At 39.4% G+C, this 144,179-nt stretch overlaps 1 protein-coding gene across 1 annotated transcript; it reads right to left on the reverse strand.

The window, feature by feature from the left end:
- Positions 1 to 4,832: 4,832 nt before the first annotated feature.
- pax2b (paired box 2b) lies at positions 4,833 to 118,082 on the reverse strand. Its single transcript, XM_055150567.1, has 12 exons — positions 118,040 to 118,082; positions 115,968 to 116,136; positions 113,818 to 114,015; positions 95,530 to 95,609; positions 87,883 to 88,045; positions 59,808 to 59,829; positions 52,275 to 52,400; positions 39,795 to 39,906; positions 25,856 to 25,861; positions 9,377 to 9,478; positions 6,340 to 6,426; positions 4,833 to 4,906 (listed from the first exon to the last, which is right to left on the reverse strand). Exons 1-12 carry the CDS (start codon positions 118,080 to 118,082, stop codon positions 4,833 to 4,835), a joined length of 1,182 nt encoding a protein of 393 aa, XP_055006542.1.
- Between the last annotated feature and the right edge of the window lie 26,097 nt (positions 118,083 to 144,179).

Here is a 144,179-nt window from a genome sequence, read left to right on the forward strand (position 1 = left end):
CTGGTTTAGTCCTGGTTAGTCCTGGTTTAGACCTGGTTTAGTCCTAGTTTAGTCCTGGTTTAGACTGGTTTAGTCCTGGTTTAGACCTGGTTTAGTCCTAGTTTAGTCCTGGTTTAGATCTGGTTTAGTCCTGGTTTAGACCTGGTTTAGTCCTGGTTTAGTCCTGGTTTAGTCCTGGTTTAGACCTGGTTTAGATCTGGTTTAGTCCTGGTTTAGTCCTAGTTTAGTCCTGGTTAGTCCTGGTTTAGACTTGGTTTAGACCTGGTTTACCTGGTTTAGACCTGGTTTAGTCCTGGTTTAGACCTGGTTTAGATCTGGTTTAGTTCTGGTTTAGACCTGTTTTAGTCCTGGTTTAGTCCTGGTTTAGTCCTGGTTTAGACCTGGTTTAGATCTGGTTTAGTTCTGGTTTAGACCTGGTTTAGTCCTGGTTTAGACCTGGTTTAGATCTGGTTTAGTTCTGGTTTAGACCTGGTTTAGTCCTGGTTTAGACCTGGTTTAGTCCTGGTTTAGACCTGGTTTAGTCCTGGTTTAGCCCTGGTTTAGATGTAGTGTGAGACTGTGTTAAAAGCTGTAAATGTAAGTTGTGGATCTGTTTAATGTCACGCTGAGGAACATTCCAGGCAGAGCAATGACGTATCCATAGAAACAAGCAGGTGACGGACCCCCAAACAAAAAAGTTACACAGTGCAGCTTTAAACTCTCCATAGACTTGTAGTTAAAGGAAGTATTTTAAGAGACTGCAATTTTCTGTAAGAGAGACTTCTTTTAGGTTTATTTTCAACTGATTTTAGTTGTAGTATCTGGCAACCCAAATGAGAGACATGTGAGGTTCATTCTGCTTTCTTTTTGGATACAATAGTTGTATAAAAGGTTTTATTCTCACAGTTTTAAAGATATGTATAGTTTTTATTTCTTTAATGTTAAATTTGTCCAGTTGGTTTTTTTTTTTTTTGTAACATACTGCTATGAATATTGTATAATATATTTGTTTTAAAGGTTCTGTATTACAGACTCTTGTGAGCTTCAAGTCATGTTGTTAAATCATTAAAAACAGACCTGGAGTTGTGTTTTGTTTCATTCACATGTTTGAGTAACTGCTCCGTGATCAGGGGTGTGCAAAAATATCAAAATATCGTATCGTTTAATGTGATGATACAGTATCGATATTGTGGGCTGCTGTATTGATATAGCGCCAAAAATTTATTTATTTTTTTGTATATTTCACTAAATTATTTTGTTACAGATACAGTTTTGTTACTTGTTTAGATCAGGAGTGTCAAACTCAAATTCACAGAGGCCAAACTAAAAACATCTGCATGTTTTCTCTTCTTTCATGTAATGTTAAACCTTTTCTTATTAAAATAAATGTTTAATAATAGTTTTGAATAAAATTTGAATCCAGAACAAGCATAATATAAAATAAAAACACATAAATAAATAATGTCTCTATAGTCGATCTGTAGCCGGCGAGCAGCTCTAATACATATTTGATATGATCTGATGGGCCAAATATAATTATATCGCAGACCAAATTTGGCCCCCAGGCCTGAGTTTGACATGTTTGGTTTAGAGGAAGAAAACTCATTTATGTGACACATTTGACATTTTCACAGTTTTGATGATTAAAATGTTTGTGTTTCATATGAACTTTACACAAGAAGTGGTTTAACAAAAACTTTTAGTATCACAGCCACGACTTCGACTTTATATTTTATTGAACCTGTATCGAATCAGTTTGAAATATATCGTATCAAACTGAAAGTGCACTGTATCGAGACATGTATGTATCGGCAACTTCTTAATGATACCCAGCCCAAATCATGAGGCAGTAGTTTTCCATTTAACAGCTCCTTTTACCTTAGTCTGATTCACCTCGCAGCATTAGGATTTGTTCGCTTGAAGGTAGGCGGGTACTTTTTTTATTTAACCAATCGCTGCTGTTTGCTGCTATGTGAAAACATGTGAATGAAACAAAACACAACTCCAGGTCTGTTTTTGACAAAGAAACTACAGTAATTTGGACCTTTTTAATCATAGTTTTCCCATGAGTAACAAGTCTATGGATCCTTTTACCAAACCAAATCCATAAAATTCATCAAAACGAACCAAAACACTGAGTGTGACGCCAAAGACTTAACCAAAAGAGACAGTAGTGCACATAAAACTCAGACAAACGCTTTAAACATCATTAAATTATTCTTAACAAACACCGAAATCATCATAATGCGTCGAGATTTCTGCATAAAACTCGCTCCAGTGTGGCCAAACCTCCAAAATAGTGCAAAAAATCAACAGAAATTATAACATTTTGAACAGTTTCTCATATTAAAACGCTATAGCCAAGCAGTCTGCAGTCCAGGAGTTATAAAAAACAAATAAAAAAGTACTTTAAGAATATATTCACTAGCGTGTTTTTGCAGCGCCCTCTACTGGATGTGTCTTCGTTTTGACTGTACATTTTGATTGTTTGTCACAGAAGATGGAAAAAAAAATGAAATAAAAGTTGTAATTTTCTGGCGTAGTAGAGATCCATGCTTCGAGTTTGTCCGTAAAAAGTTGAAATAAAATGATAATCAGCCGGCCAGAGTCTTCAAAATGGCGCCTGCAGATGTCCGAGAAGTAAACGAATGAATAAATGTGTCGATTTTATGCAAAAATTTCATAAAAAGTGTGGTTCGTTTTGTCTTTTATTAGTTCGATTTCAAATAAGTTACTGCACAGTTTTCATCGAAGAAGAAGAAGCGGATTTCAAATGGCAAATTCCTGTTTTTGATTTTTCGAGTCTTTTGGCTTTAAAAATCATCTTGAATCCTCCAGAGCGGGTCCAAAGTAGTCCTGGTTTAGACCTGGGTGAGTTCTGGGATCTCGTCCGGGTTTGTTCCTGGTCCTGGATCTGGACCCCGTCTCAGCTTGTGGCGGTAGTCCCGGTTTTAGTCCTGGTTTAGGCTTGGTTCTCGGCCTCAGATATGGATCCCCAGCCTGTGGTGTTGATGGACGTGGTTTAGTCCTGGTTTAGTCCTGGTTTAGTCCTGGTTTAGTCCTGGTTTAGTCCTGATTTAGTCTTGTCTTAGTCCAGGTTTCAGATATGGTGGTTGCAGTAGGAATAAGTGGCAGTTGTAGTCTTGGTTTAGACCTGGTTGAGTTCTGGGATCTCGTCTGGGTCCTGGATCTTGACCCTGTCTCAGCTTGTGGTGATAATCCTGGTTTAGTCCTGGTTTAGACTGCGTTTAGCCTCGTCTTAGTCCTGGTTTAGGCTGCATTTAGTCCAGTCTTAGTCCAGGTTTCAGATATGGTGGTTGCAGTAGGAATCCGTGGCAGTCGTAGTCCTGGTTTAGACCTGGTTGAGTTCTGGGATCTCGTCCGGGTTTGTTCCTCGTCCTGGATCTTGACCCCCGTCTCAGCATGTGGTGGTAGTCCTGGTTTAGTCTGGGTTTAGTCCTGGTTCTCGTCCTCATATATGGATCCCCAGTCTGTGGTGATGATGGACATGGTTTAGTCCTGATTTAGTCCTAATGTAGTCCTGTCTTTGTACTTGTATAGTCTGGTTTTAGTCCTGGTCTCAGATATGGATCTCCAGTCAGCGGTGGTAAGTGCAGTAGGGGTCAGTGGAGGTCGTAGTCCTGGTGTAGTCCTGGTGTAGTCCTGGTTTAGTCCTGGTTCTCGTCCTGGGTCTCAGATATGGATCTCGTCCGGGTTTCTGATCCTGGATATTGACCCCGTCTCAGTTTTTGGTGGTAATCCTGGTTTAGTCCTGATGTAGTCCTGTCTTTGCACTGATTTAGTCCGGGTTTAGTCCTGGTCTCAGATATGGATCTCCAGTCAGTGGTGGTAATTGAAGGAGGGGTCAATTAAGGTCGTAGTCCTGGTGTAGTCCGGGTTTAGTCCTGGTTTAGTCCTAGGTCTCAGACATGGATCGCAGGTCTATGGTGGTCATGGTTGCAGTTGTAGTCATAGTCCTGGTTTTGTCTTGGCTTAGTCCTGTTAGGCTGCCTTTAGTCCTGTCCTAATCCTGGTATAGTCCTGGTTCTTGTCCTCATATATGGATCCCAAACCTGTGGTGAAGATGGACGTGGTTTAGTCCGGGTTTAGACCTGATTTAGTCCTGGTTTTGTCCTGATGTAGTCCTGACTTTGCACTGGATCGGTCCAGGTTTAATCTGGGTTTAATCCAGGTTTAGTCAGGGTTTAGTCCTGGTTTAGTCCGGGTTCTCAGATATGGATCTCGTCCGGGTTTCTGATCCTGGATATTGACCCCGTCTCAGTTTTTCGTGGTAGTCCTGGTTTAGTCTTGGTTTAGTCCTGGTTCTCGTCCTCACATATGGATCCCCAGCCTGATGGTGATGATGGACGTGGTGCAGTTCTGGTTTTGTCCTGGCTTAGTCCTGAAGTAGTCCTCCTGGTTTTGCCCTAGCTTTAGTCCTGATTTAGTCCTGGTTTAGTCCTGGTTTCAGATATGGATCTCCAGTCTATGGTGGTGGTTGCAATAGGAATCAGTGGCAGTCGTAGTCCTGGTTTTGTCCTGGTTTAGTCCTGGTTCAGTGCTTTAGTCCTGCTTTAGTCCTGCTTTAGTCCTGCTTTAGTCCTGCTTTAGTCCTGGTCTAGTCCTGGTCCAGTCCTGGTTTAATCCTGGTTTCAGATATGGATCTCCAGTCTATGGTGGTGGTTGCAGTAGGAATCAGTGGCAGTCGTAGTTCTGGTTCAGTCCTGGTTCAGTCCTGGTTCAGTCCTGGTTCAGTCCTGGTTTAGTCCTGGTTCAGTCCTGGTCTAGTCCTGGTGTAGTCTCAGATGTGGATGCCCAGTCTGTGGTGGTGGTGGTGGTGGTGGTGGTAGGGGTCAGCGGTCGTAGGCAGAGGCAGCAGTGGCAGGGCCCGGGCCTCTCGTCGTGGCACTATAATAATAAGGGGAACCTGAAAGTTAACAGAAGAACGCACCTTTGAAACAGCACACACACAGAGACTAAAACTCACTCAGACTAACCTCTCACCTCTGACCTTTACACCTTTTTACACCTGTACTCTCTGTTTTCACACACACAGACTGAGACTAAACCTGCACTGGATGTTATTACCGTATTTCTTGGACTATAAAGCGCACTGGATTATAAAGTGCAATATCAATAATGTTGAAGAGCGTGATGTATGTGATGTAAACGTGTACACGACCTGAGCAGATCTGACCAGAGTTTTGCGTCTTGGGCAGTGTAGACGGAAACGCTACGGCGGAGAGTGTTCAACTTTTCCACTCTGGAAGGTGGTTTCAGATTTTTGTGTTTTTAAGCCCAAAAAACACTGTCACTGTCTAAGCCAAAGGCACTTCTGACTAGGGATGGGCATTCGATGAAATTTTCTTAATCGATCGTCGGAAGAATTAACGATCGATTAATCATTGACGTTTTTATATTAAAATGATCATCATTATTATTACTATCTGCACTACTAATCTGCATAAATAAATTCAACTTTACGACATATAAACCGTAACGACTCTAGAGCCACATCAGCCCGTTTGACATTATAATGTGTTTAATGCGGCTATGTGCAACTCTCACAGAAACAAAACTTAAAACCACATGGATAATTTGTATAAATTAAGCAAAGAAAAAAAAACAGCTCTTGTGTCACTGATGTGGTTAAATTTCTGTTCGATTAAAAGACATGATTCAGGTGAATACAGGTTAGTGTGACCATATTTGTGTTTGTCCAAACCAGGACACCGTACGGGGGGAGGGAGGTGGGGACTCGTCATCGACATTGCGCGACTCTCACCTGGTAAAACTTTTTCCCTCTGGACACCGAAACATATGTGCTGCTTTATACACTGTGCACATGGACTCACACTTGTCCTGAACGCAACGGAAAGCGTGGAATTTCTTGTACAAGTCATCGTTAAATACACATTCGGCACGTTGTAGGCTGATCAACTGTTTGTGTCTCGCTCCTTCTGAGTGCAGAGAGACACATGTACGGACCTGTTTGGTCTCCCTACACTACGCACAGCAACTTACATTCAGTTTGTCTATTAAAATGAACGTAATCGATGAAATTCTTAATGATCAATTAGCGATTAATCGACTAATCATGCCCATCCCTATTTCTGACAAAATATTACTATACTAGATTAGGTGTTATAATATATTTATAATGTGTGTCTGTGTGTTTATAAAGTTGTGTCTCTTCTGGACTCTTCACGGCCGTGTTGTTTCTGTTTATATTTGACCTAAGGAACACAGTTTTAAATAAAATTTTTTGCACTTGCCAAAAACATTTGTATTTGTCTCTTTTTTATTTTTTCTGGTTCATCTAAACACAATAAACTGTATAAATGAGGTGTGTGTACTCACTTAGTAAAGCTGGGTTGCTGAATCTCCAGGCCTCGTTGTAGGTGGTGTACTGTGGGTGAGTGTACGGACTCCCCGAAAACTCACTGCCTGAAAACACAAACAAACAAACAAATAAACAAACAAATAAACAAACAACAAATAAATAAACCACTTGAACCCGAAATTAGTGCTGCAAGATGCATTGTAGTGGAATAAATAAATAAAATTACACTTATTTGAGTAGTGTGTTCTGTGTTGATTTTGACAATAGGTTTTAATAAAATTATAGTCTTTTAACTACAATTCTTTTTAGTTTTTGTCAGCAAAATCGTATATGCTCATTTTAGTCGACTAAATAAATAATTATTTTAGTTAAATAGAAAATATTTTTATTCTAGCGATGTATGGGATTGAAAAGAGGAGCATGGATCTAGTCTTGTTTAATGAGCATATTATTCGTTCATTTGTTTTTCAAAATAAAACCAAAAATAAGAAAATGAAATAAACAACAATTTTCTTCATTATTTGTTTCCAAAACCAAAATTAAGAATGACTGAACCAGGACTAAAACAGGACTGAACTAGGACTAAACCAGGACTAAAACAGGATTAAACTAGGACTAAAACAAGACTAAAACAGGACTAACCAGGACTAAACCAGGACTAAAACAGGACTGAACTAGGACTGAACCGGGATTAAACCAGGACTAAAACTTTTCTTTTTTTTTTTTCTTTTTTGAAAAAAAAAAAAAAAAAAAAAACAAAATCAAAAACTGAAAAAAAGAAAAATCAAACAAAAAAACAAAAACAAATCGTTATCCGTTTTTTAATTTTGGTTTTGGAGACAAATAATGAAGACATTTTTTTTGTTTTCTTATTTTTGGTTTTATTATGAAAAATGAATGAATTAATGCTACACAAATTTAGTTTGCTTTATTTAGTTTTATTATTTGACAAAAATATTTGTCAATTTTTATTTAAAAATGTGTATATTTACGTTTATTAAACCAACTAATTGAGTTTAAAATGGTCTTTGTGAACTAAACCTTCATTTTTAAACTGAAATAATCTCGCTAGTTACTATAAAAATCCAATTAACACGTTTCCAGACTCGTCCAGCTCTTTTACAAATAAACCACCGACCAAATTATCAACTAGAACCATTAAACTCCACTCGTTCAACGTGAAAAAAACGCTCGCCATCTCCGAAACCGGCGAAGCGACTAATTTATTTCTATTTTAGGTCATGCTAGGTTGCGCGCCGTAGCATGCTAAGGGAAGCTAGCTGTCCCTCGGCCCATTTACGAATATCTGCTCGCGCTAATAAACCGCTAGCTCTACGCCGCCGCTCTATGCATACAATTTGATACACGGCTATAAATTTAACGGCAAAATCCGCGTCTTAGCTGGCGGGGCTCGATGTGACCAGGATGTAGGCTTGGTTCAACACATTTCTGGTCTTTTATGGGACAATAAAGGCGGTGGTTTATACGGCGCGGGTGAGGGATAGGTTAGCTTTAGCGCCGCGTCGCCGCTCTCACTAAATCTTGAGGTTGTGGTGGAGTTAAAGGGCCGTTATCGCCGTGCCAGAGGAGGAAGGAAACGGGGGAAAAAAACAAACAAAAAGGGATGACTCCACACACGAGATTTAAAAGGGGAAGTGGACGTAAAGGTGCGGTGTGTGGAGGGTTCGTCACCAGGACTAAACCAGGACTAAACCAGGACTAAACCGGGGCTAAACCAGGGCTGAACCAGGGCTGAACCAAGACTAAATCGGGTCTGAACCAGGACTGTATCAGGACTAAACCGGGGCTAAGCCGGGTCTAAACCAGGGCGAAAACAGGACTGAACCAAGTCTAAACCAGGTCTAAACCAAGTCTAAACCAAGCCTCTATAAACATTTTTCACAACGGCCGGAAGTGTCATGGGTAAACGTCACTCAATATATCAGTGGGAATGTCGGTGTATTTATTATAGGACTTATTTATAGGACTAAACCAGGTCTAAACCAGGACTAAAACGGGACTGAATCAAGTCTAAATCAGGTCTAAACCAAGTCTAAATGGGGACCCAACCAGGTCTAAATCAGGACCAAACCGGGACCCAGCTAGGACTAAACAGGGACCCACCCGGGGCGAAAACGGGACTGAACCAAGTCTAAACCGGGACCCAACCAAGTCTAACGAACCGGGACCAAGGCAGGGCTAAACCGAGACCTAACCAGGACTAAACCGGGAACCAACCAGGACTAAACCTGGATCCAACCAGGACAAAACCGGGACCCAACCAGGTCTAATGAACCGGGACCAAACCAGGACAAAACCAGGAATGAACCAGGTCTAACCTTGGATCCAACTGGGTCTAACCTCGGATCCAACCAGGACTAAATCGGGACCCAACCAGGACAAAACCGAGACCCAACCAGGTCTAAACTGGGACCCAACCAGGAGTAAACCGGGACTGAACCAGGTCTAAACCAGGACCAAACCAGAACTAAGACTAACTAAGATTCTACAATTAAAATTAAAAATGTATTTCATGATGTAGATATTTGCATAGACAGAGAGATTTGTGCCGTTTAAATGCTCGATATTTGATCTGTGAACATCTGCAGCATTTAAACGGCACAAATCTCTCTGTCTATGCAAATATCTACATCATGAAACCTATTTTTAATTCAAATTTTAATTCTAATAAAATAATATACATAATTAGGATGCTCTGAATGCATAAGGTAAGTCAGGAAGAACTTTGGACAACTGCAAACTTTGTAAAATGAACTAGTTCTGTTAAGACGGCAACAATCAGGTACAGCACCTTTAAGGACTAAAACTGGTGGTGGTTTTTATTTTGTATAGTTTTGAACTTGATTTAACAGAAAAAACAAATGGGACAATAGTTAAAGATTAGGCTAGGATTCTGTTCAAACTGTTCAATAATCCCACGTACAGTATGTCTGAACATGTATACAGTACAGAGTTTTCCACTTTTAGAAGAAGATTTGATATTTTGTCACTTAAAAGAAATTTACTGGTAAAAAAGTTGTGTGTGAGACGTACCAGGAACCATGCCGGCGAGTGTGGAGGTGGGGTAGCTGCCCTGGCCAGTAGGGGGCACATGAGGGGGGTACCCGGGGAGGGTCGTGTTGGACATGTCCCGACCTGAGCAGACAAACACAGAGAGACAAAGAGATAAATATAATTAGTCAAGTAATGCACCAGCCACTGTACTTGTCAAAGTTGGACCAGGTTTAAAATGGGAAAATCAGAAGATACTGGAAAAGATAAAGTCAATTCAGTAGTTAAAGATGCACTCTAGATGCACAGTAGCTCAGCGGTCCCCAACCCCCGGGCCAGGGACCAGTACCGGTCTGTGGGTCGTTTGGTACCGGGCTGCACAGAAAGAATAAATAACTTACATTATTTCCATTTTATTTTAAATTATCTGAGTCTGAACAATGTTTTATTTTGAAAAATGATTGAATTTACTCCGTTACATCTGTCTAAGACTGATTTGTGACGCGTGTCAAGATGCTTGTCTTGGTCACGTGATAAATTAAAGGTTGTATGGAGGATTTTTTTGTTTTGTTTCAAATTGTCAGTGAAAGTTTAAATACCATTACAGAGACGCAGCAGCCTTGTAATTATGATGTCAAAAAAAAAAAAGAATGAAAATCTATCAATTGTGGACATAGTGAGGCCAGATAAACATCAGCCAATAGAAAACAAGGCTACCTCATTTTCTATTGGCTGTTAGGTTGTCAAATCAAACTTCCTACATTTCTAGTGTAAGTGACTCGCCGGTGCGCAGGGATTATGTGGTTTATGCAGCGGTTCTTAGAGGCTTTTTCAAACTGTCGCTTCCTCACAGTTCACACAAAGTTTGTTGCGACGGCGGACGAGAATCCACGACCAGTTCGCCGCAAAAGAAAGTCTGTTTTTGAGGTCGCTGAAAGAAGAAGAAGGAGAAAAGGAGCAAAGCCAAACTGAGGTGATTCTTGGAGATCTCTTCCAGCGATTGCGCGAATGAAGCAAACGAAGGGTCTAAAAACTGACGCGTCGGTCGCTAAATTATTTCCAGACAGGTCACTTCAACAGTAATTCTGAACTGGATGTAAACAAGTGCGATTTCTAGACTAAAGAGGCGGGAGGAGATGTTTCTACAGAGGGAGCTGTGGAAGAGGAAGGTGGTGTCACGAGTGCACAAGGACTGTTGCTGTATGTCTTTTCCCTTAAAAAATCCTCTATACAACCTTTAACCCTAATATTAAACCCACAAGCTGCAAAATGAGTAAATGATTCGATACGATTAAAAAAACAATAAAGGCTGAATCATGGCTAGGGGTGTGCAAAAATATCAAAATATATATTGTATCAAACCAAAAGTGCACTGTATCGTAGCCTATGTATCGAGGTATGTATCATATCGGCAACTTCTTAATGATACCCAGCCCTAATCATGGCTGTGACATTGAAAGTCTTTGTTAAACCACTTTTTGTGCAAAGTTATGAAAAACACAAACATTTTAATCATCAAAACTGTGAAAATGTCAAATGTGTCACGTAAACAAGTTTCCTTCCTCTGAACAAGCAAAAAACTGCAGCACTGTAACAAAATAATTTAATAAAATGTACCAATAAATTCTGTAAATTTTAGTAAAATGTACCAAAAAATGATCTTGGCGATATATATCGATAGAGCAGCCCACGATATTGATACTGTATTGATACGATATATTGATCTTTCAATATTTTTGCACGCCCCTACATACTACACCTTTAAACTCTTGAAGAAAAAGAAAACAGTTTCAGTTCTTCATTATAAACCGTGTTCATCAGGAATCCGTTTGCTTTGTTTATTATATTTATACTAAAATTGATAATATTTTAAGTCCAGAGACGCTCATTTTCCCCATAAAACACGTTTCCCTCCTCCTCAGCGTGCGTCTGTAACTAAGCCTGTACTTAACTCCCTCCTGTATTGATTCTGTTCGCTCTCTTCGTTTTATGGTTCTATTGAAAACCGTGTGGGAGCCTAAACCGCCTTCTTACACCCACCACGCGGCTAAAAATAAAAACAGGATGATGCGGAGTAATAAAGCAGGTGTTTGTGCAGCTGATTGAAGGATTCCACTTTGTCCAAAAACAACAGAATAGACTTTGAGATAAGACCTGTGTTTTACCTGACATTTTTCGGCGGTTTAAGTCTTCTCATCCTCACATGTGCTTCTGGTTATCGGCCGAGTGCGCTAAGAAGGCTGATTTCGCGTTTTGTTGACACTGGGTTACATGTAGGAAATTTGAGGTAATAAAACGGCCACACACTTTGTTTTAACGGTTTTAAAGGTAAGAGTCGCGCGCTCATAGCCAAAATAGGAAGACATCTGGACCGTCCAAATGGTAAGAAGTGCTGAGATTGTAAGCTGTTCGGCAAAGGATAATGTTTTGGCGAGAAAAACAGGCATACGAGGTGTTCTACGTGCATGTGTATGGTAGAATGTTCATCAGTTATGGTGTGACGGTAACACAGTGGCCACGTTTACATGACGTTTTTTGATTCTGAATTAATTGTTCTGAATCAAATAGTTGGTAATTAAAATATTCTCCTTTGAGTTTACATGGAAATAATAATTCTGAATTGTGGTTTACATGGAAAACTCGTTAAATCGTCTTTATTTAAAGGTTGTATGGAGGATTTTTTTGTTTGTTTCAAATTGTCAATGAAAGTTTAAAATACCATTACAGAGACGCAGCAGCTTTGTAATTATCATGACCAAAAAAAAAAAGAAAGAAAATCTATCAACTGTGGACGTGTTGAGGCCAGATAAACATCAGCCAATAGAAAACGAGGCTGCCTCATTTTCTATTGGCTGTCAGGTTGTCAGTCAATCTCCCTACGTTTCTAAGGTAACTATGCAGCAGTTCTTAGAGGCTTTTTCTAATTGTGGCTCTCTCGCAGTTCGCATAAAGTTTGTTGCGATGTCGGATGAGAATCGACGACCAGTTTGCCGCAAAAGAAAGTCGGTTTTTGAGGTCGCTGAAGACGAAGAGAAGGAGAAAAGGAGCGAAGACAAACTGAGGTGATTCTTGGAGATTCCTTTCAGTGACTGCGCGACTGAAACAGACAAAGGGTCTAAAAACTGAGGTGTTGGTCTCTAAATTATTTCTAGAGGGAGCTGTGGAGGAGGAAGGTGGTGTCAAGGACTGTCGCTGGATTTCTCTTTCCTTAAAAAAATCCTCTATACAACCTTTAATTCTGCTCAGTGTCTGGGGGTGGAGAAGGGTTCTGAATGGACAGGGACAGCTTGTCTGTTGTAGTTCCAGCTAAATCCTTTTTTATGGTCAGAGTGAGTTAAAATAAAGTTCAGATTAAACAAACATTAACAAAGCTTCACACAGAGCAGTGCTTACAGTTAGCAGCACACCTCCAGGATGACATCAGCTGCAAGAAATTTGGTTCAGCCAATATATCATTTTAGTGTATACTAGTAAATTGGTGTTATAAGACAATTTACTGGACACTGTTGGCCAAAAACACTTCTCTTGCAGGTAAAGAACTAAATATTTTATTGGAAGTGCCTTTCATTTAGACGGTGACGGTGTTTTTGGGGCTTAAAAACTCACAAATCTGAAACCACCCTCCAAGTTGAATCCGCTCCGTTAGTATTTTCGTCTACACTGCCCAAGACGCAAAACCCTGGTCAGATCTGCTCACGTCGCCTACAAGTTTACGTCACATACATACAGTACACAGAAACAAACATGTGGGATCATTTCCATGCGGCGGATCTTCAAGCTGCTCTGGAAGCTCTAATAAACTTACAGGAGGCTCCCAACAATTGTACAGAATCTGCAGAGACACTATTAGTGAACAGAGAAGGATCTGCAATCACCTCTGTCAAATTCTGAATGCACCAGGTCGTCGCAGGCGAGTCAGACGGATCTGGACGAGACCTGGAGAACCAGTCGATGGTGGAACAACTTTGTGGAAGGAATAGCTGATGAAAATTTCTGTATGTCCAAAGACGCTCTTGTTGCTATAAGTACAAACATACCCAATCGAATTCCACACACTTTTGCGTCACCGTTTGCGAGCAGATTTCCTCCCGAAAACGCTCGTCTAAACGTGGAATAAAAAGTGAAAACGCAACGCCACTTTTTTGTTTTCTGTTCAGCCCGTCATCATAGAAACGTTGATAAATAACAAAACCCACTTTTTACCGTAAGGTTTTTGCTGCACTGTGTGACTTTTTTTTTTGTTGAGGGTCCATTACCTGCTTGTTTCTATGGAGATATCATTGCTCTGTCCTGAATGTTCCACATTAAACTACTTTTATTCAATTACAGGTGATTTTACAGCTCAAAAATACCTAGAAAAACAAACATTCTGACGTGAGTGGGCTCGTCTCTCCACAGATCTGACCTGTAACTTGGTCTCGTTTTGGTCCATGAAGACAGAAAGGTTTAATGCCACACTGTGAAACATCCCAGACAAAGCAATAACGCGATAATCGAACCCTGCGACCAGAAAAGTGACACAATGCACCTTTAATTCGTGCACCTGCCTCTGTGTTCTGGCTCCATCTGCGTTGGATGAACTCGTTTCTTCATTACACAGTTCTCCCAGCGCTGCGCCCTCTCCTCTCTTTGTCAGCGCTGTAATTGGACCTGGCGTTTTGCACTGTCCCGGGCCCCGCGTGACCCCCTTCAGTCCAGAGGAGGCCCCCGCTCTGGCCCCTGGTTTAATACGGGCTTCACTGTGAGTCTATTCTAATGAGGTCCCACTCAAAGAAACATCCACGAAACAAAGCAACCGCTGACTGTTGGCTTATGAGTGCGGGCGCTGGACTTTGTTAACCCAAAACTTAAATCCGTCAACGTTACATCTTTAAAATAGGTCAGAAACATCTAGGTCTAGTCTCCCTGTGCAACGGGAATGTCAAAAGAATCGACAATCAGACACTAATAAAACATAAAATACAGTTCAATATGGAAGTATGAAAATGGTCGTGCATAAAAGTGGAGGTATCTGTTCGCAATTAGGGCCGGGTATTATTAAAAAGTTGCCGATACTATACATAGGCCACGATACGATACATATCTCGATACAGTGCACTTTCGATTCGATATTTCAAATCGATTCGATACGGTGCACTAAAAAATATAGACTAAATCATGGCTGTGACACTAAAAGTCTTTGTTAAACCACTTCTTGTGCAAAACTCACATGAAACACAAATATTTTAATCATCAAAACTCATCAAAAATCAAAATTCCTCCAAACAAGCAACAAAACTGTAGTAAAATATACCAAAAAATACTCTTGGCGACATCGATACAGCAGCCCATGATTTCGATATTGTATTGTCACATTAAACAATACGATATATCAATTACTCCAATATTTTTGCACACCCCTATTCGCAATGGATTCATATTTGTGATTGAAATGAAATGTATTGATTTCAAATGTTTTAAAGTAACTATCAGAGAAACTATCAGAGTTAACTTCTTTCTGCTCCTTTTCATTAATTTCTTGTATGTTTAGAGTTATGACACAGTTAATGTATTTTTATATACTTTGAATGCTATAAATTAACAAATAAATTAAGAATTAGTAACCGATACTAAAACTAATATCGAAACTAGATACTCATTTGAACAAAGTATCGATACTGAAATAGTCACATTCACAGGACAGAAATGAACCTTTCCTGAATAGCTTTTGAATGACCATTAATAAATACACTGCAAATCAAAGAGCCTCTACAATCCTTTTTTCTACTCAAGAATTCAAGCTCTCTGGTCTGATGAGAACCTGAATGCGTTTTGATCCAGTGCAGCACCCCAATATCGTTCTAGAAGGGTTTAGAATGATCAAGAAGTATAAGAGCACATGGACCATGATGGAACCTGCCTGGACCACTGAAGGATTACACAAATATAAGGCCACATGGGATTAGAAAAGAAAGGACTATGATTTAAATGTGCATTGTGTAACTTTTCTGGTGTAGGGTCCGTCAAAAGCTTTTCTCCATGGAGGTGTTATTACTTTGTCTGGAATGTTCCACAGTATGACCATACCTCCTGTCAAAGCCTGATCCCGTCAGATCTCAGACGCTCAGCAGGGCCGGGTCTGGTCAGTACTTGGATGGAGACCAGTGGGAAAATCAGGTGCCGCAGGGGGTCGTTGTGTCCTTAGGCAAGACACTTCCCCCACATTGTCTAGTATGAAAGTGGTGTGTGCGTGAGTGATAGTGATGATCAGAGGGGTCGATGGTGCAGATTGGCAGCCTCGCTTTTGACAGTCTGTCTCAGGGCAGCTGTGGCTACAATAGTAGTTTACCACCACTGAGTATGGATGTAAAGGGTCTTTGAGTGTCCAGAAAAGCGCTATAGAAAACTGATGCATTATTATTATCCTGTTTTTAAATCACTCCTAAAAACGCACCTTTTTTCAATGGCTTTTAATAAGTGACATGTATATTTCTTGTTGAGTATATTACAGTTTTTCTATGTTTTTAACAAGCTGTATTGTATGTGTACCATATATTTCCTTCTACTGCGATTGTCTTTCTGTCCTGTGTTTGTGTACAGCACTTTGGCGGAACTGTAAAGTTTTTAAAGTTCTTTATAAATAAAGTTGGAATGGTATGGTATGGTATCCATCAAACCATTTTCTTCGGCTTTATCTGGGGTCAGGTCACGGGGGCAGCAGTCTAAGCAGGGACGCCCAGACTTCCCTTCACCCCGGACACTTCCTCCAGCTCCTTGTATTTACTTCCTCCCACTCCTTTTTCGGACACAAGGAAAATTCTGCGTAACATTTATTTTGCCTGTTATTATAGAATAGAAATAGTTACTTTTTGTGTTATATCTATGTATTTACATTTTTGTCTTTTTTTATTATTTAGTTTTTTGGTTTTTTTATTTATTTATGTTCTATGTATTACTGTCCAGAAATAAATAAACATAAAAAAACATAATAAAAAGCTCGTCTGGGGGGATCTCGAAGCGTTCCCAGGCCAGCCCAGAGACATAGTCCCTCCGGTGTGTCCTGGGTCTTCCCCGGGGCCTCCTCCCGGTGAGACATGCCCGGAACACCTCCCGAGGACAGCGCCCAGGAGGCATTTGGAATCAACTGCTTCTCTCAACATTGAGGAGCAGCGGACCTTTCTACCTTTGTCAGAAAATAATACACAAACAGTGTAGAATTAAACAGTATCAATCTCCAGTAACCTCCAGCTGACTGTGGATTAGATCACCTTGGTCAGAAAAATCAGTGCTCGAGACTTTGTCAAAGTTTTACGTGCGCACGGGGTCGACGTGCGAGCCTTCACACTCCAACCGCTTACTGTGGGTGGATTGAGCAGTCTCCCCCTCGTATGACCTCGGCACAACCCTTTTATTAAAAACACATACATAGTTACACAACTTTGCGACAGTTTCCACTTCCCCCCACCACCGTCTCCCGCCTCATATCTCACTTTCTTAGAACACAGGTTCAAGGACTTTCAGTTCCCCATACATCTGCACCTAGACTGTTACAGTGACCTTTCGCACTTCTCTATTTGCACAGACGGTGGATACAATGCAGACAGAGCACAACATAATTTCATGGTTTCAAAACACTTTAACACATATAGGTGATGCAGAAGTTTCCATTGCTAGCTTATGTACATTTTAATAACTTCATTGCAACTTAAGCATTTCTCTAACAACCTTCATAAAGACCAAACCGGACCAAGTTACAGGTCAGATCTGTGGAGAGGCGACCCCACTCACAGTCAGAATGTCTGTTTTTCTAGGTATTTTTGAGCTGTAAAACCATCTGTAATTGAATAAATGTAAAGTAGAGCTGTTTAATGTCACACTGTGGAACATTCCAAACAGAGCAACGACATAGACATAGAAAAAAGTAAGTACACCACAAACAAATGCACCTTTAAAGCTCAAAATCACATAACACTGTCTAAATAAAGAGTGTTTTTATCATCATTGTGGTAGAGGTGCTTTTCCTTAGTATCGAAATTTGTAAAAGTTAGTATCGTGACCACATTAGCGTCCTCTGCTTTGTCTGAAACAGTTTTTGGTTAAAACCCTTAAAGCCCCACACAGACCGGGCACCTCCATTTACGAGAAGAATGAGTGTTTTACGAGCGGGTGCACAGGAGCAGAGCCAGGGGAGCCGGGGCGTAATGGGGTAAATATTCTTATCTGTGGATTAGACCCGGGCAGGAGGACGGCCTAGGCTTTTGGACAAACTGTAGACAAGATTTAAATTTAAAAGAAAGCGTGTTGTTTTTGATTGCGAAGAAGAAGAGATGAAGCGGAGATTTGGGTATAAGAAAAAGAACACTATATAAATAGAAAATAAACTGAAATGTATTTTAGAACTGAACAATTCTCAAGGAAAAAGTAATAGTATAGATTTGCATTATTTGTTGGAAAATCAGAAATAAGTCCACGTTTTAAACACATTCAGGAGCATTTATTTCCATAACTAGCTCTGATATTTGGTTGTAGCAGAGTCAATCTTTGCAATTTGAGAAGATCTAATTCAAAATCAACTAAAATTTTGATTCAGTTATGATTAATTAGTCAGTCAAACAGGTGGGACCAAGTCTTTGCTTTGCAAGCCCCAATTAAGTCTCAAGTTTTTGACCTCAAGTCCAAATCAAGTCCCAAGTCATATACAGGGAAGTCCAAGTCAAGTCTCAAGTCACTGGCCCATAAGTCCAAGTCAAGTCCAAATCGTCTGGTTTGAGCTTTAAGCTTTGAGCTTTAAGTCATATAAGAGTTGTAGAAATGCAAATTTTTCCTTTTTAAATGTCTTGACAAGATCTTAGTGTGAATCATTACAGTCACAATAAAAAGAAATCAGATTTAAAAGTGGTTCTCATGTCTTCTCAAGTCACTGACCTTCAAGTCCACGTCGAATCCCAAGTCTTAGTCCATTTCATCAAGTCAAGACTCAAGTCCGACTCGAGTCCAAGTCTTGATTTGCAAGTCCCCACCTCTGGTCAGTCGTGATATTATTGCACCAGAATTAAAATGATCAATGTAGATATTCCCGTAAAAATGTGCAAGTAAATATTGTGAATCATAGCAAACTATGAATTGTTTGTTCCCAATGAAGACTCTAGAAAAAAGAAAGTAAAATAACTCAACTTAAATACAAGGCTTTCAAAAACAATAGTTTTCCTGCAGAAGTGAGTCGGTGTTGTTCCCCCCACGTGCTCCTGTCGTTAGCCCTGGTCAGATGAAGCTAACTGAGAAAGTCAATAGTCGATGTTAACGACCTTCTCTCTCTGGACCCTCCTTCAATGTTCATTATGAGTCAATCAGGTTTGATGAACTCTGCTCCAAAGAGTCAATGAGCGCCCACTCTCAAGAGGAAGGGCCACTTTCACTTTACAACAAAACAAAACGCCCTGAAATGTTACAATACAAACTTAAATGCATGAAAATAATTAAAAGGTGCATTATCTAGCTTCTAACTCTTCTAACTTTTCTAAATTCTAACTCTTCTAATTTCTAACTCTTCAAACCGCTAACTCTTCAAACTTCTAAGGTGAAGGATCCATGGAGATGTTATTTCTTTGCCTGAAATGTTCCACAAGAAGATATTAAACACGTCTCTCTCGCATTTTTTCAACTGCATGTGTTTTATAGCTTTAGAATACCTTTAAAAAACATGAATTTGTACCAGTTGCAGGCTTACTTCTCCATAGATCTGACCATTAATCTGATTAATCCAAGGAGACAAGCAGGTGGCGGACCGTCCACCAGAAAAATTCCATATTATGCACAACTGATTTCTTTAGCTCTTAAAGTATAATGTCTCTCATCAAAAACACACCTGGAAATATGTTTTATTTCATTCACACAAGTTTTAGTCATTTAATATTTAATCTTTATCCCTCTCCAGAGCTCCAAACACTTTATTCCACCTTATGACATCATCGAATATTGAAATATTGATATATATCGTATCATTTAATGTAATGATACAATATCTATATCGTGGTGCTGCTGAAGAGTATTTTTTGATATTTGACTAAATTATTTTGTTACAGAGATACAGTTTTGTTGCTTGTTCAGAGAAAGGACACTCGTTTATGCGACACATTTGACATTGTCATTGTTTTGATGATAACGATGTCCAAGTCTCACGATATGATATCATCACGGTATGAACCTCACTGTACAGTATTTATTGTGATATCGCGGGAAAGCTGATGGGAAGGCTCACGATTAGAGATGTAACAATATCCAAATCTCTCGGTATGATATTTTCACTATATACATCTCACAGGACGATATTTAATGTGACATTTTGTGAAGGCAAACAAACAAACAAAAAAATCTGTTCATATTCTACTTTTTCCTCTTAAAATGCCTTGACAAGATTTAATCCAAAGAACTAAAACTTAAAAGTGTTAGAACTGTTATTTCTTCTTGTAGTCTGCACTGAAATGGAGCAAAGGATCATGGTCTGTGTAGTTCCCTTTGTCTTTTAATTCCATTGGGAAGTGAAACAGTTTGAACAGAGGTTTGCAGTCACACACATCTGATTCCCTTTTGCATTTATGGAGGTCACAAACTTCCGAAGCCCATTTCTCGAGCCGTTTTCCGCTGTTAAGACATCCAACAATCACACAATTACGATGTCCGAATCCCAAAACTAAAATATGACAATATCAAAATCAGAAACAAAATGATATGGTTCAAAATACTTGAAAAGATCGACTCTGACAATAGACACATCCCACTGGGAAATCAAACATGGCGGTTTGATGCTCACTTTTTCGGAAAATCCTTCCCAGTGTGCAATGCGCAATGACCGGAAGTCTGTGATTCTTGATGCGTGTATTTACAGGATGAAATAACATTTTTTGAGCACTTTTAATTCTTTGGATAATGAAAGAACGAAAGGCTTGTCAAGGAAAAAGTAGCATATTCACAATTTTTTTTTGCCTCTACAAAATATTGAAATAAGTATCGTACTGTGAGAAGCACATCGTGAAAATATCGTACAGAGAAATTTGGATATCGTTACATCCGTGTATAATTCGTTCATTCGTTTCTCAATATAAAACTAAAAATAAGAAAACGAAAAAACAACAATTTTCTTCATTATTTGTCTCCAAAACCAAAATGAAAAAACAGATAACAATTTGTTTTAATTTATTTTGTGTTTAAATGAATAATGGAAAAAAAAAACAGATAACGGCCATTTCCCATTTCCGTGACTTAAACTGCGATGCCGGACTTTTGTGCCGCATACAGACTCAACCGGTCTTAGTCCTGGTCTGGTCCCGGTCTGGTCTCGGACCTGGTTTAGTCCTGATTCAGTCCGTATGCGATGCAAAAGTTCGGCATCGCAGTCACGGAAATCACATAAACGGTCGTTATCCGTTTTTTCCATTATTCATTTAAACAGAAAACCAAAAACTGAAAAAAACTAATCATTATCCGCTTTTTCATTTTGGTTTTGGAGACAAATAATGAAGAAAATAGTTGTTTTTCCGTTTTCTTATTTTTGGTTTTATTTTGAAAAACAAATGATACACGCATTTTGTTACATCCCTATTAACTAAAAAAAAAAAGAAAACATCCCTATTAACTTGTTTTCCATCCCTTATTTGAATGTGTACAGTTCAATTACAACATTGAGTGTGTATACATGTACATCAATAACCCGGTTATTAGCCATATCCCAGTTATGTCAGTATTCGGGTTACTGCGTTTACATGTGCACTCAGAAACCGGGACACTCATATCCGCGTGTACATGATCAAATGGAGTATCCCGGTTTCTTGACATAATCTTACAAATGCGCAGGCGCAAAAATTAACTTAAATCAATTTCATAAACCAGGAAAAATACAAACCGTGAGCTCCTTTAGCATAAGAAGCTAAGGAGCTACGAGATCTCCCACAATCCACTGCACACATCAAACCCAACAGATTCTTCATTAAAATCTTCTGCATAAATAAACTCAACTTTACAACATATAAACCATAAACACTGTAGACACATCAGCCCGTTTGATCAGATAATTCAGCTCTGATCACATTTGTTTACGTTTTACAGAAACGAAACTTAAGACCGTTTGGCTAATTAGCATAAACTATTAGTGGTAATAAAAACAACTCGCTCCTTGCGCCGCTGATGCGATCAGTTTCTTTTGGACTAAATGACACGACTCTGTGGATTATGTGTGTTATTTCTGTGACAGAAGAGGTGTTAATGATGGTAAGTGTGTTCCGTGCGTGTGTTGTATAGGAGATAGTTCATGTTTTAGTTTTTCAGCGTCACACGAGTGCAGGTCGTACGAGTGCAGATTGTACGTGTGCAGGTTTAGCGCAGCTCTTAATTTTACAGTCATTTCACTCGTTTGGTCACTTTATTTATGTTGGTCAATTTATTTATGTCGCTACTGTTGTGGTGAAAAGACTAGAAAGTGTCTTTTGGACGCATGCGCACTCAACTTTATGTTGCAGTAATCGGGATACTGCGTTTACATGCCACAAGTAACCCGGTTACTATCGGAATAAACCAGCTACAGTAACCCGGTTTCTAATAACCGGGATACTGCCATAACCACGATACTGAAACCGGGTTACTGCGTTTACATGCACCATGAAGAAACTGGGATACTCAAAAAACCCGATCATCACCGGGTTATTGATGTGCATGTATACACACTCATTAATGTCACCAAAAGTCTCCCTGTGATACTGAATTTGTCTGTTTTTCCGTGGTGGTCGTGTATTGTCCGGTTCCCGTCAGCTCTTTGTGAAGCTGTTGTGGTGTTAGCTTGTTAGCGCTGTTAGCATCATTAGCGGTGTTAGCCTCGTTAGCCGTGTCCGGGGCCTTTGTTGTGTTAGCGCCGCAGTGAGACCGGCGCTCATTAAAACATCTCCGTTTGGACTCTGAGCCAGAACCGGGCTATTTATTCTCCCTGGCCTCATTCTGGACCAGTCTCAAACGCTCACACACATTTATACACCAGAGTAGAGAGGAAATACACGAGTTACACAGGAACTTCTTGCTCCTTTTTCAGTTGTGAATAATGTTTTTAAAATGTAGACCTACTCTTCTGGACATTGTTTTGTTTCCTTGTTTACCTGGTTAGTTTTTGACCGGCTTCATTTCTTATTTGACCAAGATTTAAAGAGACATTTGTAAACATAAAGTAGATTGTCGACTGTCTTAAATCCGTGTGTCATTCGTTCATTTGTTTTTCAAAATAAAACCAAAAATAAGAACGAAAAAAACAACAATTTTCTTCATTATTTGTCTCCAAAACCGAAATGAAAAAAAAACCCAGATAATGATTAGTTTTTTCAGTTTTTGATTTTGTGTTTAAATGAAAATTGGGGGGAAAAAAAAGGATAAAGGCCGTTTTTTGTTTACGTGACTTAAACTGCGATGCCGGACTTTTGCGCCGCATACGGACTGAACCAGGACTGAACAGTTTTCAGTCCTGCTCTGGTCACGGTCTTAGTCCCGGTCTAGGCCCAGTCTAGGCCCAGTCTAGTCCCAGCTTCAGTCCCGCTTTCAGTCCCGTTTTAAGTCCCAGTCTGGTCCCGGTCTCACTCATGGTCTGGTCCTGGTCTGGTCCCAGCCTCAGTCCTGGTCTCACTCCCGGTCTGGTTCCGGTCTGGTCCTGGACCTGGTTCAGTCCTGGTTCAGTTTGGCATCGCAGTTTAAGTCACGAAAACTGGAAACGGCCGTTATCCATTTTTGGATGTAGCTGAATCATTACAGTCAGAATAAAATAAATTCAGATTTAAAAGTGCTTCTCAAGTCACAGGCCTCAAGTCCAAGTTGAGTCCCAAGTCTTAATGCATTTTATCAAGTCAAGTCTCAATTCCTAAAAATAGTGACTCAAGTCTGACTTGAGTCAAGTCCCCAAGTCTGCTTTTGGGGCGTTTAAAGTTCACACTGGAGATCACATACAAATCATATTTAAATGGAAATGTGAACAACTTTGCAAAAAAATCTGATTTCACAAAAAAATCTGAGTTGAGCATTAAGCCCTGCAGTCTGAACGTGGCCTTATTTGACCTGGACTTGGGCCTTCACCTGCTCGTTGCCATGGAAATGTTGGTCCTTTTGGCGATAATATAGTTTAGTTTTATAGTTTATAGATTAAATTATTTTAGTTCTGAATTAAAGCTCTCATGTAAACGTGGCAAATATGGAGTAAAAGATAATTTTCGTCACTTATGCCATTTTTTTTTTCCATTTAAATCTGATTCTCTATAAAAATACAGCCTTCTATAGCTTTAATTTCACATTCATAATTTCACATTTTCGTTAAACTAACATTATTGAGGTGACCTTCTTTGTATTTGGCTCAGAGTCAAAGTCATTTACCATTTTTTTTTTCCTTTTTCTTTTCGTGTGAGTATTAAATTTAGCATGACAGGGACACCTTCATGTTTGCGCCAACAACAACATGCTCCAGCGAACAAAAAAAATAAAAAATGTCTGACCTACGTTTTTTGGGCTATCTGCGAGAGAACGAAGCCATTTATCACCAGCCAAAAAACCTACAGTCGCTAATTAATTACAACTAAGTAAAGAATGTTTGGAGAGGAAAATTGCTTTAATTCCCCCGGCGCGTTCACAAAGTCGTCCATTATCAAAAGTGTACTCAAAGGGTAGCTGGTTTTATGGGCTACGCGTTTGTGTCTACGGGCGGTGGGTGGCGCCGTTGGGCAGACGAGGCGAGGTGGTGGTCCGTCATGTGTTCTTGTCACTGTGGGCAGCTCGGGTCTGATCAGTGCTCGCTGCTCAGTGGACGAAGGACGCCTCAAACTACGGGCTCGTTTCGGACGGACGCGGTGGGGTTTGGGCAAAAGAGGAGAGGATTTAAAGGTGCGCTGTGTAACTTTTCTGGTGGAGATGTTAAGGCGTTGTCTGGAATAGAATAAGATAAGATAAGACAATCCTTTATTGTCTCCCATGGGAGAAATTTGTCTTGGGACAGGGGGTAACATGCTTTATCAAAAAAACAACAACAACAGGACAACACAGCATAAAGCACCACATAAACAAACACCATAGAACAAAAATAGATACGAGACCAAGTATGACCACGAGTGATGCACCAACAGGACCTTTAAATTATTCTTCACAGGCAAGCCCTCTGCATTCTTGTATTCTATTAAAAATTGCACATTCCCAAGCCTATGTACAGTTTTGATTGCACACTTCCTAAACCTATGTGCAGTTTTGATTGCACATTCCCCTTGAGCCTATGTGCAGTTTTGATTGCACATTCCCTAGACCTATGTGCAGTTTTGATTGCACATTCCCCTAGAGCCTATGTACAGTTTTGATTGCACATTCCCTAAACCTATGTGCAGTTTTGATTGCACATTCCCTAAACCTATGTGCAGTTTTGATTGCACATCCCCCTTGAACCTATGTGCAGTTTTGATTGCACACTTCCTAAACCTATGTGCAGTTTTGATTGCACATTCCCCTTGAGCCTATGTGCAGTTTTGATTGCACATTCCCCTTGAGCCTATGTGCAGTTTTGATTGCACATTCCCCTTGAGCTTATGTGCAGTTTAATTGCACATTCCCTGAACCTATGTGCAGTTTTGATTGCACACTTCCTAAACCTATGTGCAGTTTTGATTGCACATTCCCTAAGCCCATGTGCAGTTTTGATTGCACATTCCCCTTGAGCCTATGTGCAGTTTTGATTGCACATTCACCTTGAGCCTATGTGCAGTTTTGATTGCACACTCCCCTTGAGCCTATGTGCAGTTTTAATTGCACATTCCCCTTGAGCCTATGTGCAGTTTTAATTGCACATTCCCCTTGAGCCTATGTGCAGTTTTGATTGCACATTCCCCTTGAGCCTATGTGCACTTTTGCTTGCACATTCCCTAAATCTATGTGCAGTTTTGATTGCACATTCCCTAAATCTATGTGCAGTTTTGATTGCACATTCCCTAAATCTATGTGCAGTTTTGATTGCACATTCCCTAAGGCTTTTAGAATCATTTTTTTAACTGCACTATCTGAGTTTAGCAGATTAACGGCAAAAGAATGTTTGAATCTGTTCAGTTTACAGTTTGGGACCCTGAACCTTCTGCCTGACGACATCAACTCAAACTGACTGAAGAACATGGGTTGGGTCACTGATCACCTTCCTGCCGAGCTTCCTCACAGTCTCCTCAAAAAGTTGCTGCAGTGAGCTCGGGGCCACACCCATTATGTTACCCGCTCTTTTAGTCAAGGTAAAAATCTGTGATTTAAGTTTGACTGACAGGTTACCAAACCATGTCATACAACATGCCATAACGTAAAATTGATTCCACGCATGCTCTGTAAAACATCAGCATGACATCTGTATCCACTCCATGTAACCTAAGCCGAATGTTCCACAGTGTGACATTAAACAGTTCTACTTTATGTTTATTCAATTACAGGTGGTTTTAGAGCTCAAAAATACCTAGAAAAACAACATTCTGACTGAGAGCGGGGTCGCCTCTCCGCAGATCTGACCTGTAACTTGGTCTGGTTTGGTCTCCGTGAAGATAGAAAGGTTTAATGCCATACTGTGAAACATTCCAGACAAAGCAATAACATCTCAACAGAGAAAAACATATGACAAAACGTTACCTTTAAAGCTATAGCGCAGATGTTAAAGGTGCACTACGTAACTTTTCTAATGTGGGGTCGTTGCCATGGAGATTTGTTTGCGTTACAATGGAGTATCTGCAGTATTTGTTCAATAAAGCATGTTCCTACTGCTCAAAAATACCTTGAAAAACTCACATTCTAGTGGCTTTTTAATGTGTTGTGGCTTTTTAATGTGTTGTGGAATTTGCGTTTGTGTTGTGGTGTTTGTATTTGTTGCGGCGTTTGCATTAAAATAGAGTCCCGGGGTCATTTCCGTTGTTGAATTTTTTTGGTGTGTTGTGGCTTTTTTAGTGTTGTCGCATTTGTATTCGTTGCGGCGTTTGCGTTTGTTGTGACCCCGCTCGGCTTCCGTAAATTGTTGATGGGACAAACCATTCTGCACTGGAGCTCTGTAACTCTTTATTTTGTAACTGTGTTTTTATACGTGTTATTGTATGTAATGTGGAGAAATGAAATGTGAAATGCGGGACCAGCCGTTCAAATCTGCAAAACAAATTTACCTACGGGTACGAATAAAGCGATCTAACCTTTTTAGAGCTGAGAGAGTAAATCTGACTTTATGAACGACCACTGTTTGAAAGTAGTTCCAAAGCTTTCTAACCTGGTTCTAAAGTGTTTTTTGAGTTGAGTCAGACTAAATAAGATTACACCAGACAGTTTAAGATAAAAAGACAAACAATTCAACTCCAGGGATGTGACATTAAGATACTCAAAAAGCTCCAAAAAGTTAATTAATCTATCGCACAAAGTCTTATATTTTTGAAGCTTCATTGATTATCTTGTATCTTTATTCCACGGAGAGCGGCATTACCAAACCCACAGGGACCGCAGAATCAGTATTCAGCCCGAGCACGTGGACTTTTAACAAAAAACTCCCACTGAAAAGCTCACGGGAGTCAAAGATGGCTCTCACATATCAATAAAACAGAGCCCATTGAAAAAAAGTGTCCACAATCGAACTTATCTGCACCGTCATCGCTCCATTTCTGCCTCGAAAAACCCCCACAAAAAGTTCCAGCCTTCATTCATAAATTCAACGAGAACGGCCGGAACGAGTTGAATTTTAAACTCTTGGCTCTTTTGATATGAAACCTTATATTCTCAAATTAAATGACTTCCCATATCGACAATAGAAATTACCCAACAATGTGCGATTGTCCTATGAACCATATTCAGGGAAGGCTTTAGCGGTTTTCATTGGGTAAAAGGGAGTATTTATAGAATATAGAGAGTTTTAATGGAAAAGTGGTCCTGGGTTTGCATTTTGATAAGACAGACAATGACTTCAGATCCTTTCAGGTTTTTTCAAGGTGTAATAGAGGAAGCAGAGGGCCACAAAAGATCAAATCGCTTCGTCGTTTTCGCACAAAATCCCGATCTCTGGCGCTTCATAAATATTCAGATTTGATGCAAATTCGCACGTGTGATCAATAGTCCCATATTCTGCATTATTTCGGGGGTTTAAGGACCACGTTTGGGCGACTTTAAAGATGCACTGTGTAGCTTTTCGGGTGCTCCTCTCCATGGAGATATTGCCTGGAATGTTCCGCAGTATGGCGTTATATTTGTTTATCTCTACGAAGACAGTCACAGTAAGAATGCATGTTTTTAAGTCAATAAAAAACATGTAATTGAGTAAATGTGAGATGGTTACTTTAAATTTTTTATGACTTATTTTTCTATTTTATTTTGATTTATACATATTATTTATTCATTTAGATTATTATGAGGTTTTTTGTTACTTATTTAGAATTTATTATTACCATTTATATTTTTAGATTTAGGCTGAGTTCTTCTCTCAAACAGAAAACACTCTGTCCCACCTTGTGATGTCATTTGGTGATACAGGTAATGAAAGCGTTCCGTTGTGTTTTTAGACTTTTAACCTTCACTAAAATCATTTGGATCATTTCAGCCCTGGAATTGCCGATCTCTTCAGAATTCAAGGTAAAAGGAGCTGTTAAATCTTGAAAACTACTGCTTCATGACATCACGAGGTGGAACAGAGCATTTTGAGCTTTGCAGATGTAGACAGACTCATAATAAAGAGTTATGAAACAAAACTCAACTCCAGGTTTGTTTTTGAGAAGGTAACAACATTAGAACATGGTTTAATGTTGCATTCTATTGTCGGTAGTTGATAAATCCGAGTCACTTTTCCCGATATTCGTTGTAAACTCGTTCAATCGCAGCAGTTTGGGAAAATATGGATGCCCAAGAAAGTTTATTTTGTTGGCTTATGAATACCATCAGAAAACCATATCAGCAAACATAAACTACTCCAACAGAAAAGACGCATGATGTAAGTATAATATTGTTGATTCAAGTATCATTTCACCTAATACTTAAAATTAATGGCAACATCAGTAATAATGTGTATTACTGCGTGCTGCCATTTTTTCTGTGACGTAAATCCAACTGTCTGGGTCTACACCGAGCTTCCCCGAGTTTCTGTTTCGGAACTCTGATTTGATTGGCCGTTTCATTCCACTTTCTTTCACAACATCATTCACAACAGAATGCGCTTTAAGGATGCACTCACACTAGGACTTTAGAACCGTGCCCAAGCACAGATCGGCCCTAAAATGCGATACATTTGTCCAGTGTGAACGCAGTCGAACCGTTGCCAAGCGCTGACCAGTTGGGACATTGGCCCAGTTGGAGGAGGTGGGCCAAAGCACGGCACGGTTACTCATTTACACTGTATGTGCGCGCTGATGTTACTCATACGAGAAAAACAGTGAATAAAATCTGCTCCAAAACACACGACAAACCTGCGCTTCAATAAGGACTGACAGAAGTTTAGCTGCATCTCGTCTCCCCCTGTCCTCACTGCCCCGCGCTGTTTTTATTTCCATAAACTCACGGAGGAGTGCGTATCATAAAAGGACGCACATGAGCCTCACTATTAAAAAGATGTTTCTGCCGCTGGACTTTTTTTTTCTTAGCTAAAGCGTTTGCTCTGTTGCAAGACATGTAAACAGCGGCGTGTAATGACGTCATCGGTTCGTGGCCTGGTTCAGTTGTGCAGGTGTGAGTGCGGAACATAGAACTCACAGCAATCGTGCTTGAGCACAGCACGGTTCTAAAGTCCTAATGTAAGTTCGTACTAAACCTCACGTGTTAATTTTGTGTACTACAGGATCTTTAAAACATCAAAATCAAATATTACACACAGTTCTTTTAAATCCTTTATTATCTTTGCAGGTACTTTTTGCCCTTAACGTGACTTATTTTAAAGATGCACAAAGTTTTCAATGTAAATTATTAACATGAGAATATTGGTGGACGAACGTGTCAAATGCCCTTCCCACTGGAAAAATAAAAAAGTGGATTAAAAATACCAGATAGAAAGTTTTGATTCTGAATTGTTAACATGAGAATATTTATATTCTCATTAAAGAACAAAAACTAGTCAAGTTAAGATGACTTGAATTAAGAAAGTTTTATCATGATTTGAGTAAATTTCACTTGACAAGTAAAAGTATCTGCCAAGAAGACTTTTTGTTCTAAAATATGAAAATACATCTTGCTGCACTTGAAATAAGAAGAAAAACATGCTTCTTCCACTGGTAGATAATTTCACATGTCAAGTTGAATCTACTCAAATAAAGTCAAATGTTCTTAATTTAAGTCATTTTAACTTACCTAGAAATAGTTTTTTTTTCCAGTGTTGGTAGACTGACCGTTCCATTGCACTTTCTCGAGGTAGAGGTCGGTTTTCCCCGAGTCCCGAGCACAACACACTGCGCCTTAAATCTCACAAGAGTAAATTTTGTGTACTACCGGAGCTTTAAAACATCAAAATCAAATATTACAGACAGTTCTTTTAAATCCTTTATTATCTTTGCAGGTACTTTTTGCCCTTAACGCGACTTGGAGAGGGCGAAACAGATCTCTATCGCTTTAATCCCACATTTGGCACCAACCTCTTCATAACTCATCCATTTTAATAGATTATGCAAATTAACGCGCACGAAATCAACAAGATCGGTCGCCGTGGTGAGTCTAATTGCTGCTAGAAACACATTTTAGGGATGAGCCTCGTAATCTCCAAAACAATTAATTTCAAATTGGATCCCGGCCTAATACCGCGAAGATAATTCAGAGTTTTTTTTTGGCTAGACTTAAACTCTTCTTGTTGATTTATCTCCACAGAGTAAACTCCAACAGTCTCACCTGAGCAGCTAAAGGAAGCCAAGCGAAAGCCACTAACCAAACAGTAATTACCAGGAGGAAGTCGGCCATTTTGGATCCGCCGGTTTCATGTTTTTGAATGAGATATTGAGAAACGGGAGGAGCGGCAGGTTTTCATGTTCCAGTTCACACAATTAAACCACGCTACGGCGCTAATCCGTGAAACATGTAATTTGGCTGTTGACTAAAAGTTAATGAAAAGTTTTTGGGTCGTCATGGTGATGGGATCAGGTTGTACTTCGGTGAAAACAGATGGGGTGATACGAGGCCGTGGAAATAACCGAATAAACAAGATAGAAAACTAAGAAGGAGATAAAAAGAAATACTGCAGACAAAGTTTCCGATGTAAAGTATTAACATGAGAATATTGGTAGATTAATGTGTCAGGTAGAGCTGCTCGATTATAGAAAAAAATCATTATCGAGATTATTTTGGTCAATATTGAAATCATGATTATTCAAATTGCATTTATTCAGCATTTCTTTCTCTCTCTCTTGCTCTCAAAAAACAAAATATATATCTATATATATAGGCTACAAATATGGACCTTAGAGCAGATTTGCGATGTATAAAACATAAAATGAATAAAATATACTCTGAACATGAAATAAGGCAAAGAAAAACATAAATATGGGTCTGGTCAAGCAGAAGTAAACAGCGAGGCCAAAAATTCAAGTTAATGCTCTAGTTTATGAAACTGTTGACCTTTTTTCTGTACCATTTTTGGTTCTAAAGTTCCATATATTTTAAACAGACCATGTATGAAACATGGAACAAAAATTATTTCCCAAATTTCAAAGATCTGCAAATCATGTCAATAAATGGATGTATTTCATCATATCTTGTGTTATTCCATCTTTGAACTGTTGTTGTATTTAAAATGATAAAAATTTGCCTGGAAGGACTGACATATTTTATAGAAATAGTTTCCTTTCATTTTGAAGTAATATTAAAGTATTCAGAAGAAAAAAGCGACAAATGATGTAAAATCCTGCACCTTCTACTTGTTTGCACAATTTTCCCTCCGTTACTTTTCCCTCCGTTACCATGACCTTTCTTAATAAAAAAATCTCATGAGTCAAAAAGTAAGAGGTTTTTCAACCTAATCTTGTACCATATGGTAGAAAACTATATGAAGCAAATATTCAAACCAGTTTGTTAAGGATATGTAAGTGAGAACCAAGAGTTATCACTGTTTGGATTTATTGCCCAAAAAGTGCTGCATATTTCATTCCCTCCGTTACCGACGTGAGTTTAATTTTTTGTCAACAACTTGAAAGAATATCACAGGTTTAACTTGACCCTGTTGGAGTGTAACTCTTTCCTACATTCTGATACTTTACTTATTTCAATAGTTCCTCTAGTTTCTGAATAAGAGACATTTGAATGTAAAAAATCTGCCCGTTTCCCTCCGTTACCACTTGACCGGACCCATATATCCAAAATAAACAATATATCCAGCTGTTCTATAATCTCTATATTTAAAAATAAAATAAAAATACTTATTCATATGAAAAATATCCCAAGATAAACTTTGTTAATCGTTTCAACTTGATGAGTATATGAGTTTGGAGAATCGTTTGATACATAAATTGAAATCGTGATCAAAATTCAATTTCAATTTTCAATTAAATTTTATTTATGTAGCACATTTAAAAACTACTTCAGCTGACAAAAGTGCTTCACATACAAGTCAACAAAATAGAAGAAACGGTTACATATTCAAATATACAGATAACGTGAAAACTACAATAAAACACCAAGATCACCTGACCAGCTCCTACTAAACGCCAGGGAGAAGAGGTAAGTTTTCAGTCTCGTCTTAAACTGCGTTACAGACCAAGAGGATCTGACAGGAAGGACTTGACAGGACTTGAAAATTCAATTCATTGCAAAGCCTTAATGTCAGATGCCCTTATGGTTGGAAAAATAAAAAGTGGATTTAAAAATACTACAAAGTTTGCAATGTAAATCATTAACATGAGAATATTGGTTGACTTAGGCTACGTTCAGACTGCAGCCTGAAGTGACCCAAATCTGATTTTTTGGCTTCTATGTGTGACCTGTATCTGATCTTTTAATGACAGTCTGAACGACACAGATCCGATTTTTTCAAATGTGACCCAGGACACTTGGATATGTGCTCCTGAAACTGATACATATCTGATCTTTTGACATGCGACTTCAGTGTGAACGGCCAAAGTGCATTCATCCACCTACACGTTATCAACAAACCACAAACGTCACTATTCTGCGCTGAAGTAGGTGAAAATTGTTAATGAACTCCTGTGTCACTGAAGTGAAGCACATCACCACTCACCACTCTTGGCTCCGTCTCCACATCCACACGTTCCTTTCAACGGACGTCGCTGCCGCTGCCCCACAAAACACCACGACCAAAAACCTCGTCCTTCTCCTTCTCAATCTCCTCCTTAAAACAAGTAAGTTGTTCATGTTCTGGCTCCGGTACGAGAGGAACTTTAAAATCTCCAGGTGCTCGATGCTGCGTCCATGTTTGGACAACTTCTGTAAACACAGAGACGCTCGCTGCGGTTGACGTCGTCGTGTCTCCAGTGTCACATGTGGGACACTTTCGAGCCGTTTAATGTTCACACAGGAGTCACATACAAGTCACATTTAATTGGAAATGTGAACGACCTCACAAAAACATCGGATTTCACAAAAAAATCTGAATTGAGCGTTAAGCCCTGCAGTCTGAACGTAGCCTATTTGCGCTCTATGGTAGAATTCCATGGCAGAATTCTATGGGCACCTCTCTCGGGAGGTGTTCCGGGCATGGACCACAGGAAGGACTGCTTAGACTACTGCCAGCCCCGGATAATCGGAAGAAAATGGACTGCTGGATGGTAGAATTCTATTAATCTATATTAAAATTTCTGCTTGTACTTGTCTCCAGTTGACACACTGACACTGGTGCTACAGCAAAAAAATCCCTGAGGCCGAGAGAGGATTTTTCTCATAGAGCAAAATGTAATCACAAACTGCTCGTGTTCGTCTGACAGGGACCTACAACTTTCAAAAATGCCGGATTTTGTGGCGATTTTTACCTATTTTTAGATCATAAACTTTTTCTCAGCTCAAAATCCTTCAGTTGTCTTAAAAACAGCTTTTTAATCGTGCAGTACCTGAAGCGGCCACTAGTCAGTCTCGAGCCAGGACAGAGGGGGAGGGGCTTATCCAGTTTTTATTACAGATCCATGTGATAAAGAGATTTTCTACTATAACAGAGCTTTGTGTATCTCTGCAGATTCTCTCTCTGTACCTGCCCCTGTGGTCCTGGTCTCTTTGCACCTGCACGGCTCTGAGGCCTGCGTGCCGCGGGATAAAATGTCCCACCTGAAACAAAGCCAAAGCACAAAGCGGCCCAGAGGCTTCCTGACCACCAAGGACCAAAACACTAGACGACTCTGTTACACGGGAAATCTACAGAACAACACAGAACTGAATTATAGTGGTAATTATTTGGTAACACTTTATAATAACTTCACCTTATTTAGCCTTAATAAAGCATGAACAAAGACTTAATTAATAATGATTCATGCTTAGTAACTACTTGATTACTACCTGAATTAGCAGTTAACTTGTACTTAATTCGCCTGTGCTGTAAATAGTCACTCATAAGTATTTCTTACTTACTTATTACTCATGAACTAACCATTTGTGTGTGCATTTGTAAATGTATATTTAAGTACAAATTTGAGCATTTATTAATGATTAGTAAGCCATGAGAGAATGATTTACTAGTAATGCATTATTGTTTCTCTGGAATTTGACCAACTTTAACAAATGCTTAATAAAGCATAATTAGTCTTCACTAGAAAAGCTCTCAGAAACACTTAACAGATAATAACTGCCTGAAGTTAGTAAATAATTCTCTCATAACTTACTAATGATTAATAAATGCTCAAATGTGTACTTAAATATGCATTTGTAAACATGCAAGTGGTTAGTTCATGAGTAATTAAGAAGTATTGAGTTACTATTTACAGCACAGGTGAATTAAGTGCAAGTTATGTGCTAATTCAGGTAGTAATTAAGTAGTTACTAAGCCTGAATCATTATTAATCAAGTCTTTGTTCATGCTTTATTAAGGCTAAATAAGGTGTAGTTATTATAAAGTGTTACCAGTTATTTAAATCACAATGGATAGTTTTCAAATCGTGTACTATAAAAGACAAAGAAACCAGCAATAAATACATTATACATTTGTAACATAAACCTCAGCCTTACTTATGTTTTAATTAAAATATTCTGAACACACTGGCAGTCACGTATTTCCCCTTCACTGTATCCTCCCTGTAGTTTTTATTACTGCTTTTTTATTATTATTATAATTATATGAATTTTAATCAAAGAAAAAAGCATAAATCTTCGTGCTCTGACAGACACTGTAAACCTGAGTAAATAACCTTCCCGATAATAACAAAACCACGATGGAGCCATATTTCAATTAACCAGGACGACATTAAGAGACTCAAGGAGAGAGGAGACAGGAGCAGACAGGGGCAGACAGGGGCAGACAGGGGCAGACAGGGGCAGACAGGGGCAGGCAGGAGCAGGGGGACGGACACTTGCTACGTTTACATGAGAGCTTTAACTCCGATGTCAACAATGCCAAATCATTATCACGATTATTCTGGTCAATATTGAAATCACGATTATTCAAACAATTATTTATTTGTAACACAATGCATTTATTCAGCATAAAAACAGGGTATACCCAGATTTGACTACCCCAAATTGAACTCTTTCGCCCATGAAGACGACATTTGACGACCCTCCCTTGTTTCCTTAATGACGTCTTTTGACACCTCCGCTGTATCACTAAAGACGTGATTTGACGACCGTTACAAATGGCTCGGTTTTTCACATGAAAACAGAGGCTGCGACAGGTGGGGGGGCTGCTACAACCCGTACGTACTAATATACAGTGTTGGGGAGTAACAGATTACATGTACCGGAGTTACGTAATCAGAGTACAAATTATGAGTAACTGTATTCAGTTACAGTTACTGCTTCAGTGAGTGGTAATTGGATTACAGTTACTTTGTTGAAATAAATGGATTACACAGAGGGATTTTCCCGTTTTCCTATTTTCACTTTTTTTTTTTTTTTTTTTCGGTAATTCCAATCATTGCCGGAAATTAAACCAGGTCTAAACTAGATCTAAACCAGGTCTAAACCAGGTCTAAACCAGGACTAAACCAGGACTAAACCAGGACTAAACCAGGACTAAAACCAGGACTAAAACCAGGTCTAAAACCAGGACTAAAACCAGAACTAAACCAGGACTAAACCAAGACAAAAAAGCAGGACTAAACCAGGTCTAAACCAGGACTAAACCAGGACTAAACCAGGACTAAACCAGGACTAAACCAGGACTAAACCAGGACTAAACTAAGACTAAAACCAGGACTAAAACCAGGTCTAAACCAGGATTTAACAGGACTAAACCAGGACTAAAACCAGGTCTAAACTAGATCTAAACCAGGTCTAAACTAGAGCTAAACTAGATCTAAACCAGGTCTAAACTAGAGCTAAACTAGATCTAAACCAGGTCTAAAACAGGATTTAACAGGACTAAATCCTGCTGCGTGGACGTGTCTCCTCTTCTTCTATCAATAATATTTTTAATACGGTTCAGTAAAGTCTGGGCTTTTTATTTTTCTTGTAGCAGATAAAACATCTTATGTGAAGATATCCTAGTCTTTGCTTCTCTACAGCAAATCAAGTAATCCAAAGTATTCAGATTACGTTACTCACTTGAAGTAATTTAATGGATTCCGTTACAAACTACATTTTGGGGGATGTAATCTGTAATCTGTAGGGGAATACATTTTAAAAGTCACCTTCCCAACACTGCTAATATATGTATGGGTTGTTCCAAGTAGGTGTCCGAGGGGGAAAGGGTTAAGACTTTTTAAAAACCTTTTTAAGACCACTTAAACAAAAATTAAGACCAACGTCACACCCATTATGCGAGCGAAAAACACCAGGTCTAATTCTAATAATGACCAACAAACTACGGTACTGTATATCTGGAATCTAAGGCTTCGTTTATATGATGACAGTTTGAACAGAAGACACAAAAGTGGTGTAGCGTCTTCATTTTTTAGTCCACGTTTAGACAAGCGTTTTCGGGAGGAAATCTGCGTGCATACGGTGACGCAAAAGTGTGTGGAATTGGATTGCGTGTGCATGCCAGGCGGCTCGGTGCTGATGTATGTGACGTAAACGTGTACGCGACCTGCGCAGATCTGACCAGAGTTTTGCGTCTTGGGCAGTGTAAACGTTTGATTGCGTTTTGAACAGTTATTTTGCGCTTCATACACACACACTCCTCATGGAAAACACACGAAGAAATGCAGATGATGCACATTTTAAGTTAAATTGATGTGGCTGTGGAAGAAGAAAACAGAGCTGCTGCTGCACGTGAGCTTGGCGTCAGTGAGTCGATGGTGAGATTTTCACGACGAATTGACTCAACGCAAAAAGACGAACTTGAAAATGTTCTTGAAGACATGGACACCTGCGGCTTATCTTCAGGTGCGCTCAACAGTTCGGAAAATACAATAAATAATCGGAAGACCAAATGAGCCTCACTGGACTGTATTTAAACTAGGGCAGGGCAAAAATAAAAAAAATATTAATCACATGAGTTCGAGTGCGATTAAAACAATTAATGAATTAAAAAGTAGCGTATAGTGATTTTTATTGGAAATGTAAATGAAAGAGCCAAACATTTGTTGTGCAAACAGCATTTCGAGGTATTCTGAAGGCTCAAGAAAAAATATTGAATTATTTTTTGTACTACTAATATATTTTTTCAATATTTTGTATTCAGTGAGTAATAAACACGATACTAGTAATAATTTCTAGATCATTGTTATAAACTTGGACTGATATTTCTTGGGAAACAAAGAGTTAATATAATAGAATGGAAATGGACCAATCACAGTTTTTCTTCCAGTGGTATCTGGGTAAATCAGTGACTCCCCCTGCAGCGCTGAACTAAACAAACACCTGCAGGACCTTCAGTGGCTGGAACGAAGTTTGAGATTGACAGTTGTCTGAGCCAATCATATTTCATTGAGTTATGGGCGGGGTCATATCACGAAATCTTCCGGACCTTCGCGAATACCCTGTGATAGCAAATGTAAGTGAGACCGAGGCGACGAAAACTGCACAGGACACCTCTGTTTGGATGGAGAAGAACAAGAAAGACCCTTGAACCGGAAGCCCGCGGAAGCTCAGAGCCCATGGCCAGGCCAGAGGCTCGGACACACGACATCTCATGTGTTCAGAAAAAAGTGAAAAGAAAAGACGTCAAACTTAAAGAAAAGCTCGCGGGGGACTTTTTCAAAATAAAAGCCAGTGAGCAACAGACGTTTACAATAAAAATAATAATAATAATAATAAAAACGGCGTTAACAGCGTTAAAATAATTGTCGGAGACGCAAAATTAACGCGTTAACGTGCCCGGCCCTAATTTGAACATAATAAAAGTAAGTATGTTTGTACCGTACTGCAGAACATTCTAGTGCATCCATTAAAACTTCTGTGCCCTGAAATGTCGTATTGTTATAACAAAATTCAAAGCTTGTGTCGCTGTTTTCCTGATCTGTGTGTCTCTTTATAAATGAAAGAAGAGGCCCTGGTCATAACAGTGTAATCTGAAGTGCTGACACACACACAGCCTTGTCCAACACGCACTCAATGACTCTCATTTACTCTCTTTTTCCTCCTCTCTCCTCTCTTTGTTTCTGTACGTCTCTCTCTCTCTTCTTTCCCACTTTCTCTTTTCCCCTATCCTCTAATATGTCTGTGTCTCACTCCTCGCTCTTATTCTCTGTCCAGCTCTTCATATTTCTCTCTCCCTCTCTCCTCTATCCATCCATGTCTCTCTCTTCTCTCTCCTTTCATCTTTCCTCTTTCCTATTTCTTTCCCTCTTTCCTCTAACCATCAATTCAGCGTCCCCCTCTCCCCCCTCTCCTCGTTTTCTTTCCCTGTTTCTCCTCTATACCTTCTTCTCTTTCCTCTCACTTTGTCTCCTCTTTCCTTCTCTTTCTCTTTCTCTCATCTCTCCATCCTGCTGTGTCGCTGCCTCAGCAGAACTCCAGCCCTGTGACAGCTGCAGTGTTTATCACATCATCATCACTCCATTTTTCAGCCTCGTAAAACAAGCTCCACACCGAGAACACTTTTCCTGCTCCAGCTCGGCTTCAGATCCACAGTTAAACAACAAAACACTTCACAAACTCAATACGGCTCATTCCAACGGCCTTTCCAGAACCTTAAGACAAAGACAGAGGATTCACAAACAATCTGAGTATCGTTCGTTCATTCGTTTTTCAAAATAAAACCAAAAATAAGAAAATGAAAAAACAAACAAACAACAATTTTCTTCATTATTTGGATAACGACAGTTTCCCGTGTATGTGACTTAAACTGTGATGCCGAACTGAACCAGGACTGAACAAGGACTAAACAGGACTAAAATAGGCCTGAACTAGGTCTAATCCAGGACTAAAACAGGACTAACCCGGTCTCAGTCCTGGTCTAAGTCTTGGTCTGGTCCCAATCTCTGTGCAGGAATCAGTTCTGGTCTCATCCCAGTCCTGTTCCCAGTCTCAGTCCAGGTCTAGGTCTCGGTCTCAGTCCTGGTCCTGGTAGCGGTCTGATCCCAGTCTCATTCATGGTCTCAGTTCTGGTGTGGTCCCAGTCTCAGTGCCGGTCTCAGTGCCGGTCTCAGTGCCGGTCTCAGTGCCGGTCTCAGTGCCGGTCTCAGTGCCGGTCTCAGTTCTGGTCAGGTCCCGGTCTCAGTCCTTGTCTCAGTCCTGGTCTTAATCCCAGTCCCAGTCCTGGTCTGGTCCGGTCCCGGTCAGGTCCCAGTCTCAGTGCCGGTCTCAGTTCTGGTCAATTCTGGTCAGGTCCTGGTCAGGTCCTGGTCTCAGTCCCAGTCTGGTCCCAGTCTCAGTCCTGGTCTCAGTCCCAGTCTGGTCCCAGTCTGGTCCCAGTCTCAGTCCTGGTCTCAGTGCAGGTCTCAGTCCTGGTCTCAGTCCCAGTCTGGTCCCAGTCTCAGTCCTGGTCTCAGTCCCAGTCTCAGTCCCAGTCTCAGTCCCAGTCTGGTCCCGAGATGTTAATGACTTTGTCTGAAATGTTCCACAGTGTGGCATTAAACCTTTCTAACTTCATGGAGACCAAACCAGGTCAAGTTACAGGTCAGATCTGTGGAGAGGCGACTCTGCTCACAGTCAAAATGCTGTTTTTGGAGGTATTTTTGAGCTATAAAACCACCTGTAATTGAATAAATGTAAAATAAAAGTAGAGCTGTTTAATGTCACACTGTGGAACATGGACCTCCAGCCTAAACGTTACATAATTCAACTTTAACTGTTTTTGGCACACGCTTTTGTAATTTATCCAAACTATATAGCAAATTTACATTTATAATTTCACAAAACCCCAATGTTCTTCAAGCAGCGCCGCAAACAAACACTCAAACACAATCATTTTCTCTTCGTTACTCCACGTTTAAAATCATTCTCGTTGTGTTATAGTTATAGTGTTGTTCTTTCTTACCCACAGGGAAGTTCTGCGTCACGGCTCCAGGGCCCAGGTCTGAGGAGCCCGAGGACAGAGACGGCTTCACCTCGTCCAGGCTGGAGCTCAGGGGCAGGGAGTACTCACTGGCCTGAAGAAGAAGAGAAGAGAGATACAGGATTATGACAAAAATACAAATACAAAGAGGGGGATGGCAAAATTGTACAAATAACTGACTGGGAGAGGCAAAAAAATACTTGTAATAATCATGTACAAAATTTAAATTGTACCATAAATCAATCAGGTTTTTCTATCATAACCATTGAAACTAGTTACTTATTTCATCAGATTTTAAATATTCAGGGTTTCCACTCTTTTCCACTGACGAAATTTCAAAACTTTTCCATGACTTTTTCATGACTTAAAGTGAATTTTCCATGACTTTACGGCACCTACGTGTGTAGAGTTGATCAGACTTTTAAGGCTAAATATGAAATGTTAACTCTTTCCTCTCACCTTATAGTTTGGTTTTATAGTTTATATAGTTTAACTTTCAAAATCCTGTCAGTGCATTTATTGTCGTCTCTTTTAAACAAATTGTGCAGAAAATAATCATAATAGTCTAATCTAAAGAGAAGCTGTAGTTGTGTGAATGAGATACTAAAATTCCCTGACTTTTCCAAAACTTTCATTGAAGTTATAAAATGCCATGACTTTTCCAGGCCTGAAAAATGACATTTTCAATTTCCATGACTTTTCCAGGATTTCCATAACTGCGGGAACCCTGAATATACGGTACATAGGGTGACCAGATTTTCAAAATAAAAGAATGGGACATCCTTTTTTTGGGGGGTTGTTTGTTGATAATAAAGTTGTTATGCAGAGACAATTCATGAGTCTTTATAGTAAATTTTTCTTTGTGTTTTGGTCGTTTTTGAGCAGCTTTTCTGTATTTTGCCTAAACAAATGACAATTTATGCCTCTTTTACTGTTGGTCGGGATGAAATTGGTCCAAAATAGAGACACCTGGGACATTTCTTGTATAAAACTGGGACAAATCACTGGTTTTGTATAAATCTGCTGGGACAGGGGACACAGGGCTCAAAACTGGGACTGTCCTGGGGAAATAGGGACGTGTGGTCACCCTGAACAAAACATTAGTTAACAGTGTCAAATAAGGCTGTGCAATTAATTTAATTTCGATCACGATTTCGATTTGTTAGTGTCAAAAATAATCTTTAAACTCATATATATTGAGTTGAAACGAAGCTTAACAAAGTTTATTTTGGGATAGTTTTTTATATAAATAAGTACATTTATTAATTTAATTCTGGTCACCCTAGACCAGGGGTGGGCAAACTAAGGCCCGGGGGCCATATGCGGCCCTTTAATCTTTTTAATCCAGCCCTCTAAACTTGAACAATAATAATTTTCAGAGTTTTAAAAGTAATTTCAATAAATAGTAAATACTGTGAGACTTGAAAGACAGGTATTTTGTTATAATGATTTTCAGTTATGGGATATTTCACTAACATATTTATATATAGATAGATATTTTTTTCTCTTATGAGGTGGATCACCAAAAAACTCCATCCATCTGCTCCTGGTCCGGCCCTTCCATCAAATTTTAGAACCCTTTGTGGCCAACAAGTCAAAAAGTTTGTCCACCCCAGCCCTAGACAAACATTTTATTTAGGCACACTCAAGGAAGCATTACAACAATGAATATGTACAAAAACATTAACACAGAAAAGTTAAAATGTATAAATTACATACAGCACAAAGTTTGACATCTGAAGAAATGCATGGTAATAATACATGGTTAAAATAATTCACCTTAAAAATTCTAATAAACAAAAACATATATTTGACTTTCTTTTTTTTGAGAATTGTATTATCATTTTTGTATATACGTATATTTTTTCATTTTGTCCATTATTTAAGTCTAAATTCCCGTCGTGTTTCCCATCAGGTCTCCACGCTCCTGTGACGACATTGTGTGTGTCCAGACAGCAGGAGGCAACTGGACCATATCATGAATGTTTTTGTTCAAGAGGAAGTTTACAGACGAGTGGAGAGACGGAGGGAGAGACGGAGGGAGAGAGGAGAGAGGGAGGAAGAGAGGGAGAGATGGAGAGACAGAGGGAAGGGCATCAGCTGTTGTTCTATTGTGTTTAATTCATCTGGAGCACCCATGGGAGACGAGACTCTGTGAGGCCCTCTGCACGAGGCCTCAACTGCACCAACCTCACTCCTCTGGGATAAATAATAATAATAAATGTTCAATAGGTTTGCATTTTTATACAAATATATGTTTATTTTGTAAGTTTTGGTTGATTTACTACTACTACTACTTTTTTTTTTTTTTTTTGTCTGAATTTTATGACGTTCTTATAATGCTTTTTCGTATATTCTCATACAAATTTTGGATAATTAAACATTTTTTTTCTATGTTGATTTTACATATAAATACATACATATACTGTATATTATTCTATAAATCACAGTTTTTTTTAATGGTTTGGTTTCATGGTTCTCTATTAAAATTTCCTCAAAAAACTGACTTGGATACGCTTGTTTCTTCTTCATTATGCATTTTTTTACTGGTGTGACTTATATATAATAAATAAATAAATAAATAAATAACGTATTTGGAATTATCATTTCATTTTTTGTTAATAACTGTAATTTTAGACAAACATTTTTCTGTGTTAATTTCACATATATATAGAATTACACACATATCTTTATATTTTTTACATTATTTATTTATATTTTTATTTATTTATTATATTTATTTTTTTATTATTAGGTATTAGTAGTAAAAGTATTAGTATTAGTAGCAGTAGTAATAGTAGTAGTAGTAGTAGCTGTAGTAGTAGTATAATAGTGGTGGTAATAGTAGTAGTAATAGTAGTAAAATAGTAGTAGAAATAGAAGTAGTAGTAGTAACAGTTGTAGTAGTAATAGTAGCTGTAGTAGTAATAGCAGCAGTAATAATAATAGCAGTAATAATAGTAATAGTAATAGTATTAGTATTAGTATTAGTATTAGTAGTAGTAGTAATAGGAGTAGTAGTAGTATAAAGCCATGCATGTGTATTTGAAATAATAAAATATATAAATTAATACATAATAATAATATATAATAATAAATACAATGACTAAACCTTGTCAGAAGCTGTAACCTCAAAGTGAATAATAAAAGTACATTTTTATTAATTATTATCAAAACACAAATCCAAGGGGAGGGTGTTTTGCGTACGCCCTCCTCCCCGTCCTCGAGTTCACATTCTGGGGTCCGTTTCCCCGTTTCGCCGTTTCACCGTTTGACCTCGCCTTTGTCCCGCTCCCTCCGCGATAAACTCTCTTTCTCTTTACAACTGTTCACGGGGCAAAAAGTCTCGTGTTTACCTCTGTCTCCGGCGAGCAAACGGGCTTTTTATGATGCAGATGGAGGAGAGGGGGATGAGGAGAGGGGGATGAGATGAAGGATGGAGAGAGGAGGAGAGAGGAGGGGGGGTCCCATTGAAATGATCTAGGCCCGGTGAATGGGACGAGCACATGGTCGGACAGCAGTGTGGGAGGAGACGAGCGCGCGATCTGAATGGGCTTTTAATGCAGTGAAGCAGAGGACCACCTGCACTTCACACACACACCGATTACACCGAGAGTAATAAACAAGGCAGATTTATGTCGGATTAAAGACGCACTGTGGAACTTTTCCGTTTTAGGGGAGTCTGACACCAGCGTAACTCTAACAACTTCAGCGATATGACGTGTGTTTACCTCGTTGAGATGTTTTCAGCTGAGACGTCTTCTGAACTCTTGTGTTTACTGATACTTAATTGAGACCAAATCGAGACCAAGACCAGTTCGAGGCCACAGAGTCCAGAGACCAGGACAAGACCAAGACCTCTGAGGGTCGAGACCAAAACAAGGCTGAGACTTTTAAAGGTCGAGATCGAGACAAAGACCGAGACCATGTAGCCTGATTCATCAGTTGGTTTCACTTCACGGAAACCGTCTGACCTCGCAGCATTAGGATTCGTTCACTCGATGGTAGGCGGATACTTTTTTAATTTAACCAATCGCTGTTATTTGGTCGTGACTTATGTAATGCATCAAATCCCGTAGGAAGAAGGACAATAACGTCTTTCCCCTTGATAAAATTCAACAAACATTCTCTTTGTTCCGGCTTTAAATCCTCGATCTCGGGAATCGTTGCCAACACAGAATGTCTGTCTTTGTCTACATCCATCTCGACGCTTTGTTTACTGTTGTGCTGTTCCACAAAAGGGACCCAGACAGACGCCACGAGTTTGACATCATGACTTCACAGCTCTTCGCTGATTGGTCGGTGCGCGGTCTACAACTTCCAGAGTTCTTGCAAACCGTCTAGTGTATTCTGATTCCTGACCGAGTCGCTGGACAGAAATGAAATTGAGCGGCGGCACTAGGTGGCACCAGAGTGACTAGAGATGAGGGCCTTTCAAGATCAAATCTTTGTCTTTGTCATCTTTGTCATTTTCTACATTTATTTGTATTTTACTGTTGTTTTGGCACATTAATTACAGTGTTTAGATCTAGCTTAGTCTTGGATTAGTCTTGGTTTAGTCCTGATTTAGACCTGATTAAGTCCTGGTTTAGATCTAGTTTAGTCCTGGTTTAATTAGTCCTGGTTTAGACTTGGTTTAGATCTGGTTTATTCCTGGTTTAGTCCTGGTTTTTGTTTTGATTAAGTCTTTTAGGTCTGGTCTAGTTCACATTACAATGGTTTAGACCTGGTTTAGTCCTGATTTAGATCTGGTTTAGTCTTGGTTTAGTGCTGAGTTAGTCCTGGTTTAGACTTGGTTTAGATCTGGTTTAGACCTGGTTTAGTCCTGGTTTTTGTTTTGATTAAGTTTTTAGGTCTGGTCTAGTACGCGTTACAATGGTTTACACCTGGTTTAGTCTAGTTCTAGATCTGGTTTAGATCTGGTTTAATCCTGGTTTAGTCTTGGTTTAGTGCTGAGTTAGTCCTGGTTTAGACTTGGTTTAGATCTGGTTTAGATCAGGTTTAGTCCTGGTTTAGTTTTGATTAAATCTTTTAGGTCTGGTCTAGTACACGTTAAGATGGTTCAGTCCTGGTTTAGTTCTGGTTTAGTCCTTAAATCTGTCCTTCTTTTTATATTTTTATCCATATTTAGTCCTGATTTAGTCCTGGTTTAGGTCTGGTCTAGTCCTTGTTACGATTAGTTAGTCCTGGTTTAGTCTTAATTAGTCCTATTTAAAAAAAACAAAACATGAAAACCTGTCACCAGATTTTCATCATTATAATTTTTTTGAATCTTTTTGCCTGTACGTGTAAAACTCTTAACCCGTTTTCTCGTATTTCGGTCATTTCCAGCCCGTTGTGTTATTGATCGTGGTGTAGAAATCAGTTTTGTAATTAGCTGCAGATTAGCCCGAGCTGGAGCAGAGGCCTGTCCCTGATTTATCACCAGAGTAATTCCCCCCGATGGAACAGAAATTACAATGAACTCAATTAGGCCACTGGGTTTATAGAGTCTGCAGCTCCTTCTCCAGATCAGGACAAACTAATGGCCCCGTGTGAGGTTTAACTGTATTATAAATGTAAATAAAGGTTATCCATTTTAATAAGACTGGAGATTTTAATATTACTCTGCTGCTCAATGGGGGTTTAGACCGGTTTAAGACCTGGTCTGGACCTGGGTAAGGCTTGGTTTGGTTTAGTGCTTGTTAAGATCCAGTTTAGTCCTGGTTTAGATCATGCTTAGCCCTGGTTCAGTCCTGGTTTAGTCCTGGTTGAATCCCAGTTGAATCCTGGTTTAGTCTTGGTTCAATCCTGGTTTAGTCCTGGTTTAGTCCTAGTTCAATCCTGGTTTAGTCCTGGTTTAGTCCTGGTTCAACCCTGGTTTAGTCCTGGTTTAATCCTGGTTCAATCCTGGTTTAGTCCTGGTTCAAACCTGGTTTAATCCTGGTTCAATCCTGGTTTAGTCTTGGTTCAATCCTAGTTTAGTCCTGGTTTAGTCCTAGTTCAATCCTGGTTTAGTCCTGGTTCAACCCTGGTTTAGTCCTGGTTCAATCCTGGTTTAGCCCTGGTTTAGTCCTGGTTTAGTCCTGGTTCAGTCCTGGTTCAGTCCTGGTTTAGTCCTGGTTTAGTCCTGGTTTAGTCCTGGTTTAATCGTGGTTCAATCCTGGTTCAATCCTGGTTTAGTCCTAGTTCAATCCTGGTTTAGTCCTGGTTCAACCCTGGTTTAGTCCTGGTTTAATCCTGGTTCAATCCTGGTTTAGTCCTGGTTCAAACCTGGTTTAATCCTGGTTCAATCCTGGTTTAGTCTTGGTTCAATCCTGGTTTAGTCCTGGTTTAGTCCTAGTTCAATCCTGGTTTAGTCCTGGTTCAACCCTGGTTTAGTCCTGGTTCAATCCTGGTTTAGCCCTGGTTTAGTCCTGGTTTAGTCCTGGTTTAGTCCTGGTTTAGTCCTGGTTTAGTCCTGGTTTAGTCCTGGTTTAGTCCTGGTTTAGTCCTGGTTTAATCGTGGTTCAATCCTGGTTCAATCCTGGTTTAGTCCTAGTTCAATCCTGGTTTAGTCCTGGTTTAGTCCTGGTTCAACCCTGGTTTAGTCCTGGTTTAGTCCTGGTTCAATCCTGGTTTAGTCCTAGTTCAATCCTGGTTTAGTCCTGGTTTAATCCTGGTTCAGTCCTGGTTTAGTCCTGGTTCAGTCCTGGTTCAATCCTGGTTCAGTCCTGGTTTAATCCTGGCTCAATCCTGGTTGAGTCTTGGTTTAGTCCTAAAGTTCTAGATTTACCAAATGGAACTGAAACTACAGTGAGCTCTGGGTCTGGGTACAATGGGCACTGGGTCTGGTTTAGTCCAGTTTAAGACCTGGTTTGTACTTGGTTAAGTCACAGGTTAGTCCTTATTAAGTATTAAGTTTAGTCCTGATTTACATCTGGTTTAGTTCTTTGGTTTAGACCTGGTTTAGTCCTGGTTCAGTCTGGGTTTAGATTGGGTTTAGCCCTAGTTTTGTTCTGATTTAGTTCTGGTTTAGTTCTGGTTTAGACCTGGTTTGGTCCTGGTTTAGTTCTGATTTAGTCCTGGTTTAGTTCTGGTTTACTACCCGCTACAATGTTTCAGGCCTTGTTTAGTCCTGGTTCAGATCTAATTTAGACCTGGTTTGGTCCTGATTTGGTCCTGGTTTAGTTCTGGTTTACTACCCGCTACAATGTTTCAGGCCTTGTTTAGTCCTGGTTCAGATCTAATTTAGACCTGGTTTGGTCCTGGTTTAGTCCTGGTTTAGTCTGAGATTAGATCTGGTTTAGCCCTAGTTTAGTTCTGATTTAGTCCTGGTTTAGTTCTGATTTAGTCTTGGCCTAGATCTGGTTTAGTCCTGGTTCAATCTGGGTTTTGACCTCGTTTGGTCCTGGTTCAATCTGGGTTTAAATCTGGTTTAGGTCTGATTTAGTCCTAGTTTAATCCAGCTTCAGTTCTGATTTAGTCCTATAGTTCAGTCTTAGTTTAATCCTGCTTTAGTCACGGTTTAGACCTGGTTTGGTCCTGGTTTAGTCTGGGTTTAGATTGTGTTTAGTCCTGATTTACTTCAGGTTTAGTTCGGGTTTAGATCTGGTTCGGTCCTGGTTTAGATCTGCTTTAGTCCTGGTTTAGTCCTGATTTACTTCAGGTTTAGATATGGTTTAGTCCTGTTAAAGGTCTGGTTTAGTTCTCTTTTATTCCTGGTTTAGTTCTGTTTTAGTCCTGGTTTGGTCCCTGGTTTAGATCTGCTTTAGTCCTTTCGTCTGTCCTGGTTTTTCTTTGCATTTCCATCCATATTTCGTCTTATTCCAGCCCCAGATCTGTCCTGTTTTCCGTCGCTCTCCCCTCGCTCCGGACCCGCCCGCTCATTTTCTTTATGAAGACAGATCCTGCGTTTTGTGATTTACAACAGTGTGAAATCCCTCCTCCAAACGGACATAACAAAACGTGCAGCTTAAATGGAGAAAATCTGCTTTATTGATTCATTTCGCAGAGCTCTACTGTTACTCTCAATTATAGGGGATACGAAGAGCGTGTTTTTCATCACAAAATCGATCGTGCGCAGGACTTTTGGAGCATTATACACGCCGCACTGTAAGCCGCGCTCTGGATAAAGCTTAATTAGGTTTTTTTTTTTTTTCTAAGGTTTCGTTTGGGAATCTGGGAATGACGGTCGCAGAGGTCTGGTCTGTATTGGATTTTAAAGCTACAGTCAAATAGAGACACTAGAGAAGAAATATAACAATAAAAAGTGAAATGGAAATGGTTTTGGACGATATGCAAAATGAGAATGCTGGAAATGACTACCGTATTATTTGGACTATAGGTAGCACTTTTTTTCATGGTTTGGGTGTTTCCTGTGACTTACATACTGTCACTTGGCTCTACTGCGCATGTCTCCTGCAGAAAGAGCCTCTGTCCTGTCTGTATCATGTCAGTCGATCAAACCATTACTTCTGCACCACTGAACAATTTAACATTTAAACAAACTTATAAAGACGACTGAGAAGACTGAACACAAATGCTCCCAAAAAGAAAATCAAATTTTGCAGATTACAAACTGCAAGTCGTGAAATCTGCAGCTAAAAACAGAAATCGAGAAAGTTTGGAGTGAGAGAGAAACTTGTGACAGCGGGAGGATGCACCATGAAACTTTCCTGAAGTCACTGGATGGATGGACAAAGTCTGGACTTCAGTGACACCGAAACCATCCTGTCGGGATTCAGAAAGACCAGAATAATTCTAACTGGAACTGATGCTGAGTCTGACGACAGCGACACAGAAGAGGAAGCGTCGCTCTGTTTACCTCCGGAGGTCGAGGAGTTGTTCAGAAGTGACACCGAGGATGAAGAATTGAATGGATTTAGTGATTTGGAGTGAGATGGAGAGTTTGTTAAACTTGTTCTGTTCTGTTGTTTATGTTATAGTTTATCTGAAGAACTGTTCATATGTGACGTTAACAGTCTGTTGTTCTCTCTTCTATTGTTTTTACTACAACTTCACTTTCAACGTGAAATGTCGGTTCCTGGTCTCTGATTTTATAAAATAAATTTCCTCCAAAAAGTGCAGCTTATAGTCCAAAAAATAAGGTACTTGAATCTTACAACAACAAAAAATGCAAAGACGTGATTTTCAGTTTTATTCAAATAATGTTTCAGCACATTGTTTATATTTTGTGTTATTAAAATAATACAAAAGATGCAATAAATAAATAACTATAACTATAATTATTTAAAAAAATATATTAAAATAAATAAATAAATAATAAAAAAAAGCTCAAGCTACTGCCATGTTTTAATTCATTAATTAAATGTTGTTGGGAAGAAAAAAAAAACAAAAAAAAACTAAAAACTATTTTGGGCACCAGAAAAGTTACACTATGCATCTTTAATTTATGTTAAACTATGATAAATATTGACCATAGGTATTACCCCACCAAATCAAGTCATATTTTGACAGAAGTGAAAACAAAAAAAAAGGTAAACTGGAATAAATAAATAAATTAATTAAAAATAAATTAATACATGAATAAAATATCATGATATTCCTCAAGCTAATGCCACATAAAAAAAAAAAAAAAAAAAGAAAATTTTGTTTTTTCCCAACAATTTCTTTTTTTTTTTTTAAACGCTTGAGTAATATAAAACATATTTTTGGCCTATTTTTATTTTTCCTTTTGAAGCTTGATTAAACAAATTGTAAATTAACCTGACCTAGTTAAACCAACTCAAACCAAATCAATAATCTTAAAATAGATAAAAACATTTAAGTGTTCTGTGTTTCAGCAATAACCTGGTATAAAAACTGCACCACAAAAGAAAACTATAACGAATGCACCAGTTTGCATTAGAGCGAAGAGCCTCGTTCATTTTCACTGATCTGAACCAGTCTCACTTTTATTCTTCAGGTGCTGCTCAGAATCTGGGTCAGACTCACTTTTTGTCCCTGATCACTGCTCCTCAAATCTAGGTCTGTCTTATAACGAGAAGGAAGATTGTAAAATGTAACAGTGAGTAAAAGGTGACTTTACATGTTCTGCATTAAAAGTAGGTCATTGTTACAACATTTATTTTTCAGTTTTATATTGTCATAATCAATTGAAAACTGATATAACTATGTACATTTTTGTATTACCTATAACTATTGTCAGTGTCCACATTTATTCAACTCATTAAAAGGTTCTTCTTCACTTACCTTAAGTATTCAGAGCATCCTAATTATTCACCACAATGAGTTTATAAGAGCTTTTCACAACTTTCAGAGACCAGAGCGGAGTTTTGCCGTCAAAGTAATGTTACCAACGACTAGCATCCCAAAGTGCACTTCCTGATTATTGGAAAAATCTGATGCAGGGACTTTAAATGAGGACTTTATCCAAAACTATCAAGGTAAGAAAGACACATTAACCCTCTCAGGCTCAAATTAATTTTTAGTATCAGGAAAAATCTGATATTTGGGGAAAATTATAATATGGGGTAGTAATATACAATCCTGACTTTTTTATCCTTTGTGAACAAAAAAAGTATTTTGCACTTCTGGCAGGCCGTTTGCGTGGAGCCATTCTTGCACAGTCTGCATCGTCCACGTTTATCAGCATGGATGGGAGAAAAGGCTCCTGAGTAAAAAAAGCTCATAAAATATGGATGTGAAGTAAGTAGGTAATTGGAATTTAGCTGTTGCAAATCTGCAACGCCTGCCTGGGGAGGGTTAATGAACTACTGAGTGTTATGGTCACGAATAAAACATACACTACCGGTCAAAAGTTTTAGAACAGCCTAATTTTTCCAGTTATTTATACAAACAAAGTAAAGAACTGAACAGACAGAGGTTAAAAAAACAAAAAAGATACAAAACACAAGTCCAAGCTCTGCCAAAACTAACTCAGGAAAAAAGAACAAGATGGTAAAACCTGAAAACCTGGAGTGTCCAGCAGCAGCACAGTGTCCACACTTAAACCCCATCGAGCTGGTTTGTACGGAAGCCCAGAGGGGTCACAACAAACGCAAACGCCGCGACAAATACAAATGCGACGACACAACAAAAAGCCACAAAAAACCAAAAAAAGCCACAACTGAAATGACGGCAGGACTCTGTTTTAATGCAAACGCCGCAACAAATACAAACGCCACGACACAAACGCAAATGCCGCAACACATTAAAAAGCCACAACGGAAGTGACCGCGGGACTCTATTTTCCGACGGACCGATCAAGCGGCAAGTGAAGAAGAAGAACTACAACCTGAAAAGTACAGGAACGGAGAAGTTGGAAACGTAAGTAAAAGTAATTTATTGTTTTATCATTATTCGTTTCAAGTTGAAGTTCTTCTTCTTCACTTGCCGCTTGATCGGTCCGTCGGAAAACTAGAGTCCCACGGTCACTTCCGTTGTGGCTTTTTGATGTGTTGTGGCTTTTTAATGTGTTGCGGCATTTGCATTTGTGTCGTGGCGTTTGTATTTGTTGCGGCGTTTGCATTAAAACAGAGTCCCGCGGTCATTTCCGTTGTGGCTTTTTTTTTGGTGTGTTGTGGCTTTTTGTTGTGTTGTCGCATTTGTATTTGTTGCGGCGTTTGCGTTTGTTGTGACCCCTCTCGGCTTCCGTAGGTTTGGGATGAACCTGACAGAAGAGTGAAACGACCTACAAGTGCCACACATTTATGGAAACTTCTGCAACAGACTTGGGAAGAACTTTCTGAAGAATATTTGATTTCTGTTGTAAAAAGAACGAGCCACGAGTGTGTTCAGCTGTTCTATCTGTCAAAGGTGGTGTGACACGTTCATGAATCTAAAGTTTAGAATCCGTCCTGGTCAACAGTAAATAGTAAAAAAATGGAAAAAGTGTGGTGTTCTAAACTTTTTGACCAGTGTTAACTTAGACTGATTCCACAATTAAAATTAAAAAACGATTTCATGATGTTGATATTCGCAAAGACAGAGAGATTTGCGCAGTTCGAATGTTAGACATCTCTAAGACCATAACATAACAGTTTTGTTCAGTAGTTCACTAATGCGTTGTTGTTGTTCGTCGTTAAGTTTTCGTCTTTCTTACCTTGGTAGTTGTGGATAAATTCTTCATGTTAGAATGTTTATCCTTTGTGGACCTTGTGGGTTGAAGATTTGGTGAAGGGACAGATTTATGAAACTAGTGGAAAATACGGAAGACATTTATGCAGACAATTTGCCATAGAAAACTATTAACGGGAAGTTCCGCAAACCTACAGCGTGGGACTTCCGGCTGTTGTGAAAAAGGTCTATTGTACATAATTGAATCAATAGAATATGAACTACACGGACTCAAAAATACATGCTAAATACAACTGCATTATCAAATCCGAATGACAGAAAAAGTAAATTAAATAATCTTATCTTTATCTAGTCAAAATAACAGGTTTGACCAGTCGCCGAATCCAAAAGTAACCACTGACTTGTCGATCACTAAAATAATTGTTGAAATACTAATAAATAACACTGTAAAACCCTCTATACCTGTTCTGGTTTGACGTGCTCAGATGTGGGGAACACTTCCGGATACTGTGGTCTCTCAAACACTCGATCCAGAGCCTCGAGCTGCTGCTGTGTGAAGGCGTCCGCTCTCAGGTGTTTCCTCAAAGTCTCCACGCTGCCAGGGGAGTGAGGAGAGCCGTCCGAGTCTGAAACGAGAGAGGAGAGAGGAGAGGGGAGGGTGAGGGCCAGTCTGTGTTTTAATGTGTAAAAGAGGAGTTTCCTTAAGATCTCCACACTGCTGAGGGCCTGAGCATCATAATTATTTACCTTCCATATTTGTTGGACTATAAAGTGCACCGGATTATAAGGCGCAATATCAATAATGCTGAATTTTCTCATCTATTTTCATACATAATTCGCACCGATTATAAGGTGCATTAAGCAAAACTAACAGACGACACGTGAGACTGATCCTTAGCCCAGGCGTCCATGATCCATTGGCAGATCGTGGCGTAATTCGCCGGCGTTGCCTCTCTGTCTTGGTAAATGTGGATTATCAATGTGAATGTGGGTGGATCATTTAAGTTTTTTTTTTTTTTTATTTCCTACGAGGACGACTCAAATATACATTGGGTAATAATGTGTTTAATGCAGCTTTGAGCACATTTGTTTACATTTTACAGAAACAAAACTTAAAACCACATGACTAATTTGCATAAACTATAAGCTCTGAAAAAACTGCTCGCTCCTTGTGCGATGATGCAGTTCAGCTTCTGTCTACAGTAGCCGTAATGCTAAGACAATCCATCAAGCATTGCTGCTTCGTAGTTTACCAGTCGGACTAAAACATTCCGACAGCTTTTTGAGCGCCGTGTATGACATAAAATCGGTTCGAGGTCAGTAAGCACAACCAGAATTAATACATAAGGCGCACTGTTGATTTTTGAGAAAATTAAAAGGATTTTAAGTGCACCTTTTAGTCCGAAAAATACGGTACTCAGTATATGCATCATGTAGACATTGTTTAAACAACAAAAAAATAAGACATCATTATGTAGAAGGAGCTTTATCTGCATAATCTGGTGGTATAAAAGGCAAATATTACTGTTTATTGTCTCATCACTACTGAACAGTCACAATAATGATGCAGTGTGTTCTTGCTGCTAGAATAATTCTCACAAGATTTGAGTGTTCACAAATGCATGAAAATAGTCCGTCTTTAGCTGATTCCGTTGAGTCCGACCAACTCACGGACCAAACGAGGGACATGACAGAGCCCCAACGAAGCTAAACTAACCTGACGATGCTGGCCTTTATGAAAAGACCCCAACATCTGATATCTAGATGTGCAAATACACACTGTAAATACATTTTTTTTTGCCAAGGTAGCACTAAAATATGTAGAATAAAAGCTCCCCTCTGGGCCAGTACTCCCCTGAAAATGACCATTCAAATATCAGGAAAGCACCATGTTCTTAACCATCTCCCCTTAACCCCAAACCCCCAAACCTCTCCGCTCTGAGCTCAGCCCCGGTTCTTTGTATTCAGCTCGTGTTTCTTATGGCCTGCTCCAGTCTGTTCTTCTGCTCCTGCCTCTTCTGCTCCTGTCTGTTCTTATTAAAGATGCAACGATATGGTTTTCCCACGATTCTTTATGTACCTCCATATCCGGGTCATGATATAGATTTGATTTTGATACGTTTTAAGACGAAAAACAAAACAAAACATAAACTCATGTAATTTTTTCTGTTCTGCTACAGTCTGTGACACACTGCGCTCTCCCGTCTTCTTTCTGGACACTAAAACTATCTTATATTACATAGAAATGTCTCAGCGGACCATTTCTGACTAAAACTTACGAGATCGAGTCGAAGAAAAAGATTGCAGATATTGCAAGTCACGTCGTATGTGCGTAGTAAACGAAGAAATGCAAAGACAAAAGCGATTCTCAAGTATTTAAAACTTCATATTTTTGTCATTTCTGGGTCTATCGATGTAAAATAAAAAGTGACTGAAAGATAAAATCCACTTCTGTTAGAATATTTCAGCTGTAAGTCCCAATGGAGCTGTTTTCTTGCTGAATCTGAGAAGAACGCTGCGATAACTGTTTCTCTTTCGGACCAAAATAAATGACAACACAGACCTGTATCGAATATCGTTGCTTTCCTAGTTCTTATGGCCTGCACCTGTCTGTCCTTATAGCCTGCTCCTGCCTGCTCCTGTCGGTCTCCACAGGGGTCTCCTCCTTTAGACCCGATGTCCCCTGGCGGAACATTCCCCCCGTCATGATGATCCTGTCGCCGTGCGGAGCTGATGGATCGAGATTCGCCTGCACATCCGCACAAGCGCCGCTCTATGGTAATGTGAGGGGCAGAGAGGGGCTGCAGCCTCGAACACCAACTGAGAGAACGAGGAGGAAGAAAAAGGGACGCACCATCACATGTATATACACCCGTAAGTGAATATGTATGCGCAAAATAACTAAATTTAATGCCGTACTGTGGAATATTTCATGCAAAACAACAAGCGCTGCTCTAATGTAATGGAAGAGACAGTGTGGGGTTGTAGTCTTTAACACCGACTGAGAGGAAGAGGAAGAAAAGGACGCAGGATCATACACCTGTAACTGAATATATATATGCAAAATAACAAAATTTAATGCCATACTGTGGAACATTTCGAGCAAACCCGCAAGTGCTGATCTATTGTAATGGAAGAGACAGTGTGGGGTTATAGTCTTTAACACCAACTAAGAGAAAAATTGACTCGGGAGCACACAGAATACATCTATATATGCGCAAAATAACTACATTTAATGCCGTACTGTGGAACATTTTCAAGCAAAATCGCAAGCACCGCTCTTTTGTAATGTAAGGAGCAGTGTGGTGTTATAGTCTTTAACACCAACTGAGAGAAAAAGAAAAAAAAAAAAAAACAGAAGCAGGAGCACATGTGTAGAATATACGTGTAAGTGAATACTGTATATATGCGCATAATAACTACATTTAATGCCGTACTGTGGAACATTTCGAGCAAAATCTCAAGTGCTGCTCTAATGTAATGAAAAAGACAGTGTGGGGTTATAGTCTTTAACACCAACTGAGAGAAATGGGGAAAAAAAAGGGAAGCAGGAACACATGTAGACTACACCTGCAAGTGAATATAAATGTGCAAAATACCTACATTTAAAGCCAAACTGTGGAACATTTCAAGCAAAATCGCAACTGCTGTTCTATTGTAAAGTTATAGTCTCTCCAGCAAAAAAAAAAAAAAAAAAAAAACGCAAAACAAAACGCAAAAAGATGCAGGAGCACATGTAGAATCTACCTGTAACTAAATAAATATGCAAAAATAACTATATTTAATGCCAAACTGTGGAACATTTCAAGCAAAACAACAAGTGCTGCTGGATTGTAATCTAAGGAACAGGGTGGTGGGTTGGGTTATCGTCTTTAACATCAACTGAGAGAACGAGGAGGAAAAAGGGACGCACCATCACATGTATACACACCTGTAAGAGAATATATATAAACACAATAACTACATTTAATGCCGTACTGTGGAACATTTCAAGCTAAATCTGTGCTGCTCTACTGTAATGTAAGAGACAGTGTGGGGTTATAGTCTTTAACGCCAACTGAGAGAAACAGGAAAATGGAAAATAAAGGGACTCAGGAGCCCACAGAATATACCTGTAAGTGAATATATATGCACAAAATAACTACATTTAATGCCGTACAGTGGAACATTTTAAGCAAAACAACAAGTGCTGCTCTATTGTAATGTGAAGGACAGTGTTGGGTTACAGCCCCGAACACCAACTGAGACAAAGAGGAAGAAAAGGGACGCACCATCACATGTATATAAACCTGTAAGACAATATAAATGCGCAAAATAACAAAATTTAATGCCGTACTGTGGAACATTTCCAGCAAAATCGCAAGTGCTGATCTATTGTAATGGAAGGGACACTCAGTTGGAACACCGGCTGAGAGAAAAATGGACTCAGCAGCATGTGTAGAATATAACTGTAAGCGAATATATGCAAAATAACTACATTTAATGCCGTACTGCGGAACATTTCAAGCAAAACACTGCAAGCACTGCTCTAATGTAATGTAAGGGACAGTGTGGGGTTATAGTCTCTAACATCAACTGAGCAAAAAAGGGAAGCAGAAGCACATGTAGAAGAATATACAATTATAACATAATGCCATAGTGTGGAATATTCCAAGCAAACCAATAACAATTCCAGAAAAGCTACATACTGCATGTGTGACATTATGAATTTAATAGAATCATTATTTCATATTTCTGGAGCAGATTTTGAAACAGACATTTTAATGCCAAACTGTGGAACATTCCAAGCGTCTTCATGTGGACAAGCAGGATCCCGACCCTGTACCAGAAAAGTTCCATAATGTGCCTTTAAAATCTATTTGCTTTGGTGACATAACATATTTAAATATTGTCATTATTTCATATTTTGAGTAAACATTTAGCATTTTGAAATGTTGCAGTTGTGCTCTAGTGATTAAATTTCAAACTAAATTTTGATACTTAATATTGATTCCGATACCACAATGACAATAAGAACAGTTTATTTTTGACAATAAAACTACATTTTCAGCATTATCCCTTAGTGGTCCAGGTAGGTTTTGGTCTATGTGCTCTTATACCATATTTTTCGGACTATAAGTCGCACTTAATATCCTTTCATTTTCTCAAAAATCGACAGTGCGCCTTATAATCTGGTGCGCCTTATGTATTAATTCTGGTTGTGTTTAAGATAAGATAAGATATGCTTATATTACTCCCACAGTGGGGAAATTCCAGTCTTGCAACGCACAATTCAAGAACAGCAGGAAAAAGGTAACATACAATAAAACAAGATAATAGATAATGGCTTAAAAATAATTTAAAAATAGTCTTAAAAATAGACTAATGTAACGTACTGACCTCGAACTGATTTTATGTGGAACACGGCACTCAAAAATCTGTCAAAATGTTTAAGTACAACTTTGGTAAACTACGAAGCCGCACCGCTTGATGGACTGTCGGAAAATTACGGCGACCGTAGTCAGGAGCCCGTTTTACAGAAGCTCGACGCATCAGTGTAGAAGGAGCCGTTTTTTTCAGCGCTTACAGTTTATGCAAATGAGCCATGTGGTTTTAAGTTTCGTTTCTGTAAAACGTAAACAAATGTGCTCATAGTTGCATTAAACACATTATTACTCAACATACATTTGAGTCGTCCTTGCAGGAAACAAAAAAACAAACGTAAATGATCCACCCACATTCACATTCATAATCCACATTCACTAAGACGGGGAGGCAACGCCGGGCTCAAGTGTCGTCCGTTTGTTTCACTTAATGCTCCTTATAATCCAGTGTGACTTATGTATGAAAACAGACGAGAGATTTCAGCATTATTGATATTGCGCTTTATAATTCGGTGCACCTTATAGTCCAGAAAATACGGTGCTTGTTCTGATAGAGCTCAAGATCATTCTAAACTTTTAGTATCGATTATTATCTGATTTTAAACACATGTGGCAACCTGATCGTGTTCTGTTTTGTGATGTAAGCAGCAGAGACATTGGTGCATTACAGCCGCTAACACCAGCTGAGCAAAAAAAAGGAGGGAGAAAAACAGAATTTCTTCCTTAAAAGAGCAATTTCCCTTTTCCTCGATTGAATCCAGGCCGGTTTTGTGTTAAAGCGCTGGTCACATTTGGAGAGATCGGGAGCAGGACAGAATAATGGTCTCCTCCGCTTTGTCCTGACCTCCTGGAGTCCGAGTCCTCCGTTTACATAGAGCCAGAGCCAAATGGGATTTTCACTATTCACTGGGAACACCGCCGCCACACTATTCAATTTATCTGGTGTGGAGAAGGAAAAGCACGAAACATCTGCAATTTCACAGCCACTAGAAATAAAATGTGAAGATGTGTAACTGTAATTTATGTAACAGTAACCAAAATATCGTGATATCGTATCGTCAAAGGTCTCTTAATAATACCTCATATATCAAATCACAAGTTCCTTTGCTTAAATACATTGTTTAATAGAAGTAACGACTAAGGCTACGTTCAGACTGCAGGGCTTAACGCTCAATTCCGATTTTTTTGTGAAATCCGATGTTTTTTCGAGGTCGTTCACATTTCCAATTAAATGTGACTTCTTTGTGATCTCCAGTGTGAACATTAAATGACCCAAAAGTGTCCCGCATGTGCACTGGAGACACGAGGACGTCAACCGCAGCGAGCGTGATCTGTGTTTACGGAAGCTGTCCAAACATGGATGCAGCATTGAGCATTGAGTTCCTCTCGTACCGGAGCCAGAACATGAACAACTTACTTGTTTTAAGGAGGAGATTGAGAAGGAGAAGGACGAGGTTTTTGGTAGTGGTGTTTTGTGGGACAGCGGCAGCGACGTCCGTTGAAAGGAACGTGTGGATGTGGAGACGGAGCCAAGAGTGGTGAGTGGTGATGTGCTTCACTTCAGTGACACGGAGTTCATTAACAATTTTCGCCTACTTCAGCGCAGAATAGTGACGTTTGTGTCTTGCTGATAACGTGTAGGTTGGATGAATGCACTTTGGCCGTTCAGACTGAAGTCACATGTCAAAAGATCAGATATGTATCGGTTTCAGGAGCACATATCCAAGTGTCCTGGGTCACATTTGAAAAAAATCTGATCTGTGTTGTTCAGTCATTAAAAGATCAGATACAGGAACATAGAAGCCAAAAAATCAGATTTGGGTCACTTCAAGCTGCAGTCTGAATGTAGCCTAATAAACGTCGGGAACTACATATCCCATGATTCATTTCAGCGCAGACAATATGAAGAAATATGTTTTTTACTTTAATTCTTGGAATTATGGCAGTTGTTATTTAAACCAAAGGTATATTAAAAGCAGTAAGTAACCTATTTACATTCATAGTCCAATGAGGTTCATTTGGTCTTCCAGTAATTTATGTTGTTAGTTTTTTTGGGGTCTGTGCACCATTCGTTCTTTTGCATTTCAATCAAGAACGAAAACGATAAAATGAGAAAACAGTTTTATTTCAATATTCCATTTTAGTGTCCAACAAATAACAGATTTGACCCCTATGACAGAAAATCTTAAAGATCTGTGAGTGTTTTTGTGAAATTCACTTTCAATTCATTTTTATATTGTGTCAAAAAGACTGCCAGCTATTTCCTTAAAGCCCCACTGTGTAACTTTTTACAGGGTTCCCACTCTTTTTCACTGACAAAATTTCCAAACATTTCCAGGACTTTTTCATGACCTAAAGTTAATTTACGGCACCAACATGTGTAGAATTGATCAGACTTTTAGGACTAAATATGAAATGTTAACTCTTTCCACTCACCTTATGGTTTGGGATTATAGTTTTTTTTTTAACATTCAAAATCCTGTCAGTGCATTTATTGTCGTCTCTTTTAAACAAAAGGCGCAGACGTTCAGAAATAATCATAATAACCTCATGAAAGAGAAGTAGATGCGTGAAAGAGATACTAAAATCCCATGACTTTTCCAACAGTTTCACTGAATTTACAAATTTCCACGGCTTTTCCAGGATTTCCATGACTGTTTTTAGCCCCGGAGGAAAAAAATAAATGAATAAATAAATGTACCATGGCAATAACATTCTACAGTACGGCATAAAACATATCTATCTCCATGGAGAATGTTCCGAAGTATGGCTTTATCTTTCCATTTCCATTGAATCATGCACTGAATCAGGTGGGACCTCAAGAAAGTTACACAGTGTTGCTTTAGTTACATTACCCAACTGTAAATGAGCGGATTTAGGAGCGAATTACAATACATAGATTTAAATACTTTCTCCTTTTGTGGTTTAAAATACGTTGCCAATTCTCCTTCCTCTTTTTTTTTTTTTTTACTAATTTATGCCTTCAAAACAGCCTGATATATGTTTTACAATATAAGCAGATTGTGTTGAAACCCCCACTGTTTACAGACTCTGGACATGAACAATCACATAAAAAACACCGTATTTTGAGTCCATTTCCTCAGAGTCGTAAACCTGTCTGTGGGCATTACGGTCTCCTCCACAGGCTCAGCTCCAGGACAAATCTGACACTGTGAATTCACGGCGATCATGTCCTCCTCCTCCTCCTCCTCCTCCGCTTCCTCGTACGGCGATAAATCACAAACACGGCTCGTATTGATTGGGCGACGCGGGGGACAGGCTCGTTACGATTGGGCGACGTGGGAAAGGGGAGGAGACAGGTGGAGATTGCAGATTTGTTGAGATGGTTTATGGTTTGTATCTCTGTAATTCCTGGGACTATCCACGTGAAACAAAAACTGGCACAAAGTTCAGCGTCTTCTCCGTCAGAATAAATAAACAAAAGTCAAATTATTTTTTCGCAACAGCTTCGGAAAGTGGAGCCTTTATTCAGCCCCAAAGACGTGATTGTTACCAGTTGAAAGGGCTTTAAGTTTGTGGAGATGATCCCAAATAAACAGTGAGAAGGTTCCGCATATTAAGTTCTGCATGCATGTCTATGGCGGAATGTTCAGCAGTTAGTTTTGTAGTCAAGGCCGCAATATTCGAGACCAAGACCAGCTCAAGACCACACAGTCCTGAGACCAAGACAAAACCAAGACCTCTGGAAGTGGAGGCCGTGACAAGACCAAGACCACGGCTCATTGAGACCAAATCGAGACCATCTTGGTCATTTTCTCCATTTATTTGTATTTTTGTTATTTTGGCACATTTATATCAATGTTTTTATAAATCTATATCTCCATTCTATCTGATTAATGTTCCCGCACAACGTAGGTAAAGGTTTATTGCCGACAACAGCGGCCAGTATCAGACCTCGAGTCCGTGACAAGACCGAGTCCAAGCACCTTCATGACCGAGACAAGACCGAGTCCAAGTCCCTTCAAAACCGAGACAAGACCAAGACAAGACCGAGTCCAAACACCTTCAAGACCGAGACAAGACCAAGACAAGACCGAGTCCAAGCGCCTTCAAGACCAAGACAAGACCGAGTCCAAACACCTTCAAGACCGAGACAAGACCAAATCCAAGCACCTTCAAAACCGAGTCCAAAAACCTTCAACACCAAGACAAGACCGAGACAAGACCGAGTCCAAGCACCCTCATGACCGAGACAAGACCAGTCCAAGTCCCTTCAAAACCGAGACAAGACCAAGACAAGACCGAGTCCAAACACCTTCAAGACCGAGACAAGACCGAGTCCAAACACCTTCAAGACCGAGACAAGACCGAGTCCAAACACCTTCATGACCGAGACAAGACAGAGTCCAAGCGCTTCAAGACCGAGACAAGACCGAGTCCAAGCACCCTCATGACCGAGACAAGACAGAGTCCAAGCACCTTCAAGACGGAGTCCAAAAACCTTCAAGACCAAGACAAGGCTGAGACAAGTCCGAGTCCAAACACCTTCAAGACCGAGTCCAAGCACCTTCAAGACCGAGACAAGACAGAGTCCAAGCACCTTCAAGACCGAGACAAGACTGAGTCCAAGCATCTTCAAGACCGAGACAAGACCGAGTCCAAGCACCTTCAAGACTGAGACAAGACCGAGTCCAAGCACCTTCAAGACCGAGACAAGACCGAGTCCAAACACCTTCAAGACCGAGACAAGACCGAGTCCAAACACCTTCAAGACCGAGACAAGACCGAGTCCAAGCACCTTCAAGACCGAGACAAACAGAGCCAAGCACCTTCAAGACCGAGACAAGACTGAGTCCAAGCATCTTCAAGACCGAGACAAGACCGAGTCCAAGCACCTTCAAGACTGAGACAAGACCGAGTCCAAGCACCTTCAAGAGAGACAAGACCGAGACCTTCAAGACCTGAGACAAGACCGAGTCCAAACACCTTCAAGACGAGACAACCGAGTCAAGCACCTTCAAGACCGAGACAAGACTGAGTCCAAACACCTTCAAGACCGAGACAAGACCGAGTCCAAACACCTTCAAGACCGAGACAAGACCGAGTCCAAACACCTTCAAGACCGAGACAAGACCGTCCAAGTCAAGACCGAGTCCAACACCTTCAAGACCGAGACAAGACCGAGTCCAAACACCTTCAAGACCGAGACAAGAAAGTCCAAACACCTTCAAGACTGAGACAAGACCGAGTCCTAACACCTTCAAGACCGAGACAAGACTGAGTCCAAACACCTTCAAGACCGAGACAAGACCGAGTCCAAACACCTTCAAGACCGAGACAAGACCGAGTCCAAACACCTTCAAGACCGAGACAAGACCGAGTCCAAACACCTTCAAGACCGAGACAAGACCAAGTCCAAACACCTTCATGACTGAGACAAGACCGAGACAAGCCCAAGTCCAAGCACCTTCAAGACCGAGACAAGCCCAAGTCCAAGCACCTTCAAGACTGAGACAACACCGAGTCCAAAACGAGACCAAGACGGTAAAAATGGCCGATTTCGAGGCCAAGGCCAGTCTTGAGTACTAATGCTCACATTAACAAACATACCCAAAAACATTTAAATAAACATGGTCTGAAAACTAAAAATAAATAAATAAATAAATTCAAGAGCCTGTGATCAATATGAGCATTCATGGTCCTGTTTAGGCGTTTGATTTTCAACAAAAAGAGAGGGACTAACTGAAAATGTTGGTATTTTTATGTATAAAATTCTTTCATTTTACACATTTTTCACTTTTTACTTTAAAACCAGTACAGAGACTCACAGATACAAATCTAATCAAAATCGTAATTTTCATATTCCAAAATGAGTCACATCAGTTCAGTTCAGTTCAGCTTCGATCCAGAGGCTGTAAATTCTGGAGCAGTTTTCACATCTGGCTTGTGACGACATCAGAAACGTTGTGTAAAAAGAGGAAATGTTTGATATTTCATGATAATGTTTGATAATCATTTAATTGTGGATGTTTCATTGTATTTTAATTCATGTTTAAACCAAATGTATTTCATCTAAGGTGTGTAAATGATTTTTTTTTTTATTAATGCACAGCTATAATATTTTAATGTATTTATAAGATGGAGGTTTTAATATGCACCCTTCTAGTGTGTTGTTTGAGTAACTTTTCCAGTGGAGGGTCCATCAAATGCTTTTCTCTGTGGAGATGTTATTACCGGTCAGAATGCCTGTTTTTCTAGGTATTTTTAAGCCATAAAACCACCTGTAATTGAGTAAATGTAATGTAGAACTGTTTAATGTCACACTGTGGAACATTACAGGTAGAAAAATTACACACATACACCTTTAACACGAACCTGGTCTTTTCTATCAGTGAGTAGACCCAAGAACTTACTGTATTACAACAAAAATCTGCCTTTTACAAGACTGATTTGAGGTGGCCCCATCTGTATTACACATGATTAGTGTATATAGTGTAATGTTGTGATCTCATGTGAGCCTCAGCACTTGTTCAGGTTGTTTTTCAGCTCGTGTGTCCTCCTCTGACTCCCTCTGACTCACGCATGACCTCAGGACCACATCACCTCTTCATCATAAACCCACCGCTGTCCCGCTGATCAATACAAACCCCATTCAACGCGTGTCACCCATCACACAGACATGTCCTGCCCACACGCAACACACTGTCACCCCAGGGCCCACCCACGCCAGACACGGTCGCCCACGGGTGCCCCCCAGAGCCCCCACCCACACGACCCGCCCGCTCTCTGTCCCCCAACGTCCCATCTGCTACGGAAAGTCAAAACATGTGGCTGTGATGTAAAAAGTCTTTGTTAAACCACTTCTTGTGCAAAGTTCATATGAAACACAAACGTTTTAATCATCAAAAACAGTGAAAATGTCAAATGTGTCGCATAAACGAGCTTCCTTCCTCTGAACAAGCAACAAAACTGTAGCTCTGTAACAAAATAATTTAGTAAAATATACAAAAAAATACTAGGGATGTCATAATAACCGAAATATCGTGATATTGTCTCGTCTGAGTTCTCACAATAACATCGTGGACCATCACAATATATCGAATTACAAGTCTCTTTACTTAAATGAAGAGTTATGGTGCAGCAATAGTTTAAAAAAAAGACAGAAGGAACTACGTAGACCATGATCCTTTGCTCCATTTCAGTGCAGACGACAAGAAGAAATAACAGTTGTAACACTTTTAAGTCTTAGTTCTTTGGATTAAGTCTTGTCAAGGCGTTTTAACCCTCTCCAGGCAGGCGCTGCAGATTTGCAAAAGCTAAATTCCAATTATCTACTTACTCCACATCCATATTTTATGAGCTTTTTTTACTCAGGAGCCTTTTCTCCCATCCATGCTGATAAACATGGACGATGCAGACTGTGCAAGAATGACTACACACAAACAGCCTGCCAGAAGTGCAAAATACTTTTTTTGTTTACAAAGGATAAAAAAGTCAGGATTGTATATTACTACCCCATATTATAATTTTTCCCAAATATCAGATTTTTCCTGATACTAAAATTTTTTTTTTGAGCCTGAGAGGGTTAAGAGGAAAAAGTAGAATATTAACAGTTTGGCCTCCACAAAATATCGCAATAAATATCGTACCGTGAGATGTATATCGTGAAAATATCGTACAGAGAGATTTGGATATTGTAACATCCCTAATCGTGAGCCTCCCCTCCATATTGTGAACTTCCTCGCAATAAATATCGTACCGTGAGGTTCTTGAATATCGTTACACTCCTAAAAAATGCTCCTGCCGATATATCGATACAGCAGCCCACAATATCAATACTGTATCATCACATTAAACTATATGATAAACCAATATTTTCGATATCTTTGCACACCCCTATTCCAAATACTAAAACTTAGGGGTCGAGATATTTAAAATATATTGAGATATTTTTTAAACATGAAAAAGATTCAAACATATCATATACTGATATAATTACCTTACCTTGACTTGAGTTATTTTGTTTTTGAATGAAAAAAAAAAGGCAATATGTATAATTTCTTCCTTTATTTTACAGTTAAATTATTATTTTTGTGTACAGGGATTTTAATTTTTTTTTTTTTTTTTATTGTCGCAGTTTGTTCCTACATGAGCTGTCTACCTCTTTTCAGAAAAAAGACCTTTTTTTAATTTGGCATATTTGTTTTTGTAGTAGTTTTTGTGGGGTTATTTTTCCTGTACAAATATCGAGATATAAATCGTATAATATATGGAGATATATTTTTTGCTCCATATCGCCCAGACCTGCTAAAACTAAAATCAAAACTAGATATTCATTTGAGCAAGTATCGATAATAAAAATAAAAAAAAAAAAAAAATCATATTCATGGAACAAAATTTTAGCCTTCCTGAAAAGTTTGTGTGTCATTTTGAGCTTTATTAGAACAAAATAAAACACTTTTTGAGGTCCTATTATTTTGTTTAAGAAATTCACATTCTAATGTTAAATAGAAGCATTTTTTTTATTATCATTGTGGAATCGTAATCAGTATCAAGTATTGAGTCGATTCTTTACTATCGAAATCTAGTGTGACATTTTAGTGTTGTGACGCTAAGTATTTTTAAGTTTAAATGTTTTAAGTTGATTGAAACATGTTAACAAAAAATGAAACTAAAATGCTTTCGATGCACACTATATATATATATATATATATATATATATATATAGATATATATATATATATATATATATATATAGTATATATATATATATATATATATATATATATATATATATATATATATATATATATATATATATATATATATATAGTATATATATCAATTATGTTAAATTAGAAAAGAGAGAGAGAGGGAGTCAATTTATTTCGTTTAAATGAACCTCTCTATCACTCCCTCTCTCTTGGGACGTCCCATCTGCTGACCACCTCCTCTCTCTCTCTCTCTCTCGCTCACTGTTCCTCTTCTCCCTCCTCCCCCCCGCTCTTCTCCTCTCCTCCTCCTTCTCTCTCTCTCACTGTCGCTCCTCAACCTCCTCTCTCTATTTCTCTCTCCCTTTCTCTCTTCTTCCCCTTCTCTCTCTCACCCTTTTTCTCTTCTCTTTCTCACTCCTCCTTCCTCCTCCCTCTCTTCTCTCCCCCTCCTCCCTCTCCATCTTTCTCCATCCTCTCTCCCTTTCTCTCCCCCTCCTCACTCTCTCCTTCTCCTTCTTCTCTTTTCCTCCCCTTCTCTCTCTCTCTCTTCTCCTCTCCCCCACTTCTCTCCCCTCCTCATCCCCTCTCTTTCTCCCTCTTCCCTCTCCCTCCTCTCTTTTTCTCCCCTTCTCTCTCTCCCTCTCTTCTCCTCTCCCCCACCTTTCTCTCCCTCCTCTCTCTCTCTCCCCATCCCCTCTCTCTTTCTCCCTTTCTCCCTCTTCTCTCTCCCTCCTCTCTTTTTCTCCCCTTCTCTCTCTCCATCTCTCCCCGTCCTCTCTCTCCATCTCTCCCCGTCCTCTCTCTCCATCTCTCCCCGTCCTCTCTCTCTTTCTCCCTTTCTCTCTCTTCCCTCCTCTGCTTTTCTCCCTCCCCTCTCTTTTTCTCCCCTTCTCTCTTCCTACTCTCCTCTCCTCCCTCCTCTATCTGTCCTTCCTCCCTCTTCTATCACTCCCCCTGCTCTTCTCCCTCTCTCTCTCTACCTCTCTCCCTCTTCTCTCCTCACCTCCCTCCTCTCTCTCTCTCTCTTTCCTCCCTCCGTCTCTCTGTCTGATCATTTGAGCAGCAGAGAGGATTCATGTTGACGTGTCTCTCCTTTAACACTCTGGTAACAAGAGGCCGGTCTCCATCAGATCAGATCAGAGCCGCCCAAAGGTCACGACCCCCAGAGATCACCACCCCCAAAGGTCGCGACCCCTGCCTCGTTTTGTTTCACAAATGTTTAACACACAAACCCGTCGTATTTAAGCCGAGCTCTCGTCTCAAACAGAAAACACTCCACACACTTTCACTAGAATCATCTGGATCATTTCAGCCCTGGAATGTTCCAAACTCTACTGAACTAAAGGTAAAACGAGCTGCTCACTTGAAAACTACCACTTCATGACATCATTAAGTGAAACAGAGCATTTTAAGCTTTGGAGATGCAGACAGACTAATAATAAAAAGTTACTCAAACGTGTGTGAATGAAACAAAACACAACTCAGGTCTGATGAGAGGAGGGAACAACTAGAGGTGTAAGAAATAAAATCAACTGAGTCACATATCGTGACTCTTCACTTCACAAAAACTCATTATTTACATTCACTGTTCTGATGATTTAAAGCAGGCATGTCCAAACTATGGCCCTGGGGCCAAATGCGGCCCTCAGACACATTTTTCTTGGCCCTCAGACTTCCAGGTGAATTGGCCCAAATTACATTGCATCAATTAAAAAATATTTTTTTATTGCAAGTTTTTTGAAAATCTACCTTGATAAAGCCAATGTTGAATATTTAGTGTGTGGTTTTAAGGATCTTAGCATGAATAAAGACTGATGGCTCATTTTAACATGTTAAACATGAACATATTTCAATTATTCACTGTATTCATCACTAGTCTACGGCCCTCGATCAGTCCTCTGCTTTGTCTGTGTTTAGATATGTGGCCCTTGATGAAAAAAGTTTGGACAACCCTGATTTAAACATTTTTATAAATTATATTTCATACACTTGTCTTCGAGTGAAGTTGCAGTTGACTGTATTAATAGAAGTAATCACTAATAAATTGCAATATATCGCAGGGGTGGGCAGTATCTAAATTGATACCGTTAAACCTTCTCAGGATTTTACTGAGTATACTGTATTATCGTGTTACCAAAATGTTTTTGTACGACTTTGGTAAGCAACGAAGCCGCACCGCTGTACGATCTATGTGTAGGACCTGCAGATTTATAATAAAAAGCTTCACATGAACCATCTCCAATGCGGTTTATACACAGAACAGACTCATCATCAGCAGCACATCCTCTGTCACAGAAAGAACACTCATATTCCACTGAGTCGTGTCCTTTAGTCCGACAGAAACTGAACCACATCAGAGACACAAAGAGCGCTAATAGTTTATGCAAATGAGTCATGTGGTTTTAAGTTTTGTTTCTGTAAAACATAAACAAATGTGCACCTGAAGCCAAAATTCTGCCAAACTGCAGAAGTACTAGTATTTATTTTTTTTGGGACCAGCTCACTTGCCGCCGGACTTGCCGTCTCGTCTTCTTCTCCCTTATGAGTGTCAGTCACAACAGAACGAAACTAATCAAACTTCATCTCCCCACACAGTTAAAAGAAACATTATAGACAAGATTAGTTTTAGATCGTGATAACATTAAACTGAAAATACAACCACACATTCATTTGTGCTGAGCAAACTAATGTAGATATCAATAAATTATAATATCCTGCAGATTTTTTTGAATGATGGTAATGAAACTGATACCGCGGGATATTGTAATACCGTATTACCACCGCAACCCTAATTGTAATGACTATTTGTCAAAGAAAAGTAACAAACAAAAGCGGTGAGCAAACTCAGAACTAAACATAACTCAAATAATCACTTTTGGGCACCATGTGTATGTGGTTTACGCAGTACAAATCAATGTCCATGACCAGAGATGATTTTCCAAGATTTATTTTCCAGTTTTTTGGCAAGCAACAAGGAATACATGTTGAAGGCGACTCCTGCTGCGCCACCCTCCTTTATCCCCTAATTAAACCAAAAACAAAAAGGTGCTAATGTAAGTAATACCAACTTAGACTAAGAAATTTGCAAGAATAATATTAACATAGCAAAAATATATTATGCAAATTAACAAAACTAAATTATTAAGCTAATTAAATAAACAAAAATAATAAACTAATTTTAGAATCAACAAAATACACTAACATATCGCCCTATGTTTTAGTATCGGGATCATGATATGTACTGTATCATCAGACCAAATCAACGTACACCCCAAGAAACAACATTATAACTTTAAAGCTCACGAGAGTCAGTTTTGTGTAATACAGGAGCTTTAACCAAACCAGTGTCAGTTCAACCGTCCATCCAACCTGTCTCCAACCTGATTATCTAAAGACAGACTCATGCCCGTGCCCTCTGTCCCCTCTGTCCCGTCTGTGTCCCATATGTCCCGTCTCTGTCTTTTCCTTAAGCGGGAGGAGCAGAGGAGGAGTAAAGGAGGATTATGGAGGTGTCTCGTCACGTTGGGGTCACTTAAGCCCCCTCTTTAAGAATGGAGCGCTGCCTCTGGGTCTGCTCTGTTTCAAAACATGTCCACACACATTTTCTACACACAGGGTCAATACAACAGACGGTGCCAATACCGATAATGGTCGTTAAGGACGTTTTGTCAAATCTGTGTCGGATCAATACGGTCATATTTTTCTAAACTGTGTCATTCCCCAAATCATAACGGAAATAAAAGAGGAATGAAACTTAAGACAGGGCTGTAAGTTTAATCAACATACAGTACGTAAAAATAAATTAAATTGTATCCCAGATTAATATGAAAAATAAAATGTTGACTGTACAAAAATGTTACATCACATTTTAGGGGTGTGCAAAAATATCGGAATATTGATATATCGTATCGTTTAATGTGATGATACAGTATCGATATCATGGGCTGCTGTATCGATATATCACCAAGAGTATTTTTAGGTGTGTTTTACTAAATTATTTTGTTACAGAGCTACAGTTTTGTTGCTTGTGGAGTGAAAGGAAACTCATTTATGCGACACATTTGACATTTTGACTCTGTTTTGAGGATTAAAATGTTTGTGTTTCATATGAACTTTGCACAAGAAGTGGTTTAACAAAGACTTTTAGTATCACAGCCACGATTTAGCCTTTATTTTTTTATTGAACTGTATCGAATCGATTTGAAATATATCATATCGAATCGAAAATGCACTGTATTGAGATATGTATCGTATCGTGGCCTGTGTATCGAGGTGTGTATCGTATCGGTAACTTCTTAATGATACCCAGCCCTATCACATTTTGCAGTATAAAAAAAATAAAATAAATAGATAATCTTAAACATATGCACTTCTGTGTTGCCAAGGTGAGATTTTCATGGTATTTCTGGTAGAAAATACAAATCTTATGTCTATTAAGTATAATTCATACAAAACTAGTGAGTAAAATGAAAAGAAATTCCCTTTATTTACCTAAACTACTGTGTGGAAATATGGGGGAATACTTATAAATCAAATATTAATAACATTTTTCTACTCCAAAAGACGGTTAATGGGATTATTAATCATGCGAATTACTATACACCAACAAATCCTCTTTTTGTTAAGATAAAAGTACTATTTTTTTTTTCTTTATCTTGTTGACCTGAGTACAGCTGTAGTGATGTACAAAGCCTAGAATCATCTGCTTCCTCCTTGTTTACAGGAGTTATTTGAGCAGAGAGAGTCAGTATAACCTTAGAGGAACAGGTATCTTTAAAAAAAAAAAAAAAAAAGAAAAACTAAGAAAATAGTGATTGTATTTCTGTAAGATGATTTTAAAAAGTCTAACACTGTAGAAGCCTTAAAAAAAAAAGAATATAAAGCATTATGTTTTGAAAGATATAAAGCACTGGAATAAATGAAGTAAGCATTCAATTTTGTTTGTTATAATTTATCGTTTTAATTTTTGTGTCTTATATTTACAGTAAGTTGTAATTTAAATTGTAAACATTAACTTGCTGTTCATTTGTAGTTTTTTTCTTGGAATTCTGTCATTGTTTAAAAGGGTTTGGCTTTACAAATACCTTTTACTTCAGCTTAAACCCTTTCGGTCATGATCTATGGGGTTGTAGTTTATGGTTTTTTTTGTTTTTTAGTGCTGCAAAATGACCAAATAAACTACTACTATTATTTAGATAAGTTTAGATAAAGCCATATCATGGAGCATTGTTGGAAAGGCAAAACCAGCTCCATGGAGACAAGCAGGTTGTGGACCCTCATCCAGAAAAGTTACATATTGCACCTTTAAAATGAATGGCTTTGGATCAACATAAAACTGAAAAAGGTGTTAATTAAAAAAACAGAATCAACATTTCATTTCATTTCATCAACAATTTTTGCCTTTTTTTGCCAATATTGGAGATTGGTTGAAAAAGTAATAATACATTCCATTTTGAACTGTGTATTTTTTCTTTTTTCTGTACAGCTGCTTGACTCTGCAAACCAATTCTCCATAAAAGCCCTTCTGATTTCCCTCCTGGTTCAGTCCTCAGTCAAATCAAATCAAATTAAAACTCAAATTGGATGAACTCAGTTGCGTTTTGTGCTAATTACATGTTTTGATTATGTAAACAGAAATGAAATACGACCTCTTGGTGTTCAATGGTTTGAACGAGACGCTCCAGTAATGGAGTTTATTTACGCAAATGAAATTAGTCAATTTCTCGGAAACGTGAGATTAAATTCTGACTCGGACCTGGTTTGAACGCCATAAAGAAATGTAATGGGTTATACATTTGAACAGGAAGTCACTTATGTGTATATAAGAGTTAATCATGTGCAAATGAAAACTACTTTTAAGAATATTATCTGATCTATTTGACTGAATTAAAATTTAAACACTGGGTCACTGCAAAAATATCCAATTCCTTCAACGTTGTCTGAAAAAAATTACAAATTTAACAATGAAAACATCAAGAAACTGTACCTAAAGGTGCACTATGTAACTTTTTTGGTCGGCCATCTGTTTGTCTCAATGGAGAGGCCACTGCTTTGCCTGGAATATTCCACAGTACTGCATTAAACTTATCTATTTCCCTGGAAACAAGCAGACAGTAAACAGAAGTAGAACGAGCAAGTGTGACGTCACCGACAGCATTCGGCTCCAGTCAAATGAAGCTCATTGAGGCTTGGAGTTATAGGAGTGAATTTGGAGCCGAGTTTCATATTGGGAATTCTGACCGCGAGTATCAAAGCAACCAAAGAGCCAATCTGGAGCAAGACCTGTTAAGGTAACACCCCTTTCCGCGGGCTTTCTTGGTTTTGAGGTCACGGTTTGGTTAATTTTCGGTTCAGTTTGGGAACAAAATGCAAAACCATTTGTTTGTGGTTTATTTGTGTGTTTATTAAACCAGCAACTTGTTTTAACATTATCCAAACATTGGAGGTGAAAGTGAGGACCGGGACACGATGACCGTAGTTTTATGAGGATTCATGTGGTTCGGAGGGACGTAGTCAAGGCGGGGGGCAATTCCTATGAAGGAGGCAGCCCTAACTATAAAGCGCTGCAGGAAACACTGTCCCAATCATGGAAGAGTTCCCTCCTGAATATTAAAGAGCCGAGTCTCTGTGTAGCTGCACATGTAGAGGTGGAATGTAAACACACACAAACTGCGCAAACTCACTCATGCACAGTCCTGCACCGAACCAACAAACTGTTTAGGTACGTAACAAAACATAAATAAAGTGAGTGAAATGATGTTAAATAAAGAGCTGGGCTAAACCTGCACACGTCTGATCTATGAAAACATGAACCATCTCCAACACGACACACACAGAACACACTCACCATCATCATCAACATCCGTCTGTCACAGAGAGAACACTCATATTCCACTGAGTCATGTCCTTTAGGCTGCGTTCACACTGCAGCCTGAAGTGACCCAAATCCAATTTTTTGGCCTCTATGTTCCTGTATCTGATCTTTTAATGACTGTCTGAACGACACAGATCCGATTTTTTCAAATGTGACCCAGGACACTTGGATATGTGCTCCTAAAACCGATACATATCTGATCTTTTGACATGTGACTTCAGTCTGAACGGCCAAAGTGCATTCATCCACCTACACGTTATCAACAAGACACAAACATCACTATTCTGCACTGAAGTAGGCGAAAATTATTAATGAACTCTGTGTGACTGAAGCGAAGCACATCACCACTCACCACTCTTGGCTCCGTCTCCACATCCACACGTTCCTTTCAACGGACGTCGCTGCCGCTGCCCCACAAAACACCACGACCAAAAACCTCGTCCTTCTCCTTCTCAATCTCCTCCTTAAAACAAGTAAGTTGTTCATGTTCTGGCTCCGGTACGAGAGGAACTTTAAAATCTCCATGTGCTCAATGCTGCGTCCATGTTTGGACAACTTCCATAAACACGTCGTGTCTCCAGTGCACATGCGGGACACTTTCGGACCGTTTAAAGTTCACACTGGAGTCACATACAAGTCGCATTTAATTGGAAATGTGAACGACTTCGCAAAAACATCGCATTTCACAAAAAAATCAGAATTCAGCATTAAACCCTGCAGTCTGAACGTAGCCTTAATCCGACAGAAGCTGAACCATATCAGCGCACAAGGAAAGAGCAGTTTTTTTTTTTTTTTTCAGCGCTTATAGTTTATGCAAATTAACCCTGCCATTAAATTTCATTTCTGTAAAAAGTCAATAAATGTGCCAAAGCTGCATTAAACACATTATAATGTCAAACGGGCTGAAGTGGCTCTAGAGTGGTTCTGGTTTATATGTTGTAAAGTTGAATTTATTTATGCAGATTAATAATAGTAATAATAATGATGATAATTTTAATATAAATACGTTAATGATTAATCAAAAATCGTTAATTCTCCCGACGATGGATTAAGAAAATTTTATCAAATGCCCATCCCTAGTTCGGAGAAAAATATCTTCGCGCTTGGTTCGGATTCGATCACTGCTCTGTCGGATTCGTCCCGGTCCACACTCTCATACACACAGCGTTCCAGGCAAAGCTGCACAACTTCCATGGAAACAAGACAAAAACTGACAAAGTGCACTTGTATTTATTTATTTTTTCTTATTTTAAATCCACTTTTAAGTCCAGTGTTTTAAAATAAACGGCTCCATAAGATCACGTTGCCTCCTGAGCAGCCGGAGACACACAAAGCCCCCGGCCCATCCGTCATGCGCTCGGAGCCTCGCAGACCTGATATAAAGTCATGAATTCAACAGTTACTGAAGCGAAACGCCGCATTCATTTAAACTGCCACCATTTTGTTTGGGTTTGAAAAATACCCCCAAAAATACCTCCTCATCATCGCCTCATCACGGAGCTCTCCGCATTTTACCGTTTAAGTCGTAAATCAGGAAGAAGGCTCCGATTAAGACTTATCTGTTTGTAAAGAGAATACACAGTTTTAGTGCAGAAAATGCTTAAAGAAAAACTATTGTGCTTGTGTTTGCTGCAGAGTTATAATCTATGACACTTGTGGATCATTACCTTATAATTTGGATATTCATCTAAAACTAGGGATGGACATTTGATGAAATTTTATGAATCAATTGTAAGGAGAGTTAACGATCGATTTTCGATTAATCATTAACGTTTTTATATTAAAATGATCATCATTATTATTACTATTATTAATCTGCATAAATAAACTCAACTTTACAACATATAAACCGGAACCACTGTAGAGCCACATCAGCCCGTTTGACTTTATAATGTGTTTAATGCAGCTTTGCGTAAATAGAAACTAAACTTAAACGCACGGCTAATTTACATAAACTAAGTGGAGAAAAAAAAAAAAATGACACTCTTGTGCTCTGATGCGGTCCAGCTTCTGTTGGACTAAAGGACACGACTCAGTGGATTATGAGTGTTTTTTTCTGTGACTTAGGCTGCGTTCAGACTGCAGCCTGAAGTGACCCAAATCTGATTTTTTGGCCTCTATGTGACCTGTATTTGATCTTTTAATGACAGTCTGAACGACACAGATCCGATTTTTTCAAATGTGACCCAGGACACTTGGATATGTGCTCCTGAAACCGATACATATCTGATCTTTTGACATGTGACTTCAGTGTGAACGGCCAAAGTGCATTCATCCACCTACACGTTATCAACAAGACACAAACGTCACTATTCTGCGCTGAAGTCGGCAAAAATTGTTAATGAACTCTGTGTCACTGAAGTGAAGCACATCACCACTCACCACTCTTGGCTCCGTCTCCACATCCACACGTTCCTTTCACCGGACGTCGCTGCCGCTGTCCCACAAAACACCACGACCAAAAACCTCGTCCTTCTCCTTCTCAATCTCCTCCTTAAAACAAGTAAGTTGTTCATGTTCTGGCTCCGGTACGAGAGGAACTTTAAAATCTCCAGGTGCTCGATGCTGCGTCCATGTTTGGACAACTTCTGTAAACACAGAGACGCTCGCTGCGGTTGACGTCATTGTGTCTCCAGTGTCACATGTGGGACACTTTTGGGCCGTTTAACGTTCACACTGGAGATCACAAAGAAGTCACATTTAATTGGAAATGTGAACGACCTCACAAAAACATCGTATTTCACAAAAAAATTGGAATTCAGCGTTAAGCCCTGCAGTCTGAACGTAGCCAAAGAGATGTTGATGAAGATGGTGAGTCTGTTCTTTGCGTATGTCGCGTTGGAGACGGTTCATGTTTTCAGAGCTCGTACGTGTGCAGGTTTGGCGCAGCTTTTTATGTTGTAGTAACCGGGATTCTGCGTTTACATGCACCATGAGGAAACCAGGACACTGATGTGCTGTAAACACACTCACTGAATGCTGTAGTGATCTGCAAACGGAGCCAGAGCCCAAACGTGGGACTGAGGCCGCAACTCCACTGTTTGCGCTGTCAGACGCAGCTTCGTATCTACACAGAAACTTACATTAGTTTTGTCGATTAGAAATTAACATAATCGATTGAAATTCTTAATGATCAATTATCGATTAGTTGAATAATCATGCCCATCCCTATCTAAAACGACTTAATAAAAGAAACAACTCCACCATCTTCCGTGTTAGAAAAATGTGGCCGCCAATGGGAGCTGATGTCACTGCGAGTAAATCGTGAAACAACTACAACATACTCCAAAAAGTCGAATTTTAAAGTCTGAATATTGTCTTTTTTATTGATCTTTTGAACACTAAGAATCTCACTGTAGACGGGAAACAACTGACGCTCTGATGTGTCCGAGTCTGACCTGAGCCTGAACATAAGTTCTAAATATTATTCTGAACCCCGCTGGATCGGACTTCGGTCGGGTTTCCATACTCTAATACGTCTGCAGTCTCCAGTTTACCCTTGATCACATTTACTTCAGTGGGTTTTATCACAGTCGGTTGGCGAGCCCAGTGTCGGAAACTACAGTCGTCATCATATGTTTCCACGTCTTCCTGGTTTGTGACGCAAGTGTGAATAGAGCATGGATCTATTAAAATAACTGGATACAGTATTGTTGCTTGTAGCTGCCTCCATTTGACGTAGTGTCACTCACTGGAACTTCAGCAGAAAAAGTCCCGTGGGCCGAGACAAGATTTTTATCATAGAGGCAATATAATCACAAACTGCTCGTGTTCGTCTGACAGGGACCTACAGCTTTCAAAATTATCGGATTTGTTGGCGATTTTTACCTATTTTTAGATCATAAACTTTTTCTTGCTCAAAATCCTTGAGTTGTCTTAAAAAAACGCTTTATAATCGTTAGCTTCGGCTCCGCTCTAGTTCCTCTCGCTCTGATTGGTCAAAGCGATCACGTGATACACGAGCCCGCGCTCCGTGCGTGTGGTCGCATGCATTCGCGTGTGCCCGTGGGAGAAAAGAGCACTACTGCGCATGCTCGGTCGGCCCACGGCCACCGGAAGTACCTAGCCATGCTAGGCTAATCTGGGATCATGCGCCATTGAGCTCAGCCCATTGACTTGAATGGACGGCCATTTTGGAACCTGGGGGCTTGGAATAGAGCCTATACACCTTCACTAGAATCATTTGGATGATTTCAGCTCTGGAACTGCAGATCTCTACTGAATAAAAGACCAAAGGAGCTTGAAAACTACCACTTCATGACATCACAAGGTGTCACGCTCACCCTCTCTCTCTCTCCCCCCTTCTTTTCTCCTACTTTCTCTCTCTCTATTGGTTTCTCTCTCCTCCTCCTTCTCTCTCTTTTTCTATCATTTCCCCCCCCTCTCTTTTTTCTCTCTACTCACACTCTCTATCATTTCCTCTCTCTCTCTCCTCCTCCTTCTTTCTCTCTCATCCTCCTCTCTTTCTTTCTAACATTTTCTCTCTCTCCTCTCTTTTCTCCCTACTCATACTCCTTCTATCGTTCCCCCTCTCTCCGCTCTCTCTCTCTCCCTCTTCTCCGTCTACTCTACTCATACTCTCCATCGTTCCCCCTCTCTCCTTTCTCTCTCTTTCTTTCTCTCAAAGTGAAACAGCGTCATTGTGGGCCTTGTTTTTGGTGAAATAATAACATCATAACTCGGCTAAAAACTCAAATGAGTAAATTCGGTGTAATATTGGACCTTTAACTTTTTTTTTTTTTAAGTGTTTCAAGTGTCAGGCTCAGACTCTGGTATAATCCTTTTACACAACACATTTAAACCCATTTACACGTAATGAGTGTAGAACAGAACAGGACGATATCTCCAGTGTCAGAGCAGAGAAGAGGAGGAGAGGAGGAAGAGGAGGAAGAGGAAAAGGAGAAAGAGGGGGAAGAGGAGGAGGAAGGTACTGCGGCTAATCTCTGAGGTAATGGCTTTTTTCACAATTACAATTTATAATGTGTCACTTGGTAAAACGCTTCTGGACAGAGCTGGTCACCAAAAGACCCTCTACACCTCCTCTCCTCATCCCTCCATCTTCTTTGTCTCTCTCTCCCTCTCTTCTACCTTCTCTATTACACTTTCTTTTCTCCTCTCTCTGTCCTCATCCTTCTCTATCCCCCCTTTTCTTCTCTTGCTCCTCTGTCTTTCATCCCTCTTTCTCTCCACTTGGTCTTACCCACTTCTTTCTCTTTATCCCCTCCCTCCTCGTTTCCTCTCTCCTTCTTCTTCTCTCTCTTCTCTCCTCCCCTCCCACTCCAACAATAACACTCCACTTTGAACAAGCTCCACTTCTTTATCTCTCAACACTCTTCCTCTCTCTCTCTTTTTCTCCCTCTTCTCTCTCCTCCCCCTCATCCTCCCTCTCCCACTTGAACCCGTCTCGAACAGTAGCCCTCCACTTTGTACATTCTTGTTGTTTTTATCTCTCAGCCAGTTACCTTCTCCCCACTTCTCTCTTTCTATCGTTTTCTACCTGCTCCCTCTTCTCTCTCTCCTCCCTCTTCTCTCTTTCTCCCCACTTTCTCTCCCTTTCTATCGTTTTATCCTCCCCCTTCTCTCTCTCTCTCCTACCTCTTCTCTTTTTATCATTTTCTATTTCCCCTTCCTCTTCTCGCTATCATTCCCCCTCTCTCCTCTCTCTTTTCTCTCTCCTCTCTCTTTCTAACATTTTCTCTCTCTCTTCCCCCTTCTGTCTCTCCTCCCCCTTCTCTCTCTCCTCCCTCTTCCTTCCTATCATTTTCTCTTTCTCCTCCCCCATTTCTCTCGCTTTCCTCCTTCATCTCTCTCTCCTCCCCCTCTTTTTCAATCTTTCTATTACCCCCCCTTCTCTCTCTCTCTCTACCTACTTTCTCCCCACTTACCTTCTCTCTCTATAGTTTTCTCCTCCCTGTTCTCTTTCTCCTCCCCCTTCTCTCTTTCCCCCTCTCTCCTCCGTCTTCTCTCTTTACTCATACTCTTTCTATCATTCCCCTGCTCTCCTCTCTCTCCTCCCTCTTCTCTCTTCCCTCTCTCCTACCCCTTCTCTCTCTTTTCCCACTTCTCTCTCCATCTCTCCTCCGCTCTCTCTCTTCTCCCCCTTCTCTCCTTCCTCTTCTTTTTCTATAATTTTCACTTTCTTCTCCCCCCTCTCTCTTTTCTCTCTCCTCCCTCTTCTCTCTTTACTCATACTCTTTCTATCGTTACCGCTCTCTCCTCTCTCCATCCCCCTCTCTCTTCTCTCCTCCCCCTTCTCTTTTCTCTCTCCTCCCCCTTCTCTCTCTTTTTCTATGGTTTCCTCTCTCCTCCCCCTTCGCTCTCTCTCCTCTCCTCTTCTTCTCTCCTTCCTCTTCTTTTTCTATAATTTTCACCTTCTCTTTCTCCCCCTTTCTCTCTTTACTCTCTCCTCCCCTTCTCTCTCCTCCTTCTCTATCTTCTCTTTTCTTCATACTTTTCTCTCTTACCCTCTCTCTCTCTCTCCTCCCCCTCTCTCTTCTCTCCTCCCCCTTCTCTTTTCTCTCTCCTCCCCCTTATTTCTCCTCCCCCTTCTCTCTCTTTTTCTATGGTTTCCTCTCTCCTCCCCCTTCGCTCTCTCCTCCCTCTTCTCTCCTTCCTCTTCTTTTTCTATAATTTTCACCTTCTCTTTCTCCCCACTTTCTCTCTATAGTTTTCTCCTCCCCCTTCTCTATCTCTCTCTTTTTCTGCTACTCCATTTTCTCTCTCCCCCTTCTCTCTCTCCTCCTCTCTCCTCCCCCTCTCCCTGTGGACCTCGCGTCTCACAATAGCCGTCCTCTTGAGCAGCTCTTGTTCGTTTGCTGATCATGTGACTGTTGTAGATTAATCGCTCATAGACGGAGAGTTTTCCCTCAGGTCCACGCACACACACACACACACACACACACACACACACTCACACACACACACACACTCACACACACTCGTCCTGCTCCGTCTCTCTCTCTCTCTCTACCTGAGTTTAGAGGAGACGAGAGGAGCCGATTGGACGACACGAACGAGGTTTCGAATGCTCAGAGGTGGGCCCAAATCTGGCACCGGGCCACGCTGTCGAGAAAAACAAATAATTCTGTTGAAAGAGGCGAGAGAGAAAGAAAGAAAGAGAGACGATATGTGCAGAGGAGGAGGCCAGAGGAGGCGTTCAGGGACAGGAAAAAGAGTCAGGAAAAATGGGGACCACGACAAAACAAGCAGAAGAAGATTTAGTTGTGTATTAACGATAAATACTTTGGGAATAATAAATAACTTTCAAAAGGCGCTGGACCTGATTTTACTTCACTTCTAAACACTTTTCACATTTTCAGAGGCCAGAGTTTTGCTCTCAGGACAAAACTGCTGAACAACTAGCATGCTAACCACACACTTCCTGATTGAAAAAGCTTTATAAACAGATGCATCCAGTATATATCACGATAAACCTGTACTGGGGCAAGACCATTTTCACTCAAATACATGGGGAGAAATTAGGTACTGGCCCTTTAATACTGTGGAATATTTTTAAAGCTGTGATTTAACATCTCCATGGAGACGAGCAGGTAGCAGAGCCTCCACCAGGAAAGTTACAGAGTGCATCTTTAAGTAGCATTTTAAAGGATTGTGTGTTTTATATTGAAAATTGTTCACACATTTGACAATGGGAATGTTAAAAGAATTAAACAGAGCAGGGCTGAATGATTTTAAGAAAAACCTGAATTGTGATTTTTCCGGCAGACATTGCGATTTCGATTTCATCCACGATTTTTTTTCAGATCGAGTTTCAGTGCACGTGAACATTCGCAAACATCACAGAAACTTACATCATACCAGAGTCCGACAGCGATGATTTGACGCTGGACAGTAAAGGCCAATTTACGGTTCGGAGTCTGAGTTGAACAATCCTACACAGAGCATCTGCCTCGACCGACATGCACCTCCGAAATCTTTTAACTACACGTCAAAACGATGCAGACAATACGAGCTGTGATTGGTCCTCTCCACTACCACACTGAAGACATTCCCTATACGCTGCTTTCTTTTCTTTCAATATACACTCAGTAATAATGTGTTTAATGCAGCTTTGCGCACATTTGTTTACGTTTTACAGAAACAAAACTTAAAATCACATGGCAAATTTGCATAAACTATAAGCACTGAAAAAACCCAGCTCGCTCCTTGTGCGCTGATGATACGGTTCAGTTTCTGTCGGACTAAAGGACTCGACTCAGTGGAATATGAGTGTTGTTTCTGTGACAGAGGGGTGTTCTGCTGATGGTGAGTCTGTTCTGTGCTTCTATCGTGTTGGAGATGGTTAAACTTTATATGAATGCTGAGTTTAAATCCTCGCCTCCTCGCATTGTAGCTGTGAATTACTTTGCGGTGCACAGAGCTTGACGTAGATCCATAAATCCATAAATTGGGCTTTAGGAGCACTGCAAAATAACACAACTTTGATGCTCCCAAAATCGTATCGTCTGAGATCACGATTTTCAGTCCAAAGATCGTTCAGCCTTAAAACAGATTAAACAGAACAAAGCCCTATAGTTATAGTTATACTAAACAGCAGCAATAGTGAAGACAACTCATTTTCAAATCTGCTTCTCTCTCTTTCTCTCTCTCATCCCCTGCTTCTCTTTCTCTCACCCCGTTTCTCACTTTCTCTCTTTCTTTCTCTCATCCAATGCTTCTCGTTCTCTCTCTCATTGTTTCTTTCATGCCCTGCTTCTCTCTCTCTTTCTCCCTCTTATCCCCTGCTTCTCACACTCTCTCTCTCTCATCTCATGCTTCCCTCCCTCTGCAGCTGTAATGATCATGAGCCTCGTCACTTAAACAGGAGAGAAGCTCTGAGCTGAGGCTTCTCCTCCTCTCTCCCTCCCTCCTCTTTCTCTCTTCTCCCTCTCTCCCTCCTTCCCTCTCTCAGAGTCTTTCAAACAGGAGCAGAGTCTGACAGAAGTCACACTGCACAGTCCCGTATTAAACCACATTAAACCACATTAAACCACAGAGGGAGCATTATGTCAGAGTCACACTGTGGGTTTATGAACAGTCAATATTGTATAAGTGAAACAAGTGGGTACGACGCAACATGTTAAATCTGTCTCTAATCTCTGCTTCACTGGAAAAATCAAAAGGTTTGAAGCAAAACAATGAACTTTTGTATGTCAAGGCTCTAACTCTCACCTCTGGACCTGAGCTTTGGGTTAAGATCGAAAGGACACGATCTCCAAATTAGGTTTTCATTCCTCTCTCTTCTCTCTCGTTTAATGTCTCTCTCTTTTTAATGTTATGATGATTATTTATGTTTTGATTTGTTTACATTGTGATTTTAATGTATTTCTTATTCTGTAAAGCACTTTGTATTAACTTGCCTAGCCTGACTAGGATGAGATGCTCAGTCACACACAGGAGGAGCTCAGAGTAGAGCCGCTGCTCCTCATGTGGAGACACCTCCCTGGTGTTCCAGGCCTGTCCCACCAGGAGGAGGTGAGTGTGGAGAGAGACGTCTGGGCCTCTCTGCTCGTGACCTGTCCCGGATAAAGCAGAAGAAGACGAATGGATGTGTCCATCGCACACCTCATTTATACATGGAGTGTCTTGCCCATGGACACAAGAGCAGTAACACAGGATAACAATATCAATCCTCTACCAAACACGGAAAAGCGGAAAGGAATTGTCTAAATTGTGCGTGAGATTAGACCACGTCCACAAGTTCAGGCTGCTCAGAATGTGTTTATTAATGCCAAATAAAATATCCAGCACAAATGATGTATGACAGGCCAACATTAATCATTTTATTTTACAAAAAGGACTAAACACGGGGAGTCAGCGTTTCAGGTTCACGCAGCTAAAACCTGGAACATTCTTCCTGAACATGCGAGACAGACTCAACTTTGACGCTGTTTAAATCCAGGCTCAAAACGGTTCTGTTTCACTGTGCCATATAACTGAAAGGTTTTCATTCTGCACTCTTCTCTCTACAATTAAAAAAAAAAAATCTATATGATTATTTATGTTTTGGTTTCTTTTTATTGTGATTTTAATGTATTTCTTATTCTGTAAAGCACTTTGAATTACTTTGTGTACGAATTGTGCTGTTCAGGTGCACCGGATTATAAGTCGATTTTTGAGAAAATTAAAGGATTTTAAGTGCGCCTTATAGTCCGAAAAATACGGTGTTAACAAATGTACAAACAGTAGAACAAAGCAAGTATAGCAACACCCCCCACCCCACATCTCTGGCCTCCATATAGAGCTTAATGTATCCACTTCTCAGTTTGACAAATACTCCGTGGCGAGGTCAGAACTGCCTTTTTCTGCTCTTTAAGAGACAAAAGCTCGGCCTCATTTAGCTAGAGGCTGGTGTGGCGTGTAATGTCCCACTGTACAACCGTCCGCAGGGTCCAACGCCGATGCATTTCATCTGCCCTCTCGCGCCCGCGGCCCACGGCTACACCAGGTGGGGTCCGTTCGTCCATTCCTCCCGTTCGCGCGCCATTTTTCCTGCACATAAACTGCGACCTAAATCACACAAATGGCCTCGCATCACGTCGAGATCATAACCGTGTGTAAAAAAAATAAATAAATATGGAAAAAAGCTTCGGAAACGTGCCAGTGTGTTATCTCCTGCACTTCTCGACGGCCTTTCTGAAACGGCTTTGTCCTCCCGTGTGGATTTCGAGCGTTCCCGTCGTCGCGCGGGCATTACGGAGCGGGTCATTTGACGTCGGGGTTTTTTGGGGGGAAATGCCGTCGGAAACAGAGGACGGCGCGGGCTTGATTATGTCGTTTGGTTTTGTCCCGAGTCGTGCTGTGTTTTATGTCTTCGCCGAGAAATCTACCTCCTGACAGATCATTAGTCATCGCGGGCTTCCCCCTCCCCCGCCGACTCCTCCTCTCTCTCTCCATCCAACTCCCATAACCTCTTTCTCCTCGTAGTGTCTTCCTCAGCCTCTCTTTTTCCAAATTCTCTCTCTGCTTCTCTCATTCCTGTTCTTTCCATTCTTTTTTCGATCTCTCTCTCTGTGCCCTCATGCTCTTTTCCACCGTCCTCTCTCTTTCACTTTTTCTCAATTCTCTCTCTTATTCTCTCTCTTCTCTGTCTCGCCTTCTACTTTTTATCTCTTTCTCTCTCCTCATATTCTCTTCTACCTATTCACCTCCTCTCTCCACCTCTCCTCTTCCTTTCATTCTACGCCTTCACCTTTTGTACCTCATCTCCTCTTCTCCTCTTTACCTCTCCATCGCTCTTCCTCTCCTCCTCTACTTCACTTTTTTCAGGTCATCTCCCCCTTTCTCCATCTCTCCTCCTTTATTTCTCTTCTCCTTCTCTCTTCCTCTCTACCTCTCCACTTTACCTCTCCTCCTCTTCTTCCTCCCTCCATCTCTGTTCCTCCTCTCCTCTTCATCTCATCCTCGTCCTCTCCTTCACCTTTTTTCACCTCATCTCCCCTTTCTTCATCTCTCCTCTTTACCTTCCCTCTCCTCCTCCTCCTCTTCTTCCTCTCTCCAACTCTCCCCTCTCTTCTTCTGCTCCTCTCTTCCTCTTTACCTCTTCTCTCTCCAGCTCTCCTTCGCCTTTCGTCACCTCATCTCCCCTTTCACCATCTCTCCTCTTTACCTCTCCTCTCTTCCTCCTTTCCTCTCTCCACCTCTCCGTCACCTTTCTACATCTCTCCTCTGCCTCTCCATCTCTCATCCTCTCCCCCTCTTCTCGTTTCTACCTCTCCTCCTCTCTTCCTCCCCTTCTCTTCCTTTCATTCTCCTCTGCTACTTCACCTTTTCTCACCTCATCTCCTCCTTTCTCCATCTCTCTGATTTACCTTTCCTCTCCTTATTCCTTATTCCTCTCTCTCTTCTCCTCCGTCTCTGCCACTCTCCTCCTCCTTCCCGCTTTCTCTCCTCTCTTCTCCCTCTCTCCTCTTCCTCTCGTTCTTCTCCTCTCCTTCACCTGTCTTCACCTCATCTCCTCCTACCTCCATCTCTCCGATTTACCTTTCCTCTCCTCCTCGTCTTCCACTCTCCACCTCTCCTCTCTCCTCCTCCAAGTCTCCTCCTGTTCCTCGCCTCTTCTCTACCTCTCTGTTCCTCTTCTCCTCTTCTCTACTTCTTCTGTTCCTCTCCTCTGTTCCTCTTCTCCTCTTCTCTACCTCCTCTGTTCCTCTCTCCTCTTCTCCTCCACCTCTCCTCCTCCTGTTCCTCTCCTCTTCTCTACCTCCTCTGTTCCTCTCCTGTTCCTCCTCTCCTCCTCCGTTCCTCTCCTCTTCTCCTTTCTCTACCTCCTCTGTTCCTCTTCTTCTCCTCCACCTCTCCTCCTCTGTTCCTCTCCTCTTCTCTACCTCCTCTGTTCCTCTCCTCTGTTCCTCCTCTTCTCCTCCACCTCTCCTCCTCGTCTTCCACTCTCCACCTCTCCTCTTCCCTCCTCCAGGTCTCCTCCTGTTCCTCTCCTCCTCTTCTCCACCTTCTCTGTTCCTCCTCTTCTCCTCCACCTCTCCTCCTCTGTTCCTCTCCTCTTCTCTACCTCCTCTGTTCCTCTCCTCTGTCGCCCTCTTCTCCTCCTCCATCTCTCCCACTCGCTTCCTCCTTCCCTCTTTCTCTCCTCTCCTCTTCCTCTCCTTCTTCTCCTCTCCTTCACCTGTCTTCACCTCATCTCCTCCATCTTTCCTCTTTACCTTTCCTCTCCTCCTCGTCTTCCACTCTCCTCCTCCAGGTCTCCTCCTGTTCCTCTCCTCCTCTCTTCCTCCTCCTCTTCCTCTTCCTCTTCTTCTGGTGGAGCTCTCTGGGTGAGTGTGACCTGTGCGGATGGCTACATCATTTTGACACGTAATTATCTCTGGCTCTTTAATCACCTCCATAAAGATTAAGTAGAGGAGACAACAGCGGAGGTCGTGTCTCCAAATCAAAGCGTTACCGTGGCGATGTGACAAGGCGCTGTAACCACTCTAGTGTTTTATACGGGTCACCTGACGGGACGGAGGCGCTTTAACTCTCGGAGCGCAACGTCAGCGAAACCTGACCACTCGTAAAACAACGGGGACGCGACATCGTGTTTGTGGAGGTGTTCTGTCCTCGTTTAGGCCTGGTTTAGTCCAAGTTTAGGCCAGGTTTAGTCCAAGTTTAGGCCTGGTTTAGTCCAAGTTTAGGCCTGGTTTAGTCCAAGTTTAGGCCTGGTTTAGTCCAAGTTTAGGCCTGGTTTAGTCCAAGTTTAGGCCAGGTTAGTCAAGTTTAGCCAGGTTTAGTCCAAGCTTAGGCCAAGTTTAGTCCCAGTTAGCCTGGTTAGTCCCTTAGGCCTGGTTTAGTCCCAAGTTTAGGCCTGGTTTAGTCCCAAGTTTAGGCCTGGTTTAGTCCAAGTTTAGGCCAGGTTTAGTCCAAGTTTAGGCCAGGTTTAGTCCAAGTTTAGGCCAGGTTTAGTCCAAGTTTAGGCCTGGTTTAGTCCAAGTTTAGGCCTGGTTTAGTCCCAAGTTTAGGCCTGGTTTAGTCCAAGTTTAGGCCTGGTTTAGTCCAAGTTTAGGCCTGGTTTAGTCCAAGTTTAGGCCTGGTTTAGTCCAAGCTTAGGCCTGGTTTAGCCAGGTTTAGTCCAAGTTTAGGCCTGGTTTAGTCCAAGTTTAGGCCTGGTTTAGTCCCAAGTTTAGGCCTGGTTTAGTCCCAAGTTTAGGCCTGGTTTAGTCCAAGTTTAGGCCTGGTTTAGTCCCAAGTTTAGGCCTGGTTTAGTCCCAAGTTTAGGCCTGGTTTAGTCCCAAGTTTAGGCCTGGTTTAGTCCCAAGTTTAGGCCTGGTTTAGCCCAAGTTTAGGCCTGGTTTAGTCCAAGTTTAGGCCTGGTTTAGTCCAGGTTTAGGTCTGGTTTAGCCCAGGTTTAGGCCTGGTTTAGTCCAAGTTTAGGCCAGGTTTAGTCCAAGTTTAGTCCAGGTTTAGTCCAAGCTTAGGCCAGGTTTAGTCCAAGCTTAGGCCAGGTTTAGTCCAAGTTTAGGCTGGTTCAGTCCAAAGTTCAGGCCAGGTTTAGTCCAAGTTTAGGCCAGGTTTAGTCCTGGTTTTAGTCCTGGTTTAGACCTGGTCTAGTCCTGTTTTAGTCCTGATCGCAACATCAGCAAAAAGAGACAACACATAAAATACAGGGACACAAGCTGCGGTTTTAGTCCTGGTTCAGTCCTAGGTTAGTCCTTCTTTCGTCCATGTTTAGTCCTGGTTTAGGCCGGGTCTAGTCCTGGTTTAGTCCTTCTTTAGTCCTTATTCAATCCTGGTTTAGCCCTGGTTAAGTTCTGGTTTAGTTCTGGTTTAGCCCTGATTTAGTCCTGATTTAGTTCTGGTCTAGTCCTGGTTTACAGCTCTTAAACCGTCCTGATCGCAACATCAGCAAAAAGAGAACTCATAAAATACAGGGACACAAGCTGCGGTTTTAGTCCTGGTTCAGTCCTAGGTTAGTCCTTCTTTTGTCCATGTATAGTCCTGGTTTAGGCCGAGTCTAGTCCTTCTTTAGTCCTGTTTTAGTCCTGGTTTAGCCCTGGTTTACTGGTTTAGCTTTACAGCTCTTAAACCGTCCTGATCACAACATCAGCAAAAAGAGACAACTCATAAAACACAGGAACACAAGCTACGGATTTAGTCCTGGTTTAGTCCTGGTTTAGTCCTGGTTTAGTCCTGGTTTAGTCCTGGTTTAGTCCTGGTTTAGTCCTGGTTTAGTCCTTGTTCAGACTGGATTAGTCAACCCAAATTTAGTCTTGGTTAATCATAATTTAGTTGAGGATTAGTCCTTGTTCAGTCCTTGTTTAGCTCTATTTTCGTCCAGTTTTAGTCCTGGTTTAGTCCAGTTTTAGTCCTGGTTTAGTCCTGGTTCAGACCGGATTTAGTCCTGGTTTAGTCCAGTTTTAGTCCTGGTTTAGTCCTGGTTCAGACTGGATTTAGTCTTGGTTAAGTCCTGGTTTCATCATAGTTTATTTGAGGATTAGTCCTGGTTCAGTCCTTGTTTAGTTCTAGTTTCGTCCACTTTTAGTCCTGGTTGAGATGTGATTTAGTCTTTATTTAGTGAAGTTCTGGTCTAGTCCTGATCAGTTCTGGTTTAGTCTAATCATGAGTTACTGTATTTGGATCTTGGGGGTCAAAAAATCTCACATAGTTCCTTACATCACAGCAAATTTGATCAACATTTTCTCATCAATCATATGAACAAAACGAACCCAGCGCACAGATTTCGTTGCTGTAGAAAATGCCGATTGTTTTTACCTTCGTCTCTTTTCCTCTTCTCTCCGTTGGATCGGGGAATTCCCAGGATGCCGTTGATGGAGTAGGAGCCGGCGGGGTCAGAGGCGCTGGTGACCGGAGGAGACACTGTGCTCGGGACTGGACAGTGAACAGAAACATGTTTTTAAAATCAGGATGGAGAAGATTTTACAACCAAATACAAAAACAGTGAATTGTGAATGAACAAAAGTAATTAAATCAATAAATAAAGGCAGTACTAAAAAATAAAATAGTTAAATAAATGAAAAAAAGACACAGAGGACGACACAACTCACGCGGTGTTAAAAGCCAGAGAGTAAAAGTGGATCTTAAGATGAGACTTAACTTCTATTTCATTTGTCCTCGCCTGGATTTTTTTTTCTTAATTTTGCTATTAAAACTCCAAATTTTACCCAATATTAAAAAAATACTATTGGGCATCACAATTAAGGGCCCTAAAAGTTTGGACTGATGAGGATGATGAGACAGGATGGAGGGAAATGGAGCAAAACTCATGCCCAATGGTTCCTCTAGAATCTTTACCATTTCTTACAAAGAAATTTCAAAAGGATTTAATAAAAATGAAAAATGAATGGGTTAAAGGAACATTAAGAATATGGACTACAGTAAAAAGAAAATTAAATGTGTCTGATTCAATCTGTAGGGCCACTAAAATCGGTTTAAACCCAGACTTTACACGAGGGCTGCTCACACTTTTTCAGCATGTGAGCTACTTACAAAATGACCAAGTCGAAATGTTCTACCTAATACAAAGCCAAACAAACTGCACTGAAACACTCTGTGCCCCTTTTTTGGACCCTCACCCACAGTTTGAGAACCTCTTCTTTAAGAGAACTTCCTCTGGCACTTTACACAAAACTGTGAAAAAAGTGAAGGAAGATTTTTAAACCTGTTTTTTAAAGTTCCAAACTGGAGTTTCATTCTTTTCTGGTTTTGCAGTGATATTTACCAGCCTCTGCACGTTTACCAAACCAAATGCATTTTCAGTCAAATGTGGCAGTAGGTCTGTTCTGTAGATCCGCTCTATGCTGTAGACCTGCTTTGTGCCAACACTGGAACACAAATTTAGACTGGTTTTTGCTTCACGTTTGGTCTTGCTCTTCTAATCAGCCGCACTGTGGGAGGGGCTTGTGTTCGCTGTACGCAGGAAGGAGCGAGAGCGTGAAAAGGCGAGGGGCGGCGTGCTGACGTGAGGCAGATGGACAGGTAGGATGTTTAGGAAGTTGAACCTGCCCTGTGATGCACGCTGGTACACGAGGGCACACGCTGTCGCAGACGAGCCGTGCATAGGGAGCGTGTGTGTTTGTGATGCGCCGTAGAGTCTCCGCGGGTTTCAAATGAGCGCACAGGCTGCACTGAGACGCCCCACACGCTCCTGCACCCGCTACAAGTTTATTACCAACAGCAGCGGCCGGAATGAAACATGATCGCACTTGTTGAGTGTCAGACCTCGAGTGAGAGACAAGACCAGAGTCCAAACGCGAGTCCGAGACGAGTACTAAGACATGGCGATCTACCCACACGACCTTGGCGATCGACTGGTAGATCGAGATCGACGTATTGGTCAGCCCTGCTTTACACCATCAGTGGAAGGAGTATTTTGTAAATGGAAAGAGAAAGGATTGGTATATATCGGACATCTTTTCGAAGGTGAACACATGAAATCTTTTGAACGGTTAAAAAAGGAATTTGGTTTAAAAGCACAAGACGTCTATATTCTTTTCACAAATCAGAAACTATCTTACGAAACATAAAGACTGGAAGTATATTTGTAAGGAACCTAATTATCTAGAAGAATTTTTAATGACAAGTACATGTAATACTAAAAAAAATCATTTCAAAAATATATAAAGCCCTACAGATTGACACAGATGACAACAATATGGGCGTTAAAGACAAATGGGAAAAGAAATATTACAATATTAGAGGAAAACTGGGAGAAATCAGTTTAAAGATGGACATAAAACATTAAACAGTATTTCATGGAGATAGTTTGAATGGAAATCCAAGATGCAAGATTTTATCATCCCAACAAAGGTAACAAAATAGAGCACAAAATCTGACAAATGCTGGAGGGGCTGTGTGTAAATGTGTAAGTAAACTAAAAATATCCTTATTGCCTAAAAACAAAACAAAAAGAAAGTGTCGTCCAGGGCACAGAGCCACATCACTTCCTGCATTTCCATGTTGTTTATTACATTTGGATTTGGACATTTTGACTGAGATAAACATCGAGATGCACAATTACGCAAACCAAGATGCGTAATTTGCCATTTATTTGAGAAATAAGTGCACTTAGAGCGACTTTTTCAACTGTTACGATCACAGACGCTCAGAGCAGTCGATCATCTTGACTCACTACACTCTTTGGCAAAGTTTGGGTCGATCAAAATGGACGGAGAGAGTGAGTTTGGCGGAAAACAAAGTTCCTATTGGACACTTGTTTTCCCGACGTCATCATGCAGTGTGTGACGTAGGATAATGCCGGAAATGTGCTTGGAAAGTGTTGGATTTATTGTAAAGTTGTGTTGTAGTTGTAGTAAAGTTGTGTTGGATAGTAAAGTTGTGTTGGATTGTAGTAAAGTAAAGTTGTGTTGGATTTTAGTAAAGTTTGTTGGATAGTAAAGTTGTGTTGGAGTTGTAGTAAAGTTGTGTTTGTAGTAAAGTTTTGTTGGAGTTGTAGTAAAGTTGTGTTGGATTTATAGTAAAGTTGTGTTGGATTTATAGTAAAGTTGTTGTAGTTGTAGTAAAGGTGTGTTGGAGTTGTAGTAAAAGTTGTGTTGGAGTTGTAGTAAAGTTGTGTTGGATTTGTAGTAAAAGTTGTGTTTGGATTTATAGTAATTGTGTTTGGATTTATAGTAAAGTTGTGTTGGATTTATAGTAAAGTTGTGTTGAGTTGATTTATAGTAAAGTTGTGTTGGATTTTTAGTTGTGTTAGTAAAGTTGTGTTGGATTTATAGTAAAGTTGTGTTGGAGTTTAGTAAATTTGTTAGTAAAGTTGTGTTGGATTATAGTAAAGTTGTGTTGGTAAATTTTAGTAAAGTTGTGTTGGAGTTTGTAGTAAAGTTGTGTTGATTTATAGTAAAGTTGTGTTGTAGTAAAGTGTTGGATTTATAGTAAAGTTGTGTTGGATTTAGTAGTAGTAAAGTTGTGTTGGATTTATAGTAAAGTTGTGTTGGAGTTGTAGTAAAGTTGTGTTGGATTTATAGTAAAGTTTAGTAAAGTTGTGTTGGATTTGTAGTAAAGTTGTGTTGGATTTATAGTAAAGTTGTGTTGGATTTATAGTAAAGTTGTGTTGGAGTTGTAGTAAAGTTGTGTTGGATTTGTAGTAAAGTGTGTGTTGGAGTTTAGTAAAGTGTGTGAAGTTGTGTGTGTTGGATTTATAGTAAAGTTGTGTTGGAGTTTGTAGTAAAGTTGTGTTGGATTGTAGTAAAGTTGTGTTGGATTATAGTAAAGTTGTGTTGGAGTTGTAGTAAAGTTGTGTTGGATTTATAGTAAAGTGTGTTGGTTTTGTAAAGTTGTGTTGATTTATAGTAAAGTTTGTGTTGGGTTGTAGTAAAGTTGTGTTGGATTTTGTAGTAAAGTTGTGTTGGAGTTGTAGTAAAGTTGTGTTGGATTTGTAGTAAGTTGTGTTGGATTTATAGTAAAGTTGTGTTGGAGTTGTAGTAAGTTGTGTTGGATTTATAGTAAAGTTGTGTTGGATTTATAGTAAAGTTGTGTTGGTAAAGTTTGTTATAGTAAAGTTGTGTTGGATTTATAGTAAAAGTTGTGTTGAAGTTTGTAGTAAAGTTGTGTTGGATTTATAGTAAAGTTGTGTTGGATTTATAGTAAAGTTGTGTTGGTAGTTGTAGTAAAGTTGTAGTAAAGTTGTGTTGGATTTATAGTAAAGTTGTGTTTGGATTTATAGTAAAGTTGTGTTGGAGTTGTAGTAAAAGTTGTGTTGGATTTTATAGTAAAGTTGTGTTGGATTTATAGTAAAGTTGTGTTGGATTTATAGTAAAGTTGTGTTGGATTTATAGTAAAGTTTGTGTTGTTGATTTGGATAGTAAAGTTGTTGGTAAAGTTGTGTTGTAGTAAAGTTGTGTTGGATTTATAGTAAAGTTGTGTTGGAGTTGTAGTAAAGTTGTGGTTGGATTTATAGTAAAGTTGTGTTGGAGTTTAGTTATAGTAAAGTTTGTGTTGGAAGTTTGTAGTAAAGTTGTGTTGGATTTATAGTAAAGTTGTGTGTTGTAGTAAAGTTGTAGTAAAGTTGTGTTGGATTTATAGTAAAGTTTGTGTTGGAGTTGTAGTAAAGTTGTGTGTTGGAATTTTAGTAAAGTTGTGTTGGATTTATAGTAAAGTTGTGTTGAGTTATAGTAAAGTTGTGTTGGATTTATAGTAAAGTTGTGTTGGAGTTTAGTAAAGTTGTAGTAAGTTGTGTTGTTGTAAAGTTGTAGTAAAGTTGTGTTGGATTTATAGTAAAGTTGTGTTGATTTTAGTAAAGTTTATAGTAAAGTTGTGTTGGATTTATAGTAAAGTTGTGTTGGAGTTGTAGTAAAGTTGTGTTGGATTTATAGTAAAGTTGTGTTGGATTTGTAGTAAAGTTGTGTTGGAGTTGTAGTAAAGTTGTGTTGGATTTATAGTAAAGTTGTGTTGGATTTATAGTAAAGTTGTGTTGGAGTTGTAGTAAAGTTGTGTTGGATTTATAGTAAAGTTGTGTTGGAGTTGTAGTAAAGTTGTGTTGGAGTTGTAGTAAAGTTGTGTTGGATTTATAGTAAAGTTGTGTTTAGTAAAGTTGTGTTTGTAGTAAAGTTGTGTTGGATTTATAGTAAAGTTGTGTTGGATTTATAGTAAAGTTGTGTTGGATTTATAGTAAAGTTGTGTTGGAGTTATAGTAAAGTTGTGTTGGATTTATAGTAAAGTTGTGTTGGATTTATAGTAAAGTTGTGTTGAAGTTATAGTAAAGTTGTGTTGGATTTATAGTAAAGTTGTTGGTGTTGTAGTAAAGTAGTAAGTTGTGTTGGAGTTGTAGTAAAGTTGTGTTGGATTTATAGTAAAGTTGTGTTGGATTTATAGTAAAGTTAGTGTTGGATTTGTAGTAAAGTTGTGTTGGATTTATAGTAAAGTTGTGTTGGAGTAGTAAAGTTGTTAGTTATAGTAAGTTGTGTGTGTGGATTTAGTAAAGTTGTTGTTGGATTATAGTAAAGTTGTGTTGGATTTTAGTAAAGTTGTTTAGAGTTATAGTAAAGTTGTGTTGGATTTATAGTAAAGTTTGTGTTGGATTTATAGTAAAGTTGTGTTGGAGTAGTAAAGTTGTTGTTTATAGTAAAGTTGTGTTGGAGTTGTAGTAAAGTTGTGTTGGATTTATAGTAAAGTTGTGTTGGATTTATAGTAAAGTTGTGTTGAAGTTATAGTAAAGTTGTGTTGGATTTATAGTAAAGTTTGTGTTGAGTTTAGTAAAGTTGTGTTGGAGTTATAGTAAAGTTGTGTTGGATTTATAGTAAAGTTGTGTTGGATTTATAGTAAAGTGTGTTGGAGTTGTAGTAAGTTGTGTTTGTAAAGTTGTAGTAAAGTTGTTAAAGTTGTGTTGGATTTGTAGTAAAGTTGTAGTTGTAGTAAAGTGGATTTGTAGTAAAAGTTGTGTGGATTTATAGTAAAGTTGTGTTGGATTTATAGTAAAGTTTGTGTTGGATTTATAGTAAAGTTGTGTTGTTTAGTAAATTTATAGTAAAGTTGTGTTGGATTTATAGTAAAGTTGTGTTGGTTGGATTATAGTAAAGTTGTGTTGGATTTTATAGTAAAGTTGTGTTGGATTATAGTAAAGTTGTGTTGGAGTTGTAGTAAAGTTGTGTTGGAGTTGTGTTGTATAGTAAAGTTGTGTTGGATTTATAGTAAAGTTGTGTTGGATTTATAGTAAAGTTGTGTTGAATTTATAGTAAATTGTGTTGGATTATAGTAAAGTTGTGTTAAAGTTAGTAAAGTTGGATTGTTTTATAGTAAAGTTTGTGTTGATTTATAGTAAAGTGTGTTGTTAGTAAAAGTTAGTAAAGTTGTGTTGGATTTATAGTAAAGTTGTGTTGGATTTATAGTAAAGTTGTGTTGGATTTATAGTAAAGTTGTGTTGGATTTATAGTAAAGTTGTGTTGGATTTATAGTAAAGTTGTGTTGAAGTTATAGTAAAGTTGTGTTGGATTTATAGTAAAGTTGTGTTGGAGTTGTAGTAAAGTTGTGTTGGAGTTGTAGTAAAGTTGTGTTGGATTTATAGTAAAGTTGTGTTGGATTTATAGTAAAGTTGTGTTGGAGTTGTAGTAAAGTTGTGTTGGATTTATAGTAAAGTTGTGTTGGATTTATAGTAAAGTTGTGTTGGATTTATAGTAAAGTTGTGTTGGATTTATAGTAAAGTTGTGTTGGAGTTGTAGTAAAGTTGTGTTGGATTTATAGTAAAGTTGTGTTGGATTTATAGTAAAGTTGTGTTGGAGTTGTAGTAAAGTTGTGTTGGATTTATAGTAAAGTTGTGTTGGAGTTGTAGTAAAGTTGTGTTGGATTTATAGTAAAGTTGTGTTGGATTTATAGTAAAGTTGTGTTGGATTTGTAGTAAAGTTGTGTTGGATTTATAGTAAAGTTGTGTTGGAGTTGTAGTAAAGTTGTGTTGGAGTTGTCGTAAAGTTGTTTTGGATTTATAGTAAAGTTGTGTTGGATTTATAGTAAAGTTGTGTTGGAGTTGTAGTAAAGTTGTGTTGGATTTATAGTAAAGTTGTGTTGGATTTATAGTAAAGTTGTGTTGGATTTATAGTAAAGTTGTGTTGGAGTTGTAGTAAAGTTGTGTTGGAGTTGTAGTAAAGTTGTGTTGGATTGTTATAGTAAAGTTGTGTTGGATTTATAGTAAAGTTGTGTTGGATTTATAGTAAAGTTGTGTTGGATTTATAGTAAAGTTGTGTTGGATTTATAGTAAAGTTGTGTTGGAGTTGTAGTAAAGTTGTGTTGGAGTTGTAGTAAAGTTGTGTTGGATTTATAGTAAAGTTGTGTTGGATTTATAGTAAAGTTGTGTTGGATTTATAGTAAAGTTGTGTTGGAGTTGTAGTAAAGTTGTGTTGGATTTATAGTAAAGTTGTGTTGGAATTTGTAGTAAAGTTTTGTGTTGGATTTATAGTAAAGTTGTGTTGGATTTATAGTAAAGTTGTGTTGTGGATTTATAGTAAAGTTGTGTTGGAGTTGTAGTAAAGTTGTGTTGGATTTATAGTAAAGTTGTGTTGGAGTTAGTAAAGTGTGTTGGATTTATAGTTAAAGTTGTGTTGGATTTATAGTAAAGTTGTGTTGGAGTTGTAGTTAAAGTTGTGTTGGATTATAAAGTTGTGTTGGAGTTGTAGTAAAGTGTTGGTTGTGTTGGATTTATAGTAAAGTTGTGTTGTTGTAGTAAAGTTGTGTTGGATTTATAGTAAAGTTGTGTTGGATTTATAGTAAAGTTGTGTTGGATTTATAGTAAAGTTGTGTTGGATTTATAGTAAAGTTGTGTTGGATTTGTAGTAAAGTTGTGTTGGATTTATAGTAAAGTTGTGTTGGAGTTGTAGTAAAGTTGTGTTGGAGTTGTAGTAAAGTTGTGTTACCGATGGTGTGTCCGGGCGACGTGAGGGACGAGCCGTCTGGAGAAGGATGGAACGGCTGCTGCACTTTGGTTCTGATGATCCTGAAGAAAGAAAAAAGAGAAACACTCAAGTCAAGAACAAGATCAGAATAAATACATAATAACATGATTTACTCTTAATCTTAAATTACATTTCAATCTGGTATAAAAAAGTTTATATTTAGGTTATAAAAGAACTCATCAGTATTTGTTGTAATGTTATTTTTTTCTTTTGAGCCTAAACGAGTTTATTGCATCGTGTGGGAAAAGAAGGATTAAAAAGTAGAACTAAACAAGGACTAAACCAGAAGTCAACCAGGTCTAAACCAGGACTAAACCAGGATTAAACAAGGACTAAACCAGAACCAAACTAGGTCAAATCCAGAAGTAAGGCAGGACTAAGCCAGGATTAAACCAGGACTAAACAGGGACTAAACTAGATCCAAATTAGGTCAAATCCAGAAGTAAACCAGGACTAAATCAGGCCTAAACCAGATCCAAAACAGATCTAAACCTATCTAAAGTAAACCAGGACAAAACCAGGACTACACAAGGTCAAATCCAGAACTCCACCAGAACTAAATCAGGACTAAACCAGGTCCAAACCAGGTCAAATCCAGAAGTCAACCAGGAGTAAAGCAGGTCTAAACCATATAACCATGCATTAAATAAAATCATAATGTTACTTTACTTTAGTGTTTTGACTAATTGATTTACAAATGCCAACAAATTTAATCTATATTCTCAGTCTAGAAGCTTCCAGTCAGTCCATTTTTACTTTTATTTAGTTAAAAATGTTAAAAAATAATAACAAATACCGACAATTAGACGAGCTGACTACTAAAAGAATTAGTTTCAGACCTATGTGCAGTCTCATTTTACAAAACCTCTCTTTTTAACATTTAATTTTTAGATCCTTGTCCCTCTCTCTGTTCTCTTCCTCCTCTCTCTGTTCTCCCTGTTCTCTCCGTTCCGATGACTCCGTATTGATCTCTGGCTCGAGGAAAAAGGGAAAAGAAGTTGTGGATTAGTGGAGTGTGCGGAGCCAGAGCCATGCAAATACACCGCTATAAATTATATGTGACAGGAAACCAATATCTCCTGATGGGCCTCGGCTCTCGGCCTCACAGGATTCTGCTCATCTGAAGAGGAGAGGAAAGACGAGACGAGGAGGGACGAGGGGAGACGAGGGGAGAGGGGCTGTCAGAGCGTTTGTACACTTTAAAATGCTTCATCCAGACAAAAAAAAGAAGAGGTCGGGTCAGGAATTTGGGATTTTTTGTAATTTTAAATGGTTGCGCTTATAAAGTCTGATAATTTCCACAAAAACAACAAAATCTCCTGTTTTACTTTACGTTTACACTGAAACAAATCACTGTATCGGAAACGATTTGCGTCCAAACACGTGTCTATGTCCGCAATCAAAGAATTTCCCTATCCACACAACTTTGAACATATTTGTTTATGTTTTACAGAAACAAAACTTAAAACCACATGGCTCATTTGCATAAACTGCTCAAAAACAGCTTGATATTGTGTCACTGATGTGGTTCAGCTTCTGTCGGACTACAGGACATGACTCAGTGGAATGTGAGTGTTGTTTCTGTGACAGAGGGATGTTCTGCTGATGGTGAGTCTGTTCTGTGTTTCTGTCATAAGTTAAAAAAAAAAAATAATAATAATAAATCTGTCTTTCTGTCAATTCTTCTGCAAAGAAATGCCTTAGATGAGCTGTATATCAAGATTATAGTGAGTAGATGGCATTGAAAGAAAAAAAAAAGAAAGACACAAATAAAAGCTTGTTTGGTTTTACACTGAAAAACATCACATCCTTACTCTGGCTGAGCTTGCATCTCCACAGACCTGACCTGAACCCTCGCCTGGAGCAGGGCCTCCTCCTGCTTGTTCTAAGTTCTAAAGGTGGGACAAGATACAGTTTACACAAGACGAGACGAGACACGAGAACCAGACAAGACGAGATTAGTCCAATCCAGTCCATTTGTGATCTATTCTGTTTATTTTTAGTTGGAAGTCCAGCTCTGGAGGAGAAAAAAAACTCATGAGATCATGTTCCTCATGTTTACACGATCCTGTGGCAATTTTCGTCTCACGAGATCTTGTCCCATCCTTACAAAGTTCTATACTGTAACTTTTTATTAATTTGGAATAACATTAAAATATTTAAATAACCAAAACTTTAACCAAATGTGTTGTCTCTTTTTGATATTGAGAAAAAAACATAATATTATTACTATAACTTGACAGGGAAAAGGCCTTAAGGCCTTGCAGAGTTTTTTATAATCTATAGAAGAGATTCTGTTTAAAAATGAGTTGAATATACAATTATTTTACCTATAGTTGAAAGTACAAATTACTATACCAATTCCAAAATGTGTCATGGAGGTTTTTTGTTTCTTATCATTCAAAAAACAAAACCTGTTAGCAAATACCATTATTTTCTCCATACACAATAATAATTTTCTATTTCATGCAGTAACATGTCACCTTCAAAAAGTTACATACTGTACCTTTAATTTATTTGGAATAACATTAAAATAATTCAATAACCAAATTAACAAGATGCTTTTTTTTTTTTTGTATTTTTTCGTTTTTGTTTTTAATTGACAAAAAAAAAGTAACAGAATTTAAATTACTACAGCCTTTTTTTATTTTTACTTATTTTTTAAATGACAAAAATAAAATTAACTAAATTGAAATAACTATAGCCTTGTAGACTTTTTTGTATATATTTTTAATTTTTATTAATTTTATTTTTTTACTGACAAAAATAAAAATAGTAAAATTGAAATGACTACTGTATATCTTGAGAGGGAAAAGGCCCTGTGGACATTTGGTACAATATAATTAGAGATTCTTTTTTAAAACTGGTTAAAATAAATAATTTGTTTATCTTGTTTACAGTTAAAATTCCAGAAAAAATATCAGAGAGTCAAATACCAAATAAAATAAATAAAAATGATGGGTTTAATGGTCTTGACTTCACCTTTGGCCTATGCACAATTGCGTTACATAATTTCCATACGGACAAAGGAACACAGCCTTTTACTCCAACAATATTTATGATGAAAAACACAAAATCTCGGAGCGCCGACGTTCCAGCGGGAGTCCGTATCGACGTTCTAATCCTTCCCCCGTTTTCCCATAACAGTTTTTCGACCTGGACCCGAACGCGGCGTAAATCTGGACCCTTTATTTGGTTTCCATGGCGTCCACATCGAATAAGCCATTTAGGAGGAGGAAAAATTAACGACGCCACAGCAGCAGAAAATCCCCCAAAGAAATATGAAAATGCTCCGCGATCGGATCAATACTCCGAGCGGGAATCTTCTGTTTATGTATCTGTGGGTCTGGAGTCGGAGCTCGGCCTGTGGAGCAGCCGGAGATTTACTCGGGTATTTTACCGCTGAAAAATAAAATAAAATAACACATGTATATTCAAATAAATGTTTAAAGGTGTAACGTGTAACTTTTCTGGTGGGGGGTTCGCTACCTGCTGGTCTCCATGGAGATGTTATTGTTTCAAATTAAAATCAAACTGAGAGTGAACTCGCCCTAAACTCAGGCCTGCACCAGGACTAGACCAGGACTAGACCAGAGCTAGACCAGGACTAAAACAGGACTAGACCAGGACTAGACCAGACTAGAACAGGACTAGATCAGGAGACAGATCAGGACTAGACAGGACTAGAACAGGACTAGACCAGGACTAGATCAGGACTAGACCAGGACTAGATCAGGACTAGATCAGGACTAGAACAGAGCTAGAACAGGACTAGAACAGAACTAGAACAGGACTAGACCAGGACTAGACCAGAGCTAGACCAGAGCTAGACCAGGGCTACACCAGAGCTAGACCAGGACTAGAACAGGACTAGAACAGGACTAGATCAGGACTAGATCAGGACTAGATCAGGACTACACCAGAGCTAGACCAGAACTAGATCAGGACTAGACAGGATAGATCAGGACTAGACCAAAACTAGAACAGGACAGGACTAGACCAGGACTAGAACAGGACTAGACAGATCAGGACTAGACTAGACAGGACTAGGACTAGACAGGACTAGACTCAGGACTAGAACAAGGACTAGATCAGGACAGGACTAGAACAGGACTAGAACAGGACAGAACAGACTAGAACAGGACTAGATCAGGACTAGACAGGACTAGATCAGGACTAGACAGACCAGACTAGACTAGACAGGACTAGAACAGACTAGACAGACTAGGACTAGCAGACAGATCAGGACTAGACAGGACTAGATCAGGACTAGGACTAGAACAGGACTAGAGACAGACAGACTAGAACAGGACTAGACTAGACAGACTCAGGACTAGACAACAGAGACTAGACCAACAGACTAGACTAGGACTAGACAGAGACTAGACTAGACCAGGACTAGACTAGAACAGGACTAGACCAGACTAACAGACTAGATCAGGACTAGACAGGACTAGACAGACTAGGACTAGAACAGACTAGACTAGACTAACAGACTAGACTAGATCAGGACTAGACTAGACAGACAGGACTAGAAGACAGACAGACTAGACAGGACTAGACAGGACTAGGACTACTAGACCAGACAGATAGACTAAAAACAGAACAGGACTAGACTAGAACAGGACTAGAACAGAACTAGAACAGAACTAGATCAGGACTAGACAGAACAACTAGAACAGGACAGACAGAACAGGACTAGATAGAACAGACTAACAGACTAGAAACAGACTAGACAGGACTAGACAGACTAACAGACTAGACTAACAGGACTAGACCAGGACTAGGACAGACAGGACTAGATCAGGACTAGACCAGACAGACTAGATCAGGACTAGACTCAGGACTAACAGGACTAGAACAGGACTAGACAGACTAGACCAGACTAGAACAGGACAAGAACAGACCAGGACTAGATCAGGACTAGAACAGGACTAGAACAGGACTAGATCAGGACTAGAACAGGACTAGACAGGACTAGAACAGGACTAGAACAGGACTAGACCAGGACTACACCAGAGCTAGACCAGAACTAGATCAGGACTAGACCAGGATTAGATCAGGACTAGACCAAAACTAGAACAGGACTAGACCAGGACTAGACCAGGACTAGACCAGGACTAGAACAGGACTAGAACAGGACTAGAACAGACAGACAGGACTAGACACTAGAACAGAACTAGACCAGACAGGACAGAACAGGACTAGAACAGGACTAGATCAGGGACTAGATCAGGACTCAGAACAGGACTAGATCAGGACTAGAACAGACTAGACCAGACTAGACCAGGACTAGACAGACTAGACCAGACTAGACAGGACTAGACCAGGACTAGACAGGACTAGAACTAGAACAGGACTAGAACAGGACTAGATCAGGACTAGATCAGGACTAGATCAGGACTAGATCAGGACTAGACCAGGACTAGACTAGGGCTAGAACAGGACTAGAACAGGACTAGAACAGAACCAGACCAGGGCTAGACCAGGACTAGACCAGGGCTAGACCAGGACTAGACCAGGACTAGATCAGAACTAGACCAGGCTAGACCAGGATTAGAAAAGGATTAAAAGAGGATTAGACCAGGGCTAGATCTGGGCTAGATCAGAACTAGACCAGAACTAGACCAGAACTAGACCAGAACTAGACCAGGACAAGAACAGGACTAGAACAGGACTAGAACAGGTCCAAACCAAATCTACACCAGTACTATCAGGGTCAAACCAGGACAAAACCAGGACAAAACTCCAGGCCTTAAAGGAATCGAGACCAAAACCAGGACTCGAATAGGACTAGACCAGGACAAGACCAAAACTAGACTAGACCAGGACTAGAACTGTACCAAAATAAACCAAGTGAAAATTAAAGTAAGAAAATTAGGACAAAACTCCAGGCCTAAGATGAATCGTGACCAAAACCAGGACTCAAATAGGACGAAACCAGGTCTAAACCAGAACCAAACCAAAAGAATCCCAAATGAACCGTTATTATGACACATTTCTTCACGTTATTTAATTTCTCTCTGTCTCTTTTTGTCACTGAAAAGCTCTTTGACGCTGTTCTGATACATTCTGCATTGATCACTCTGGAGCGCGCTGCTTTTAAATGGGCCTTTTTAAGAAGCCGTTTAAGCATGAAATGAATCCTCTCTCTCTCTCTCTTCCTCTCCCTCTCTCCTCTTTCTTTCTCTCCCTCTCTCTTTTTCTCTCTCTCTTTTTTTGTGTTCGAGAGACAGTGTCCTCCCGCTCGTCCTCGGCTCGGGACTCCTCCATGGAACACTGGCTCTTAACCACACTTCACATCTCCTCTCTCTCTTTTTACATTTATTCTTCTACCTCTCTGTCTCCTCTTCTTTTTTCTTTACCTCTCTCTCTCTTCTTTTCCTTCTCTTATTCTTTCTTTTCTTTTCTGGCACTACTTCCTCGCCTATAATTGACTGAATGGAAACAGATCTGGTGTTTTAGTTTCATTACGTGTCCGGTTTTACTTCCGATTTTTTTTTTAAACTGCGTCACGTAACTTTACCTGTGGACGTTTTGTCTCCATGGAAATAGAATGTTCCGCAGTATGGCATTAAAGATCTACATTATAATGTTGTTTTCTCATCACAAACTAGGGATGGGCATTCGATGAAATTTTCTTAATCGATCGTCGGAAGAATTAAAGATCGATTATCGATTAATCATTAATGTTTTTATATTAAAATGATCATCATTATTATTACTATCTGCACTAATCTGCATAAATAAATTCAACTTTATGACATATAAACCGTAACGACTCTAGAGCCACATCAGCTGTTTGACATTATAATGTGTTTAATTCAGTTTTGTTCAAATCTCACAGAAACAAAACTTAAAACCGCATCACTAATTTACATAAACTAAGTGAAGATAAAACTCCAGCTCTTGTGTCGCTGATGTGGTTCAACTTCTGTCGGATTAAAAGACATGACTCAGGTGAATACAGGTTAGTGTGACCAGATTTGTGTTTGTCAAAACCAGGACAGCGTACGGGGGGAGGGGGGCGGGGCCTCGTCATCCACATTGAGCGACTCTCACCTGGAAAAACTTTTTCCCACTGGACACGAAACATAAGTGCTGCTTTATACACTGTGCACATGGACTCACACTTGTCCCAACGCAACGGAAAGTGTGGAATTTCTTGTACAAATCATCGTTAAATACACATTTGTGCTTCGTCGTGTTGCAAACTGACCGACTGTTTGTGTCTCGTTCCTTCTGATGCAGAGACACATGTACACACCTGTTTGGTCACTCTACGTTACACACAGCAACATACATTCGGTTTGTTGATTAAAATTAACGTAATCGATGAAATTCTTAATGATCAATTATCGATTAATCATGCCCATCCCTATCACAAACGCACTCGGAGTTGTGTTTTGTTTCATTCACACATTTGAGAATAGGGGAGAACAAAAATACTGAAATATCGATTTTTTGATTTTTTTTTTTAATGATTAAAATGTTTGTGTTTCATTTTAAATTTGCACAAGAAGTGTTTTAATGAAGACTTTTAGTGTCACAGCCATGATTTAGACATAATTTTTTTACTGAACCGTACCGGATCGATTTGAAATATATCGTATCGACCCAAAAGTGCTCTGTATCGAGGTATGTATCATATCGGTAACTTCTTAATGATACCCAGCTCTACTTGAAAACTACCGCTTCATGACATCACAAGGTGGGACAGAGCATTTTGAGTGTTGGACATGTAGACAGACTAATAATAAAGAGTTACTGAAACGTGTGAATGAAACAAAACACAACTCCAGGTCTGTTTTTGACGAGGTTATAACACGGTTTAAAGCTCACGAGGGTCAGTTTTGTGTAATATGGGACCGTTAAACTTCTCAATTTCTTGCCAAGTTATAAGTCAGATCCGTGGAGAGGTGAACCCACTCATAATAAAAATGTGCATATGTTTATTAAATATATTTTTGAGCAATAAAAACAAAAAAAATAGTTTAAAGCCATACTGTGGAAGATTCCAGAAAAAATACACTTTTTTTGTTGTTGTATTTGTTGTGGGTGTTGCTTTATGTTTTTGTCTTTTGTTTTATGCCCATTATTGTAATTGTTAAATGTTGATTGCTGTATTTTTTTAATGTTATACTCTGTTGTCCTTAATAAAAAAAAAAAAAAAAAAAACTTCAAAGGGGTAAACGGTCTCTTTTTTATACAGCTCTTTTCATCTTCAAGACTCAAAGCGCTTTTACAACAACAAACCACTCACCCACTCACACACCAGTGTACACAGACACTAAACCAGGCTGAGGACCTAGTGCCTCCGCTCAATTTCATTTCTCTCCAGCGACTAGGTCAGGAATCAGAACACACTAGATGGTTTGCAAGAACCCTGGAAGTTGTAGACCGGGCTGGGTCCCTTTTGCGGAACAACACAACAGTAAACAAAGCGTCGAGATGAATGTAGAAGAAGACAGACATTCTGTGTTGGCAACGATTCCCGAAATCGAGGAACAAAGAGAATGTTTGGTGAATTTTATCAAGGGGAAAGACATTATTGTTCTTCTTCCTATGGGATTTGGTGCATTACATACGTCACGACCAAACAGCAGTGATTGGTTAAATAAAAAAAGTACCCGCCTAAAGTCGAACGAACTAATCCTAATGCTGCGAGGTCACACGGTTTCCACAAAGTGAAACATTTTTTGGTATATTTTACTAAATGATTTTGTTACAGCAACAGTTTTGTTTATTTTGACCAGGGGTGTCAAACTAATTTTGGTCCGGGGGCCATATCCAACCGACTTTGATCCCAAAGGGGCCGGATCAGAAAACTCATGTCATATAAACCCCAAAAATAACAATAAGTTCAAATATTTGTGCAGAGAAACACAAATCTATTACAGAAACCTTTTTAAATTGATGAACTCTTTCTTTTACAAAATATTATATTATTATGAAGAACCTAAAACTTTAAGAAAAATGCAAATTCAACACAATATTTTAACATGAACTTGTATGCAAATAGGAATAAGTCAATTTTTCTTGTAAAATCCTGCACTCGGCTCCACTTTTCTCATGTTGGACATTTTTCTGATGAGGGTGTCACGGTCAACAGTCAAAACGATCGTCCTTTAAGAGCGTTTGGAAAGAGACAAGTCTTCATTTGTGCTGCTCTGGTGGGAGGGGCCACGTACAGAGACGCTGGAGACGCTGCTGTGAAACACCACAGAAAATTAACAAGATTTTAATTAAAATATTTATGTAGAAAATCAGTCAAGGGCCAGATTAAAGGTCTTGGAGGGCCGGATCTGGCCCCCGGGCCGCATGTTTGACACCTGTGATTTGGAGGAAGGAAATTCGTTTATTTTGACATTTGACATTTTCACTGTTTTTATGATTAAAATCGGAGCGTTTCATATTAAGTTTGCAGAAGAAGTGGTTTAACAAAGACTTTTAGTATCACAGACATGATTTAGTCTTTATTTTTTAATTGAACTGTATCGAATCAATTTGAAATATATCGTGTTGAACCAAAAGTGCACTGAAAGCATCGAGGTATGTATCGTATCGGCAACATCTTAATGACACCTGTACCGTACATAGTGGACATTTCATTGTTATTAATGATAGACAAATTTAACAGTTCAATAATATTATTTAACTCCAGTTTCATTGCACTAAGATGTTGATATTAAAACATATTAGAGCCATTATCTCACACAGCTTTATTCATTAGCAGCAGTTATAGTTTTCCAATCATATTACGACTCTGCCATTTTATAAAACAAATCCAGCTTCATTACGATATTTACCAAAGCAATTCAAAATGTCTGCCGATTTGTACGGTTTAATAAAAACAATACTTCCAACCCGCAAAGCACCAGAGAGTGTGAGTCTTTACACGAGTCCTGTTTGAGTCTTATTGCTCTAATTAGAACAATCGTCACAGTTTAAACCAAAGCTGAGACAATTACGCAGATTCAAATGGGAAAGCTGAGAGGCTCGGAGGAGAGAGCAGATATAATTACACAGATCTGCGCTGGCTTCGTTCCTCCGTTTGAATTAGAGCAGGTTTCTAACAATTATCCCCAATCATAAGCAATTTCCTCTGGAGCAGCAGGAGGAGGAGGGGGAGACGGACGGGGAGAGGGCCAGGAGGGCTGAGAGTATAAAAACACTCAAAATAAATGAGATAAATGAGCTAAAATGACTTGATTTTTTTTTTTTTTTTCAGTGTGTGTGTTAGTTTGAGGTCTTGACTAATTTAGATTTAATTGGCAACATTATTTGACTAACTGACAATTAAAAGGCCCATATTAAGCTATTTTATGATGTTATAATCCTGTTTCCTCATCGCAAACAGACCTGGAGTTGTGTTTTGTTTCATTCACTCTGCATATTTAGTCCTTCTCTCAATCTAACTAGTGCACAGGTGTCAAACATATGGTCCGGGGACCAGAGCCGGCCCACCAAGACCTTTAATCTGGCCCTCGGCTGATTTTCTACGAAAATATTTTAATTCTATTTTTATTAAAATCTTGTTAATTTTCTGTGGTGTTTATCACAGCAGCGTCTCCAGCGTCTCTGTACGTGGCCCCTCCCACCAGAGCAGCACAAATGAAGACTTGTCTCTTTCCAAACGCTCTTAAAGGACGATCGTTTTGACTGTTGACCGTGACACCCTCATCAGAAAAATGTCCAACATGAGAAAAGTGGAGCCGAGTGCAGGATTTTACAAGAAAAATTGTACTTATTCCTGTTTACATACAAGTTCATGTTAAACAAGTTCATGTTAAAACATTGTGTTGAAATTGTACTTTTCTTAAAGTTTCAGGTTGTTCATAATATTATAATATTTTGTAAAAGAAAGAGTTCATCAATTAAAAAAATAATAGATTTGTGTTTCTCTGCACAAATATTTGAACTTATTGTTATTTTTGGGGTTTATATGACATGAGTTTTCTGATCCGGCCCCTTTGGGATCAAAGTCGGTTGGATACGGCCCCCGGACCAAAATGAGTTTGACACCCCTGGACTTCACGACATCACAAGGTGGAACAGAGCGTTTTGACTTTTGGAAATGTAAACAGACTAATAATAAAGAGTTACTCAAACATGTGTGAATGAAACAAAACACAACTCCAGATCTGTTTTTGAGGAGGGAACAACGTTATAAAATGTCTAAAAGCTCAACTTTGTGTACTGTATTTTTCAGACTATCAGTCGCACTTTTTTTCATGGTTTGGGTGTTTCCTGAGACTTACCGTATTTTACAAACAATTAGTTGCTCTGGATTATAAGACGCACTGTCATTAAATGGTCTATTTTTTTACTTTTTTCACAAATAAATCGCACCGGACTTTAAATGAAACCCAACAGTGTGATGGGTGAGTGGTTTTGTTTGTTTGTTCGTTCACGGTGACTCTGGGCTTTGTTCAGTTGTGGCGTGTAGGGAGGGTGTGTCTGGGACCAACGGATTGTCGGCGTGTTCGCAGTGACTCAGTTGTTCAGTCGTGTCTAGAAGCGGCACATTGGACTCGCTTTTTCGGTTCGTTCCTCCGTTCTGTTCCTCGTCGGCGTGGAGTGATGAGTGTGTCTGTGGGTGTTTTTCTCTGTGCGGTCGCTGTCTGCTCCGTGTGTGTTTGTGTGTTCTGCGGGTGGTGCGGCTTTGTAGTTTACTGAAGTCGTGCTGGGACACCTGAGTGGATTCATGTATAGGACGCTCTGGATTGTGGGGCGCATGGTCGTTTTTTGATGCGGTGAGAGGCTTAAGACCGGAAAATACGGTATACTCCGGTGTGGCTTAAATATTAAAATGTTTGAGTGAAGTGTGGAGAGGCTCTAGTCTTGTGTGTCAGTATCTGCTGCTCCTGTTCCTCCTGTACCACTGTCACTTGGCTCTACTGCGCATGTCTCCTGCAGAAAGAGCCTCTGTCCTGTCTGTATCATGTCAGTCGATCGCAACATTACTTCTGCACCACTGAACAATTTTACATTTAAACAAACTTAGACAAAGACAACGGAGAAGAATGAAACACAAATGCCCCCAAAAACAAAATCAGATTTTGCAGATTACAAGATGCAAGTCGTGAAATCTGCAGCCAAAAACGTGAAAGCCTTAAACCCTAAGAAAGTTTGGAGTGAGAGACAAACTTGTGACACCGGGAGGATGCACCATGAAACTTTCCTGAAGTCACTGGATGGATGGACAAAGTCTGGACTTCAGTGACACCGAAACCATCCTGTCGGGATTCAGAAAGACCAGAATAATTCTAACTGGAACTGATGCCGAGTCCAAACCTGCAAACTCCTCAGAGAAAAAAACAGGTGACAGTGTCCAGTGGGGAGGAGGGGGGGGTAAAATTATAAAACGTTTATTTTGTAATTCTAAATGAGCTTAAACGGGCCGGTCAGAGTCAACCAAAGGGCCGTACGTGGCAAAGTTCAGTGTAATTTCTGGCTTTCATTAGACGTCACAACATTTTATAGGTCAGTTCAGTTTAATACAGCAATAAATAATAATAATTACACATATATATTGTATCGTTTAATGTGATGATACAGTATCGATATCGTGGGCTGCTGTATCGATATAGCGCCAAGAGTATTTTTTTGGTTTATTTTACTAAATTATTTTGTTACAGCTACAGTTTTGTTGCTTGTTCAGAGGAAGGAACAAGTTTATGCGACACATTTGACATTTTCCCTGTTTCGATGATTAAAATGTTTGTGTTTCGTGGCCTGTGTATCGAGGTATGTATCGTTATCGGCAACTTCTTAATGATAAACAGGCCGGTAACCGAAAAATCGTGATATCGTATCGTCAAAAGTCAAGAGAGCTGTCACAGTATATCAAATTACAAGTTCTCTGGTCAAACGCAAAATTGTTTTATAGTTGTAACAGCTGAAAAACATCGGGAACTACATATCCCATGATTCATTTCAGCGCAGACGACATAAAGACATATGATTTTTACTTAATTCTCGGGATTCTGACAGTAATAATTTGCAAATCAAGTCTTGTCAAGGTATTTTAAAAGCAAAAATAAAAGTATCCTTTGTACAATTATACTAACCACTGCAAAATATCGCAATAAATATCGTATGAAATGAATATCGTGATAATATCGTTCCTGAAACCCGCCAGTTGAAGTCATTTCATCAAATCTGCGTGTGTTTTTCTTTTTGCAGTGCACAGTTCCCATAAGCCCCGGCGTGACGCTGCTCGGAGCCGCGCTGGGCTGGGGGAAAATTGGCCTGTTTTATGGCCCAGGGGACGAGGCTGTGACCGAATATTGATCGGTTTGATGTGGACACGAGCGCTCAGTGTTCAGCCTAACACAGCTGATTGTTGAGGGAGTCTGAGGGCCGAGATTGAATTACTCCACAGAGACCGAAGAGACGGGAGCAGCAGAGGAGCCAGAACTCCCACCTACAGCGAGCCACACACAGACACAGAGCCACACAGAGCCACAGAGAGCCACACACAGGACACAGAGCCACAGAGAGCCACAGAGAGCCAGAACTCCCACCTACAGCGAGCCACACACAGACACAGAGCCACACAGAGCCACACAGAGCCACAGAGAGCCAGAACTCCCACCTACAGCGAGCCACACACAGCCACACAGGAGCCACAGAGAGCCAGAACTCCCACCTACAGCGAGCCACACACAGACACAGAGCCACACAGAGCCAGAACTCCCACCTACAGCGAGCCACACACAGACACAGAGCCACACAGAGCACAAAGAGTCACAGAGGAGCCACAGAGAGCCACAGAGGAGCCACAGAGAGCCAGAACTCCCACCTACAGCGAGCCACACACAGACACAGAGCCACACAGAGCCACACAGAGCCAGAACTCCCACCTACAGCGAGCCACACACAGACACAGAGCCACACAGAGCCACAGAGGAGCCACAGAGAGCCACAGAGGAGCCACAGAGAGCCAGAACTCCCACCTACAGCGAGCCACACACAGACACAGAGCCACACAGAGCCACAGAGTGCCACACACAGACACAGAGCCACAGAGGAGCCAGAACTCCCACCTACAGCATGCCAGACACAGAGCCACAGAGAGCCACAGAGAGCCAGAACTCCCACCTACAGAGTGCCACACACAGACAGAGAGCCACAGAGGAGCCACAGAGAGCCAGAACTCCCACCTACAGCGTGCCACACACAGACACAGAGCCACACAGAGCCACAGAGTGCCACACACAGACACAGAGCCACAGAGGAGCCAGAACTCCCACCTATAGCGTGCCACACACAGACAGAGAGCCACAGAGAGTCACAGAGAGCCAGAACTCCCACCTACAGCATGCCACACACAGACAGAGAGCCACACAGAGCCAGAACTCCCACCTACAGCGTGCTACAGACAGACAAGAGCCACAAAGAGCCACAGAGAGCCAGAACTCCCACCTACAGCATGCCACACACAGAGCCACAAAGAGCCACAAAGAGCCAGAACTCCCACCTACAGCGTGCCACACTCAGACACAGAGCCACAGAGAGCCACAAATAGCCAGAACTCCCACCTACAGTGTACCACACACAGAGACAGAGAGCCAAAGAGAGCCACAGAGAGCCACAGAGGAGCCAAAGAGAAAGGCACAGAGGTCCCAGACAGAGGAGCCAGAGAGAGAGCCAGGCCTCCCACCTACAGCGTACCACACACAGACAGAGAGCCACAGTGGAGCCAAAGAAGGAGTCAAAAACAGAGCCAAAGAGACTAAGAGGCCAAGAGGAGCCAAACTGATGAAACTGAGCCAAACCAGTCCAAAATACGGCCTGCTACACTCACTTCAAACTCAATTTTGATGGAAAAGAGTCGATACCAATGTCTCGCTGATATATTTGTAACGCTGAAAGTCTCTCGTATTTTTAATGTTCAGTTCTGTCTTTTCACGTGAAATGTCAGATTACACCAGATGCCCTTCCTGTCATATCTCTGGGTCGGTACTGAACCAGTTATTCTTCAGTTCAGAGATTAAGTCTTTTATATAAAGTCTTATTTGTGTGTTAATTTTCACTGACAGTTGAACGAAGTGAACACTCAACTCAGTAAAAGTAGAAAAGTAGTAGTAGTAGTAGTAGAAGCAGTCAAATGAAGCTCATGAGGCCAGCAGTTACCGACAGAATTTGGAGCAAGGAACAGGGAATATTTTTACAGACAAAATGGCTAAATAAAAACACCAGGATCATGTAGAGCGGCTCACTGTAGAACTAACAGAGAGAAGTTGTTTTTTTTTCCAATGTAAAGTAAATTGGAGCCAGAGTCGATGGATCCAGAGGCACCTCCATGCACACTTCCTATCTGGAATGCAGTGAACATATAGTCTTTGGAAGAAAGTAAAAATAAAAACTACTCTTGGAAGCATTTAGTTTGAGAGCCTCAACTTTTTATCACCCAGCTATGATTTGTAAAAGTCTAGGGCAAATGTTAGGGCCACAGTTTGTTTTAATATTGAGAGACAAGTTAAACAAAACTTAAATAATAAATAATAAACAACCATCTGCAAAAATGCCAAAGACGTAAATGACAATTTTGGAAAGATACAAAAAACATCAACACCAATAATTCACTAACAGACTCATTGAGAAGCCAGTCTAACGCCAATCAAAAACTAAAACTGAATGAATAAAAACTGATTAAACTACTCTTGAAAATGGGCCTACAATTAACTAGTGAAGCAAATACAATTGGGTGTAGCCGTGTGACTTGTTTAGGGTGACCAGATTTTCAAAATAATAAAAAACTGGGACATCCCCGGGTTGTGTTGGTTATAATAAAATTGTGAAATGAGTGTGTAATTAACAAAAATTGTTATACACTTGGCACTAATGTGAGTCAGTATAGTCACATTTTCTTTCTGTTTTTGTCATTTTTAAGCAGATTTTTTGTATTTTACCAAAAGAAATGACAGTTTATGTCTCTTTTTACTGCTGGCAGGGATCAGATTGGTCAAAAATAGAGACACCTGGGACATTTTTTGTATAAAACTGGGACAAATCAGTGGTTTTGGACAAATCTGCTGGGACAGGGGACACAGGCTCAAAACTGGGACTGTCAAAACAGGATAATAGGCAGCATTGGGGAGTAACAGATTACATGTACTGGAGTTACATAATCAGAGTACAAATTATGAGTAACTGTATTCAGTTACAGTTACTGTTTCAGTGAGTGGTAATTGGATTACAGTTACTTTCTTGAAATAGATGGATTACACAGAGGGATTTTCCTGTTTTTACATGTTGGGCTAAATCCGTTATTCCACTCACTGCCGGACACTAAACCAGGTCTAAAACCAGGACTAAACCAGGTCTAAAACCAGGTCTAAAACCAGGTCTAAACCAGGTCTAAAACCAGGTCTAAACCAGGTCTAAACCAGGTCTAAACCAGGACTAAACCAGGTCTAAAACGAGGTCTAAAACCAGGTCTAAACCAGGACTAAACCAGGACTAAACCAGGTCTAAACCAGGACTAAACCAGGTCTAAACCAGGTCTAAAACCAGGTCTAAAACCAGGTCTAAACCAGGATTAAAACCAGGACTAAAACCAAGACTAAAACCAGGCCTAAAACCAGGTTAAACCAGGCCTAAACCAGGTCTAAAACCAGGTCTAAGACAGGTCTAAAACAGGATTTAACAGGACTAAATCATGCCATACGGACATGTCTCCTCCTCTTATAATATTTTTAATTTGGTTAAGTAAAGTCTGGGCTTTTTATTTTCTTATGTGAAAATATCCTCGTCTTTGCTTCTCTACAGCAAATCAAGTAATCCAAAGTATTCAGATTACGTTACTCACTTTAAGTACCTTAATGGATTCCATCATTTTTAAGGAGATTTTTTTGTATTTTACCAAAAGAAATGACAATTTATGCTTCTTTTTACTGTTGGAAGGGATTAGATTGGTCAAAAATAGACAGACCTGGGATATTTTTTTGTATAAAACTGGGACAAATCAGTGGTTTTGGATAAATCTGCTGGGACAGGAGACACAGGGCTCAAAACTGGGACTGTCAAAACAGGGAAAATGGAGACGTCTGGTCACTCTAGTCAATGCCAGTCATTCTTCAAAACTAAAACTAAAATAATAAAAACTGATTAAACTACTCTTGAAAATGGGCCTACAATTAACTAGTGAAGCAAATACAATTGTGTATAGCCGTGTAACTTGCTTAGTGTGACCAGATTTTCAAAATAATAAAAAACTGGGACATCCCCGGGTTGTGGTGGTTGGTAAAAATAAAATTGTGAAACTGATGTGCAATTAAGGAAAATTATTACACACTCTGCACTAATGTGAGTCAGTATAATCACATTTTCTTTGTGTTTTTGTCATTTTTAAGCAGATTTTTTTGTATTTTACCAAAAGAAACGACAGTTTGTCTCTGTTTACTGTTGGCAGGGATCAGATTAGTTAAAAATAAAGATACCTGGGACATTTTTTGTATAAAACTGGGACAAATCAGTGGTTTTGGATAAATCTGCCGGGACAGGGGACACTGGGCTCAAAACTGGGACTGTCAAAATAAAAAAAAAACTGGAACATCCCCGGTTTGTGTTGGTTGGTAAAAATAAAATTGTGAAACGAGTGCGTAATTAAGGAAAATTATTACACACTCAGCACTAATGTGAGTCAGTATAGTCACGTTTTCTTTGTATATTTCTCATTTTTAAGCAGATTTTTTGTATTTTATCAAAGGAAATGACAGTTTATGCCTCTGTTTACTGCTGACAGGGATCAGATTGGTCAAAAATATGGACACCTGGGACATTTTTTGTATAAAACTGGGACAAATCACTGGTTTTGGATAAATCTGCTGGGACAGGAGACACTGGGCTCAAAACTGGGACTGTCAAAACAGGATAAATAGGGACGTCAGGTCAATCTAGTCATTCCTCACTAATAGACTCATTGAGAAGCCAATCAAATGTCAATCACAAAAAGCTAAAAATGAATTAATAAAGACAATTAGAGAGCGGAAAGCAATTGTGTACAGCCTTGTAACGTGCTATTACCCATCCCTGAGTACAATGGCTCTCCCCACGCGCACAGGGGGGGACACACGTGGCTCTCCACAAAACCCTACGTGATAAATGATTTTCAATTTACGCACAGTCTGCCCACTTCATTAAGTCTGTTTACATCCGGAGCGCCCGAATCCACACACATTTACCACCAAGACATCTCAATACGACACAACCTTTTGAGTTTTAATTTCATTTTCGTACCTGTTTATGGATGAGACGCTCGGCACCGTGTCGTTATCGCAGATGCCCTCCGCCAGAAGCCTGTCCCGGATCTCCCACGCGAACATGGTCGGGTTCTGTCGCTTGTAATCGGCTATTTTGTCCACAACTTTCGGCGTGGCCACTTTGGGTTTAGACCCTCCGATCACGCCCGGTTTGATGCTGCCAGTTTCGTAATATCTGCAAGAAATAAAACATAATGACAAAAGACATTAGCCATATGCGCGCACCGCCACGTGACTCGCATGTTTAGCTGACTTTTCCTTCCATTTTTACGCACTAAAACCTCACAAACGTCTGAGTTTTGCACAATTATTCCGTTCAGCAATGACATAAAACAATAATTAGCTTAATATTTGCGCTAAAATTCAAGATAAGCCCCAATTAATCGGAGGGTTACGCTGAAAAGACCGTTGGCATCGCTTTTTAATTTGGAAACAAGCTAACGTTACGCAAATTGTGCTATTATGCTAATCACGAATGCATTATGGGTATCTCCTTATAAAATTAATTCATTTGGCCATTTTAACTAATTTTCCGCTTCGCTTGGCTCCATTCAGACCTCTTTTCCCCTCGTATTTTCTGCAGAAGTCCAGGATATTGGCGTTTTTGTGTTAAAATTAATAGCACGGTTGAGTGAACGGGATAGCAGTTGAAGTTTGGCGTTTAGTAAAAAAAAAAAAAACCGTTCTAAATAGGCTTAATTTACTTGTATTTATCCTCATCATTGTTCATTCTGCTCCAAAATATAAAATTACCCAGCTTCAAATCAGATACATTTGTTTTACACTAAAGCGTTTAACTTACGGAACAGCGTGACGCACTTTTAGCCAACAACGCTGCGTAATTTTAACTTTTCGTAACATTTTTTTACCCACAGTTACCAAATTCTTCTTTTTACATTGGCTTTAATATGTTTATTATGTAAGAAATCCGCTTTTATAGCTGTAGCTCTTTAAGGTGTGTAAAAATTGTAAATAAAACAAAAAATAAGACAGTTATTGGGTACTTTTTGGGCACTATACTCCATAAACAGCGTACAAATTTGTTCATAATTAATTTTGTACACCCCCAAACTACAGCTCTACATTATATTAACATGAGTGAGCCTGACCTAGCAGATTTAAAAAAGAAAACAGTGATTAAAGCCAGAATATTCAACGCCAAAATAGAATTACGCATGGTGCCAGTGTGCCAAGGGGTGCGTTTTGGGCACAACTCGCTATGCAGTGCTCAAATAGACATTATTCGTATTTCCTATTGCAATTCCCCAAAATGTGAACCCTCCTTCTTATTATTACATCCACGTTTTACACAAAGTAGGCCTCTTAAGTTCAGCAAACAGCCCCAAACGTCGCAATTAACCCACGAGTTACGCATGGTGCCAGTGGGTACGTTTTGGGCACAAATCGCCATGCAGTGTGCAAATAAAAGTTTTCTGTTTGAATTACCCAAAATATAAACCTTCCTTTTTATGTTTACATGCACAATTTACATCAAGAAAGCAGCGTAATTATTCAAAATGACGCAGCTAATAAGACACACATTACGCATGGGGACAGTGGGTACGTTTTGGGCACAAATCGCCATACAGAGTAAAAATAAAACTTGTTCATGTTTTCTACTTTTATTGCCAAAAATAATACCCTTCTGTTTTATCTTCAGATGCACATGTTACAACAAGAAAGCAGTTTAAGGATTCAAAATGACGCAAATAGCAAACCAGATTACGCATGGGGTCAGTGGGTTCGTTTTGGGCACAAATCGCCACACAGTGTACAAATAAAAGATGTTCATGTTTTTTGCTTTTATTGTCAAAAACAATAACCCTCTGTTTTATCTTTAGATGCACAAGTTACAACAAGAAAGCAGTTTAAAGATGCAAAATGACGCTAACAGCAAACCAGATTACGCACGGTGCCAGTGGGTACAAATCGCCATGCAGTGAACAAATAAAAGTTGTGTATGTTTTCTTTTTGTATTTCCCCCAAATATGAACCCTCACTCTCATCTTTAAACCCACACTCCAACAAGAAAACCGCTAATAAGCCTTCACAAAACGACGCCACTAGCAGCCAGTTTTAAATTACGCGTGGTGCCAAAGGGTAAGTGTTTGGCATTACCGGCCGTACCTGCCCAGGATCTTGCTGACGCAGCCGTGGCTCACTCGCAGCTGCCGGGAGATGTCGCAGGGCCGGACCCCCTGATGCGCCAGCTCCACGATGCGCTGTCGGACCACGTCTGGAAGCGGCCTCCCGTTCACGAAGACGCCCCCGAGCTGGTTCACCCCGCCGTGCCCTGCGAAGGAGACAACAGCGCGAGCAGCACAGCGAGCCGCGACATTACATAAAGGCGTAGGGGAAGCAGGAACTAAGTCTAATCTAGAAATTGCTTTTATGTGAATTGTTTGTTCCGTTTTTTTATTCATAGCAGCTCATTTTTGTCTCGACACAAAGCCAATAGGTCAGAGTGTTAGTGCTCTTTATGGTCTACAGAGACAAAGTTCTCTAATCTAGAAAAATGCAATTATTTATTTCCCTTTTTTTATTCATGGCACCCCCCTTTTTGTCTCGACATACATCTTTTAGGTCACAGTAGCTGCTCTTTATGGCCTATCCGTTTTATCATAAAGCAGAACGCGTTTATATTTTATTTTGGGAGCTAAGTTAGGACTCAAATTGCGTGTGTTTATTTGAATTATTGATTTTCCTTTCAAACGATGGCACCTCGTTTCTATCGTGATAAGTACTTGGACTGTGGCTTAGCTCATTATAATCTATTCGTGTTACAAAAAAGAGAGCAAGCGTTTTGATAATTTTACAGAATAACCACCAATTTATTACGGTTTTTGTGGATTATTTTGCATATTTTGACAGCGTGAGCACGTTTTAAAATCCAAAATGGTGCGTTTAAACCTCAAACCAATTCAGCAAATCAGCAAATATGCAAATTATTAGACAATATTCTTCATTATTTCGTATCTCCTGTTTTTACGCCGCGTTATTTTGACGTGTTATTTAAATATGTCAAGCGTATTAACATATATTTAATAGCAAATCCTTCTTTTGTGCAAATGAGCACTTCACAAATCACTTATCTAACTAAAACACCATGAAATACTCAGGCTATCCAAGCTCCTTAGAAACGTAAAGTGTTTTATTCATATCAAATAGGCTACTTTTATTAAACATTAATCATAATTGCCTTGTAAATACGATACAGGAATATTATTATAGGCCTTTTTTTTTCCTATTCAAACTGTTTAAACCTGGTCTCGTTTCCACGTAGCTCCATCTTCATGCAAATTGAACCTCGCCAAATATTAATCTAATTTCTGCTTTAATTTTCTCGCCTCGACCTCACATTTGGGCATCGCCTTTTCCTCGTTCGTGGATATTAAGTTGCGGCCCCTTCTTTGCACTCGTTGCTAAATAATTGAACACGCTTTGATTGCGCATATTACGTTACATTACGCAGTATTTGGTAAAGGAACAGTAGGTCAATTATTCATGCGCCTTCTCCAAATTACAAGTGGGGAACCGTGGCAGTAGTAGGAGCAGTTTTAGTAGTAGTAGTAGTAGCAGTAGTAGTAGTAGTAACTTAAATAATACATGTGTAAGTAACCTGTCCACTGATTAGGCCCAAACGCGGAGAGACAGCGCGGGAAAGAGCGTGCGTAAAGGACAACGTGGACCTGCCAACGGGAGTTCTTTGTTTACATTCACTTTAGCGTGACATTTAAGCAAAACAATTACAAATATAACCTTTTTTCTATCACCTAAAAACAGAACTTTGGCTACGTTTTAAGATATTGCCTCTTTGTGCGTCCTTGTGATTTTTTTCAAGTTAATATTTGCGTGTGTTTCATTTTATTTTTTACGCTTTTACGCATTTAAATTTACGAAACAATATTCAGGCCTGTTTAGGGTAATATTTATTATTTTTATGAGCAGCTAGTTTGCGTTTTAGGCCTGTTTCTGTGTAATTTACTGATATTTTTTGTGTTTTAATTGAGGTATGTTAAAAGTGTGCTACTTTTAATTGGGATAAAACTTTAAATTTAATATCGCGTGATGAATTTATGGGTTAATGTGTTGATATTTTGTAAAAACTGTGCAAATTGAGGCACGGTGGTGTTTGGGGGTTGTGTTTTTAGCAGGCATCCGCAGTGGCAGAGTCCCCCTCTCTCCTGTGGACTACTTACGGTGCATCGCAGTGAACGGGTCCGCTTTGCAGTGAATATCCATTGGATAGCAAAGGAAGGACAGATAATCAACTGAAGCCGCCGTTTCGCCTTCCTTGATCGGGACGAAAAACGCGAAGAAAACGGTGACGTTGTGAGCGGAGACCGTGGAGGGACGCGTGCAGCTCAAACCTCCTGCCCCCGGTTTGGAACGAACAACTTCTGCCCCCAAAAAGTTGCCCTGGTTTCGGTCGCCTTCAGCAGCAGCAGCAGCAGCAGCAGTCCAACCGCGGAGTGGAGCAGGTGCGCGACATTCTAACAGTATTCTCTCAACCTCGAAGCGCGTTTTGGGTGAATTTCAGGGCCGAAAACAATCGAAATAATCTCAGAAAAAGTCCAAAACGACGTAGAATCTCCAGTCTCTCCCGGTGGCCTCGCTTCCCCGACACTCGCATGCGTAAAGGCTCGCTGTGAGGACACAAACCCACCCGCTGCCCGCGTTCTGTGGGTCTAAAATCTGCAGCCCTCCTCCTCCTCTCTTCTTCTCCTCTCCTCTCTTCTGTCTTCCTCGCTCTCTTTCGCCTCTCTCCCCTCTCACCCCTTCCGTACAGCCCCCTTTTGCTCTACACCGCGTTCACTTCTATGGATGAGTTGTCAGACAAAGCGGTAGATGCCAACGCCAAATACCGGGGGTCCAAACGAGGTGGTCTCTAGCGGTGACAACTGAAAGCGCGCTGGAAGGAAGGGAGGGAGAGCCAAAGAAGGGAATAGAGTATATTAAGCGTCAATAAATGATCGCTCCGGGAAGTTTTTCAAAGACTAGACCAGCTTTGTGGACTATATTTCTGGTCATAAGTCTGGATTTGTCTTGCTATATAATCTTGGAATTTAACTATGCCTATTTTAAACACATTTCTGGCCTATATTTTCTGTAGTGACGTTGAATTTAGTGATTGCAGTTCATTTTGAGGACTTGGCAAATCTGAAATTCCTTTATTATTAGGCCTATTTAGTTAAACAAACGTATTTCTGGCCTATTTTTCCGTGCGTAAAAAGAAAATACAGTGAAATTAAATGAATTGAATTTGGTCATTGCTGTTAATCTTCATCTTCAACTTTTTGACCAAACTAGAACTGCTTTATTGGCCCATCTTAGAATCCAAGAACTAAACCAAGAAATTGTGAAAATTTCTGACACTTTTGCTGCGCATAAAAAGAAAATAAAGTTGTAAAAAGCTGTATTACATTTGGAGATTGCAATACATTTTGGGGACTTTTGCCAAAACTGGAACTGTCTTAGAATTCTCTAGGCCTAGACATATTGTAGTTGTCATAGGCCTTTTTTCTGTGCGTAAAGAGAAAATAAAGTTAAGAAAAAACAGTATTGAATTTAAAGATTGTAATACATTTGATGGACCTTTTGGCAAAACTGGAACTGTCTTATTGCGCCATCGTTTCCAGGTAGACATTTCTTTCAAAATATTGGATTTCGTTTAGAGATTGCGTGACAGAATTCAGTTTATAGACTTAAACCTTTCGGGAATAAGCCTGTATACTGTACATTGTTATGCCATTTGAGAATCCAAGTGTAGGCCTGACTAAAGACCATCGTTATGAATCAGACTCTCTGCGTAAAAGCGCATTGGATGACTTATCTTTGTGTCCACACCGTGCGTAATGATGGAGGCAGACGGTGACGGTGACGGTTCACAGCCCCGGGAGCGGAGGCAGCTGGAGGTTGGAGGTGAAATGTATTTAGGGAGATACCCCAGGTCTTCTCTAGATGGCGCTGTAGAGTTTCGCAAACTATTGGAGCGCTTCAGTCCGGTCCCAAAAAGAGATGGAAGTTACGAAAGAGAGAAGTGGAGTTCAGAGGAGTTTAGGATGTGTGCAGGATTATAGGCCTTATCCACAGGCCCGGATGGAATATGAATGGATATGGGTCACGTTTTGAACAAAATAATTTATAGAAAGATGCGTAAATGTGTTTTCTTTTCTGCGTAAAGTCTTGATTCTTATGGTAGAACTGTTTGCGTATATCGATATTCAGACACGTTTTTTTACTTTCTAGTCTGATTTATGGTTCATACCTCACTTAATAATAAACAACAGATCTTTTTTTTTCTTTTATTATCTCAGAAATTTCAATTTTTGACCAAAATTTAGTCAAGTTTTGTTTAAATATGTGAGTTATACTGTAATTAATTTGATACAAGAGCGCGTAAAATGTGCGTATTTTGTTTGTTTTGACGTTACCAATGTGGCCACTATATAAATTTAAGATGTATTTTGGATTATTTGGATATTACAACATAAATTATACTTTTTTTAGGCACTGTATTGTTTCAGGTTGACAAAAATTGGCATCCTTTACGGTTTAACGTTGTGCCAATTGAAAGACATAAAAATCCACGCGTTTTTTCCATATCCAAATTCCATTGTTCTACCTGTTTTTCCCCCCACGTGCCCCTCCTCTTTACGTCTTTATGTTTGTGTAGGTGCAATAATCCTACATCTGACCATTACCCCGTTATTAAACCGGCCTCGTGTCTGAACCGGGGGCGCGTTTCCCGGGGGCAGACCGTCTTGTTCACCCCCCTCACCCACCACCCCGCCTCTGGTCAGGTTTGGGGATAATTTTGCCTCCTCGTTTTTTTTTTTTTCGACTGTTTTTTGGACTGGGCTTTCTGGTACAATATGTAGCACTATAGGCAGTAATTTCACAGTCGAGTGGGCAATTCCCTTAAAGCTACATTCTCCGTACAAAGACCAGCCCTCTCTCTCCCTCTCCCCTTCTTACCGACAGGATTGCGCGCAAATTAAGCCTCCTCCGCGCGCCCCGAGACGAAACCGTTTTGTTTTTTTTTTTTTTTTTTTTTTTGGTGTTTAAATTGTAGTTCTTGTTTGGGAAGCACGTTTCTGTAACGCTAGTTTTTGAGGAAGAGGTTGGTGTTTTAGCAGAGACATAATGGGAGGTCGCGGGGGTTAAGAGAAAACACTGACATCTGACACAGGGACGAAACGAGCTGAAACGTGGGCAGGAAATAGAAATTGATAATACGTATGGTTAACATTTTAATATAACGAGAAGCACGGGTTATTTTGAGGTAATATTACGACAGAAATAACAGAAAAAACATTTATTTTTATTGATTTAATGTTTATGTATTTTTTAGGAGACTTTTGTTCCAGCTTTCTGTTACTGACGTGGTTAAAACTATTCTTAGCTGAGATAAAATAACATAACATAAAAACATTTATGTTATGTTTAAATACCTTAATTTAGTTCCATTATTTATATCATGTCTATTCTCCAAGTTATATGGTAGCCTAGTATAAGTTAAGTTAAGTAAAAATAAAAAGCCTAAAAAAAAGTTACTAAAAATCCTGAATTTATGGATTATTTGATGTAATAAAAACGCAATTTTAAGCACTGTCCTATGCTTATTATTTATATTTTTGATCTTTATTATTATAATATATTGAGTATTTAGTGATGTGTGAGCTACTGTGTCCAATAATTCCCCTTGTGGATCAATAAAGTTTGTCCAAAAGCCAAAATGAGGCAGAAACTACTAAAAAAAAAAAAACAACACGTGGCTTTATTATCCATTTCATGTTTTTGTACATTTTTTCTAATTTTGTTTTGTAAAATATTGTTAAAAACTCTCCAAAACCGACTCAAACATGCAAGGATTTCATATTTTTTTAGGTTTAAATTGGCTGCACTGTACACAACCTTGACAGAAATGTAAAACTCCACGCAGTTTCATCAGAATCATTTGGACGATTTGAGCCTTGGAATCGCCAAACTCCACTGAACTGAGCTGAAAACTATCACTTCATGACATCACAAGGTGGAACAGAGAGCGTGAGATGCTAGACTGAAGTACTAGTACAGGCCAACTTGAGAAATCACAAAGCAAATATCGAGTATTACAGTTCGTATCTTGGCAGTACATATATATATTTTTTTTATGTCGTAGCCTATTTCACACGCGCATATTTATAATTAATTCGGAGTTGACAAAACCCATGTCGTAGTCTCCGGTCCCACTTCATTTGGCGGTGATGTCAGGAGTTTGGTAAGTGTTTTTCCCATTATTCCAGGTGTAATAGGCTATCGACAGCGCCTCTCGTTCATCTCCCCGCGCTAATGACCTGTGCACGGGGGAAGGAGGAGGAGAGGAGACGCGCGGTGGTGGAGGTGGAAGTGGTGGAGGTGGAGGTGGAATGGGGCGATGCAAAGAGTTTTTTTTTTTTTTTTTTTTTTCTAAGACAAGAAAAGAGAGAGGAGGAGAGGAAGAGAAAGATGTGTCGCGTAAACGTCGCCTGGAAATGTGGTTTTTACGTCATTTGAGGACTTTTACGCACGGGGAATGTAACGTGACGAGCTGATTTGATGTCTTTAAATGCTCCAATCCCAAATCAGTAACTCTTAATGTTTTTATGTTTTTGTTTAGCTCAAAAGATGCCTTGATTTATCACCAGATTTGACAGAAAAACTTCCAAACCCGTATTTAAAATGTGGGCACGTTGGCTGTGGAACCATTTGGCACGACACTTTTACGCACGGAAACAAAAACGCAATAGGGCATGGGATAAAAATACATTAAACACACTGTTAATATTCTTTCTTTTTAACATTTTTAATTTCACTTTCTTTTAATTTTAGCCAAGACCTGATTGTTTAATATAATGTGAACGTTTTCAACTTTACGCACGGCCTTATTGCAAAACGTGCCCCTTCTTTTGTATTAAACTACGACATTATCACATTATTGGCTGTGCATGGAATAGTCTATTAAGATTTGAAACGTATTACTGGACGTCACCGCGTTATTTCCAAAGACTGGCGTGATTTCTGTCGTCCTCGTCTCTTTATCACCAATTTGTATTAAGCTGATTTATTGTCGGTTCTGGTCATGCGTAAGATTGAAGTGAACTGTGACGCGCCTCGGCCTGGATGAGGAGTCTGGCTGGCGTTACGTCGACGTCACGGGTTCGGGTTTTTACGCACCAGAGATGACAGCGCACGAGCACAGACTGGGGGGGTTGGTAATGGTCCAAATACAGAAGGCGCGAGGCGACTGAACCGTGGCGCAAACCTTGGACTAAACCACCCACGTTTTACGCACAGATTCCGCGTTCTGCTTTGAGAATCTTCAAACATTTGACCCATTTTCAAGAGTTTTTCCAAATGCTTTTCTGAAACTACTTTAAAAAACATTAACGTGGACAAAACCACCTTGATTTCATGCAGATATATTTCCAAATTTGTTTTAAAAATAAGACATTGTTACAGTTTCACCAATTTTCCACACTGCAAAAAACTAAATCTAGTCAAGTTAAGAAAGTTTTATCATGATTTGAGTAAATTTCACTTGACAAGTCAAATTATCTGCAAGTGGAATAAGACTTTTTTAAACTTAAAATATGAACATATATCTTTCTACACTTAAAATAAGAAAAACAACAACTTTTTGCACTTAAAATAAGAAACAAAATGCCCTTGAATGGATGCTTACACTTATTCCATTGGTAGACATTTTATTTGTCAAACTGAATCTACTCAAATAAAGCAAAATATTCTTAATTTAAGTCATTTTAACTTACCTAGATATAGTTTTTTCTAGTGCAGATCTTTCCAAACGCAATCACTTACACTTTTTTACCTATTGTATTTTTAATTTTGATATTTTCACGTGTTTTTGTTTATACTTTAATACAATTTCTTATGATATAGTAGGTTCTACAGCCCTATACATGTCATATTTTTGTTAGAAGCTTGTACATCTATGAAATAAACTCGTTTAGAAATGAATCTTTACTTAAATTTGGTTATAAAATCATGATTTGAGACTTTACTGTGAAGACGAGAGGGGGTTTTGGAATATTTGCTGACCTATAATGGGCCCCCTGCGTTATCTTATTCGTTATATTTACTTATTCAAATCCCACAGGCTAGTACAAATATTTGGAGTAGTGTTTAGTTTAGTTTTTTGTTTTATTTCTAATGGGTAGAATCTGTAAACAAGTTCAATTGTTCATGTTAAGACGTTAATATAGTTGCACTTTTTCATTTGCATCGTCTTTCCTTTTAAATATTTTAACATAACACCTCATTAAACATCTGTACCAAGTGTTTTTAAGCATTTTTAAAAACATACTAGTATATTTGTGCTTAAACCTATAATGTTAACTCGTATTTGATTTAATAGAGCTTCCCACAAGAGTCCATCAACCAAAATTATTGACGCGCTTGCCATGCGTAAAATTGAACTGATGTCTTTCTCTGGGTTGCATCTCCTCTCTTCTCCTCTCCTCTCCTTTCTTTTCACATTTTATCATTCCAATTTATAAATATTAAACTTCTATTTAAAATAAAACAGTGTCTAAAATGATTTTTTGAGCTCACATGACGCGCCGTGCCACGATTGTAACGCGTGAACCCCGTGCGTAAATGTGGAAAACCCCGTGCGTAAATGTGGAAAACCTCTCTCCTCCTCCTCCTCTTCTTCTTCCTCCTTTTTTTTTTTTTTTTTTTTTCCACCTCTACCCCCCTCCCTCCTTCCTTCCTCCTCCTCCTCCTCCTCTACCCCGGCACGTCGCGCTCGGATCGGGGAGGCCACAGCACAGCAGCGCGCTACAACTCTCCGGAGCAGATGGAGCACCAATTTGATCTCATCCTCTACACCGTGAAAGATTGATTTCGCGCGAGCTTTTAATTTCGCTCGTAATTAATTGGATCATTACAACGGTTTTTCATTGATCCCCCGCACGCGCTTTCGTTTTAAATCGTGGATGGGAATTGCAATACATTTTTGTCGTGTTATTATTACGCATGTTTACGCATATGTGCTCTGTTGTAACGCGCATTATAGACGTTTATTCGCGTTATGTTCATGGTATTCTTATTCAATATTGGCACAGGCGTTTTTTTGGCTTGGCTTATGTCAAGTTTATTGATCTGAGCACGAAAAATCAGTCTTTAATTAAACCTCATTAGACAATTATAACAGTTTGGAGTTAAAAATATACAAGGGGGAATAATTAGAGCTACTATAACACTTTTTATCTGTTGGCTATGGCTCTTATACTTAAAATAAACCAGACTATGAGTATTTTAAACCATTTTTCATTTTCATTTATGTATTTATTTTGGGCAAGTATTATCCACGTGACATTAGTGCAATCACAACAGGAACAAAAACAACAACAACAAAAAACAACAACAATATTTGCCCAAAAAGGAGCGGGAAGAAGAAATCTAAGGAGCCAAACTAATGAGTTTAAATATTATAGTTCCATGTTTTATAATGGGATATTATTGGTTAAAGCCACAGTATGTAACTTTGTTTCTAAGACAAATTTTGGTTTTATTTATTGAACTGAAAAACGTAGAGCAGACATGTCAAACTCAGGCCCAGGGGCTAAATTTGGCCCACGATATAATAATATTTAGCCTGCGAGATAATCACCGCCAGCTACAGATCGACTATAGAGACATTATTTATTTAAAAATGTTGTTATTATTTTATATTTTGCTTGTTCTGGATCCAATGTTTAAGCAAAACTATTATTAAACATTTATTTTAATAAGAAAAAGTTTAACATTATATATCTTGAAGAAGAGAAAACATGCAGATGTTGTTGAAAATTTTCAATAAATACTTAGTTTGGCCCACGACTTAGTCCCAGTTTTTAATTTTGGCCTCTGTGAATTTGAGTTTAACACACCTGATGTAGAGGAAAAAAAGAAAACTTGTGTCCTGACTCTGAGGGAGCTTGCATCTCCACAGACCTGACTCGTATTTGTCCTCCTATAGCTTGTCTCCATGGAAATGTTGTTCCTTTGGCTATAATAGTCCACAGTGTGGTATAAAACTGGTACTATTCTTTCTCTTTGTTCCAGAGTCGGACTTTAAGTTTCTGTTTTCTTGAAATTCTGCAGTTGGCATATCACCTCCAGAAAGTTACACACTGTACCTTTTAAATGTCATTTTTAGACCTAAGGGGGAATAATTAGAACTACTATAACACTTTTTATCCACTGGCTATAGCTCTTACACTTAAACCAGCCTATGAGTATTTTTTAAACCATTTTTCATTTTTATTTATGTATTTATTTTGGGCAAGTGAGTAGTTACATTATTTTGCAATGGGACAGAGAATTATCCTGAGTATTGTCCATGTGACATTAGTGCAATCATGACAGCAACAAAACAACAAAATTTGCCCAAAAAGGAGTGGGAAGAAGAAATCAAGAAGCCAAACCAACACGTTTCAATATTATAGTTCTATTATTTTATTGCATTTTTAAATTTTAGCCAACCATTGGGATATTATTGTTTAAAGCCGCAGTATGTAACTTTACTTTTAAGACAAAAAGCAGACTAATAAAACCACGTTTCTTTTTCATTTTGGTTGTGTTTATTGAACTGAAAAACGTAAAGGAAAAAAAGAAAATGTGTGTCCTGACTCTAAGGGGCTTGCATCTCCACAGACCTGACTCTTACTTGTCCTCCTATAGCTTGTGTCCATGGAAACGTTGTTCTTTGGCAATAATATTCCACAGTGTGGTATAAAACTGGTACTATTTTCTCTCTTCTTTCTCTCTTTCTCCCTCCTTGGAGAATGTTCCGGAGTAGGGCTTTAACTTTCTATTTCCATGGAATTATGCAGTTGGCGCCCCATTTCCAGAAAGTTACACACTGTACCTTTTTAATGTCATTTTTAGACCTAAAACGTGGCCTCTAACAGTCATGATAGTAGTAATGTTTAAATGTGATGTATCACCTCCCTTAAAGTTGATTGTGTAACTTTTCTGGTGGTGTCTTCATTGTATTTAAATATTTTATTGCTTTGCCTGAATGTTCCACAGCATTCAACTTTTCTTCTCTATCTCCATGGAGACAAGGATCCCACCAGGTCAAGTTACGAGTCAAATCTGTGAAGAATCAAGCCCGGTCCTTTCAAAGTATTCTGCAGCAATAAAAACTCGTGTAATCAAAATATATTTTGCCTGTCGAACGTTGTGTTGAATGTTACAGCAAAAATTAAATATCTTGGGCAAATCATCTCTGCGGACATGGCAAATAATGATAAAAAGAAAAAAGACAACATAACTGTTAGAAATAGATGATACAATCAAAGAGTTAAATGAACTAAATTTTTAGAGTTATGATTGATGAAGTCTAAGACTGGACATCTCATATAAATTACACAAAAGAACATTTCCAAAGCCATTTTGCTGTTCTGCATAAAATAAAAGTTCTACAAATAGTACCCAGCCTAGTAACTTTGTATACCTCTATAATTGTACATATCTGATGTACTGTGTGGAAATTTTGGGGTTCAACATTGAAAACTTACCTACAACCTTTATTTATTTTACAAAAAGGGCCTTGAGAATCATCACCAACAGTCATTGTAGAGAGACGTCCAACCCAATATTTGTTCAACTTAAAGTGTTGAAAATGCAGGATATTGTTGACTTAAGTATCCTCAAAGTCATGTATAAAGCAAAGTGTAATTTATTACCTGTAAATATTCAAAAACTGTTTGAGATGAGAACAAAACACTGCAATTTAAAAGGAACCTACATGTTTAAAAAAACCCAGATTCAGAACCAAGGTTATGGAGCGAAGTGTCGCTGTGAAAGGAGTTCACTTATGGAAAAGTCTTGACAAAGAAATAAAAGAATCAAGTACAATGATAACATTTAAAAAACATATAAAATCGAATGCACTGTGTCTGTATGAAAAAGAAAACTAAGTTGTGTATAATAATGAAGATTTACTGTTTGCAATTGATCAGTAATTGTGCCTGAACTGATAAGGAATGTTTAGTGACGATCAGTGTTGATGTTTTGTCTTGAAAAAGGAAAAGGGGGGCAGATAACATAAGATTTTTTCTTCTTTCTGCTCCTTTTCATTCATTTCTTGTGTGTTTGATGTTGTGACACTGTAGATGTCTTTTTATGCTTTATGAATGAACTAAATAAATAAATAAAAATTTAACACGGCTCCAGAGACGGAACGATCTGGTGCCTCCAGCTTCCACAAATTCATGTTCGTACAGATCTGATCCTTCATTGTGTGGACGCCTGAAAACACTGATACTCTGATGTAGGTCTGTGCACCGTGAAGTAATTCACCGCCAAAACACTAAGAGACTAGAATATCTGTCCATTCATATAAACGTGTGTCTGTGTGTTCGACCTGCAGACGTATAATCTCTGAAAAGTTTAACATGAACCATCTCCAACACGACAGAAACACAGAACAGACTCACCATCAGCAGAACATCCCTCTGTCACAGAAACAACACTCATATTCCACTGAGTCGTGTCCTTTTAGTCTGACAGAAGCTGAACCACATCAGCAGCACAAGGAGCGAGCAGTTTTTATCACCGCTAACAGTTTATGCAAATGAGTCATGTGGTCTTAAGTTTTGTTTCTGTAAAACATAAACAAATGTGCTCAAAGCTGAATTATCTGATCAAACAGGCTGATGTGGCTCATCAGTGGTTATAGTTTATATGTCGTAAAGTTGAGTTTATTTATGCAGAAGATTTTCATGAAGAATCTGTTGGGTTTGATGTGTGCAGTGGATCTCACAGCTCCTCACCGCTGGTTAAACCTCCCGAGTTTCCTCTGCTAAAGGAGCTCATGGTTTGTATTTTTCCTGGTTTATTAAATTGATTTAAGTTAATTTTTGCGCTTGTGCATTTGTAAGATTATGTCAAGAAACTCCATTTGATCATGTACACAGGGATATGAGCGTCTCAGTTTCTCAGTGCACATGTAAACACAGTAACCCAAATACTGACAGAACCAGGATATGGATAATAACCGGGATACTGATGTGCATGTATACACACTCACTGTAAAGTACTTTGTGTTACATTTTTGTATGAAAGAGCGCTTTATAAATAAAGTTTGATTGATTGATTGACATGTACAGAGAGTGTAGGACGCTCTGTGCTCAGGCAAATCCTCTTATGTGTAAGTTTGGTTCTTGTACAAAGGACGTAAAGTTGTTATTGTTTAAATCATATTGTACATCGTTGTACACTGTCCACCTCTGGATTAACTATAAAAAAGTCCATTTGCAAAGACTGCAGGTGTTTACATTGACGCTTTAAGGAGCTTTTGAGGAGACGACGATGGACAAGTGTGACGGACATGTTTGTTACTGCACGAGTGAACACTTTGCACACTGCACTAAGAATTTTAATGTACAGTTTTATCTGCAGACTGAACAAATCAGACAATGAAATAATAATGTCACTCAAATCTAAAATTCAGTGCAATGAGTAGGGGTGTGCAAAAATATCAAAATATCGATATATCGTATCGTTTAATGTAATGATACAGTATCGATATCAGGGACTGCTGTATCGATATATCACCAAGTCTACTTTTTGGTATATTTTACTCAAATATTTTGTTACAGCGCTATAGTTTTTTTGCTTGTTCAGAAGAAAAAAAACTATAATTTATGCAACACATTTGACATTTTCACTGTTTTGATGATTAAAATGTTTGTTTCATATTAACTTTTGCACAAAAATTGGTTAAATAAAGACTTTTAGTGTCACAGCCATGATTTAGCCACTATTTTTTATTGAACCGTATCGAATCGATTTGAAATATATCGTATCGAACCAAAAAAGCACTGTATCGAGGTATGTATCGTATCGTTGCCTATGTATCGAGGTATGTATCGTATCGGCAGCTTCATAATGATACCCAGCCCTAGCAATAAGATGCCAGTCCAACATGCGGAGACACTGGTGTGGTCGTCTTTTAAAAACATAAACGTTTATTGTTCTGTTCTGTCACTGTCTTTGTCTGTTTTAAAAGTGAACCATGAGTCCGGAATAAAGATGATGATGAGTTATTTTGTGATTTACGAATAATGTCTCTTGACTTGGGTCGTGAAGGTTTGTGACTTTTAAAATATGGGCCCCCAGAAAAAAAAAAAAAAAAGTTTGGGAAACACTGGTCCAGACGTTTCCGCAGATCTGCTCCTCTAACTGACAAACATGGACTTTTGGTGTTTATCCTGGCCTGTAACCAGTGTTGGGAAGGTGACTTTTAAAATGTAATCCCCTACAGATTACAGATTACATACCTCAAGATGTAGTTTGTAACGTAATCCATTTAGGTACTCAAAGTGAGTAATGTAATCTGAATACTTTGGATTACTTGATTTTCTGTAGAGAAGCAAAGACGAGGAAATCTTCACATAAGATGTTTTGTTTGCTTAAAGAAAATAAAAAGTCCAGATTTACTGAACCAAATTAAAAATATTATTGATAGAAGAAGAGGAGACATGGTCCACCTGGTTTAGTCCGTTTAGACCATGATTTAGTCCTGGTTTAGACCTGGTTTAGTCCTGGTTTAGACCTGGTTTAGTCCTGGTTTAGACCTGGTTTAGACCTGGTTTAGTCCTGGTTTAGACCTAGATTTAGTCCTGGTTTTAGACCTGGTTTAGTTTAGACCTGGTTTAGTCCTGGTTTGAGACCTGGTTTAAGACCTGGTTTAGACCTGGTTTAGTCCTGGTTTAGACCTGGTTTACTGGTTTAGACCTGGTTTAGTTTAGACCTGGTTTAGACCTGGTTTAGACCTGGTTTAGTCCTGGTTTTCCTGGTTTAGACCTGGTTTAGACCTGGTTTAGACCTGGTTTAGACCTGGTTTAGTCCTGGTTTACCTGGTTTAGACCTGGTTTAGTCCTGGTTTAGACCTGGTTGAGACCTGGTTTAGACCTGGTTTAATCCTGGTTTAATCCTGGTTTAGTCCTGGTTTAATCCTGGTTTAGCCCAAAATGTAAAAACAGGACAATATTGCTGTGTAATCCATTTATTTCAACAAAGTAACTGTAATCTAATTACCACTCACTGAAACAGTAACTGTAACTGAATACAGTTACTCGTAATTTGTACTCTGATTACGTAACTCCGGTACATGTAATCTGTTACTCCACAACACTGCCTGTAACACACATGTAATCGAAATATTGACTCGATAAGTTTAATGCCGTAGTGCGGAACATTCCTGGCAACCCCCGAACCCCCGAACCTCAGCCAGAAAAGTTGCACCTTTAAGTTTTGCCGTTTCTTTTCTTTCTAAATCATCGTACAAGACGTGGCCAAAAACGTAAAGAAATCTTCATTTTTCATTTCAGACTTTTTAGTTTTTATATACGGGCCTATAACGTCCAGACGCGCCGCTTTCTGTTCCCCCAATCGATAAAGTCCAATACCTCCAGAGCAAAGTCGTACGTCAACGTCACGCACCGGGCCTAATTGACGTTAATCTTTACGTTACGCACACACATCCTGGACGTGGCTCTGTTTGATCCGGGCTCGTGTCTCCGCGCGCAGGTCGCATTAGTTTGATTATAAAACACTTTGTTAAATGACTTTTCCGTGGCGGCGCGCGCGGAGGCAGCGGCACGGCGCGGCGCGGCGCGGCGCGGTTTACGCCTCGGGTCCAGCGGAAGTCATTAAGACGAATTAGCATCTCATTTGCATAAAGACGTGAAACAAAAGAGAAGCACTTACGCGTTATTAATATGATCAGAGGTTTTGATAAGAATTCAGTTTGGAGCAGTTTAAGTATTTAGCAGAGGCGGACCGAGTTTGTTTACGGACCAGGGGCAAAAAAATAAATAAAATAAATAAAAAAAAAAAAAAGGAGGAGGAAGAGAAGGAGGAGGGGCCACGTGAGGATTTACACTCAAACGTGACTCTTGTAAATATGTCGTTTTCTTTTTAAAGCTACAGTGTGTCACTTTTGGAGGTTTCTGGTGGAATAGAAAGTTTAAAACAGTTTTAACTAAAACCAGGACCAAACCAGAACTAAACCAGAACTGAACTAGGTCTAAACCAGGACTAAACCAGGACTAAACTAGGTCTAAAACCTGGTCTAAACCAGGTCTTAAATCAGGTCTAAAACAGAAATAAAACCAGGACTAAACCAGAACTAAACCAGAAATAAAACCAGGTCCAAACCAGGTCTAAAGCCACAACTAAACCACGACTAAACCAGAACTAAACCCGAAGTAAAACCAGGTTTAAACCAGGACAAAAATCAGGTCTAAACCAGGACTAAAATCAGGTCTAAACCAGGTCTAAACCAGGTCTAAACCGGGACTAAAATCAGGTCTTAACCAGAACTAAAACCAGGACTAAACTTGGTCTAAAACCAGGACTAAAACCAGGACTAAAATCTGATCTAAACCAAGTCTAAAACAAGGACTAAAATCAGGTCTAAACCAGGTCTAAACCAAGGCTAAACAAGGACTAAACCAGGACTAAACCAGGTCTAAACCAGGTCTAAAACCAGGACTAAAATCTGATCTAAACCAAGTCTAAACAAGGACTAAACCAGGACTAAACCAGGTCTAAACCAGGTCTAAAACCAGGACTAAAATCTGATCTAAACCAAGTCTAAACAAGGACTAAACCAGGACTAAACCAGATCTAAACCAGGTCTAAACCAGGTCTAAAACCAGGACTAAAATCAGGTCTAAACCAGGTCTAAACCAGGTCTAAATCAGGTCTAAACCCGGTCTAAACCAGGTCTAAACCAGGTCTAAATCAGGTCTAAACCCGGTCTAAACCAAGACTAAAATCTGGTCTAAACCAGGTCTAAAACCACAACTAAACCACAACTAAAACCAAAACTAAAATCAGGACTAAACCAGGTCCTAACCAGTTTTATAACATGTTTTTTTTTGGACACTCAAAGACGCTTTACAAACAAATAAGAACAAACTGGTCCGTGGCACAAAAAAGTTTGGGGATCCCTGATTTAGGACAAACTGTGAAATGTTAAAGCCACAGAAACTTAGACTTCGACAAACTTTATTTTATAAGGGAAACAGTTTGGACAAAGTAACTCACACATCACAATATAATAATAATAAGTTATAAATTCTTTGGTTTGGGAAAGTATAAATAAAAGTAAAATAAAACTGACCAAATTATTATCTTATTATTTAAGTTTTTCTTCAGTTTTCAGTTTCAGTTTTTACACGGTTGGCCCATGATCTTTGGATGGTCTAATATAAACCGTATGAATATTTTATGATGGTTTTTAGTCTTGATCCTGGAGCGAGGGGGGAGGGTCACGTTCAATTACTGCTGAAAGCTCTGAGTGATTTCCTCCAAGGATAAAAAAAACAAACATAAAATTGGACTTTATTTAAATTTAAAATACAGTATCAAAATGTTATCATCGCCAAAACAATAATATCTAAAAAAAAAAAGTATTTACTTCTTTATTGTGTCAAGATATTTACATTTCAAACTCAATTTCAATACTAAGGAACAGACTCGATTCACAAAAAACGATTCTGATGACAGAGTGATAATAAAAAAAGTTCACTGCCAATCAAGCTTCAAACTCTCCAGTACAAAGAACCGGTTCACGCATCCACACGCTGCCAGGTCATCAGTTTATCCTCAGTTTATCCTCAGATGTATAAACTTTTGGCCCAGGTTGTGTTTATAGTATTTTTTCTGTTTTTCCAAGTAACTTAGTTTGTTTTTTCATGTTTTATTCAGACCCTGTTTTGTATTGATTAGCAGATTTGGGACTTGTAAGTCGTGACTTGGACTTCTCGTCAGACTTGAGTCACTATTTTTAGGACTTGAGACTTGACTTGATCAAATGGACTGAGACTTGGTACTGGACTTGGACTTGAGGCCTTGAGAAGACTTGATGCTTCTTATAAAAAAAAATATATATATATATGTTTTTAGAAAATACTTTTCTCTTTACAGTTGATAAATGTGGTGCTGAATTTTACAGAAACTGAAGTACTGTGATGTGGTATCCTCAAATGTACTACAGTAATATGCAGTACAATACAATAAAAAAGGAAATTACACAGAACATGATCCTCCCATTTCAGTGCAGAGACGTGACAAAATAACAGATATGAAGCACTTTTACATCTGAATTCTTTCTGTTCTGACCGTAATGATTCACACTAAGATCTTGTCAAGACATTTAAAAAGAAAAAAGCAGCATTTATTATATAAATACTCATATACCGTGACTTTTTAAAGTATAATTTCTTTAAAATTCATATAAATTGCAAAAATCTAAGGGTCCGGTCAAGTGGTAACGGAGGAAACAGGGGCAGATTTTTTACATTCAAACTAGAGGAACTATTGAAATAAGTCAAGTATCAGAATGTAGGAAAGAGTTACACTCCAACAGGGTCAAGTTAAACCTGTGATATTCTTTCAAGTTGTTGACAAAAAATTAAAAAACTCATGTTGGTAACGGAGGGAATGAAATATGCAGCACTTTTTGGGCAATAAATCCAAACAGTGATAACTCTTGGTTCTCACTTACATATCCTTAACAAACTGGTTTGAATATTTGCTTCATATAGTTTTCTACCATATGGTACAAGATTAGGTTGAAAAACCTCTTACTTTTTGACTCATGAGATTTTTTATTAAGAAAGGTCATGGTAACGGAGGGAAAAGTAACGGAGGGAAAATTGTTCAAACAAGTAGAAGGTGCAGGATTTTACATCATTTGTCGCTTTTTTCTTCCGAATATTTTAATATTACTTCAAAATGAAAGGAAACTATTTCTATAAAATATGTCAGTCCTTCCAAGCAAATTTTTATCATTTTAAATGCATTTTTTTGGAACAATCATGTCCCTTCATCAACAGTTCAAAGATGGAATAACACAAGATATGATGAAATACAAACATTTATTTACATGATTTTTGGGTCTTTGAAATTTGGGAAATAATTTTTGTTCCATGTTTCATACATGGTCTGTTTAAAACGTATGTGACTTTAGAACCAAAAATGGTACAGAAAAAAGGTCAACAGTTTCATAAACTAGAGTACATATGTATCTGTTCAATACATTTTTATATCAGATGCATTAACTTGAATTTTTGGCCTTGTTGTTTACTTCTGCTTGACCAGGCTCATGAGTTTAAAGACTTGAAATGACTTGACGCTCCAAACAGACAACTTGGACTTGACTTGGATTTATGAGCGAGTGACTCGAGACTCGACTTGGACTTGTTTGTTCTTGACTTGGAACCTGACTCAGACTTGAGGTCAAAGACTCGAGACTTGCAAAACAACGACTTGGTCCCACTTCTGTCGATTAGTATCTGATTTTTCCGCACTTTTGCCATCCTTTCTTCTTTACAAATGCTCCGAAAACTTTCCAACGCTTCCAAAAGGTCAAACTCAACTTACAGTTTGAGCGACAAGAAATAATTAAATATAAAAAAGATTCTAGTTGAAGTTTAGGTCATTAACGCAGGTGTTTGGGGACCGATCTTTTTCCACCCCATTTTCAAACTCCGCCTCTTCTCTCCTCTACCTTCAAACCACATTTACCACATGCCCATAATATTAAACACACACCGGTTTCTACAATCAAAACTCCACAGACACTTTCACTCATTTTTTATGCAAATTTGTCTGGTAATTGTCACGGAATAGCCTGGAGTCTGGATTAAAATAGCGTCTTCTCATTTATTTCCAAAGCTTCCCTCTTGTTTGGGGAGCTTGGGCCGCTTTCGCCTGTCAAACTTTCCACACGAGTAGCTTTGAGTTCGCTTTTGGTCAAAATAAATCAGGGTGGAATAAGCTCGAGCCGATAAAAAATACCAGAGACCAGATCCTCCTTCACCCCTGCAGTGGATGATACAGTGGATTTTTCCCATAAGGCCGCGCGGGTGTTGAACTCGGAGGATGGACGGGGAGACGGGGGGTGTCCGTGGCTCAGGGCGCTGATGTTGGGAATACACAGGAAGCAGGATTTGGAGCTGGAGAGAGTCGAGGGTTTGATAAGTTAAAGGGAGTCGGGCAAAAGAAGAGGTGAGAAATACAGTAGGAACCACAGAATAAACATGAAGGTGACTAGAAAAACGCAAATATAACTTTTATTCAACGCACAACAAGATGAGAATAGAACTGTAAAAATAAACCCTTCCAAACCAACAGTACCTTGGAATATGTTTTTTTTTATATAACCGCACATAACTTTCAAACCATAAAAGATAGAAACTTAACTTTTTCCCCTCGAAAAGCTGACAGTTGCAGCTTTCCGAAAATATCTCTGGCATTATCCTACGTCATACGCACACGCCGTGATGAAGTGTTCAACAGGCGAGTTTCATTGTTGACAAAAGCGCGCGTTGCATGCTGGGAATTATTTTGGTCGGCGGCAAGAAACACTAATTCAACATGACGGACGGAGCGAGAAAGCACGTAAAGGGTATTGATCCAGGTTATTTATCCACTCTAACGGCAGAGGACCCAAGACCATTTGACCAGAAATTGGTCATAAGCATCGATGGAGCCAAATCACCCTTTTCAACCCCGACAAAAGGTGGAACCAAACCAAATTTCTGGTCAGAATCGCCAACTACCTGGACAAATATTCACTTGGGCGATATCCACAATGACTTGGTGGAAACTCCTGGGCCATTCACAGCAGAAAAGATGAAAACCTCCAAGAGTCTCGATGTGTTGTTGAACTTGTTGGAGTCCACGGTTTGTTAGGATCTTCTACGTTTGCTCTGCGGATGTTTGAAAGCCGTTTAATTCACCGTTAGTGGTTCTTTTCACTCAGAATATGAAAAAGACATTTTCCTTCCTCCGTGCTTCTATTTGTGCATCTGATAATGCAGCAGGAATTTACCATTATCGGGGATAAATACGCGAGGTTACGCACTGTGTTTGACGCTACCGTGTTTCTTGCCTCAGACCAAAATATTTCCCAGCAGCAACGCAGGCTTTTAATAACAATGACGTCAGCTGAAACTCGCCTATAACTGGGATACTGAAACCGAGGTTCTGCGTTTACATGCACCATGAAGAAACCGGGATACTCAAAAAACCCGATCATAACCGGGACACTGATGTGCATGTAAACGCACTCTGTGACAATACAAAACAATAAACATTTATGTTTTTAAAAGACAACCACACCAGTGTCTCTACACATTGGACTGATCTCTTACTGCATTGAATCTCATATTTGTGAGTAACATTATTATTTCATTGTCAGATTTGTTCAGTCTGCAAATAAAACTGTACATTAAAATTTTTAGTGCAGCTGGCAGTGTTCACTCGTGCAGTAACAAACATGTCCGTCACACTCGTCCATCGTGGTCTCCTCAGAAGCACAGCAAAATGTCACTTTAGGCACCTGCAGTCTTTGCAAACTGGCCTTTTTATAGTTAATCCAGAGGTGGACAGTGTACAACGATGTACAATATGATTTAAACAATAACAACTTTACGTCCTTTGTACAAGAACCAAACTTACACATAAGAGGATTTGCCTGAGCACAGAGCGTCCTACACTCTCTGTACATGTCAATCAATCAATCAAACTTTATTTATAAAGCGCTTTTCATACAAAAATGTAACACAAAGTACTTTACAGTGAGTGTGTATACATGCACATCAGTATCCCAGTTATTATCCATATCCTGGTTCTGTCAGTATTTGGGATACTGTGTTTACATGTGCTGAGAAACTGAGACGCTCATATCTCTGTGTACATGATCAAATGGAGTATCTTGACATAATCTTACAAATGCACCAGTGCAAAAATTTACTTAAATCAATTTAATAAACCAGGAAAAATACAAACAATGAGTTTTATTTGTGCATCCGATAATGCAACAGGAATTTACCATTATCGGCTTCGTTCGTAGCTTCTCTTCGAACTTGCCGTCGCCATGTTTGTTTGTCTTTTGGACGCATGCGCACTCAGCTTTATGTAGCAGTATTCGGGATACTGCGTTTACATGCCACAAGTATCCCGGAATAAACCAGCTACAGTAACCCGGTTTCTAATAACTGGGATACTGAAACCGGGTTACTGCGTATACATGCACCATGAAGAAACCGGGATAATCAAGAAACCCGATCATAACCGGGTTATTGATGTGCATGTAAACACACTCACTGTTCATTTCTTTGTCAAACCTTTGGGCAAACCTACAAAATCAGCAACGGATCAACTGTATAAACTAAACTTCTTGTGATCGCTTAAACTAGTAGCTCTCTGGACTTTTAAATCTTTTTTTAAATTGTTGTAAAGGCAGCTGATGTAGAGAAAGAGCAGTGGTGAAAGAACGCAACCTTGGGGAGAACCTTAACGTGAAACTGAATCAGCTTCGAGACACTTCCACTGAACCCATTCGGTTATGAAAACAAATGTTACACTCCGAGGGTAACAAAGCTGAAAATTAGTCAAAAATTGAGACGTTCAGCCCCAACGTGTCAACTATCGGGTGTCAGTTAGCGTCGCTCATCATCTCTAGAGTTGTATTACACCTCTCTGGGTCTAAATGACATGACTTTACACAGGGAACAGGCCCATAAATCCACTGTATTACATTACCTCTCCTCCTCCTCGTCTTCCTCTCCTCCTCCTCCTCTCCTCTTCTTCTCCAGTGATGATGTGATTATCTGGTTCTGTCCGGGCCCGTCTCTCCTCCTCTGATTAGTTTGCTCCTCTCTCATGGACAGTTTGTGTGTAGGACGTATCTGAGCGCGTGCAGAAGTCTCCGGGTGATTGGCTCGCGGCACTTCCCTGTCACCTTCACTGTTATAACGATCATGGGAGCTCCGACCTTGATCCGCTCGCCGCCGTAATGGCCGCCGCCGCCCACACACTTTCAGAGGCAGTAAAAGAGGAGTTTGGGTTGTAATAACTCCAGGCCAACTCCTATTGGAAAGTATATTTGGATAAAGGAGGAGAGAGATAAAGATTGTGAGAGAAAAAAAGAGAGACACAGAGAGAGAACAGCATGGATGGACTATAAACATTTAATATTTCAGTAAAAGTTTGCTTCCTGTTGGTATATACTGTATTTTTCGGACTAAAAGTCGCTCCGGAGTGCGTCATGAAGAAGAAAAAATGCGTCATGAAGAAGAATAAAACATAAGTCTCACTTTTTGGGGGAAATGTATTTTATAAAATCAGAGACCAGGAACCGACATTTCATCTTAAAAGTCAAGTTCTAGTAATAACATATACGACATTCAGACTGCAGGGCTTAACGCTCAATTCAGATTTTTTTTTGTGAAATCCAATGTTTTGTGAGGTCGTTCACATTTCCAATTAAATGCGACTTGTATGTGACTCCAGTGTGAACGTTAAACGGCCCAAAAGTGTCCCACATGTGACACTGGAGACACAACGACGTCAACCGCAGCGAGCGTCTCTGTGTTTACAGAAGTTGTCCAAACATGGACGCAGCATCGAGCACCTGGAGATTTTAAAGTTCCTCTCGTACCGGAGCCAGAACATGAACAACTTACTTGTTTTAAGGAGGAGATTGAGAAGGACGAGGTTTTTGGTCGTGGTGTTTTGTGGGGCAGCGGCAGCGACGTCTGTTGAAAGGAACGTGTGGATGTGGAGACGGAGCCAAGAGTGGTGAGTGGTGATGTGCTTCACTTCAGTGACACGGAGTTCATTAACAATTTTCGTATGATGATAAGAACCTTTATCTACATTTGTGGCTTGTTGATAACGTGTAGGTCAGATGAATGCACTTTGGCCATTCAGACTGAAGTCACATGTCAAAAGATCAGATATGTATCAGTTTCAGGAGCACATATCCAAGTGTCCTGGGTCACATTTGAAGAAATAGATCTGTGTCGTTCAGACTGTCATTAAAAGATCAGATACAGGAACATAGAGGCCAAAAAATCAGATTTGGGTCACATCAGGCTGCAGTCTGAACATAGCCTAATAGAAGACAGAACAACAGACTGTTAATGTCACATATGAACAGTTCTTCAGATAAACTATAACATAAACAACAGAACAGAACAAGTTTATCAAACTCTCCATCTCACTCCAAATCACTAAATCCATTCAGTTCTTCATCCTCGGTGTCACTTCTGAACAACTCCTCGACCTCCGGAGGTAAACAGAGCGACGCAAACTCTTCTGTGTCGCTGTCGTCAGACTCAGCATCAGTTCCAGTTAGAATTATTCTGGTCTTTCTGAATCCCGACAGGATGGTTTCGGTGTCACTGAAGTCCAGACTTTGTCCATCCATCCAGTGACTTCAGGAAAGTTTCATGGTTCATCCTCCCAGTGTCACAAGTTTCTCTCTCACTCCAAACTTTCTTTCTGCTGCTCGATTACCGTTTTCAGCTGTAGATTTCACGACTTGCAGTTTGTCATCTGCAAAATCAGATTTTCTTTTTGGGAGCATTTGTGTTCAGTCTTCTCAGTGTCTTTATAAGTTTGTTTAAATGTTAAATTGTTCAGTGGTGCAGAAGTAACGGTGCGATCGACTGACATGATACAGACAGGACAGAGGCTCTTTCTGCAGGAGACATGTGCAGTAGAGCCAAGTGACAGTGGTACAGGAGGAAGCTTCACTGTGAACATTTTAATATATAAGTCGCACCGGAGTATAAGTCACAGGAAACACCCAAACCATGAAAAAAGTATGATTTGTCGTCTGAAAAATACAATAGGTAAAAATTGTCTTCTGCCCCATGTCTCACCATCATTGAAACTGTTCAGGAAGATATTTAAACGGCTCTAACTTGTTTTCAGCTCATGTGCATCAATTCTTCAGTCATATACATAGACAGTGAAGTAAGTAAGTAAAGTAGAGTGGACGCTATCGTGTAACACAATCTTATAACGTTAGTTTTGTTCAGTAATTCACTAATGGGCCGTCATTCTCCTTTAATCTTTCGTCTTTCTTACTTTGATAGCTGTGGATAAATTCTTCATGACCCCAGGACACGCTGGAGGGACTATGTCTCTCGGCTGGCCTGGGAACGCCTTGGGATCCCCCCGGAGCAGCTGGAGGATGTGTGCATGGAAAGGGAAGTCTTGGAGTCCCAGCTTGGACTGCTGCCCCGCGACCCGGCCTCGGATAAAGCAGAAGAAAATGGATGGATGGATGGATCTTGTTGGTTGAAGATTTGGTGATGGGGCAGATTTATGAAAGCTGCTGGACAATACGCCAGACATTTACACAGATATTTTGCCACAGAAACCCATTAACTGGAAGTTCTGCAACCCTAGAACGCAGGATTTCTGGCCATTGTGAAAAAGGTCTAGAGAAGCATTCAAACAAAGATTTAACTTTAGTTCAATTCAGTTCAGAAAGAAGGTGTCTTATCCACCAACAAATGCAAAAAACACTTCTCTCTGCACGTTTTTCACAAACAAAATAGTGTATTAACACTAAAATAGGCTGAAGTTAAATAAATCTATCGGCATTGGTCGGTGTTGTCAAGTTTGTTTTGATTCGTTCGGCGCTGGCCTCCACCAAAACCAAAGTGCTGCTCTGTGATTGTTCAGTTTCAGACCAATCATCAATCAAACATGCAGAAGATTCAGACGGAACTGCTCAAGACGGATCCTCAACAGTTTGTAAACTCACAAAAATCACGAAAATAAGTGTATGAAAGAAAGAATCGTTTCTGCAGCAGTGGGCCTCAGGTCAGAATCAGCTCAGGAGGAAAAAAACGTACAAATATTAATAAATAAAAGCACCAAAGTAAAATTAAACTCTCCACGTTGAAGGACGGCTCCGAGCTCACAACTGTCACCCTCTATATTTTGTGTCGGATATAAATCGTCGTAGAAACATCTGTATTTAAGCTAAAAGTTAGTGATGCTTTACTCTCTAAATGTAAAAATCCGTCTTCTCGGCAGGTCTCCGTGCGCCTCCTCTGGTGTGAAATCTGCTTTGTTTATGATCTCTCCCTCGTCAGCGCCGCGTCTTTAAACGAGCTAAAGTTTAATTACTAAATGATGGCGTGTCATATGGAGCCGTGTTGGTACTGGGGGGTAATGGCTGCGGAGGAGGGGGCAGAGCCGAGGAGCCCCAAACATCTGCACCAGGAGAAGACTCATGGACGCTCACGGTTCAGGCTCCAGTGAAGTCTGACAGATGGAGCGGGCGCGAGGGGAGGGGGCAAAAAATGAATTTATAATGTGGAGTTTAAGGGTTTTTAATTATTTTTTTTATTTTCTCACACATTTGTTACAAGTCAAACTGCGTCAGCGCCTGATTTTATATTGAACGTGTGTTTCTTTACTGTGAATGTCCCACAGTATGGCTTTATATTTGTCCATGGGGAGACAAAAAAAAAAAAAAAAAAAGAATTTATAATGGGAGTTTAAGATATTTTTAATTATCATTATTTTTTTAATTTCCTCAGACATTTGTTAAGACAAACTACTGATTTTATATTGAAATTATATTATTTCTTTACTATAAATATCCCACAGTATGGCTTTATATTTGTCCATGGGGAGAGTTTATAATAGGAGTTTAAGATTTTTTTTTATTATTATTTGTATTTTCTCACATTTGATGCCTTTTATTTTTATTTTATTATTTTTTGCTTTGTGCTGTTTGTAACTTTTCTGGTTGTCTCCATAGTGATGTTATTGCTTTATCTTGAATGTTCCACAGTATGACTTAATATTTGTCCATGGGGAGAATTTATAATGGGATTTTAAGATATTTTTAATTATTTTTTGCATTTCCTCACACATTTGTTGCCTGTCACCAACTTGTCTCCTTGGTGATGTTACTGCTTCAGCTTCAATGTCCCACAGTATGGCTTTATAGTCGTCCATGGGGGAGGACAAAAAATGAATTTATAATGGAAATTTAAGGGTTTCTTAAATTTTTTATTTTTTTTATTTATTTACACATTTGTTTCAAGCTAAACTATTTTAGTGATTGTCTGATTTTATATTGAACTTGTATTTTATCTGTTGTTATTGCTTTACCTTGAATGTCCCACAGTATGGCTTTATATTGGTCCATGGGGGAGACAAAAAATACATTTATAATGGGAGTTTAAGGATTTTTTCCCCCCCTTTTTATTTTTTGTATTTATTTTTTATTTCTTCACACTTTTGTTCTACATGTCCCTTAGTATGGCTTTATAGCTCTATGGGGTAGGCAAACATGATTTTATAATGGGAGTTTAAGGTTTTTTTTTTTGTTTGTTTGTTTGTTTTGTATTTATTTTTTATTTCTTCACATATTTGTCCGACATGTCCCACAGTATGGCTTTACAGCTCTATGGGGGAGACAAAAATGAATTTATAATGGGAGTTTAAGGGTTTTTTGTATTTATTTTTATTTCTTCACACAGTTGTTGCAAGTCAAACTGATTTAGCGATTGTCTGATTTTATATTGAACTTATATTTTGTCTGTTGTTATTGCTTTAACTTAAATGTCCCACAGTATGGCTTTATATTGGTCCATGGGGGAGACAAAAAATGAATTTATAATAGCAGTTTAAGATATTTTTTTTTCTTTTTTCCTCACACATTTGTTGCCTTTTATTTTTATTTTGAGCTTGTTTTGTGCTATATGTAACTTTTTGGAGGGGTATCTGTCACCGACTTGTCTTCTTGGTGATGTTATTGCTTTACCTTGAATGTCCCACAGTATGGCTTTATAGTCGTCCATGGGGTAGGACAAAATATGAATTTATAATGAGAGTTTAAGGGTTTCTTAAATAAAAAAAAAAAATCCTTACACATTTGTTTCAAGCCAAACTATTTTAGCGATTGTCTGATTTTATATTGAACTTGTATTTTATCTGTTGTTATTACTTTACCTTGAATGTCCCACAGTATGGCTTTATATTGGTCCATGGTGGAGACAAAAAATGTATTTATAATGGGAGTTTAAGGTTTTTTATTTCTTCACACATTTGTCCCACATGTCCCACAGTATGGCTTTATAGCTCCATGGGGGAGACAAAAGTGAAATTATAATGGGAATTTAAGATTTTAAATTATTTATTGTATTTCCTCACACATTTGTCACGTGATTTTATTTTGAGCTTGTTTTGTGCTGTATGTACATTTTTCTGGTGCAATATTTGTCACCGACTTGTCTCCATGGTGATGTTATTGCTTTACTTTGAATGTCCCACAGTATGGCTTTATAATTTTCCATGGGGGAGCCAAAACATTGAATTTATAATGGGAGTTTTTTTGTTTTTTTTCTTATTTTCTCACACATTTGTTACAAGTCAAACTGCTTTAGCGATTGCCTGATTTTATATTGAACTTATATTGTGTCTGTTGTTATTCTTTAATGTGAATGTCCCACAAAAGGCAAT

This window comes from Boleophthalmus pectinirostris, unplaced genomic scaffold, assembly GCF_026225935.1.
Source record: "Boleophthalmus pectinirostris isolate CB_2022bp ecotype Guang Dong unplaced genomic scaffold, ASM2622593v1 HiC_scaffold_14, whole genome shotgun sequence".
NCBI classification, from domain to species: Eukaryota; Metazoa; Chordata; class Actinopteri; order Gobiiformes; family Gobiidae; genus Boleophthalmus; species Boleophthalmus pectinirostris.

Excerpts from the sequence above, each read along its gene's own strand:
- pax2b (XM_055150567.1), bottom strand. The coding sequence starts at position 118,082 with ATGGATATTCACTGCAAAGCGGACCCGTTCACTGCGATGCACC. Across the intron at positions 59,830-87,882 it reads CAACGAAATCTGTGCGCTGG|TCATGGAAATCCTGGAAAAG; the intron begins GTTCGTTTTGTT and ends GGCTAAAAACAG. Across the intron at positions 4,907-6,339 it reads CAGCAACCCAGCTTTACTAA|GTTCCCCTTATTATTATAGT; the intron begins GTGAGTACACAC and ends GTTAACTTTCAG.